This window comes from Podarcis raffonei, chromosome 8, assembly GCF_027172205.1.
Source record: "Podarcis raffonei isolate rPodRaf1 chromosome 8, rPodRaf1.pri, whole genome shotgun sequence".
NCBI lineage: Eukaryota > Metazoa > Chordata > Lepidosauria > Squamata > Lacertidae > Podarcis > Podarcis raffonei.
In genome coordinates, this window is record NC_070609.1 from 22,431,645 (window position 1) to 22,575,823 (window position 144,179).

The 144,179-nt window shown below is 45.3% G+C and overlaps 1 protein-coding gene across 1 annotated transcript; it reads left to right on the plus strand.

The window, feature by feature from the left end:
- Window positions 1-1,352: 1,352 nt before the first annotated feature.
- On the plus strand, window positions 1,353-115,004 carry SDC3 (syndecan 3). The gene is made up of 5 exons (XM_053398506.1): window positions 1,353-1,454; window positions 101,651-101,777; window positions 102,427-103,019; window positions 110,875-111,142; window positions 113,497-115,004. Exons 1-5 carry the CDS (start codon window positions 1,353-1,355, stop codon window positions 113,661-113,663), a joined length of 1,257 nt encoding a protein of 418 aa, XP_053254481.1. The 3' UTR covers window positions 113,664-115,004.
- Window positions 115,005-144,179: the final 29,175 nt, after the last annotated feature.

Below are 144,179 nucleotides of genomic sequence, written 5' to 3' on the forward strand. Positions count from 1 at the left end.
GCCTGCTGCAGCTGTTGGTTGTTGGGAGTCGCACACAATCTGGAGTCCTCGTTTTGACAGCATTTGGGATACATTTCTGTCTACAGTTTTGCTTGCCTCACCTAATATTGCAGAGTTGCAAAAAGGTTCAGGAAAGGGCAATCGAGATGGAGTGGAATGTTGGAAAAATCAGGGCAGACACAAGGAAACTTCTTCATGCAGCCCAAAGTTAAATTATAGAGCTTGCTCCCGCGGAAGGGCAGTGATGGTCAGCACTTTGGAGACCAAATCTGGACTTTAGAATATCATCAGAAAAATCCATGGGAGGTAGGACTATCAATGGCTACTAGCCCTGACGGCTATGCTCTCCCTTCCATGGCCGGTGGCATTAATGCGTCTTAATACCAGTTTCTGGAAATCACAGAGGGTAGGGGCTGCCCTTGTCACCGGGTCCTCCTGGGGGCTCCCAGCAGGTTTCTGGTTGGATGCTGGACTAGACGGGCCATTGTCCTGACCCAGAGGCTTTGCTTACGTTCTTATGGCATATTGCAAACTAGTTTCTCGCCCTTGTGTTAGCGGTGTGCTTTCAAGGAGGTTTTCAAACAGGGGGGGGGGGGAGCAAACTCGCCCCAACCTCCTGCAGCCTAAACGTGCGGAACACCTCCTCCTCCTCCTCCTTGCACATTGTTCACAACGAGCTCGATCCTTTTCCTTTCCAAACCCCTCCCCCTTCCCCCCTAACCTGCCTCCAAGTAAAGCGCACTGGGAGTTGTGTGCGTCGGGGGCACATCCTGGCCACTAGCCGCTGACCCAGTCCTCCGCTAGAGGGCGCCACAGCCTCTCTCCCTCCTCCTCCTCCTTGTCCCCGCAGCCATTGAGCGAATGGACAGGGCTCCGGAGCGCACGTTTCCTGCAAGGGGGAAGAAGCCGCGGCGGAGCACGCTCTGATCGTTGCAGTCCGGCGCCGGCGGGGTGCGAGTGGGCTGGAGCCGGGGAGGCGTCGCCGTGGGCCCGGCGGACTGGCGAGCCCCGCAGCCCTGGCCTCCGCCCTCCTCCTGCCGCCTCCTCCTCGCAGCATCTCTCCAGCCCAGGAGAAGCAGCAGCAGCAGCGTTGCCGCCGCCGCCGGCGCGCTCCTTGCCTTTCCTGCATCCTCGGGCTCGCTGCCGCCCTCCTCCACCTCCTCCGCCTCCTCCCCTGCCTCGTTGCTGTGGGTTTCTGGTTGCATCGGGAACAAAGGAAAGGCTTCCCCCCCTCGCCCTCCCTCCCTCCTTCTTCCCTCCCTCCCCCCTCCTTTCCTCCCGTCCCTCTGGACTCCCGACGGGCGCAGCAGCCGCAGCAGCCGCCGTGGGCGCCCCGATCGCCCCTTCCCAGCATGAAGGAGATGCCTCGGCTGCTGCCGTCGAGGCCCCGCCGACAGGGAGGGCTGCTGCTGCCGCTCTTGCTGCTCCTGCTCCTGGACGGCCACGTCGCCCGGGTAAGTGACATCTCTGACGCCCCCTCGACGGCACCCGGCCCTGCTTCCTTCCCCACAGGACGCGCACCCCCCCTCCTCTCAGTGTTTCCAGGTTTACGTCGCTGCCTTCCTCCTTCCCGCGGCTGGACGCCTTGCCTCTATCCTGGGCCTGCCGTGCCAAGTTCCCTTGACAGGGGGCTTCTTCGCCTCCCCCCCCCCGGCCTTTCCTCCCGGGGGACCCTTAGGCGCAACCCGCACGCCCCGCCCCAGCCTTCCTGGCTGCCCCTCGATGGGGGAGAGGAAGGAGCAGCTGCGGGTTTTTGCATTCGTGGGGAAACAAGTGGCTCCCTGGGTGGGCGTGTTGGCTTAAGGAGGCGGCCTCCCTCTCTCTCTCCGCTTGGGTCGCATCTTGTGCGCTTTCTTCCCCCACTTCCTCGCTTAGCTCGACCTTTAGGCAGTTTTGGCTCAGCCACGAGTCCTCTAGCCCGGTGGCGTTTGCTTCCAGGTAAAACGTGCGCCTTGCTGCCAGAGCGCAGGCGAGTTTCTTCGGCATTTAAGGCCCAGTCGATTGTGTTCAGCGGGGCATATTTCTCTGGAAAAGCACGCCTTTAGCATCGCAGCCTTGCTTGAAATTAAGAGCAGCGGCGCTTTACTCCTAGGTAAACGCGCGTAAGGACTGCAGCCTTATAGTGTCTCCTCTCCCCCTTTCTTGCATTTATTTTGTGAATGGGGCCTCCGGTGTCTTCTCTCTGGGACATGTTAGTGTTGCAGCCTTGTTTGGGAATAAGCCCCCTTAGTCCATGGAAGGGGGGCGGGGTCAGCCTCCCACATAACTGGCCAGGATCGCAGCTGGAGTTGCAAAGGGCTTTGTTGGGGGTGGGGAGAGAGGTGGGAGCCCCGTCTCCCGTTAATCTTCACGGTGATTGCAAAGCTTCCCTCAGAGGAATCGTTCAGCCACGTCAGATGGTGGTAATAAATAAAGGCACTTCTCGCTCTTCCTGGTCCCAGATTTCCATTCTTGGGGGGGCTTCCAGGCACTTGGGGTGGGGTGGGTGAAAGCCATATCTAGATGTCATTTGAAGGTCAGCTGGGAAGTAGGGTTACAAATAAAGAGGGCATTCTCTTTTCTCCTTTGCAATTTCGTCCTTGTTCCTTCCACATGCTTTATTTTGGGTGGGCTTTTTCCATGGGGTGGGTGAAGGTTTATTCCCCTTCTCTCCCGTCTGACTTGCTGGAACTGCAGCGAAATGTTGGGAGGAGGCCGGTTTCTGTGGGAGTTGCTGTCCCTGCCTTTCCTCTCTAAGCTGATTCCCTGCCATTCTGTTCTCTGTGTGGGAGGGAGTCTGGCTGGCTAGTCCTATTTGTGTGTGTGTGTGTGTGCGCGCTCGCGTGTGCCAAGGGATGTGCCCCTGTGGACTGCATATCAATGCCCTGGACCAGTTCTCTTGCCATTGCTTTCCTCTTGCCATTGCGTTCCCCCTCAATTGTCAAGCCTCCTGCCTGAAGAAAATGCTGGCTGTCATTCCAGCAAATGATGGAGATGATGCTTGCTGATTGCTTAAAAGAGAAGGAGCGGGGTGAGGTTGGCCCATTGAGATTCTCTGCACGCAGTTTGGCCTCTGTGGTGCTCAAGCTCTTGCTAGTTTCTCTTTCCCCGCAGGGCCTTGTCATTATTGCCTGTGGCGTGGATGGGGGGAAGGTTGCTTAAGGCAGCCTGCCTACAACCTGACCACCCTCTTGTGAGGACTACAGCTCCCATCATCCCTGACCATTGGCTGTGCCAGCTGTGGCTGAAGGGAGTCAGAGTCCCAACAGCACTAGCTGGGGGAAGTTTAAGGCAGCTTACATACCTTGTTTCCTCCAATTTATCATGTAATATGGAATATTATAGGGAAAAGGTTACATTGCCAAGAGGGTTGAGGAGCTAACAGTTTCTCGGTTTGTAGGATGGTCGGTGTTCTTCCTGCCCTGCCCCCTGCCCCTCATAGAATCATACAGTTGTAGAGTTGGAAGGGACCTCAGGAGTCATCTAGTCCAACCCCCTGCAATGCAGGAATCTCAGCTAAAGCATCCATGACAGATGGCCATCCAACCTCTGCTTGGAAACTTCCAAGGAAGGAGAGTCCACAACCTCCCAAGGGAGACTGTTCCACTGTCAAACATCTCTTACTCTGGGGATCAGCGAAGGTGATGCCTGGAATTTCCATGCGCTGCAGGCTTGGTAGCAAGAGGTGATGGTCCAAAGTAAAAAATATATAAGACATTAATGCTCTAGAGACAAAGGCAATGGGGCATCTTCATAGGTACACAAGAAGAGCCTGCTGGATCAGGCTAGTGGTCTACCTGGTCCAGCATCCTGTTCTCATACTGCCCTTGGGAAACCTGCAAGTGAAATTTGAGCACGAGAGCACTCTCCCCTTCTGTGGTTTGCAGAAACTGGTGTTCAGAAGCAGGACTGCCTCCAACAGTGGAGAAAGAACATAGATATCATAGCTAATAGCCTTCCTCCATGAATTTGTCTAATCCTCTTTGAAGGCATCTACGTTGGCGTCCATCACTGCCTTCTGTGGAAAGGAGTTCCATTGTATGTACTGAACAGAGAAATTCATTTATTTTATCTGTCCTGAGTCTTCTAATACAGTGGTACCTCGGGTTACATACGCTTCAGGTTACATACGCTTCAGGTTACAGACTCCGCTAACCCGGAAATAGTACCTCGGGTTAAGATCTTTACTTCAGGGCGAGAACAGAAATTGTGCCCCGGCAGTGCGGCAGCAGCAGGAGACCCCATTAGCTAAAGTGATGCTTCAGGTTAAGAACAGTTTCAGGTTAAGAACGGACCTCCGGAACGAATTAAGTACTTAACCCGAGGTACCACTGTATTCAGCTTCCTTGTTGGGCCCACAAGGGAAGAGACATGCGCACCATATATCTGAAGCACATTTAAGGCGCGTCCTTCCCATCACTCAAAGAGAATCCTGCAAACTGTACTTTACTGCTCACAGAGCTACAATTCCTAGCACCCTTAAACTACAGTTCCTAAGTGTGATTTAAATGCATGGTGTATACACAGCCCATAACTCTGGCTGAGCGCATACTTCATATGAACAAGGTCCCTGGTGCAATCCCTGACACCTCTAGCTGCAAGGAACAGGGAGCAGGTGTTGGAAATGACCCTTTACCTGAGACCCTGGAGAGTCACTGCCTATCAGAGGAGGTGTTATTGAGATAGATTGAAGATAACTTTCTGTGCACCTCTGCTTTGCCCCTGTGCCATGCCATCTGTTTTGGGCCAAGGTGGAGGGTCAGTGCCCTTTGTAGATGGCATCATGTTGCACACTTGAGTTTAGCTAGATGCTTCGAGAGGTAGGGGGATCTCTAGCGGCAGACAGCCAAGTGTCTCATCCCTAATGTCTACTTCAGCACTGCTGTTTAAAAGCCTGATTTATGCATTGTATTAAAATGTCGATGAGGTCACTCTGCAAAGCACTCTTACTTCCTTTAGCAAAAGTCAATGATGGGAAATGCCTAGATCATTTGTTTAAAAAAAGGGAAAAGAAAAGAAAAGGTCACTCTCCATATTTGGCTGCTGCATTTTCTGTGTGCCAGAACAAATATATGAACATAAGGAAAGCCTGCTGGATCAGGCCCATCTAGACCAGCGTTCTGTTCCCACAGTGGCCAACCAGAAGCCTGTGGGAAACTCTCAGGCAGGACCCTGAGCACAAGACCATTCCTGTGGGTTACAGCAAGTAGTATTCAGAACAAAGTCATCATGGCTAGAAGCCATCAATAGCCCTCTACTCTACGGTTTTGTCCAACCCTCTTTGAAAACCATCTCAGTTGGTGGCCATCACTGCCTGCTGTGGCAATGAGTTCCATAGTTTAACTGTGTGTTGTGTAAAGAAGTGCTTTCCTTTTATTGGTCCTGAATCTTCCAGTTGCTTTGCCATTGATTGGGGCCATTCCCAATTCACGAGAGAGTCCGTGCATCTTTCTGTCCTTCCCAAATCCAGTTCCTGGGTTGGGGTGGAGGCCATGTCTCTCCCATGCATTGTTAATCCCTAAACCATATCCAGGGTCCTGTTCCCTTTCTGTTCTCTAAAGCCACCTTCCCAGGCCTCCTGCCTTCCAGCTTGTATCTCCCCTGACCTTTAGCCATCCTGTCTGGGGCTGATGGGAGTTATGGTCCTGTGGTCCTCCATGTTTTGTTGGACTCCCATCATCCCTCACCCTGCTGGCTGAGGCTGTTGGGAGCTGTTGGAAGGCCGTAACTTCTCCCTCACAGCTGTAGTGAGACAAAGAAATAGTCGGCTTCCAATATTCTGTCATAAATCCATATGTTACCTGCCAGTAACTGAAATAATAACCAGATGAGGTACTTCCTTTGGGTGAAGGCAATGATTCTGGGCTTGATGTTCTAGCCCCAGAGGCTTGTGGGAAAGCATCTTTCGTGAAGAGCTGTCCATTCGCAGGAAAGGAAAAGTCCCCAAACTCAGACTTGTCGACACTGTGAAGTCTGCGCTTGGCTTTAGAAAGAAGCAATGTACTCTAGGAACGGCTGCAATAGCTGTGGGGCCCCAGATAATGTGGCTTTCTGAGCCTGGATGACAGGAAAGCAGGGAGTTACTGGGAACAAAATCAGCCGAGCAGCTGGAAATACATAAAATATTTTTAGAGCAGAAATAACTTGTTTACCTCAGTGGTGGGACCAGTGTCTAAAAATTCCACTGGATACACAATCCACTTCAGTCAAGTGCAGTTTAAAAACAAAAACTCAAATATTGATAGGGTTTAACTTGCCCTGTTTGTTGACTGTCGATTACCTCCCAAATCTGCCCCCAAAATCCACTTGTTCCTTTGGATATTTGCCCAAACACCCACAAATTAAAGCTTGTAATAATCTATTGATTGGAAGGGAGGGGGAGGGAATCTGTCTTGCAATCGCTTCCAAAAGCTTCTAACAAATGTCTCCACACACACCCTTCCTCACCCTGTGCGCATGAGAACAAAACATTGTAGGTGGCATAGAGAAGCAATGAGAAATATCGAGCAGCTGGAGACTGATACCAAGGGAGTCCAGCTTGAGTTAATGGGAGGACCGCTCTCCCCCCGCCCCCTGCAGGGGCCGGCAGCTGTGAAGGGACTTGGTGCTGGCAAAGAGGTGGCTTTTCAAGCACTGCTGACAGCTGTAGAAAGTGGCTGGAGTTGTTTTATTCCTACCAGAGGGATGGAGATAAATTGTCTGCTGCACTGGGGTGGGGGGAAGTGGGTGAATTTTGTTTTCTTTCAGATTCTCATTTTTCTCAATCTTAAATTCAGTTCCACACAATTCCAAATCACTTGGTGATTTATTTATTTTTTAAAGTCCTTGTGAAAATTCACCAGTATTTCAGGGCAAATTTCACCAAATAAGATACATTTTGCCGAATATAATGCCCCTTTGTATGTTATTTTCATGGATATCTGTAATAATAATAATAATAATAATAATAATAATAATAATAATAATAATAAAAAATTTATACCCCGCCCATCTGGCTGGGTTTCTCCAGCCACTCTGGGCAGCTCCCATCAGAATATAAAAAACATGATAAAACATCAAACATTAAATACTTCCCTAAACAGGGCTGCCTTCCAATGTCTTCTAAATGTCAGATAGTTGTGGGCTTCCGGAGGCTTCCCTCTAGCTTGGAGGGAGATGCTCCGTGGAAATCGGGTCTGTCCGCTACGGCGAAGCGGAGACCCTTGTGAAAATCACAGGCAGGAGAAACCTGTGACCGTGGGACTCGGCGGGCACCTGTAGCGCCCCTCGGACTAGCGAAGGGACCCCGTAAGGGGCTCCGGAGCGCAACGGGAGTTTGGCGTGGTGCCGTGAGTCGATCGCTTTTTCCGTGGGGGGAAGCCGCACAGCTGTTGCCGGAGAGTGCTGACCTTTTTCCTGTGACAATTCGGCTGCTAAACAACTACCCGTGAGTAGGTGAAGTTTAAGAATTGGGACTTAAAGGAGAAAAAAAAGGATTAATTTGGCACTGAAGCGGGAAGGTGTAAACAGGAAGTCCGCCTTTCCGTTTTCTCTACACAGTTCAAAGCAAAGACTCTTTAAGCTAAAGACCTAGAGAGCGGTGTTATAAAAGCTCCAAATCCGAACATCGAAGTAAAAGAACTCCCCCCCCCCAGGCTAGTGGAGGGGGGGGGGAGAGGGAAAAGTGACTTTTTTACTTCTGGAAAAAATAGAGACAATTATCTAACTCCTGGGAACGGACTGCCAGGTCCACTAGAATTGTTGCACTGAGAGTCGCACTATTTATAGGCAATGTAACTTTTTAACGGCTAACTCTGCAAAGGAGATACTTGTTGAAGGTCTTCTCTGGACTTGAAATTGTTGCTTGTTTTCCTGAGGGGGACTTAGGAAAGTTGGAAAAGATTCTTTATTGTAACTTTAATGACTGTTACAGTGTCCCCCTAGAGGAACATTGAAACTGCACACCCAGCTGGGGGATTTTTCCATTCTTGACTTGGGGGATTTTCCACGGTAAGACTTGACCGTGGGATCGACCTTGATTCATAGACAAAAGTGTGATGACTGATAGAACAACAAGATCGGGCAAGGCTAGAGTGCAGCAGCCCAGCACAGTTTCCCAGCAACGTAGATCATCTGTTCCCGGCCCTCCTGTGACACAGGGGGAAGACTTTGCACAAGCTGGGTTAAAAGGAATGGCTTCAGAAGGGGATTTTACTTCTGTGTTAAACAAAATTTATGAAAAATTGGAAGGCCTAAGCAAACAAGTCACGGAACAATCAACAAAAATAGACAGGAGTACTGCCAGCATTAATAATCTGGGACAGAAGGTGAATTCCAATACAGAAGCTATTGAAAAATTGCTGGAAGAATCTGCGTCTAATCGAAAAATAGCTGAGGAACAAAAGAAAAAGCAGTGGCTGTAGAGGAAGAAATAAAACCTATGTGCAAGCAGATTGGGGACCATCAGTCACTTCTGTCTATGATTGAACTGAGGGAGAAACAGACCAATCTGAGGATTAGGGCAGTACCGGAATCTGAAAAAGATAACCTAAGTGACTACCTTATGCAGGAATTTGGAAAATTTTGGAATTTGGAGGTGGAGAAAGACTTTAAGATAGTAAGTGCGTTCAGACTTGGAAGAGGAGGGAGAAAGAACAGGGTGAGAGACTGTTTGGTTACCCTCTGAACGAAAGAAGAGAGAGATAAAATACTGAGTGCGCACTTCCAGAAGACTTTGGAGATCAACGATTCGAGAGTGGATATTTTTAAGGATATACCGAAACATCTATTGGATCTTAGAACCAACTACGGAGATCTGGTGGCCCTACTGAGAAGAAACAGAATTGTTTTTAGGTGGGAATTCCCCCAGGGACTATCTTTTACCTTTAAAGGGAAAAAGTTCAAAATAAGATCAGTGGAAGATAAGGGAAAATTTTTGAGAGACCACGAAGAAGACCTGCAAAAAGAAGTACTAGAAGAGCTAAGAGCTTTAAGATCAGGAGTACTAGACATAGTACCACCACCTTTGGGACTGGACAAACTAAAAAAAGCGATACCACCGTCAGAACAAGAAGAACTTTTGGGAGCAGTTGGAGGAGAATAGAATAACCACACCATGTCTCTGCAATTATTAAGTTGGAACATTCATGGATTTAATTCCCCGGAGAAGAGGAAGAAAGTCTTTCATTTATTGAAAAAGGAACAATTGGACTTAATTTGTTTACAGGAAACTCATGTGATAAGGCTTCACAGGAAAGTACTGATTAATAAAAGATTGGGTCAAGAGTTTATTTCATCGGACAAGGTTAAAAAGAGAGGAGTTGTTATTTATGCCAAAGAGAGCCTATCACCGAAATTTGTTTTTAAAGATGAACAAGGAAGATTTGTGGCAATTGAGATTCAATCACAAGGAGAAAAATTTCTGATTGTAGGAGTGTATGCACCAAATGAGGGGAAATCTGAATTCTTCAAGAAATTGCATGAGACATTGCTTGACTATATGGACTACAATATTATTATGATGGGAGATATGAATGGAGTGGTATCTACAAATATGGACAAGTCGCAGAGACAGGTTGTAACTAAAGATGGCAGACTACCAAAAACTTTTTTTGAACTGATTGACGATATGGACTTGATTGACATTTGGAGAACTAAGAACCCCCTTGGAAGAGAGGGAACATTCTTCTCTGAAGCCAAAATGACATGGACAAGAATTGACCAAATATGGATAACTAGAGGACTGGCACCTAAGACTCGAAAAGTGGAAATTTGCCCAAAAACTTGCTCCCACCATAATGCGGTGAAGATGGAGATGAAACTAACACCAATCGGTTCCTTCAGATGGAGGATGAATGACACCTTATTTAGAGATCAAGAGGTTACCAAGAAGGCCCAAAAAATCTTGAGAGATTATTTTGAGATAAATTTGAATACCACGGTTGAAAAAAGAGTAATCTGGGACGCAAGCAAAGCGGTCATGAGAGGGTTTCTGATTCAAGAGAACGCAATAAAGAAGAGAATCCAAAATGAGGAAAAAGATAAAATCTTGGAAAAAATAAAAGAAGGAGAGAAGAAATTAAGAGCGAAACCAAAGTCGCAAGAGATTCTGAGAGAAATAAAGCTATATCAAGTACAATATATGAAAATGATAAATCAGGAAGTAGAATGGAAAATTAAGCAAATGAGACAAAAGACATTTGAATCGGCTAATAAATGCGGGAAACTGCTAGCTTGGCAGATGAAAAAAAGACAAAAATTAAACACTATCACAAATCTGGATGTGGAAGGAAAGAACATACAGAATCCATTGGAGATTAGAAAGTGCTTCCAGAGATATTTTAAACAACTATATACACAAGGGCCACAGAAAGAGACTGATTTAGACCAATTTTTAAGAACAAATGGATTACAAAAAATGTCTCAAGAAAATAAGATAATGTTGAATCACAAAATTACAGAACAGGAGGTAGAAGGTGCCATTCAGAACATGCAGTTGGGTAAATCTCCAGGGCCGGATGGTCTAACCTCCAAATACTATAGATCTTTGAAAGACTGGTTAATTCAGCCACTAAAGGAGGTCTGTAATGAAATTTTGGAGGGGAAAAAGGCGCCAGAGTCGTGGAAGGAAGCTTACATTACACTTATACCGAAAACTGAGTCTGAAAAGACACAACTCAAGAACTACTGCCCCACATCCCTGCTTAATGTGGATTACAAAATTTTTGCTGATATTTTGGCTAATAGATTAAAAAAGGTATTAGTTGAAGAGATACATAAAGATCAAGCCGACTTTCTCCCAGGTAGACATTTGTCTGACAATACGAGGAATATAATTAACATTTTGGAGAAGCTGCAAGTGAACATCAATACCAAAGCAGTTTTAATTTTTATAGATGCGGAAAAAGCTTTTGATAATATTTATTGGAATTTTATGAAGAAAAATATTCAGGAAATGGGGGTGGGCCAAGGGTTTGAAAATGGTATAAGTGCAATTTACTCAGAAAAAAAAAGGCTAAGTTAATAGTCAATAATGTGATGACAGAGGAATTTAAGATAGAGAAAGGGACACGACAAGGCTGCCCAATTTCCCCATTGCTTTTTATTTCGGTTCTGGAGGTTTTGCTGAATATGATTAGAAGGGATCGTCTGATTAAAGGTATTCAGGTCGGAGCCAAACAATACAAATTGAAAGCTTTTGCAGATGACCTAGTTTTGACGTTACAGGAGCCAGAATCTAGTACGAAAAGAGTATTAGAATTGATTCAAGAATTTGGTCATGTGGCAGGATTTAAGCTGAACAAGTCAAAAACTAAAGTGCTTGAGAAAAATTTTACACCAATTGAGAAAGAGAGGTTTCAGAAGGAGACAGGTTTAACATTAGTTAAGAAAGTAAAATATTTGGGGGTTAATAGGACTGCTAAGAATTTAAATTTATTTAAAGATAACTATGAGAAATGTTGGATAGAAGTGAAAAAAGATTTGGAAATATGGTCAAATTTGAAGCTTTCCTTGTTGGGTCGAATTGCAGCTATAAAGATGAATGTATTGCCAAAAATGTTATTTCTGTTTCAATCATTGCAAATTTTGGACAAGATGGACTGTTTCAAGAAGTGGCAGAGAGACATTTCCAGATTTGTCTGGCAGGGCAAGAAGCCTAGAATAAAATTTAAAATATTAACTGACGCAAAGGAAAGAGGTGGATTTTCCCCTGCCAGACCTTAAACTTTACTATGAATCAGCAGCATTCTGCTGGTTGAATGATTGGCTGCTTCTTGAGAACACAGACATTTTGGACCTAGAAGGTTTTAACAACGTTTTTGGATGGCATGCATATTTGTGGTACGACAAGGTTAAAGCACATAAAACATTTAAAAACCATATTGTCAGGAAAGCATTGTTCAACGTCTGGATAAGATACAAAGATTTACTGGAAAATAAACCCCAAGGTGGTTGTCACCAATGGAAGCGAAGGCTCAGAAAAAGCTCAATATGGAGGCCAAATGGCCGAAATATTGGGAAATATTGGAACAAGAAGGAGACAAATTGAAATTGCAGAGTTTTGAGAAATTAAAAGATAAAGTGCGAGACTGGCTTCATTATTATCAAATAAGAGAGGCCTATAATTTGGACAAAAAAATTGGCTTCCAGGTGGAAAAATCAAAATTGGAAACAGAACTGTTAGATCCCAAAACTAAGATACTTTCAAGAATGTATAACTTGCTGTTAAAATGGAATACGCAGAATGAAACGGTTAAATCTGTTATGATTAAATGGGCACAAGATATTGGTCACAACATTATATTTGCTGACTGGGAACAGTTGTGGACCACAGGTATGAAATTTACGGCATGTAATGCCTTAAGAGAGAATATTATGAAAATGATATACAGGTGGTACATGACACCAGTCAAGCTTGCAAAAATATATCATTTGCCCGATAATAAATGTTGGAAATGTAAAGAAAATGAAGGTACATTCTTTCACCTTTGGTGGACGTGCCCAAAGACTAAGGCTTTCTGGGAGATGATATATAATGAAATGAAAAAGGTATTTTAATATACCTTCCTGAAGAAACCAGAGGCCTTTCTCCTGGGCATAGTCGGCCAATTGGTGCCAAAGAAGGATAGAACTTTCTTTATGTATGCAACAACAGCAGCAAGAATACTTATTGCAAAGTATTGGAAGACACAAGAGTTACCCACCCTGGAAGAGTGGCAGATGAAGGTGATGGACTATATGGAATTGGCGGAAATGACTGGCAGAATCCGAGACCTGGGAGAAGAGTTGGTGGAAGAAGACTGGAAGAAATTTAAAGACTATCTGCAGAAACACTGTAAAATTAATGAATGTTAAAATGATGTTGGATTGAAAATAAGTGGCATTAGCAACAAAGTTAATAAGAATATGCAAAAATGAATTGATAATGGATGAAAATATAGAGTTATAATATGTTAAGATATAGAGTTAAGATAAACGAAAGAGGGTAAGGACTTGCTGATTTGATTATTTAAATAGGAATACAAAAAGGGGAGGTGTGAGGAGGCCAAGGAAACAAGCTAATGAGTTTAAAGTTACAAAAAACGGATTTGTTTTTAATTCTTTTTTATCTATTTGTTTTTTGTTTTTTGTATTTTTATTCTTCTTTTTTCTTTTTTATGTAATTTTGTATGTTCTCTTTTTTTATCTTTTTCTTTCTATATGACTTTTTTCTTTTTTGTAAACTTATGTTTTTGTAAAATCTCAATAAATATCTTTTAAAAAAATAAATAAATGTCAGATAGTTGTTTATTATTTCCTTGACATCTGATGGGAGGGTGTTCCACAGGGAGGGCACCACTACTGAGAAGGCCTTCTGCCTGGTTCCCTGCAGCCTCACTTCTCACAGTGAGGGAACTGCCAGAAGGCCCTTGCCCCTGGACCTCAGTGTCTGGGCTGAATGATGGGGGTGGAGATGCTCCTTCAGGTATACTGGGCCGAGGCTGTTTAGGGCTTTTAAGGTCGGCACCAGCACTTTGAATTGTGCTTGGAAACATGCTGGGAGCCAATGTACGTCTTTATGCACACTCCACCTTCGTATATGTTTTTCTGGACACATTACTTGGCTAAAGAACTGCATGGCAGAATTTGGAGAACTGTTACTTTCAAGAATGGGCTGTGTTTTTTTGGTTTGCGTATTGTTTTGGCTCAGGTGATGATTAAGGAGGCTGGTTTTTCTATGTGAATCAAAGTTCTCCTTCCTTCCTAGGAGCAAGTGGTATATTCGTGGAGGGAGTGGGAGAGGAAGGGAAATGAATGAGAGCAATGAGTTAAACTGTGGAACTCTCTCGCTCAGGATGCAGTCATGGCCCCCAACCTGGAGGCCTTAAAATAGGATTAGACAAATTCATGGAGAAGAAAACTATTGATGGCTACTGGCTAAGATAGCTCGGCTCTGCTGCTTCTATGGTTGGAGGGAGTAACGCTACTGAATACCCGTTGCTGAAGGGGAGAGTGCTTGGGTCCTGTTTGCAGGTTTCCCACAGGCAGTTTGGTTGGCCACTGTAAGAACAAGATGCTGGACTAGATGGGGCATTGGCCTAATCCAGCAGCCTCTTCTTTCATCCTTGTGAGAGATGCAGAAACTAGTTTGCCTTGAACAGCACATCCTGTACTCTTGGGGAGCTTCTCTCATGCCCTGACAGTTCTGTAACTCTGGGCTGGTGGGATGCCAAAGTATCTCCTTTGCTTGTGCTCCACTGCTTCAAGCTATGGCTCATTTTCTCATTGGGGAAGAGAAAAGTGTGTGTGTGTGGACATTGTAGTCATTAGAAAAAGAGTGAAGAACACTGGTGGAGTTCTGAGGCTTTCAGAATACCAAAAAAATTAAAAGAAAATTAAAAGAAAATGACTATTGGGGGGGGGATGGTGTCCAAATCAGCCCAATGAGGACTGAGGGTGCAGCTAACACCCGATAAATATGGACTTTTAAACAGGCCTAACATTGTCTGGTATTTTGTCATAGACATCCAATTGAAAAATAAATCTAAAACCAAATGGGCTACCCAATTATTTTTTTAATGATCATCTCAGACGAGATAAGATGTAACTTTTAAAATTTTCCTAATGAGGCTGGTAAGCCAGATATCGAATCTGCAATTAGATGTGTAATTTTATTTTCAGGAGCAAATCTCTGCTTTATATGTGGCATTTCTCTTATAATAGATATCTAACTAGCTCTTGTTCGCTTCCTTCTTGTGGTAGTATTTAACGTACTGAGCAAAATATTGTATTTCTCCATCCAACCATTGGCAAAGTTGTTAAGCTAATAGCAGGGGTTAAACATTTTGCCTGGAGGTAAGTCGAAAACAAATTAAGTCTAGCTGCATACATTTTAAGCTGGAGTTGATTACTACCCCGCTTTCTGTCTGAGGTACATCAGGATTGGCTTCCTTGAGGCCAGGAATTTACTTCCTTCTCCAGTCTTCTGGGTTCCAAAAATTAGCTGGGTTCAAGCAATGACTTGGAGCCTGATCTTCATTGTCAGGAGAATCAAGTAGATCAGTTCTTGCTGGACTGGACTGCTTTAGATCATGGCACAATCTTTTACCCATGGTTAATAGATTTTGAGTGGGCTGTGCTCTCTCATTTTCTGCAGCAGTAAGGTTTTCACTTTGTTACCTTTTAAGCCTTAGAGTTCAGGACTGTATCTTCTCAGTACTACTCATCGTTACCATGTCAACTTGTGTTGAAACGCCTTTTCCATTTTTTAAGGGGGGCTGCGACGGGCAGATGTGGCTCTGACTGCATTTGGCCATCACACTAAACCATGGTTTAGTGTTACAGGGGGGGAAAACCATACGTCCTCTCAGGTTTGCACATTCCTCCCTCTCTTCTCTTCTGGTGCAGTTGCAAATAGGAAATTGAAAGCCTCTTCTTCCATTTTAGATCAACCATAGTTTAGTACATTGTCTGTTCCCTAAACTGTGTTTAATCTTAATTGTGGTTAGAGAAAACAAGTCAGGTTCATAACCCATGTTTTGAAACTGGTTTGTTTCTGCTAGCCGCTAGTTAGCTACACTTCACTCTGGCTGGCACAATATGGCAGGCTGCAGTTAATCAAAAACAACAGCAAAAGCTTCCAAACTTCTCCTTGTGCTTTTGCTGAAGAAGGGAGAGGCACACGGGTCCAAGGCTTGTTGTAAGTACAGTGGTACCTCGGGTTAAGAACTTAATTAGTTCCGGAGGTCCGTTCTTAATTAGAAAGTGGCAAGGAGTACATTGATAGGTCTTGCTCTCTTAACTATAGTTAAGCCAGAAAACAAGCACCTTGTGAAGAAGAGCTCTCACCCAGCTGTTTTCCTGCAGGCTTTGTGTTGTGTGAGCAGGGAATCTTTTTATGATGGAATTCAAACACAGGTGATACCCCAGTCTGAACTGCTACTGTCCAGCAAGACACTGTCATGCAGCACAGCCAGTGTTAGAAACTGATATGTGAAAGCTAGGAGCTAAATGGCACCTTAAGCCTAGGTTATGGGTGCAACAAAGGAATGTCTGGGCACACTTTTTAATATATGTAACAAGAATAAAAAGCTGAAAATGGATGAACTGCAGCTCAAATATTATGTTCATTTTTCACATGGTCTAGTCTTTCCCCTGCCCACTCACCTAATATTCTTAAGAAGGTCTCTTCTCCAGTCTTCAGAGAGTAACTGGAAATGGGGAGGCAGAAAAAGGTCCTCCTTTCCTTCCACTCTGAAGTTTTAATCTGAAAATTTAGGCCCAGTACTACGCCCAGAGCTCAGAAACTGCTTGTGCTAATGAAATTCCCTGTCGCAAAATGCGCCTAGAGCAATGGGAGTTTCGAACACTGAGTACAACTCTCAGCATCGAATAATAGAATCATTGTATTTTAGAGTTGAAAGGGACCCCAAGGGTCATCTAGTTCACCCCCTGCAATGCAGGAATATCTAGGTGGCCTGTATGGGGATTCAACCTGCGACCTTGGCGTTATCAGCACCATGCTCTAATCGACTGAGCTAACAGGGTGCAGGCAGATGATGCCTGTCAGTGGCGCAGATGTAGCAGTGTGTCAAGTGCAATGCAAAACAGAGGAGACCCCTGCGTTCATATCATAGTTCTCCATAACATTCCCAAGGGGCTTTTGTAGTGCATTCTCCTCTCCTTACCCCACTGCATGCTACATAGCTAAGCACTTTTGAAATCCAAAGCACTTTAAAAAAAATGACGTGGGGTTTTGCTTTTCAAAGGGGGGAAAACTTTACACAGAATGGTCCAAGCTCTTCTGTAGAATTTAAGTAGCTTTTTGGACCCTCTCCAATGTTCTGTAATTCAGGCTGGGATCCAATTCTTGGGAGTATGTGTCTTTGAACATGTTTTGTTTCTAAGTAAAAAATGCCTACAGTTAAGCTGTGGGTTACCCAACAATTGCCTAGGAATATACAGGGGCCCAGTTGGGTCAGATCAAGGGCCCATCTGGCCCAATCTCTTGTTTCAAACAGCGGCCAACTAGATGGAGAGTTCAAAAGTGCTGCCTGCCCCTTATTGGCACCCATCTGTCTCAGGAGACAATGGAAGTGAGGTCAAGCTGTTAGAAGGTTACAGTGTCTGTTGTGGCTGTAGAGACTGATAGGGGAGAGAGATGGTTTGCTGCAGCTGGGGCAGATGAAGGCATCCAGTTGTGCTGCTGCAGATGCACCATGGCGTTTCTCCACTGTATGTTCCTCCCAGGGGTCATTCCTCCTCTGGTCATTGCTGTGGATACACAACCTGACTGCCCGTCTCCAGGCACTGCGGTCATCTGCAAGGGATGTCCACAAAGAGGGGTTGGTGTTGACAGCCTTCGTGTCATGTTTGCAGACATCTTTGTAGCGCAGAGTTGGTCCGTCAATGGGCCTGGTGCCTGAAGTCAGCTCCCCGTAGAGCATGTCTACCAGCCACTAGTCCTGCAGATAGCGCTGTGTTTGCATATCTTCTGAGTAAAAAAAAAGTAAAAATCTGAGTCCCTGACTTATCCTAGTTTTGCAGCAGAAGGGACCACTTCAGAAGTTTTTAATATTTGTGTAAGATGCTTGGAGTTAGCTTCTGAAGGAGAATCTCATTTGCACACATTCTGTTCTAGGCGATGGAGCCACATGCCATTTTGAACAATAAAATGTTTGTTTTCCATTGTCCGCCGAGCCAACTGTGTGTGGGCTTCAGAGGCTGGACTTTGTGGCTGCTGAGGAGGCAGCCATAAAAAACTTTTCTGAGAAGTTTGATGAGCTTGCAGGAAGTGAATCTAAGTTCAACAGTATGTTGAAGTGTATGTTTTTAATGTATTAAAAAAATTACCCTTAAAAATATCTTATGTATATGATGAATCTCTTGGAGATATAAAATATAACTTCACCATATCGCCAACCCAACCTCTTGTTGCCATTCCTACCCATCCAACAAACATCATAGCTCAGAATATAGGAATATTGAAAGCTGCCGCTGAATCAAACCACTGGTCCTTCTAGTTCAGTATTGCCTACTCAGACTGGCAGTGTACCTCCAGGATTTCAGACAAGGAACATGCCTACATGGAGATCCATGGAATTGAACTTGGGAGCTGCATTGTACCAAAGAGTAGTGGAGCAGTTAAAAATGGGTTGGTCAACTATTGTCAAGTAAAGGTCAGGTATTAAAGGATGACTTTTATTAAAACAATAAAAAGATACAGTCGTACCTTGGTTCTTGAACAGAATGCATTCTGGGAGTCTGTTCGACTCCCGGAACCGTTCGATAACCAAGGTGTGGTTTCCGATTGGCTCCTGCAGCCAATCGGAAGCTGCAGAAGCTGCGCCAGAGGTTTGGCTTCCGGAAATTGTTTGAAAACCAGAACACTCACTTCCGGGTTTTGATCGTTCGGGAGCCAATTTGTTTGGGAGCCAAGGCGTTTGAGATCCAAGGTACAGATGTACTTTATTCATCAACAGGTTGATACTTACAAAACAACAACAACACCAAGTCAATGTATTGTTACTGTGGAACAAATTATGGGAAGGGCACCTTATTTGCATGCAGAAAGTCCCAGGTTCAATCTCTTGCATTTCTTGGTAGAGCTGGGAAAGATACCTGCCTAAATCCTAGAGAGCTGCTGTCAGTCAACATAGACCAGTGGTTCTCAAACTTTTTTCTGTGGGCCATACTTTCAGAAGAAAAATTTACTCACACCATACTGATTTTTTTTATTGATAATAAATAATAATAAATAATTTTTTTTTATACCTGCCTTTCCCGGTTCAGAAAACCAGGCTGAGGGCGGCTAACAACAAATTTAAAACACTTAATTGATGCAACAAAAAACAGCATAAAATACAGTATAAAACGTGAATAACAGTAAATTCAGAATTCAAAAATCAATTTAAAGGGGAAATCCATCCAATAAACATTAGATGATCACCATGGCTAGCCGTCTAAGTTAGTCCTATTTGGGCCAGGTAGGAGACCAGGGGAGAATTAGATGTGGGATCCCAGAGCAGGTAATCTTCATAAAAAGGGGAGGGGGAGGGGGAGGGAAGGAAGGGGAATAAAAGATCAGGCTAAGTTCAAATTGAAAGCCAGGCGGAATAGCTCTGCCTTACAGTCCCTGCGGAAGGAAGTTAAATCCTGTAGGGCCCTGGTCTCATGGGACAGAGCATTCCACCAGGTCAGAGCCATTACTGAAAAGGCCCTGGCCCTGGTGGAGGATAATCTGACTTCCTTAGGGCCCGGGACCTCTAAACTATGGTTATTCATGGACCTTAAGGTAAGAAATACATTGGAAAACAAGAGGAAACAACAACTAGTAGTTCTTGAGTTGTAACATAGAACACCACTACTTTGTAATATGATCATGGGACGTCCAGAAAGTATGAAACAGCGAAGCTACATAAGAACAGGAATCATTCCCAAAATAGAATGATAAATGAGCCTCTTACACATGCACCTTAAGTATGTATAACGACTCCATGAGAGGTAGGAGCTTGCTTTTGCCGGGTAATCTTGTTTATATTAGGTCTAATTTGAGACAGGCAAACACTCATCTCCCCATCCACTCAAAGAAGTCTTTCTCTTTTCTGATCTTTCATATTTGTAAGAGAACCATTGGCTTTGACAATACTGAACTAGATGAGCCTCTGGTTTGATTTGGTATAATGTGATAACATTATTGTAACTACATTGGGCAAGTTTTCTATCAACAAGCGATGTTTCCCATGAACGTGAATGTGTGTTTTGCTTTGCTTTTGGTATTGGTTGCTGAAAACCTGGATCAAGCCCACAGAGTAGGTGGAATGTTGCAGGAGTGAGGATACTTTGTGTGGATTAAATGTTGCATTGAAACGAATTCAATAATAATAATAATAATAATAATTTATTATTTGTACCCTGCCCATCTGGCTGGGTTTCCCCAGCCACTCTGGGCGGCTTCCAACAAAGATGAAAGATACACTAAAATGTCACATATTAAAAACTTCCCTGAACAGGGCTGCCTTCAGATGTCTTCTGAATGTCAGGTAGATGTTTATCGCTTTGACATCTGATGGGAGGGCGTTCCACAGGGCGGGCGCCACTACCGAGAAGGCCTTCTGCCTGGTTCCCTGTAACTTGGCCTCTCGCAGTGAGGGAACCGCCAGAAGGCCCTCGGAGCTGGACCTCAGTGTCCGGGTAGAACGATGGGGGAGGAGACGCTCCTTCAGATATACTGGACCGAGGCCGTTTAGGGCTTTAAAGGTCAGCACCAACACTTTGAATTGTGCTCGGAAACGTACTGGGAGCCAATGTAGGTCTTTCAAGACCGGTGTTATATGGTCTCGGCGGCCGCTCCCAGTCACCAGTCTAGCTGCCGCATTCTGGATTAGTTGTAGTTTCCGGGTCACCTTCAAAGGTAGCCCTACGTAGAGCGCATTGCAGTAGTTTACTAAGGAATTGTTTTTATTGGAAGGCTTGCAAATGTTTTAAGATGTGGCAACTCAGTAGCATACACTTCTCCTTGTATTTATATTTTAAGGGGAAAAGCTGAAGGAGACCGTGAAAATGGTTCATGTGCTAATTTTAGCATGCCTGGAGAAATGTGCTCATAAATATATGGACTTCTTAGGGATACTTCCCTGAAAGGAGTTAATTACAGCTAAGATTTAATTGGCACTGTATCCGTTCCTATTTCTTAATTGGATTTTTATTGTGTTGATTCATTATTATTATTATGGTGATGGTGATTGTTATTATTGAACAATGCATTTTTTACCATGGAAAATTGTCTGCCAAAGAAATAAAGCACTGGAAATATTTTTTCTGTGTCACCTCACCGGTTGGGTGAGAATTAATCTAGACCCCATGCATTTTGGGGGCCCTTTCGACAAAGGATCCAAACAATATTGATTTGATTCTGAAAGAAAATTACAATCAAGCTTTCTTAGTTCAATGTTATCCCCCCAGAGGGTGCGCATGAGGGAAGCCTCAGGATTTCGACTGCCTAGGGGCCTCCACAGGTTTTGGTCTGACACTGAGAGCAAGCGATTCAAATGGTGTCCTCCCCTCAGTTCCAGCCAGCATGTCTGATGGCCGTAGTCCATCTACAACTTCATTATACCCCTTTAGGCACCAGTGAGAGGGACGCGAGTGGTGCTGTGGGTTAAACCACAGAGCCCAGGACTTGCCGATCAGAAGGTTGGCGGTTCGAATCCCCGCGACGGGGTGAGTTCCCATTGCTCGGCCCCTGCTCCTGCCAACCTAGCAGTTCAAAAGCACATCAAAGTGCAAGTAGATAAATAGGTACCGCTCCAGGGGGAAGGTAAATGGCATTTCTGTGCGCTGCTCTGGTTCACCAGAAGCGGCTTAGTCATGCTGGCCACATGACCCGGAAGCTGTACGCCGGCTCCCTCGGCCAATAAAGCGAGATGAGCGCCGCAACCCCAGAGTCGGTCACGACTGGATCTAATGGTCAGGGGTCCCTTTACCTTTACCTTTAGGCACCAGTGAGAGAAATGTTTGCATTTTTTTCATGGACCTTGGTTGTTGGGGACAGGAGAGGATTTAGTGAAGAAGGTTACTGTAGGGCAGAGAGCATGCAGGTTGTATTAGGTTGAAGAAATCCTGAGTTCAAGGAAGCACTGAGGCAAAGGAAGCAATCTGCTGCTAGTCCTCAGTGCTGGCTCTGCACCATTCTGACCTAGTGCAGACATGTATTAATTGTCTGCAAGAAACCCCTGGTTGTTTCTGGGCTGAACTTCTTTGCACGGTTTGTAGAATAAAGCAAGCTTTTGTATTCAGGACGAGGAAGGGAAGCGGGGTTTGCAAGTTTCACTTCCTTTTTCTTTTTTAATGGAGAGACAGGCAGTGATTTAGTGAAACCCCTTTGAGAAGCCTCCCTCCACCAGGACTGTTGGTGGAGATTACACAGTGTGGCTGTTAAGTACAGCTTATTTCACTATTCTGGTCAGACATAACCCTTTCAGTCTATCTGGAGCAAGCATTTTCAGCAGGGGGCTGGGGGTTCTCAAGTTTCTCTTCATGCATCTGGTGGAGCGGACTGTAAATCCACAAAAGCTTGTACCATACGAAATTTGTTGCTCTCTGGGTTTGCCACACAAGGCACTTGGTTGACTCATACAGTGGTACCTTTGTTCTCAAACGACTTAGTTGTCAAACAAATTGGCTCCCGAACACCGCAAACCCGGAAACAAGTATTCTGGTTTGCGAACGTTTTTTGGAAGCCGAATGTCTGATGTGGCTTCTGCTTGAGTGCAGGAAGCTCCTGCATCCAATCAGAAGCTGCACCTTGGTTTTTGAATGGTTTCGGGAGTCGAATGGACTCCTTGAATGGATTAAGCTCGAGAACCAAGGTACCACTGTAGTCCTCTTTTGGTTAAAATCTTGCAGTTTGTGCTTCTTCGCTTCATTGCTAGCAGGAGGAGCAAAAGAGGAAAGGCAGCATTTCAGTGGTAAAACATGCAGAAGGTTTCAGGTTCAATCCTCAGCATTTCCAGGTATGGAATGTCACATGTCTGAAATTCTGGAGAGGCACTGCCGGTCAGAGTAGACAATGCTGAAGTAGATGAAATAGTGTTCTGACTCAGTAGATGGTAGTTTCCTGTTCCTGAAAGCAGAACTCTCCATGAACCACCAGTTCTCAATCCTGACTGACTACAACAGGTTTCTGACTCCAGTTGTGCTCGCTACTTTTAAAAATTTGCTTAGGTTGGTCCAACACAAAGAGGTTATTGCGGGACAATTTTGAGTGACAAGGGTGCAGATCTTGTTTAATGCTTTGACCCACACAGACCCTCTGTGACAAAGAGAGTTATCCATGTTCCACTTAATGCGCTTGAATTACTGTCATGTGTTGCATACAGCGGCTGCCCTTGAAGACAATTTGGAAACTGTAGTTGGTTCAGCATATGGCAGCAAGCCTTGACTGAATGGGAAATGTCATGCCAGCTTTGAGATAATGACACTGGCTTCTGGTCGATTTCTAAGCACAACTGGAATGCTGGAATGGGTTTTTAATGGCTCCCCCAGGTTTCCATACTGTCTGGTCAAACATTCCTTCGCTTACAGGGGAATATAATAATTGTTTACTAATAAGTATGTTCCATTAAATGGAATGCTTACTCTTAGGTTAGATTACTGCAATGCATTATACGTAGTGCTGTCTCTGAAGATGGTTCAGAAACTTCAGCTAGTGCAGAATTCAGTGGCCAGGTTGCTCACCGGAGTAAGACGGTTTGAGCATATCACATCGATCCTGGTCTGACTGCACTGGCTACCAATTAGTTTTTGGGTCTAATTCCAAGTGCTGGTTTTGACCTATAAAGCCTTAAACGGCTCAGGACCACAATACCTCAAGGACTGCCTCTCTCCATATGAATCTATCCTGAGATCATTTTCTGAGGTCCTCTTTCATGTGCTTCTTCCTTGAGAGGTCCGGAGGGTGGCAACACGAGAATGGGCCTTCTCTACAGTGGCTCCCTGCCTATGGAATGCTCTCCCAGGGAAGTTTGCCTGGTGCCTTCATTATACACCTTTAGGTGCCAGGCAAAAACATTCCTTTTTAACCAGGCCTTTGGCTGACCTAATCAACATCCTATACCCTTTAAAATGTGGCTCTTTGTTTGTGAGGGGTGTTATTGGATTATTGTTTTTATTTTTATTTAATATATTGTGACCTTTTTTGTGAACTGCCCTGAGACCTCTGGGTATAGGGCGGTATTTAAATTCAATAATAATAATAATAATAATAATAATAATAATAAGTGTAGGATTGCGACTTTAGGCTGTAATCCTATAACAATTTATTTGGGAGTATGCTTTGCTGAACTCAGGAGGCTGTAACTTTCTTGGAGTTGCACTTTTAGTTTGGAAAAAAAAGGGGAAATTTCCAACCTTAGTGATCCCAGAGCTCACAGGCTTGACTATATAAGTCTCTTTGAGCCTTGTGTAAAGTGAAGGTAGCAGTTTTTTCAGTTGTGAAACATATGAGTCACCCTCCTAACCCGAACCTTGAATTTCTTTTTCATCTTGTCACGATCTATTTGTTCAGAAAACGTTTACCCACCTTTTCAATAGCCTAAATTTCTGAGGGGGCTACAACTCAAATGATTACATTTTTTTTTCCTGCTACAAAACAATGATTCAATAACTGATCTGCAGAAAGGACTTTATCACCTGAAAATAGAGACAATGTACGTACGTTTGAAATGCAAGAAAACGTTTAATAAAAACAATATTTTTTAAAAAGCAGTGGAACAGGTAAAATTACAGCCGCTTCCATACCGTTGCAGGAGGGATTCTGTTGCAAACCAGCAAACTTAGGCTGTCACAATTAATTAATTGCTTCATTAGTTTAAGAGCATTTCTAAACCTCTTAATATATATTTTATAAAAAATTCTAAGTGAGATACACGATGTACAGTTTTAAAAACAATATCCATTAAACCCGAAATACAACCTAAAGCCAATAAAACTATATAAAAGCATATAAAGTAAAACAGAAATTCAGGGGATTCATACACCATAAATCATGGTCTAATCTCATGAATCAAAGAAAGTCTGGGCAAAAGGATAAATCTTTACAAGAGCTGTGAAGCCACTGGACGTTGCTGCTTCACATATGGCCAAAGGAAGACTATTCTACAGAAAAAGAGCAACAGCAAAAAAGAAGAAAAAGAAGAAGTCTGTTTTTAAGTCCACTGCCCTATGGGACCACTGCCCACTGCAGGGAGCAGGGCCCTGAGTAGAATTTCTGCATATGTTCTAAATGATTGCATGGGCCTGTATGTGGGCAGGCAGCCTTTTAAGTTAGGTTAGACTGTGGGCTATTGTGCATCAAAGTCACTTTATAAAAAGAAATGGACTTCTTGCAGTAAGGAAGTAACAGGGCAGGGCGCTAGAAAGCGTGAGCTAGGAAGTTGTATGCAAGCAAATCAGGATAGATGCCCAATCAACAGGTCGTCTGAAAGTGATAGCACATTTTTAAAAGACCTGAGATAAAAAAAGGGTGAGGATTGTAATTAGATTTGGTTCATGCAGAGTATTTTTTTTTTTATGGGGTGGAGAGTGTTCCATATACAAGGCTCCACATCTGAAAAGCATGTTTTTCCCATTTAAAGGGAAAGGTAAAGGGACCCCTGACCACTAGGTCCAGTCGTGGCCAATTCTGGGGTTGCGGTGCTCATCTCGCTTTATTGGCCGAGGGAGCCGGTGTACAGCTTCTGGGTCATATGGCCAGCATGACTAAGCTGCTTCTGGCGAACCAGAGCAGCGCACGGAAACGCCGTTTACCTTCCCGCCGGAGCGATACCTATTTATCTACTTGCACTCTGACATGCTTTCGAACTGCTAGGTTGGCAGGAGCAGGGACCGAGCAACGGGAGCTCACCCCGTCGCGGGGATTCGAACTGCCAACCTTCTGATCGGCAAGTCCTAGGCTCTGTGGTTTAACCCACAGCGCCACCTGCATCCCTTTTCCCATTTACAGCTAGCTTAATCTCTGAATAGGAATACCCAGAGAAGAGAAGAGCCTCTGATGAGCTGAGCTGACAGCTCAGTTGGTTGGAACATGGTGCTGATAATGCCAAGGCTGCAGGTTCAATCCTGCGAGAAGCGAAGTTACAGGGAACCAGGCAGAAGGGCCTTCTCAGTAGTGGCGCCCGCCCAGTGGAACACCCTCTCATCAGATGTCAAAGAAATAAACAACTATTTGACGTCTAGAAGACATCTGTAGGCAGCCCTGTTTAGGGGAGTTTTGAATGACTGATATTTTAATGTACTTTTAATCTTTTGTTGGAAGCTGCCCAGAGTGGCTGGGAAAACCCAGTCAGATGGGCGGGGTATAAATATATTGTTACAGTGGAACCTCGTGTTACGGATGAGATCTGTTCCGGAGGCTTGTCCATAACACGGAACTGACGCAAGTTGAAGGGCCGTGTCTGCGCACGCGTGCGCGCAATTTTTATTATTTCCCTGTAGGTGATCCTCAAGGTCCCTTCCAAATCTAACCTTCTATGATCTTAATCACAGACCCTCCAAGTGTCCCCATTTTCCAGGGGCATCCCTGATTTAGGAAGTCATCCCAGTTTCTCATTTGATCCCCGAAATATTCCACTTTTCCTTAGGATGCCCCTATTTTCATCGGAGAAAAGTTGGTGGGTATGGAGTTATCCAACCCTTGAGCTGTCTGAACGCAATCCTGTATATAGGGAAGTTTTTTTAAAAAAACTTTAATGTTTTATTATTTTTCTATATATTTTGGAAGCTGCCCAGAGAGCTGGGGCAACCCCAGTAAGATGTGTGGGGTATAAATAGTACGATTATCATTATGGATTGGGATGTCTGTATTTTCATCAGAAAAATGTTGGAGGGTATGGAATCATCAGAGAGGTTTCTGGCCTTGAGTGCTTTTTGCAAGGCTGAAAGGTGTTCCTGAACTCTGATAATGCCCCTCGCATGCCTTTCTTGGTGGATAAAGAGGGATGTGTGAGCATGTGTAGAAACTAGTGTTGTATACAAAGGTTGTATAGCTGGGGAACTGTTTAGAGGTTTTTGCTGGGGGCAGGATTGCTGCTGTGTTTGTCATAGTATTTTTGTACCTTTAGATCTTAAATATGATCTATGTGGAAATGGTTCAATATGGTTGTGTACTTTTTCTATTGATTGTTTACGACTAGTTTTGTTATACAGTGGTACCTCAGGTTACAGATGCTTCAGGTTACAGACGCTTCAGGTTACAGACTTCACTAACCCAGAAATAGTACCTTGGGTTAAGAACTTTGCTTCATGAGAACAGAAATCATGCAGTGGTGGCATGGCGGCAGCAGGAGGCCCCATTAGCTAAAGTGGTACCTCAGGTTAAGAACAGTTTCAGGTTAAGAACGGACCTCCAGAATGAATTAAGTTCTTAACTCAAGGTACCACTGTACCGCTGCATGATTTCTGTTCTCATCCTGAAGCAAAGTTCTTAACCCAAGGTAATATTTCTGGGTTAGCAGAGTCTGTAACCTGAAGTGTATGTAACCCGAGGTACCACTGTATTTGCAATTGTGCAGTTTTTTCAAGTTGTGAGCCACCTTGAGCATGGTTTCAACTAAGGAAAGGCAGCATGGAAATAAAATTATGCATACATGCATATGTATATAAAATTTACATTTCTTGCTCCTCTCACTTTTGGCTCTGGACCTGCCCACAATTGTTGTGCGGTCCCTGAAATGTTGCTCAGAAGGGATTGTGACCCTTGGGAGAAAATGGTTCCCCACCCTTGATTTCAACCGGCAAAATCTTGGGGGAGTTGCAGCCTTTCCCACCAGGAAACAAAGTGAAAAATGGTCCATTAAAAAAATGCTTATGGAAGCATAAGCCTGGAATCGCATACTGACGATTAAATGGCCCATTTTTAAACAAAGAGGGAGATGAGAATGTCTCCTGCCACTCCCCCCTTTCAATAAACAATAAAAAATATGCACACACACCAGACAATTTAAAGCATCTGGGAACATGGTGCTGCTTTCAAATGCTGGCAATTAAATCTGGATCCAAACAAACAAGAGATGCTGAATGCCTCTCTCCCTTGGCACTCTCTTTCTCCTAAATAAAAAAATATTAAGGACCGAAATGGTTTCTGGTAACATGACGGCAAAGGATCATAGATATTTATTTTAAAAATTACATTTCCAGCAGTATCTCCTACACACATCTGCGTTCCATGTAGCCTACTAGAAACATGATTCTGCCACCTTCCCCCACCCCTGAAAGAGGGTGACATTGAATTGCAAATGACTTGACAGGATTTGCTCTCCTTTTGCTCCACATCGGAAGGAATTTAGAGCATTGGGCAACACAGATCACACCCTTTGGTGAAGCTAAGCAGGTCTTGGCAGTGCCGGAATGAGTGGCTGCAGGAAATGACCTGTGTTCAGTGATGGGGAGAGGGGGGGGAGATGCATGTAAGAAATAACTGAATAAATATTCCATACCTGGTTGGCGCTGAGCTGTGGCAAGGCCTTTCTAGTGGTGGCTCCCCAGTTATGGAATGCCCTCCCTGGTGAGGTGCACCCGTTTCCATCATTATTAACTTTCAGGAAGAATGTGAAAACATTCCTGTTTGCGTTGGGTGGCTGAAAAATACTGTTCCTGGCAACCCTGCCATCAATGGATGGAAGAATGTTTCTCACTGCAGCTGCTTTTAGATGTTTCCAATCACAATTCTTTTTGGAATGTTTCAACTGCTTTAGAAAGTTTTCCCTTCATTTTAAGATTCTGCCTGCTGCCTGGGCCTCCTTTGGGAGGAAGGGTGGGATATAAATCAGGTTAATAACAACAACAACAAAACAACAACAACAACAATAATAAAATAATTTACTGTGTCAGAACACTGGTGCATTTAGCTCTGTGCTGCTGATGCTGACATCCAGCGTCTTTCCAGGTCTGAGACAGAGATTTCCCCCCAGCCATCTCTGCGGATCGAACCTGGAACCTTTGCATGCCAAGCACATGTCATATCCAAGAAGCTTTCCTCCCTCCCATTGGCTCAGAATCTCTTGACACCTTTTCCAAACAGGGAAGGAGAGGCCACTGGAGGACGGATGCCAAGTGTGTTGCTCCATTATGGATGGGACCGTTCCTGCCTAGCGCTGAGCATGTTGATATTCTGTTTTGTCTGGCTGCCAGTGCCGCGCGAGCTGAGTGTTCTTGTAATTTCCAAAAGCATTACTCTTTCTAAGCAGCTTTGCAGGCCCTCTCCTTAAATGGTTATTTAGAATTGAAATAATCCCACAGGCTTCAAAATGCAACTAGAAAGGAGAGGGGGGAAAGCAAAGCTGAACCCACACACGTGGCGTGAATCGCTTCCTGACAAGAGTGTGCCTTTGCCCAGTCCTGCACATTTGTTTATAGCTTTTACAGTGCCTACTCCAGAAACTCGAGGTGGCAAAGAAGCAACAGTGAAAGCAATGTAAAGTGAAAATAATTCCTGTGACCAACATACCACAATACAGTGGTACAGTGGTACCTCGGGTTACATACGCTTCAGGTTACAGACTCCACTAACCCAGAAATAGTACCTCGGGTTAAGAACTTTGCTTCAGGATGAGAACAGAAATCACGCGGCGGCAGCGGGAGGCCCCATTAGCTAAAGTGGTACCTCAGGTTAAGAATGGTTTCAGCTTAAGAACGGACCTCCTGAACAAATTAAGTTCTTAACCAGAGGTACCACTGTATCTCAGTTTTCGAGCGTCTTGGAAGCCGAACGCCGAAAACCCAGAATTTCTTCCATTTTTGAACGTGCCTCGTTTTCTTTTTTCTCCATTGACCTTGCCAACTGCCCTTTGCACCTTGGTTGTTGAATGTTTCAGAAGTCGACTGGTCCTCCGGAATGAATTGCTTTTGACAACAGAGGTAGCACTGTATACATTCAGATCAATACGTTAACAACCTCCAACCAACAGCTAACCTCACAGAGCTTCTCGGGTGTTAAGACTGGTGAACAGAGACTCTCTTGGTAGTTCCAATACCCTCAGAAGTTCTGGCGGTGGTGGTCTAGGAGAGGGCTTTCTGGCCAGTCCCTAAGTTCTCTCCCCAGAGAGGTGTGTTTGACACCTACAAAGTATAGCTTTTGTTGCATCCTGCAAGGTTGAATTGTATTGTAGAGTTGGAATGGGCCTTGAGGGTCATCTAGTTAAACCCCTTGCAATGCAGGAATATGCAGCTGTCCCGTATGGGGATCAAACCTGCAACCTTGGCATTGTCAACACCACGCTCTAACCAGCTGAGCTCTCCAGGCTGTAACCTCTGTGGGAAGGTAGCCCATCTCAGAGATGGAACACTCTGATCCTACACCCCCTCTGCGTTGCAGGATATCTTTGGGAGAAGAAAAGGCTAAGGAGTAAATCCTACACAAATCTGGTGTCCCTAAGATGATTGGATGGTGCCTTGTATCATATATATAAGCTAAACAAGCTACAGCTTAGGGCCCTACTCTCTTGGGGGCCCCAAAAAAATTTAAAGGAAAAAACCCTGGATGTACATTTCCAAAATATAAGATAAGAAACAAATAAAATAAAACCTACATACAGCAACAGTGTTCTAAATGGCTTTCGATACGTATTAGGTCCATAAGTTACCATATTGCATATATTCAACACAAAAAACAGCGACAACTGGTTGTTGACAAAGGACAGCTGGACTTATAAAGGGTCCCATTACCTTCAGTAGCTTAAAGGTAAAGGTAAAGGTACCCCTGCCCGTACGGGCCAGTCTTGACAGACTCTAGGGTTGTGCGCTCATCTCACTCTATAGGCCGGGAGCCAGCGCTGTCCGCAGACACTTCCGGGTCACGTGGCCAGCGTGACAAGCTGCATCTGGCGAGCCAGCGCAGCACACGGAACACCGTTTACCTTCCCGCTGGTAAGCGGTCCCTATTTATCTACTTGCACCCGGGGGTGCTTTCGAACTGCTAGGTTGACAGGCGCTGGGACCGAGCAACGGGAGCGCACCCCGCCGCGGGGATTCGAACCGCCGACCATGCGATCGGCAAGTCCTAGGCGCTGAGGTTTTACCCACAGCGCCACCCGCGTCCCAGTAGCTTAGGGCCTCATTAAACCTAAATCCAGCCCTTCCTTGTATGGCTCCTTCTGGCAGCCCCTGCAGCTAAGCTTGTGCCAAACATACTGCTCTGCTTTCCGATCAAGGCCAAGGGGTTGTGTGTGTGTGTGTGTGTGTGTGTGTGGTCATCTGGGCAGCCCAGGACCTCCACACACACTGCCCAGGCTTGCACCCCATGGAGGTCACTGCAGTGGTTTGACTCCCCCCCCCCGAGGTGCACTCCATTGTCACCCTCAGAAGCACACTCCATTGTCTCTTGAGACAGGCGGATGCCGACAATGAAGAGGGATGTATAGAAACTGGGTAAAATGTTCACCTATTGCTACATCCACTTCCGCCTCTGCACCTGCAGCTGACCACCTGGAATGTGGCCCACAGAAGGGAATACGAGCCTGAAAAAGTTCTCAAACCCTTGGTTTAAACTCTCCCTTCCACCCACCCACCACGCTTCGGTCTTGAACTTGCTTGGCACCCTCCCCCAGCAGAAACCATTTCAATTTTAAAAGAACCATGCATGTTAATTGCTTGCCGTGCATGTTAATTGCCCACACACAATTAATGCCGTGTCTTGCTTGGCCCACCGGCACCTAGATATCTGCCTGTTTCTGGAGAGCTAAGACACTGAGCCGCTGCTGCCACCCTCCTCAAGCGAGGATCCCACTGGATAGACTTTTTTACGCTACACTGGGCTGGAGGGAGTCCCATTCAGCGTGCTCAGCAGGAGGCGTGTCTGTCATTTCTCAGATCTTTGCCCAGGAGGCATAGTTTGCGCAGCCTTTTAAATGTGCACATTGCCCATTATGAAACGTAATGCTTCCTGTCAGATGAGCCTTCGGTAAATTTGACTGGGAAGGTCACCACTTTGCAACCTGGCTGCCCTTGACTGGTGCAGTCCCCAGGCAGTCCCCTTGGGGCATATTCCCCAGGAATGGTTATCTCTTTAATAGCTTACGGTCATAGCATGCTTACTCTCTAGGAGAAAATTTAATTAAACCCATCAAATTAGTGTTTCCCTTGAACAAGCTAGCTGAATTTCCAGGAGGGTTGGGAGAGGATCCAGAGGTGAGGGCAAACCCCTCTTTAACATATACAGCTGTTTGCACCATTATTTCAATATGATTGTCTCCATTCATTTTAAACTAGCTATTTAGAACTTTAGTTATTTATTTTGATTTATTCTTCCACAGTTTCTCCCTAAGTACACCTGCAAAACCCCTGAAAGCAACAGTGGCATCCTAGCTTTATTAGATACGGGCTTTCCGGAAGATTTTGCATAGGAAAATTTTCTGAAATCTGGTATTTGAAAACAAGGGCAATTTGCATAGGGAGTTTTGTTTTCCCTGCGTGCATCAGAAAAATTTCTGATGCCCTAGAGCAGGGGTCAGCAACCTTTTTCAGCCGTGGGCTGGTGGGCTGGACAATATTTTGTAAAAAATATTAATGAATGAATTCCTATGCCCCACCAATAACCCAGAGATGCATTTTAAATAAAAGGACACATTCTACTCATGTAAAAACACGCTGATTCCCAGCCCGTCCGTGAGCCAGATTGAGAAGGCAATTGGGCTGCATCCGGCCCCTGGGCCTTAGGTTGCCTACCCCTGCCCTAGAGAGTGATATAATTTATCTTGGTTATTTTACTTGCATTTAAGTTAAAAAAGCTAAAAACGTTGAAACTGGCGAGGCTGCCTAATACTGTATTTGGAATCTGCATCTTTTGAACTTATGGTCTGTCAAATTTTCTGCAGGGAATTTTTCCATGTGTAGCCCACCCATAGATAATGAGGCATTGGGGAAGTGGGGATGCTGGAGTTGGCAGAATCACCCAGAAAATGTGGCTGCCTATCTGCCTGTGTGCTTTCCTGGGAAAAGAGAACACGCAATTACATTGCTTGTGTGTGCTTGCTCACTCACACAGGCCCAGGTGTGGTGATTCCAAATAGAACTTTGTAACAGAATAGCTTAAACAAAACAGGGTGCATGAAAATTATTTTTTTAAAAAATGAATTTCTACATTTCAACCATGCTCTGTAAAAAAAATAAAAGTTGCGTGAAATGTGACTTTTAAAAAAACCCACTTGGTTTCAACCAGTGCTTTTTTTCCTGGGGGTACACAGGAGTATCCATGCCCCTATACATTTTGTGAATCTAACAGGAATATAATAGCACAGGGAATCGTCAGTTCTATTGCTACCCCCGATGATGGCCTTTTGTCCATTTACTGTATTTATCTCCCCCAATTTGAACTATAAAATGGTTAATTTCTCGAGTACCCCTAAACATTTTTTAAAGAAAAAAAAGCACTGGTTTCAACTCTAATCATAAAAACATGTTAAGTTCTGTGATTATCCCTTAAAGCTCAATTCATGCCCCTCTCTCAAACACACCAAATCCATGCCTATCTTTTCCTTGGAAAAGAAATGTCCATAATCAAGAAATAAACTGCTGGCTGGATGCACCTTTTTGGATATGGTGGTGGAGAGAGGTTTGGCCATCCAGATGCAGGAGTTCCTAGAGGATACGTATTAAACTGGGTCCATTTCCGTCTGGGTTCAGGCATGGTTTGGGGACTGAATCATCCTTGGTCACCCTGATGACCTGCATCAGGTACATGGTGGGGGGAGGAGTGTGTCTCTGCTTCTGCAGCATCTCAGCAGCTTTTGATACCATTGCACAAAACTTGCATTTGCTGCCCATACACTACTATGTTAGGTTCAACAACAACAACAACAACATAATTTATTTATACCCCGCCCATCTGGCTGGATCTTCCCAGCTACTCTGGGCGACTCCCAACAGAATATTAAAACACGATAAAACATCAAACATTAAAAGCTTCCCTAGACAGGGTTGCCTTCAGATGTCTTCTAACAGTCAGATAGTTGTTTATTTCCTTAACATCTGATGGGAGGGCGTTCCACACGGTGGGTGCCACTACCGAGAAGGCCCTCTGCCTGGTTCCCTGTAACCTCACTTCTTGCTGAGAGGGAACTGCCAGAAGGCCCTCAGAGCTGGACCTCAGTGTCCGGGCAGAATGATGTGGGTAGAGATGCTCCTTCAGGTATACTGGGCCGAGGCCATTTAGGGCTTTAAAGGTCAGCACCAACACTTTGAATTGTGCTCGGAAGTTTGGATTTGATATCCCACTTTATCACTACCCTAAGGAGTCTCAAAGCAGCTAACAATCTCCTTTCCCTTCCTCCCCCACAACAAACACTCTGTGAGGTGAGTGAGGCTGAGAGACTTCAGAGAGGTGTGATTAGCCCAAGGTCACCCAGCAGCTGCATGTGGAGGAGCGGAGACGCGAACCCGGTTCACCAGATTACGAGTCTACTGCTCTTAACCACTACACCACACTGGGAGTCAATGTAGGTCTTTCAGGACCAGTGTTATATGGTCTCGGCGGCTACTCCCAGTCACCAAGGTTCAAGGTTCTCTTAATATTTTACACCTTAACCACTGGGGAGGCCATGATGCCTTAAGCACTGCTGGATTCCTTACATCCTGGCTTGATCACTTTGTGGGAGTCACTGCTAGTGGTCCTTGTGGCTTGGATTCATGGCTCTCGTCCACCAAGTGCCTTCTGTCCTGCTTTGTGGGCTCAGTTTTGTGGACCTTCCTTCCAGCCGAGATCAGACAGGTCCTGTCCTTGTTGACTGTATGGTGCCTACTGAAGACTGGGGAACAAAAAGCAGCAGGTAGTCATTTCTGCTTTTATGGTTTTTAACTGATGTTATCTTTGTGGAGTTTTATTATATTTGTTGAATTTGCTGTACACCAATTATAAAAAGAAGGTAAAGAGACCCCTGACCATTAGGTTCAGTCACGGATGACTCTGGGGTTGCGGCGCTCATCTCGCTTTACTGGCCCAGGGAGCTGGCATACAGCTTCTGGGTCATGTGGCCAGCATGACTAAGTCACTTCTGGCGTACCAGAGCAGCGCACTGTTCCGTTTACCTTCCCACCGGAGCGGTACCTATTTATCTACTTGCACTTCGTGCTTTTGAACTGCTAGGTTGGCAGGAGCAGGGACCGAGCAACGGGAGCTCACTCTGTCATAGGGATTTGAACCTCCTACCTACTGATTGGCAAGCCCTAGGCTCAGTGGTTTAACCCACAGCACCACCTGTGTCCCACACCAATTATAGATGACTCTAAATTAACGGGTATGTAAACTGTTGGAAATAAAGTAATAAACATAATTATGACCTCACTCACTCTGAACAGATTCATCTACATGCAAAAGCCATATGACCTACAAGGCCAGATATTTTTTAAAATAGTGCTTGCTTTAATGCATTTTGCAAACGGATTTGATTTAACTGCAGCAGCAACCAAATTCGCATGCATCCACGTTCAGGAAAACTATGAATTGCAAAGCGGGGGAACTTAATTTATATCAGTGATTTAAATTGGCCTTTTGTGATTTTAAATCAATACGCCCTGCAGCAAGAAAAATAAACGGATAATTCAGTCTCTGTTGGAGCTCACCAATCACTGCTTGATAGCTTTTGGCTAGGTAAGCAAATGCTGGCAGAAAGTGGAGTCTCTTTAACTGCCATTACATCATCTGTCGGGTTCGCAACAAGTGAATGGAGACATCACTGCCTAGGTAGATTCTCTGATGTTTAGCCAAACCCTTTATTCTTAGACTGAAGTCAATTTCAGAGTTAGCTCAGTGTGTGAAATAGCAGACAATGTTTGCTACATCTCCCCCCTCTGAACATTTTTTAAAGCCAAGAGGTAACCAAACCTCACTTTTTATACCCCACTTTCAGGAGGCTTACACATAAAAACAACAGCCAACATGGGTGTCTTCCAGATGTTGTTGGGCTAACAACTCCCATCACCTTTCACCATCGGCTATCCTGAGTGGAGCTGATGGGAGTTGCAGTCCACTAACATCTGGAGGGACATCACAGTGGTCGTCTCTTGGATAGGCACCCCTGGGCTTAGATGGGTAAATAATCAGTTCCCTGTATCCCTCCGATAAATGCTTATCAATCCATGAAAGGATCAGCGAGACCAGCCTTTCTCAACCTTCAGTCCCCAGATGTTTTTGGCTTCCAACTCCAGGCCAGAGCTCAGGGATGATGGGAGTTGTAGTCCAACAACATCTGGGGACCCAAGGTTGAGAAACACTGAGCTAGACATATTGATTGAGGCTAAGTCAGAGACCTGAGGTGGTGTCCTGTTGGGAGAGGGGGTGGGAAATCCTTCATTGGTTCCTTGTTGTGTTTGTTCCACTGACCGCACTTTGTTTCTGGGCCACCCAGTACTCCCTGCCTCCTTTTCCTTTATTCCTGTCATGTCTTCAGGTTCCTCCTTGCTAATGTGCAGTTGCGTTTCTCGAAAGGTATGCATCTCGTTCAGGCTCAAGGTGACCGGGAGGAGAGTTTCTGCACAGCTCTTCTCCTTCAAAGGACTTCCTTCAGGAATAGAAGGTGCCTTGAATTAGTGATGAGGAGGCTGTGAGGGCCTTTGGTGAGACGTTGAGTCAGAAGCGACGGCAGCCCTTGGACCCGTTTCGCTCCCCACTAAAATGCACTCGGGGCTGTAGCTCGGTTGGTAGAGCAACCTGTTTTGCACGCAGAAGGTCTCCGGTTCAATCCCTGGTATCTCCAGGTAGAGATATAAGAGACGCCTGCTGTAAGCGACTACCAATCCGTGTAGACAATACTAAGTGAGATGAATCAGTGGTAGATGTTTCCTCCTTCACACTTGGATTTTCCTGGAAACCTTCCCTCGGAGTGAAATGCAGAGGGATGCAGAAGGAGAGGGCAATGCCCCTGAACATTTCTTTCTTTCTTTTTTTAAGATTCTCAAAAAGTTCACTGTAGTTGAAAACCAAGTAGGAGGGTGTTGAGTTTTGTTTAGTCAAAGATTTGCCTGTTCTTGGGTGGGTGGCGGGAAGCAAATTCCAGATGGCTGCTGTGCTCTTTCTCCTCCCCACCTTGTTCATTGCTGCAGCACTGAGCCAACAAGCTTTAAGTCTGTGATCATGGCCACTTGGGGACTGGTGGAAGATCGGACTCAAAGGGCTGACCAAGGGCAGCGGCTGCAAACTGCACCTGATGCCAGCATCACACATTTCTGTAGGGGAAGGGACTCAAAGTTTAGCTCAGTGGTGGAGCATCTGCCTGGCATACAGAGGCCCCAAGTTGAATATCCTGACCAAAGACCAGTGACTTCTTAAATTAAAAGACTACCTTGAACTTGCCGCTATGACGGCTAAAATAAGAAATGCAGATAGAAAGATAGTGATAAGCGAATGGGAACAACTAGAGTTAAGAATAGAGGGGGAAAGAGGGGGGAATCCAAGGAGTTGTAGCAAACCAAAGAGGGTAAGATAAGATGTCAAGGAAAGATAGGTTGGGAAGTCCATGAATAACCAGATAGGAGAAGATGAATGCATAAAAACAAGTGTAATAAAAAACTGCATTAAAAAAATGAATATCCAGCTTCTCTTGGTAGGGCTGGGACCCTGGGAAAGACCCCTGCCTCAAATCCGGGAGAGCTGCTGCCAGCCAATGTAGGCAGTATTGAGCTAGACGGACCGATGGCTTGACTAAGCACAACTGGCTGCGATAGTCACAGGTTTAATCTGCGAAATCTTCATTTTATAAAAGAGATCAGAGAACAGAGAAGACCGTCCTCTGCCCATGAACTTGTAGAGCTGCTGCCAGTCAGTGTATGCAGTACTAAGCTGAATGGAGCGGAGCCCTTTCCTGGTACAGAGCAGCTTCCTGTGTTTGTCTGTTTGCTTCTTCTTCCAAACTGCTTCAATCCAGAGCTTAAGGATCAGCCTGTCACTTTAACTCTTAAGAGAGATTAGCTGTAACCTCTTGGCAGGTCTCTAAAATTTGCTTACACGTGTCCTTCAGGGACTATTCTGCTGAGGATGAGCAAGCATATGCTCCCCCTTCCAGGAGTGATGCAATTACTTTATGGCAAAATACAGAAACGAAGGAGTATGTGTGTGTATCTGTGCAATAGACTTCCGCAATCTCCGCGACTATTTATCTCCTTTTTCCTAGGTGTCTGGCTCAGTCTGTCTTCAATCCGGCACAGATGGAAGGGAACCACTTTCTTATCACATAAGCTGCAGCTAGCTCATTTTCCCCAATAAGAAAAAGAACACAGGTCATTTTCTGTTGGCTCTCTTGAATACGCCAGCTCTCTCTCCCTGCCTACTGCCTGCCACAACACAATCAGGTGGCTTAAGGTCAGGAGTCACTATTCCGTTTCATGGAAACAACTTGCCTTGAGCTGAGAGCTTTTGTACGGTTCTGCCCTGGTGCAAAGTGCAAGCCATGGTGTATTGTTTAGTCCCGGGCTTGATTTGAACTCCTTATCTGTTACCTGTAACTAATGTCATTGCCCAAGTTCACGATGTTCTGCCTTGCACTATTTAAAGCACTTTAAACAGGCATGGCTGCTTCCCCTCCCCCCAAGAATTATGGGAGCTGTGGTTTTTTTTAAAGGGTGCTGAGAACTGTTAGGAGACCCCTATCCCCCTTCCTCCCAAGCTACAATTCCCAGAGTGGTTTAATAGTCAATCTCCCTTCACACAGAACTCTGAGAATTATAGCTCTTGGAAGGAAATAAGGGGTCGCCTAACAACTTTCAGCGGGATGTGGGTGGTGCTATGGGTTAAACCACAGAGCCTAGGACTTGCCGGTCAGAAGGTCAGCGGTTCGAATCCCCGCGACGGGGTGAGCTCCCATTGCTCGGTCCCATCTCCTGCCAACCTAGCAGTTTGAAAGCAGCATCTTCCGGGTTGGCGCCATTGTTTAATGGCGGATTCCCTCCGAGCTCCGGAGGGAATCGGCTCCGTAGCGTCTGGGTCTGGCCGCTGCGGCGAAGCGGGGACCCTTAAAATCACAGGCGCGGATGCCTGTGAACACAGAGACTCGGCGGGCACCATTTGCGCCCCCCCAATCCGCGACGGAGCCTTTTTAAAGGCTTCGGAACGGAGGCAGGGTGAGGCGTGGTGCTGAGAGTACTCCCTCGCCTACGGAGTGAAGCCGCAAGCCATTGACAGAGAGCGCCAACTTCTTCCAAGACCGATTGGACTCTAAAATATAAACCCGTGAGTAATACGGAGATTGGAACTTTAAAAATTTTTAATTTTGGATTTGGAACGAGCGGGAAGGGGCTAAAAAGGAAGTTCACCCCCCCTCTTTGTAAACAATCTAAAGCAAAGGACTGGGCAGCTAAGGTCGAGAGAATCTGTTTTTTGTTTTTTAATGAAAGATCCTGACTTCACGGTTTTGATACTATAAGAAGATTTACTGGAGGATAAAAAGAATTTTGGGAGCTGAAATTTCACCCCCCCGAGACCCGGGAACGTCCTATGAGAAAGCCTGTTGCATTGAAGATTTTGACAGCTGTCAAGTGAGCTGCTAGTCAGCTAGTTGTCAGCTGGAAAAAGAGAACATTGTTTCTGCTGTTTTTGCTGGTTTACTTGGTATAACTTGTTGAAAATAAGGAGGGCTGATACAAAATAACTGGACTTTTGGTTTTGAGCTGAAAGGAACAACAAGGAACTAAAATCCCCCTAGAGGGGTAATAGGGACATTACATCACAAAAATGGTTGGAGTATGTAAAATCCAAGCAGAATTGGACAGAGCACTCGTTCTCTTGGGAAACTTGCAAGATGAGTACAATGCTTTGTCTACAAAGGTATCAATACTACACTGGACAGTAAACAACAGTTTTGAGCCTGATAAGGACTTGAAACAGGAAGCCCATTCAACTGAACAAATAAATGAAACTGAAAGTGTAGATACGATGGAGCAATATGTTGTTTTTGAAGAAAATGAAGGAGGAGCAGGAGATTTGCAGGAGTCAAAGGAGAGTTACAATATGAGGCCTGACATGATGATAAAAAAGGATAATAAAAAGTGGATGTGGAAAGCCTGGTCTGAATGGGAGTCTGGAAAATGGAGAGATCCCTTTTGGAGGAGATCTGAAGACCTGAGGATTACAAATTTGTTGGCGAAAGCTGGAGCTTTGGGGACATCTGGATTTGAAAGAAATTTGAAACAAGAGTTGGAGCACCCCATAGGCTTTGCCTTTAAGTATGGAGGACTGGCTGGAAGCGACATGGATTCTGTTGGGCCGGAGCCCCTCCGAGACTTGGGGTTCAACATCAAGGACTATCAAAGAGACCGGCAGAAAGGAACTGAGAGAGATATAAGGGCCTCGGATGTGAGATCTCCAGGCTAAATAAATAATATAAAGACTGATGGATATTGGTTGGGGACTGGAACCGGGAAAAGGGTGGGTGGAGGTTGGGAATCCAAAGGGTACATGAGGATAATTTGCTTTTTATACTTTTTGTTAGTGGTAAGGAAATTGGGTAAATCGTGGAAGGGAAATTTTGGTCGACTTTAGGAAAAAGGTTTAAGAATAATTAATGAGGTATAAGTATTGATGTGTAATTTTAATAAGGTAAAATTGGTTTCTTTTCTTTTTAAATTAATTGAAAATAAGGCTGTTAAAAATAAATTGAAGAAATGGAAAAAAGAAGTAAAGTAAAGCAATAGTATGTTAGAACAAATGTTTAAGCTAAGGTAAAGAAATAAGTTAAGGACTTGCTGAACTGACAATTTAAATTGGAATACAAGAAGGGGAGGTGTGAGGAAGTCTGAGAAATAAGGTTAAGAATAATAAGTATTAGAAATTTTATGTGTTTTTTCTATTTTCTTTTTGTTTAGTTTTGAATGTTATGTATTTTTGTGTTTTTTGTTTTTGTTTGTTGTGTGTTATTTGAAAATGCTAATAAATATTTAATTAAAAAAAAAAAGCAGTTTGAAAGCACATCAGAGTGCAAGTAGATAAATAGGTACCGCTCCGGCAGGAAGGTAAATGGCGTTTCCGTGTGCTGCTCTGGTTCTCCAGAAGCTGCTTAGTCATGCTGGCCACATGACCCAGAAGCTATACGCTGGCTCTGTCGGCCAATAAAGCGAGATGAGCGCTGCAACCCCAGAGTCGTCCTTGACTGGACCTAATAGTCAGGGGTCCCTTTACCTTTAACAACTCTTAGCAGCTTTAATAAACTGTAGCTCCCAGGATACTTTGGTGGAAGACACAACTGTTTAAAGTGGTATCATAGTACTTTAACTGCACAGTGAGAATGTGGCCTAGGAGTTCTCCTGCTTGAAACACAGTGGGCTGATGTTAGCACTCATGGGAAACTCCTGGAGTAAAATGTCTTGTAGCCACTGACTCCTTTTTGGTCCTCCTACCTGCTTGCTCCTGTGGAAGTGGGCTTCTCTGCAGGCAGCAGCTGGAAGATTTATGCAGTGTCAAATTTTCCATAATGCCCTGGAATTCCTGATGTACCAGCTCACTTCCCAGTGCCAGCCACTGCCTTGAGGCATGTCCAGAGGGAGGACCATGCTGGGTGTGTGTGTGTGTGTGTGTGTGTGTGTGTGTGTGTGTGTGTGTGGCTGCTGCTAAACTTTGAGCCCAGTGCTTCTTGGATTTATCACATTTGAAGTGCAGTTCCTCCAAGAATATTTTTTTTTCTGGCTTAGAATGCACTTGAAGATAAAACTGGGGTGTGGTGAGGAGAGACATGTAAACCTGGAGTGGCTGAGCTCCGGGTCAATGTTCTCTGTGGGTTTCTTGGCAGACCTTTGTTTGCCAACATCCAGATCTGAAACCCAACTTTATGAGCCAGCAGAGAACTCTCGGGAAACTGACAAACCTTTCCCAAGAAAGCCCTGGGAGCACTCATAAATAATGAGCACTTTCTGAGCTGAGCCCAGAGGATTTTGCCCATTGCAACTTATTACATGGTTTTTGACAAGCTCAGGGAAAGTTATGCTGATTTTTTTTTTGTTCATGTCATAGCAGTCACCTAATAGGGCTGTCTGGCAATGAGGGTGCACCAGCTCGTCTGCTTTCTTCTTCCATTGTCCACCTGTCATGTTTGGTGACAATCTTAACTTTCCACATTGTACCATATTTCTGGAATGGAGGCGGCTCGTTCCTTCATCTCTGCTTGCCAACTTTGCTGCAGCCAGGGATGGGGTTCTTTGCTCTAGAATTCTTGCTGCATGTAGGGTTGTTAAGAATCCCACCTGCCCTGCTAGGTGGGGTTTTGGAAATTTGCAAAAATGTCAAGGGCACCACATGACACCCATTTCACAGAAGAGAAACTGGCAATGCCAGAGATGCCAATAAGCAACAGTAAAGAAAACACAGCCTCGCCCCACAAAACAAAACACAGGCAAAAAAACAGGCACCCCCCTCCATTTTAAAAATAACATAAAATTAGGAGTTGCAAGTATCCTTGGTTTGGTGCCAAGGTGAGTGTCTGTGGGCACAAGGTTGGTGACTCCATTGGTGAAGGATTGACAGTTTTTGGGGGGAGCTCTGTACTACATAGGGACTCGGGTGGCGCTGTGGTCTAAACCACTGAGCCTAGGGCTTGCCGATCAGAAGGTCAGCAGTTCGAATCCCCACGACGGGGTGAGCTCTCGTTGCTCGGTCCCTGCTCCTGCCCACCTAGCAGTTCGAAAGTGCATCTAAGTGCAAGTAGATAAATAGGTACTGTTCCGGCGGGAAGGTAAACAACGTTTCCGTGCGCTGCTCTGGTTTCACCAGAAGCGGCTTAGTCATGCTGGCCACATGACCTGGAAAAACCGTCTGCGGACAAACGTCGGCTCCCTCGGCCGGCCAGTAAAGCGAGATGAGCACCGCAACCCCAGAGTCCCACCACCCTTCTGAGTAATACCCTTCCCCACCCTCCCACTATATATAAGGGTCTGGTGACTTCTGTTTCAGTGTATCTGAAGAAGTGTGCATGCACACAAAAGCTCATACCAATGACAAACTTGGTTGGTCTCCAAGGTGCTACTGGAAGGAATTTTTTTATTTTGTTTCAACCCCGGAGTCGTTCGCAACTGGACTTAACTGTCAGGGGTCCTTTACCTTTACCTGTACTACGTGGAGCAGTGTGCTTGTGTGTGTGTGTCTGTCTGTCTGTCTGTCAGTACCGTCTTTTGAAATTTTTAGTCATTTTGATAATTAACAATGGTGTTAAAAGCTGCTGCCACCGCCCGCAAATTTGCTACAACTAGTGAATCATTCCCCACCCCAGATTTGCAACAGGGGGTGAGCGGGGGCCCTTTCGACCCAGCTTTAAGGCAAAAGTTCTCATACGAGAACCACTGATTCAGGAAGAATGTTTCTTCCCATTGGTCCAATTACGAGGGGGCGGGAGGCTCAGCCCCTTCCTTTAGTTTTTGCAGATGCTTTGGCACAAAGGGAGGGCGAAGCGATGTGGCAAAAGAGGAGATTGGCTAGCCAGAGAGGCAGATTCCTTGGCACGATGCCTTGGCATTTGGGGAGAAAGGAAGCAGACAATAGGTTTCCAGTTACTTCTCTATTACAGTCATTACAGTTCATCTTGGAGGCAAGCCAGGTGGGGGATTGGTTGAATTGTTGCCATATGTGGTTTTGTGTAGGTATATATCTTCGAGTGTGGTGCAGAGCATGGGCTCATATGTCAGCAGCTGGGGTGGAAATCGGGGCCAGGGTCTGGATGCAGCCCTGCAGGCCTCCCTGACTGGCCTTCCCGAGGCCACACCTTCACCAGCCTGCTCTGTGCTGCTCTCAACTAGTTTTGCATGGCTGGGAGGCATCCCTGAACTACTGTGTGTGACAATATCTCTTGCGTGCCTGGATGGAAGATGGATCTCTCTCTCTCTCTCTCTCTCTCTCTCTCTCTCTCTCTCTCTCTCTCCCTCTCCCTCTCCCTCTCCCTCTCCCTCTCCCTCCCTCTGGTGGAATTTTGAAGCCTTTGCCTTTTTAAAGTCTAGAACATAGGGGGGCAAACTAAGGCCTGGGGGCCGGATCCGGCCCACTTGCCTTCTAAATCCGGCCCGTGGATTCAGCGTGTTTTTACATGAGTAGAATGCATCCTTTTATTTAAAATGCATCTCTGGGTTATTTGTGGGGCATAGGAATTCATTCATTATTTTTTTCAAAATACAGTGGTACCTCGGGTTAAGTACTTAATTCGTTCCGGAGGTCCGTACTTAACCTGAAACTGTTCTTAACCTGAAGCACCACTTTAGCTAATGGGACCTTCTGCTGCTGCTGCGCCGCCGGAACACGATTTCTGTTCTCATCCTGAAGCAAAGTTCTTAACCTGAAGCACTATTTCTGGGTTAGTGGAGTCTGTAACCTGAAGCGTATGTAACCTGAAGCCTATGTAACCCGAGGTACCACTGTATAGTCTGGCCCCCAACAAGATCTGAGGGACAGTGGACCAGCCTCCTGTTGAAAAAGTTTGCTGAGCCCTGGTCTAGAATACACAAAGGTAAGAGTCACATTTGCCTCACCCATCGCTGGCATGCGGCCCCCAGAAAGTTTAATTAACTTCATTCCAGTGGGCCTGTTCCAACTAGATCCATCCCGGAAAGTACAATAGAATTATATGGGTACCAATTTTCCTGTTATGTACTGAGAGTGAATGGAAGGGCAGTGAAAGAGATGGGCTGTGGACCTTTTTTTCATTGGGTGCTTCGTTCCCCCTCATCCCCAAATGGGTCATTCAAGAGCAAGGAAGTGGCATTTACTGGATGCAAAAAAAAGAAGGTTTCAGACCTGGAGAGTAATGGTCAAAGGAAGTTTCTTTCCAACCTGGGGTAGGCAGAAAGTAGATAGGGGATCTTCTGGTATACCACAGGACCAGATTTGCACTAGATCAGGAGGAGTGTTTTGTTCCGCAGTTGCTTTTAATGACAAAAATGCTCCCCTGCTCCCTGATCTTTAGTAAGTCAAATGTAAATTTGTGCTTAAGGTGGTCATCCCAGTATGTGGTTTATGGGGTGCAGTAAGGTGCTGCCTCTGGGCTGCCATTTTGCATATGGCTCTGCCTCCCCTGGGTCTACTTGTCCACCTAGATCAGTATTTGTCTACATTGACTGGCACCAGTTCTCCAGGGTTGTCTCCCAGCCCTCACTGGAGATCAAACAGGGAACCTTATATATCAGGGGTCAGCAAACTTTTCTCAGCAGGGGGCCGGTCCACTGTCCCTCAGACCTTGTGGGGGGCCGGACTATATTTTGAAAAAAATATATGAATGAATTCCTATGCCCCACAAATAACCCAGAGATGCATTTTAAATAAAAGGACACATTCTACTCATGTAAAAACACGCTGATTCCTGGACCATCCGTGGGGCGGATTGAGAAGGCGATTGGGCCAGATCCAGCCCCCGGGCCTTAATTTGCCTACCCATGTTATATATGCACAGCAGGCGCTCTACCTCTGAGGTATGGCCCTCCCTGCTAGTTAGTAACCTCAGGGTTTCTAATCCAAAACGAAGCCTATCCATCAAGCCTGACACTTGTCCACCCCTGCTCTACATCATTGTGGTTGGGGATGGTGCGTTTCAGAGCTTCTCCAGGAAAGTGCTTGAAGCATCCTTAGCAGTGGAATAAGGGTGTTTTTTTTTTGTCTATTGGGAATCAAGGATGATTAAGATGTCATCTCTTTGTCAATGGAAGTAGACCTGCAAATTCCCTTCAGGTCAGAATAGGCAGCAGCTCTCCCTGAACTGGTCCATTGTCAAGGGGAGCAAGTGTGTGCGTCTTTTGCCTCCAGCATCTCTGCACGATCACATGTGGTAACATTTAGCCAAATTTGGGACAAGGCATTTGATGAAATCCACAAAATGACTGGACAAAGAGTAGTTAAATGCCCAGAATTGGCTTTGTTAATTTGTGTGTGTGTGTGTGTGTGTGTAAAATGCAGATGTGCATTATAAGCTGCCAGCTGGGTATCTATTATTTGCAGCAAGACTTATTGTAACTGGGTATTGGAAAGTTATGGAAGGAGCCTCTCCGATGAATTGGTTTAATAAGGTCTGGAAACTGGCAGTTGTTGAGAAACTCGCCCATAAACTTAGAATGGCACAAAGTGTAAAATGAAATGACTCATTTACGGTAGAATGGTACAGTTTTATTATGCATACGGTGAAGAATGGATTTCACATAAGCATTTTTTATTGGTTTGACTATTTTTTTGCATTACCTTTTCTAAAATCTGGATATAGGTTGTGAGCTAGAACGGACTTCAGATTTGGGTGCAGATTTCACCTGCCAGGGAAGGTGGGTGGAGTAATTTTTTCATTTCTGGATTTATTTAATTTTTTGTAATATATTAATCAAATCAGTTTCATTAAAATAATAATGAAGAACCCCTCCCCAATGTGGTAACCTTTAAACCCCAAATGCATTGCATATTTGCATACAAAACCCCAAATGCATAGCATATTTGACTAGAGTTTACATTGAGAAACCAGCTGCGTGCATTTGCCCTATTGGATTTTGGATGCATTATTAGTCTGTGTTTGAATGTTGTGTTCCTGTGGGGACATTGAAGACAGAGGTGGTACACTTGGTGGATAGGGAGTGAAGACACTCCCAGGCCGGGCACTGATTGCCTGTTTGGAACACAGCTGACTCATTCTTTTCCTTAATTCAGATTGAGCTGGCCTTGGCGGAAATGCATCAAAATCATTTCATAAGAAACAACAAGATAGATAATGTGGATTGTGGCTTATGTCATGTGTACGCCTCTTGCCAAACCAGTGTTTGGGAGCACACGGGATGCAGAGCAAATGAGAGTTTTGTGCGCAGCCTCTCGTTCCGCTTCTGTGCAATGGATTGGGGAGATGTATTGCCCGATGTTGCCTTTTGTGTGTCCATCTCAGATATTTCACTTTCCTAGCACAATCTTCCGAGCCAGATAATCAGGTGCAAAAGAAGGCTGGTCGGCGATTGAATCTCAGTCGGCTGAGCTCAGAAACAGATAAGCGGGACATGTGTTGCGTCCTTATGAGATTCCTGTGATGTCTTCATCTTGGCAGCTGTCTGTGTAAATAAAAGAATGGTCCTAACACAGATTTCACAAACAACTACCCGTTTTTGTATGTGTTCCAAGGACATGGCTTGTTGTTTTTTTCAACTCAGGGAAATGCTGAACAGCACGCGTAACATGGGAAGCAGGCATTTTGAGTGGTGGTTTATGGGAACATCTGCCAGGTTTCAGTTAAGTGGTGTTTTCCTGTTCCCATGAAGAAATTGTGATTATGAAGATGGTTATACTTCTCAGTGATCTCTGTCTGTCTCTGTCTGTCTGTCTGTCTGTCTGTCTGTCTGTCTGTCTCTCTCTCTCTCTCTCTCTCTCTCTCTCTCACACACACACACACACACACACTTACCATATAGTGGTCTTCTCCAAACTGATATACTCCAGATGTTTTTTGACTGCAACTCCCATCAGCCCCTGCCACCGTAGCCAATCATCAGTGTTGATGGGAGTTGTAGTTCAGCACATCTGGAAGACATCAGGTTAGAGAAGGCTGTCGTATGTAAAGGGAGCCTCCAGGCTCTCTTTCAGCACCCACCTCTGTCATCCAAAATCAGACTAATTTGTTCAACTACAGTATTGTCCACTTTGTCTGGCAGTACTTTCCAGCGTCTTAGGCCCAAGGTATTTCCTGTTGCCTGCTACCTGATCCTTTTAAGTTGGAAATGTCAGAAATCAAACCTGGAACCTTCTGCATGCAAACCACGTGGGAAACTGTTGGAAGCCATTCAGCTTGCTTAGAAAGGTTTGTGTGGGAATTAAAACAGAATAGGAGACCTCCAGATTCCTAACTGTGTCTGTCACTTTTTATCTCTGTGCTGACCTGTCATTCAGAGTTTCGAAAGCTATTTCTTAGGCTGCATCCTCTCTTACTTCTGCCTCTCTCTCTCATCCTTCTCTTTTGGACCATGAGTTCTGAGATCATCTTGGAACCTTCTCTCTCTGAGAACAAAGGGGCAGGTTAGTCAGCTAGGACTATAGAAGCCTTTCCTGTCCAAGAATGCATTTTCAGTAAGCAAAGGCTTTCTTATTTCATACTAAGTCTCTGTTTGCTGGGATAGCTTAGTGGGTAGAGCACAAGACTCTTGATCTTAGGGTTATAGGTTTGAGTCCTACGTTGGGCAAAACATTCCTGCCTTGCAGGTGGGTTGGACTCTGTTTACTAACAGAAACATGACGCTGGAAGTGATAGTCATTTGGAGTGATTTAGCAAGGCTCTCTCTGTGTTCTTGCAACTCCATGACTTGTTTGGCCCTTCCAGAGCGAGGCTGAGTGTTGGGAAATGCAGGACAGTCAGTTGAAAAGACTTTTTTCCTCACAGTGCCTAGTTCTACTGTGGAACTCAGTTCCACAGTACGTGGCAATAGCCACCAACCTGGGCAGCTTTAAAAGGGGATTGGCTAGAAAACAGCCTCCTGTTGTCAGAGATGGGCCATCTTTAGAGCTGAGCCAGTGTCTTGCAGTGACTGTTTCTCAGACATGTCGATTCCGTGTTTTGTAAACTGTCCTGGCAAGTCAGGTTAGTCTGCAAGTACTGTTCTTTCCCAAGCTTTCCATTTTAACAGGCGATAATAGGATGGCTTATAGCTTGATCTTGTGGATCGATAAGAGAAAATGAGTTTTCATTCTTTCTTTCTTTTGCCTCCAGCTTCCTCCTTCAAGTCATATTGGAACCCAAGGGCAGCATTGCCGTTAAAACCTTGCCTGTTGTGATTCCCATTATGTAAAGTAGGAAGAAGGTCCGTTCCCAGAGCTGTCCGTTGTTTCTCTTCGATGGCAGCCCTGCGTTATTTTTTTAAAAAACAGGAACCCACTAATTTAATGGCAGAATCATCAAGAGGATATGGTGAAGCCAGTTGAGATATGCCAGCTCCCTTTTAAAACCGCAATCCATCCATTCGTATCGACATCAGCATCCCATCTCAACATCTGTTCACAGCGTGGATTAAGAGTTATTTAGTTTTTCGGCCTTTCTATTCTTTTAAGTGTGCCCTGTTGCAAGCTCCAAGCAAAAGTGGGCTTTAGGAGTGTAATCTAGCTTTAAACATTTCATCCTGCATTGACGTAGGAAAACGGGAATTAAAGGGGAAATCTTGGCTAGATTCCTTTCAAAAAGCAAGAAAAAAAAGCAGCACTCCTGTTGGTGTTTGGCCTGAAAAAAGTCAAGGGGTTCCGGTAATGTAGTGGCAAATTCAGAAGGGCAAGGTCCCTTCAGGATAGTCACAGCCATGGTTCCTCACAACCACGCCCATCACAGCTATTCCCCTTCTGAGATTATACAGTAACCATACAATTAATAGCAATAACCAAGGATGCATTGCCATGATCAGTGCAGAACTTCATGTGTTGTGCCTTTCAGTTAGATCTACTATTTTCTCTGCAGGTACATGGGCAAATGATTCTGAGTGCTCCCATATATTCTCTCGGAGTGAGTTAAGTTGTGCTTTCCTCAAAATTCCATTGTACGAAACAGAAATGATGCAATCTTTTCTTGAAACTGAAGAACCTTGTGTTCTCAGTGTTCCCTCAATACTTGGCTTTGCCACATAAAGTACAACTCCACCAACTTCCCACTTGCCTTCTCCAGAGTGACCCTAGGAGCCGACCCTCCATGGTGGATTCTTCTCCTTTCACTCAGATTGAATCAACAGGCAAGAAGACCCCTTCTTAGGAGCTAAGAAGCTCCCCATTCATGCTGATTGGGTGGCTCTAAGATAGGGGTCAGCAAACTTTTTCAGCAGGGGGCTGGTCCACTGTCCCTCAGACCTTCTGGAGGGCCAGACTATATTTTGAAAAAAGATAAAGAACTAATTTCTTTGCTCCACAAATAACCCGGAGATGCATTTTAAATAAAAGCGCACATTCTACTCATGTAAAAACACACTGATTCCCGGACCCAGAGATGCATTTTAAATAAACCCAGAGATGCATTTTAAATAAAAGGACACATTCTACTCATGTAAAAACATGATGGTTCCCAGACTGTCCACGGGCCGAATTTAGAAGGCAATTGGGCTGGCCCTGGCCCCTGGGCCTTAGTTTGTCTACCCATGCTCTAAGATGTTGGAGACAGGGACCCTGCTGCAGAAATAGTCATGGGTCTTCAGCTCCCCGCAGCCCTTGACCATCCTGGAGGGTTCTGACGCACAGCGACAACCCAAAGACACAAACCCTGTTCACAGGTCATTTGTGTGTAAAGAGTACCTATGGAGGACACGAAGCAGGGACTCATCACCCCTGAGATGGCATAAATTACTAACCCGGATGACTGAGCATTGAGTGGAGGCTTCTGTAAAAGGGTGGCCGGTGTAAGCAGAAGCTCACCCACTGGCATGCCACACTGATGGTTGCCCCTGTGTGAGTAAGGGCCATGATCATGTGGTGTGCCTACATCTGAGCAGCAGATGCATGTGAACGCTGACATTTTTTGGAGGGGTAATTGTATGGAGGTGGGTGGGCAGGGCCTGGGATGATGGGAATAGGACCAGGCACACAGTGGTGACCAATGTTTTGGGGTGGAGAGGGAGGGGAAGAGACAGCAAGCCAGGTGGGAGGGGAATGGAATGCAGAGCTGCGGAGGAGGAGATGACATTGAGTAGAACGATGGGCAGAAGCACTCGGGGTGTAGTGGTTAAGAGCGGTGGACTCGTAATCTGGTGAACCGGGTTCGCTTCCCCGCTCCTCCACATGCAGCTGCTGGGTGACCTTGGGCTAGTCACACTTCTCTGAAGTCTCTCAGCCCCACTCACCTCACAGAGTGTTTGTTGTGGGGGAGGAAGGGAAAGGAGATTGTTAGCTGCTTTGAGACTCCTTAGGGTAGTGATAAAACGGGATATCAAATCCAAACTCCTCCTCTTCTTCACTGCAACATTTTGTTGCAGATCCCACTTCTCTGCTCTATTTCTCTATTTCTGGCATCTTCCTGTTCTCCTTCCAAACAAAAAAAGTTTGACGAACTTTTCCCCCAAATTACATTTAACACTCCCACCCCTAACTGCAAGCCAGCCAGCCCTTTCTGTAATGAATTTGTCCTGGCTTTCTGTCTCTGCTTCCCATCAATCCCATTACAAACATTTTATTAAAGCTACCACAAGCTTTGGGAAGAGGCAAGAGAATGAACTCCCCCCCCCTTTTAAGTGTGCTATTTAATAGCACACCTATTTTTCCTGGAGGGCTCTATGCGGAGGTTGCTGTCATGGGTCCCCAGTGCCACCGCTGGTCCTGTGGTTGCTTTGCATGACCTTCTGTCCCTTTCCCTGCTGCATGACTTTGTGCACTTCTGACACCTTTCCTGCACAACCTCAGCAATTAAGAACCTCATTCTCCTCCCAAGGTGCGGCTGGGAGCTGGTGCAGAGGGGCAGTGAGAGGCAGCTGTGTGGTTTTGACTGTGCCAATAAGTACTTGACAGTGTTCGGGTAATTGAAGGAATGTTAGCAAGCCTTGCAACCTCCCCACGGTGCTGCCAGGGGTGTCTGGCCCTGTGGCTATAATGAGCCCGCCACAGGTAACTTGCCCCAATTCCATCCAATAACGATTAATCTGAAGAAACTAAGGGGAGGGAGAAGAGCGGCGGTGAGGGAGGTGACTAGGAATCATTCGGCTAGGGCAGGGTTTTGGAAAATCTTGCTTATAATCAAAGCAAGAAATAAGCAAAGCAAGTATGTTTCCAAGCACAATTCAAAGTGTTGGTGCTGACGTTTAAAGCCCTAAACAGCCTCGGCCCTGTGTACCTGAAGGAGCGTCTCCACCCCCATTGTTCTGCCCAGACACTGAGGTCCAGCTCTGAGGGCCTTCTAGCAGTTTCCTCACTGTGAGAAGTGAAGTTGCAGGGAACCAGGCAGAGGGCCTTCTCGGTAGTGGCACCCACCCTGTGGAACACCCTCCCCGTCAGATGTCAAAGAGAAAAACAACTACCAGACTTTTAGAAGACATCTGAAGGCAGCCCTGTTTAGGGAAGCTTTTAATGTTTAATAGACTATTGTATTTTAATATTCTGTTGGAAGCCGCCCAGAGTGGCTGGGGAAACCCAGCCAGATGGGCGGGTATAAATAATAATATATTATTATTATTATTATTATTATTATTATTATTATTATTATTAAAGCCTTGAATATCATGTGCTGGCTGGGTGTGTGCTTGTGAGACACTGTGAGGGAGAGGGCACAAAACCCTGGCCAACCCATTGCCATGAGAAAGTGAGTACGCCTGTCCTAAGGTTCTTTAGATACAGAGCTGTTTTGCGTTTTAAGAACTCTGCACACATAGAGGACTGGATGCAGGGGTCACACCCGCTGAATCCGATGGGTCTCAGTGGCAGGACATGGGGAAATTACGTAATGCCCACACTGACTTGTAGCAGCTCTCTTTCAGAGGGGACTGTTTTCCAGACATAGTTGGAGGCGCCAGGGGTTTAACCTGGGACTTTCAGTGTGTAAAGCAAAGGCTTTACTGCTGAGCATCAGCCTTCCCCAGGACATAGAATATGTCCTGATATCAGAGCCCCAGGGAAGTTCACGCAGGTTCAGACCTGGTCCTAAATGCTCCAGGGCTTTGAAGATCAAATCTAGTACTTGAATCTGAGCCTGGAAAGAGCTCAGCACTGTGTCCAGTTCTGGATATTTCACATATAAATACCAACAACTGGAAAACACTGGCCTGCGAGCGCTCCAGTTGGAGAACAGCCTTTACCAAAGGTGTCATGAGCTTTGAAGACACTCGAACTCAGGATGAAAGGGAGAAATGTGCTAAGAGGAAGGCATGCTTGGCAAACCCACACCATGATCAACTTCCACCTTGAAACCTATGTCCCCTCTGTGGAAGGACATGTGGATCCACAGACACTTACAGACCCACTGTTAAAATCGTATTTGTGGAAGACAATCTTATTCAACTATGAGTGATCGCCAAAGACGACGAAGAAGAAGAAGAAGTAGAAGAAGAATGCACATTTAAGAAGGATTTAGGTCTAGATAAATTGGAATAGGATAAAAAAATGTCGAGCTAAGTTTGCTTTCCTGTTCTGTTTGGTAGGGGATCCACCATACCCTTTGAAATGGACAACTGAGAGAAGACTGTGAGGTTGTGTGTGTTGAAAGTACTCTAATGTAGAAAGGCAAAAATGATAAATAAATGCATTTATTTGCTGCTTCACCCACTTTTGCATGTGTCCTCTGGAAACTTGCTCAGGAGAGTGAGGTTCTTCATTCATAACCCTTGACGCTTGGTGCTAAATTCCAGCTTCTGGGGAGCAATAAGGCGAGAGGGGTGATGTCTCCATCACCTCCATGTCCTGCTTCTGTTCATCTCAGAGGTGGTCTTGTTGGCCAAGGTGGGTAGATAAGATAGGTCTTTGATTTTGCAGCTAGGGCAGTTCTTACATTTTCAAACTTCAAGTGGCAAATTCACCAACTAATGGGAAAAGACTCTGAGGTTAAAGTTCCAAACGTGAAGAGAATTAAAAGTGAAATGGCAGCTGCCTCTTTAAGAATCCTTTATTTATGTCTGTATTTATTTAGAGCATTTGCACCCTGTTCTTCAGCCAAAAAGACTCCCAGAGCAGTTTCATACAATCAATTAAGCAAGAAAGTGCCTTCCCACAGGCTTACAATCTGAAAAATCTACTGTCAGTATATGTTCTGAGCCTTATTCCCCACCCCCCCTTTCCTCAAATAGCCTTGGAAAATTCAGAATATGTGTATAATCAGAAGTTAGGATAAACATGAGTGCCGTTGACATATGGTTACATTGGCACTGTGCGATGTGAGGAATAGGCAATGAATTCAGATAACAGTGCGTTACGCAATACAGCTTTTCACAGCCTTTTTAGCTTAATACAAGCATAAGTAGAGATTTTAGCTTAGCGAAATATATCATTGTGTTGGAGCTTTATTGTGGCCGCAGAAGCATGAACAGCAATGGGGCAATTTCTCATCTGTATTAACCCTGTCTTATTCTGAACTCTTTTTTTTAAACCAACTAACCAACCAACCAACCAACAAACAAACCCAGTAGCAGCAACAAGAAAACCTCCAGCTTTATATCTTGGAAACTGCCCAGAAAAATCTGTGTTATGTTGTGCTACAGAAACGTAAACGAAGAAACAAACATGCAGGATCCATGCAAAAAGCAGAGAGCATAATGTACAAAGAGCCTGTTGATCAGGCCAGTGGGCCATCTTAGTTCAGGATCCTCTTCTCACAGTGGCCACCCAGATACATATGGGAAGCTCAATAACACTCTCCCCACCTGGGATTCCCAGGAACTTTTATTCAGAGGCAGGCTGTCTTCCACAATGTGGAGGTAGAACATAGCTATAGTGGCCAGCAGCCACTGATAGGCCAAGCCACAATGAATTGGCCTCATTCTCTTTTAAAGCCACCAAGTTATTCGCCAGAGTTCAATTGTGCCGTTTGAAGAACTGCTTCTTTCTTTCGTCTGCCTTGAATGTTACAAACATTCAGCTTCCTTGGAAGTCTACAAATTCTAGCTTTAAGGGAGAGGGAGAAAAACTGTTCTGTATGAACTTTGTCCATGCTGTGCATAATTTTATAAACTTTAGTCACGTCTATAACATTTTGAATTCTGGTGCTGAAGGAGACTCTTGAGAGTCTCATGGACTGCAAGAAGATCAAACCTCTCCATTCTTAAGGAAATCAGCTCTGAGTGCTCACTGGAAGGACAGATCCTGAAGCTGAGGCTCCAATACTTTGGCCACCTCATGAGAAGAGAAGACTCCCTGGAAAAGACCCTGATGTTGGGAAAGATGGAGGGCACAAGGAGAAGGGGACGACAGAGGATGAGATGGTTGGACAGTGTTCTTGAAGCTACCAGCATGAGTTTGACCAAACTGCGGGAGGCAGTGGAAGACAGGAGTGCCTGGCGTGCTCTGGTCCATGGGATCACAAAGAGTCGGACACGACTAAATGACTAAACAACAACAACAATAACATGTCACCTCTTCTCTAAACTAAAAACCCCCAAATTCCTCATCCTTTCCCTTTCCAAGTGAATGTGTTTTTTTCAGGCAATCCATAGCACTCTTCAAAAATAATACGCAAAGTATGTCCTCAAACACGTTGCTTTTTATTTTTGAGGTGGCATAAAGATATTCTTAACTCCAAAAAAAAAAAAAGATATTAACTGCAGTTAGTAAAATCAATCAACCAAGTAAAAGTAACTGAGATTAGGACCATTGAGTACCAATGGCTTCAAAGGCTAGATTAAATGTAGTTTTTTCTCAATGCCAATGGCATCCAATGCGTTTACTGAATCGTTGCCCTCCATTTGCAATGTTCCAGCTAGGCGTGCCATTCTGTACTTAGCCAAAATTATGTCACCTGGAAGCCCAAGACCAGAGGTATCAATAGGCTTGGGGGAGGGAAACTCCTCCATTGAAAGCAGGGATGGCATGCCCTGTTTCGTTGCTTGAGGCAAAATGGGAAGTGCAGCCTTGCTGTGTTGCTGCCTCCATTGCTGCTGCCACCACCTACCTGCCCTGATGCTGCCTGCTCTGTTGTCACCATGTGCCCTGCTGCATTTGCCACTGGCAGAGAAGCTCCGCCACAATTGACAGTGACTTGAGGCAAGATCTTGCTCAAAATTGTGTGAGATCTTGCATGCTCTGCAAGATCTCGTGTGATTTCAGGCAAGATCTTATCCCAGATGGATATGATCTTGCCCCAAATTGATGCTGATAGTAGCAGCGCTTCTACACTCCTAGCAGAAGTGGGGGGCACTTATGGGTGGGGTGAAAGCCACACCAAGCTGGCTTCACCTCCTGTGACTCCCTTGTCTCTGCCTTCGCTTAAATGCCCGGCCACCCCACCAGGTCCTGGGCTCGTCAGCTGTGATGTTGGCTGACTTCCTGAGAACAACAGGCATGCTGCTGTGGTTTTCATGATGGGATATGAATGTAAGAAAATGCATGATAATAATAATGAAAAATAAGAATCTGGGCCCTTTGAAAGCAGACTAGCTTGTTGCCCACAGAGCTAATCTTCTTATAGAGCATCACCATCCGGCTGAAAAGTCCTGTGTGTTGTTGATTGCCTCTCTCTTCCAGCGTGTGAACAGATGGGTCCAACATGCAGTTGGCTCCAAAGGACCTGTGCTGAGCTCATCTGCCCCATTGGGGATATGCCGTCAGCTTTCTAACCCTTAGAGGTGCTTCTAACCTGGAATTACCTTTACGATGCACAGCTGATTTTTTTTTTTTTTTGGGGTGTGTGTGTGTAGCCTAGTCATTCATTTTTCCTGTGTTTTGGGACATTGGGAGAGATAATGGCAATACATATGCAGAGGGTTATCTTTCTTCCTGCACTATAATACAGGTAACAGACATGCTTTCCTTCTGCCATCTCAAAATCTCGGAACTTTCTTCAATGTTTCGGCCACTCCTAGCTGCATGCCACCGAAGCAGAAGAGATGGGGACTGAGCTGGCTTCAGAGAGATGGGTCGCATTTTTCCTGCCGTTGTATTAGAGTTACAGAAATTGGGTTAGTAGAGCATCTGCAGCCAACTCCCTGGAGAATCCGTCAAAGGGATTAGTGCTAACTGGCAGTGGCATTTCCCAACCATCGTAGAGGCCCAATTACTGATGACTTGCGGCTTCTAGTGGCAGGCTCCCCTATATGTGGATTTTTCTCTCCCTGACCCTTCAACTCAGTTGCTTTCTCCCCTTTTGCCAGATCCCACACGGTGCCTCCAAGATTACTAGGTTGCTTGAATTTTTATTTTTCTGTTGCCAGTTCATTTGCAAGTGGACTATATTTATTTTTATCATTTCATTAAACTGGGCATGCAGGTTGAATGGATGTTTAAGAGATGTGTGAAACTCATTGTTGCATCCAGGTGAGCTGGAGCATGGAGTCGGAACATCCCCCACCCCTGCAAGTCCTGTAGGGCCAACATGGAATGGCTGTGGGCCATGACGCTTGTGTTTGACATCATCAGCAGGTGATGGTGATACTGAGAGGGCAAACAGATTATGGTGGCTGGCAGGAAGTGTGGTAGGGGCAGCCCAGGCAGCTTGAAAGGAGAAGTGTGTTTTTTGTTTTGTTTTTAACAGTTAAGCAGTGTATGAATTGTATTAAAAAAATAAAAATAAGGCACCTGAGAGGGATAAATTGCTGAGGGGCAGCACAAGAAGGAGACGAGAGGATCTGGGGTGGCAGTAGCATCTGGAGGCAGTTATGCAGTTTCTCTCATTTTCCCTGCCGTTTCTGAGAATCTGTGGGTCTCTGAGGACAGAGCAACACCCCAAGCCAAGGTTTATTGGATAAAAGAAAGTACAGTGGTACCTCGGGTTAAGAACTTAATTCGTTCTGGAGGTTCGTTCTTAACCTAAAACTGCTCTTAACCTGAGGTACCACTTTAGCTAATGGGGCCTCCCAATGCTGCCGCACGATTTCTGTTCTCATCCTGAAGCAAAGTTCTTAACCCAAGATACTATTTCTGGGTTAGCGGAGTCTGTAACCTGAAGCGTCTGTAACCCAAGGTACCACTGTACTTCACACAGCACATAGTTAAACTGAAGCTTGCACAGGAGGCAGTGATGGCTACCAACTTTGATGGCTTTAAGAAAACATCATGGAGGACAAGACTATCAGTGGCCACTAACCACAGTGGGTAGCCACATCATGGGTAGGCAAACTAAGGCCCGGGGGCCGGATCCACTTGCTGGAAACCACAGAAGGAGAGAGCACAGATCCTGCTTGTGCGCTCCCCGCAGGCATCTGGTTGATGAAAGTGAGAACCAGATCCTAGAGTAGGTGGGCTATTGGCCTGATCCAGCAGGATCATCTTTTGTCCTTAAACCAGGGCTCCCCAAACTTGGATCTCCAGTTGTTTTTGGATTAAAATTCTCATCATTCCTGACACTGCTCCTCTTGGCTAGGGATGATGGGAGTTGTAGTCCAAAAACAGCAGGAGTCCCACATTTGGGAAACCCTGTCTTAAACTATGCTATGTCATCTTGTTTGAGCCAACACCATGGCTGCATGTGTGTGTGTGTCTGAATACAAGTTGCAAGGAAGCACAATTGGCAGGAGTGCAGTTGCCTTAAGGCCCCCTTGCAAGCTTCCTGTAGGTATCTTGTTGGCCAGTGGTGCAGGAATAGATGGTCCTATAGTCTGATGCAACAGAGCTGCTCTTACATTCTTACCCTTTTAATTGTGTGTTTTAGCAACCAAGCCAGTAGGCAGGGTTTGATTTGGTTTTGGATCTTCAGAGAGCTCCAGCCTTTCATTCATCTTTGGTCACAGTTAGGTGGTTTGGAAGCTGAAGCCCTGCTGCGGTCAGGTGGATGTGGTTGACCCAGCGGCTGTGTGAGGATAAATTTGGCCTTTGTCTTTGAGGAAGCTATAAAGACTCTGTCTCCTTTTTCTCCTTCCTTTCTTCCGTCCAGTGGAATTTATGCCAGCTGAGGTTCCTGATCTCCTCCGTGTTCTCAATAACAGCCTGCATCCCTGCCCGATCTCCCTTTAATTGGTTGTTTTTGTTTTTTGCCCTGCGACTGAAAGGAGCTCCTGCTTTCCATTTATCTGAAGATAATTGTTTTGGGTTCAAAGTAGTAATTCAGTTGCTTGCTAAGCAGCAATTAGGAGGCTGGGAGAGGGCTGCACGGAGGCTGGCGATGCAGTCATTATCAGTCTCGCTGGCTGCCTAGCATCTCCTGCTAAACTGGCAATGTGCCAGCCATTCCCCCTGCCCCCTCTTAAATTTACCATTACATGTTGGCAGCAGAGATGCTCTGCCTAGGCCAGTGAGATCTAGGGAGGGGAAAAAAAGAAGAAGTTATAAAGGCAGGGATGTGTTGCGTGCATGGAATCTGGATGCTGAGTGCATCAGTTGGCACTGGGAGCACATCAGTTTCATGATCAGTTACCCATGATCTGGTCACCTCCAGTTTGGATCACTGCAATGTGTTTGGAACTGATCTGGGATCTCTTCTTAGGTGCAAGGGACTGAGTGATTTTTATCACATTGTACCGGTACTTCTTCATCATGTGTACTGGTTTCCAGTCCATTTTTGGGCCTGATACAGAGCATTAGGTAAGACCAATGAAGCCTTAAGCAGTTTAGACCAGGATACCTGTAGAATCACCTCCTCCCAATTGTACACAGGAACTGAACACAAGAACATTTGAAGCTGCCTTATACTGAATCAGAAACATTGGTCCATGAGTAGATCATTACTATCTGCACTGACAGCCAGGGCTTGAGGTAGGGTCCTCTCCCTATTTGTACATGGAGGTGGTGGGGATGGAACCTGGGAGCTTATATGTCAGGCATAGGCAAACTTGGCCCTCCAAATGTTTTGGGACTACAATTCCCATCACCCCTAGTTAACAGGACCAGTGGTCAGGGATGATGGGAGTTGTAGTCCCAAAACATCTGGAGGGCTGAGTTTGCCTATTCCTGTTCTATATGCAGGGCAGATGCTCTATCACTGAGCCATGGCCCTTCCCTTTACGGAAACCATCTTCAGAAGTCCTTCTCTGGGTGTCCTTGCCTGGTGAGGTGTGGTGGGTGGCTGCTGGAGAAAGAAATTGGTGATAGTACCGAGCTGTGAAAATTGCTCCCGAGAGAGTCTTGCTTGGTACCTGCCTTGCGGTATTTTTGACATCAGGTGGAAACCTTTAAATACACCCACCCACCCTTTTAAGCTTTTAAATGTTAAAACCTGCTTAAAATATGAAGTGGTACCTCGGGTTAAGAACTTAATTTGTTCTGGAGATCCGTTCTTAACCTGAAGCACCATTTTAGCTAATGGGGCTTCCTGCTGCCGCCTCGCCGCTGGCGCGCGATTTCTATTCTCACCCTGAGGTAAAGTTCTTAACCCAAGGTACTATTTCTGGGTTAGCGGAGTCTGTAACCTGAAGCATCTGTAACCTGAAGCGTATGTAACCCGAGGTACCACTGTATTCATATTTAAATGTAAAATGCATTCACATTCAAATTGCACCCCCCCAAAAAAGAGAAATACTCATTTTATATGCCCTTTCTAGACATCTTTTTTTTTAAAAAAATCAAAAAATCGGAACTGTGTAGCAAAATTCGGAGAACTGCAGTTGGAACACAGTGATCACTCTGTGTATGTAATCTCGGGAACTGTGAATGAAATTCTCCACCACCACTAATGAAGGCTCATTTGCAGTTCTGGGATAAGATTTCCTGCCTGATTTCTCCCTTATGGAGCAAAACCAAACCTGTGTACTTCTTGTCTATGGGCCTCAGCAGGCTTTCATTCCCAAGCATCAATTCCCCACCAATTTGGGCGCTGAGGCTACGACTTCCATTGTCTTCCCCTTCTGCTCCCCCCACCCCAAATCCTGCTTTCTTAGAATGCGGCAGGTTGGTTGCCATGGGAACCGTTTCCTTGAGAATGGACGATGATGCGCTGTGGATGCTTGCAAGTGTTGCATGAAATAGGTACCTTGAAAAGGGTGGTGCAAGCTGGGCGTTTGTAGCGGCACATGGGGAGAACCGTTTCCCACTACCGAGATGGCTTCACTGAGAGCACTTTTGCCTCCTGGTAAACTGGAGCACAGCTCAAGAATGCAGTCTTGGTTGGGGAAGTCTGTCCTCATGAGTCCTGCTTTCCAGAGTTTCTGAGTCTCTTGGAAGGGAGGGTGGGTCAGAGGGTCATGGAGATTAGCTAAACATTTCCATGGCTTTGCATTTATGCTTGCTGAGAGGCTTGCCTATCTATGGCATTGTTATAACATCCCTCCTCCCCCTTTTTTGACTTGTACCCAGATAGAATTTTATTTTAGGGATGATTGAAATAGGGACATAGGAAGTGGAACATAGGAACTTATACCAAATCCGACAATTGGTCCAAATAGGCCAGCACTGAGTGATGGTGGGGCGTCAGAGACACTGTCCTACAACTCCCATCATGGCTGACCATTCACCATGCTGGCTGGGGCTGATGGGATCTGGAGTTCAACAACATCTTTCCCATCCCTACCTGGAGATGTCAGGGGTTGAACCAGGGACCTTTCAACATACAAAACATTTGCTCTTCCACTGAGCTACAGCTCAGATTCAAGTCTGGTTGGATTTCAGGACAGGACACACCTTGATCATGCACTATTCCCATTTCTTCTTCTTTTTCTTTTTCTTCTTCTTCAAAAAGCATATTAAAGAAATCCAGTTTACCATTTCACCTTTTCAAGTATGTCCTCACCACTTTCAGCAAGTAGACAGAACTTGATTTCCTTCCAACCCACTGCTTTAGGGGCTGCAGTTTTGTTTTGCCTGGAGACCTTTTGTGAGTGAAGGTATTCAATGGTGACAGACATTTTAGGGGTTGCTGTGTCTTTAAGCATCCCTGTTGAGCTAATTAGGGATTCCCACTGTATCACTGTGCAGTTTTGCAATTCAGTTTTCCTGGGAAAAAATTCTAAAGCATGCCTCCAGAATCTGAGAGGCAGTGTGACATAACAGTTAGAGTGTTGGACTAGGACCTGGGAGGCCAAGGTTCAAATCCCCACTCAGTCATGAAGCTCACTTGGGCTGTTTGCTACCCCTCAGACTAGCCTACCTTGCAAGGTTATTGCGGGGATGAAATGAAGTGGGGAGAACCATCTAAGTCACCTGGAGCTCCTTGGAGAAAATAGTGGGATATTAGTACAATCAGTCAGTCAGTCAGTCAAAATGCTTCAAAAATGGAATCCAAGAGAGCCAGTGTGGTGTAGTGGTTAAGAGCGGTAGACTCATAATCTGGTGAACCGGGTTTGATTCCCTGCTCCTCCACATGCAGCTTCTGGCTGACCTTGACTAGTCACACTTCTCTGAAGTCTCTCAGCCCCACTCACCTCACAGAGTGTTTGTTGTGGGGGAGGAAGGGAAAGAAGAATGTTAGCCGCTTTGAGACTCCTTAGGGTAGTGATAAAGCGGGGTATCAAATCCAAACTCTTCTTCTTCTTCTTCTATCTGTAAACCATGATAGAAATGCAGTCCTGCAAATTCAGGTTGGGCATCCTATTGAGATGGATTTCTAGACAAACACTCTTCTTTTGTTTATTCATTTGCCAAAATCTGTGTACTCCACGTTTCTTTCCTGTCATGGGACAACCCACCTCACAGCATAGCTAACAACTGAATCTAAAATTTGATGCGGTCAAAATACATCAGAAATAACATGGCATGGCTGATCAGCAGTTCAATTAGAAGCTGCCAGAAAAGGGAGAAAGAGAGTAATCAAATTTCCATGCTGAAACAAGGGCCTCATCTGCACCATAAATTTAAAGCACTGTGGTGCCATTTTAATCCTAGGAGAATCCTAGGAGCTGTGGTTTGTTAAGGGTGCTAAGAGTTCTGAGGAGACCCCTATTCCCCTCAGAGCGGTATAATTATCAGGGTGGTGATAATTGTCTGTTTCTTGTCTGTTGCAAAAACAAAACAGAAACACCCGAGAAAATGAGTGAGCTTTTTAAAATCTGCACCAGCTTCTCCCAGCCTGGTGGCCTCCATATTCTGGCTGCCCCCTTTCAGCATGGCAATAGTCAATGTCTAATGGGGTTGTAGTCCAGTGCTGTAGGGGAGACACTGTGTCGGAGAAAGCTTGATCCACACTTTCAAATAACATTTCAAGGGTGAAGTCTTCCTGTGGGCTGTTCCTGTTGTGCCAACTCTGCCCACAGGGTATTTAGTTAGTGCATACTTGGCTGGCTGCGTTGGCAGACTGTAGCATCATTGTGGTACCTACTGGCTGCTGACGACTCGTCCTTATGTACCGTATTGGTCGACACGGAGGGAGGGTTGATGCTGTGTTTATTCCGCTTCTATTCCAACTGACATTCAGGGAAGGCAGGTTGTACAAATAAAAGTTTCTGTAAACAAAAATGGGAAGACAAGAAGGGTCTTGTCCATGAAGGAGTCATAAATGATCATGCAAATGAAGGAAGGTGATCTCCAAAAGTGGGGAAACTGTATATCTGTGGAAGAAATATGACTCCCCCAATGGAGAGATTTCTTGAAACTTCACTCTTTATTCCTGAGTGCATTTTATTCCCAAGAGAGTTTTGCAGCCTGGGCAGGTAACCTAGATCCAGAGCTCCAGGTTTTGCCACCTTTTCCCTGCTATGCACACTCTGCATCTACTTTTGGATAAAACTGGGTCTTATCCTGCTCATTGGAAATGGCATCCCACTTACCTAGTTTCCATTTGTAAGGTGGGATGTGTTGTTGTTGTTGTTTCTCTAGAAAATGGAATATTTATTTGGAGATTAGGGTGATTTACATGGGGTGATTCACATTGGGGAAATGTTCAGTTTGCATTGGAAAATTTCCTGACGCCTTAGAGGGTGATCTAATTTAGTGTGTTTATTGTACTTGTCTGCAGTAAACAAAGTGGAAGCTGCCAAGCTTGCTTGGTATTTATTGTATTTGCAATTGGCATCCAATCATTGTTACTAATGAACTTATGAAAGGGAAAAAATAGCTGTGGGTAGGGGGGGGGGCTGGAAAATGTTCTGCCACACACCACTGATTCTAAACCAGATTTGGGGTGTGTGTGTGTGTGTGTGTGTGTGTGTGCATTACTCTATCACAGATTGTAGTCCTCCATTGAAATTTAGGGAGGAGCCGTAGCTGAGTGGTAGGGCATGTGCTTTGCATGCAAAAGGTCTCAGGTTCAAACTCCCAGATCTCCAAGGTAGGACTGGAAGAGATACTCCTGTCTGAAACCCTGGAGAGCTGCTGTGAATCAGTGTAGACCAGGGTTTCCCAACCTTGGGTTTCTAGCTGTTTTGGACTACAGTTCCCATCATCCCTGACCATTGGTCCTGCTAGCGAGGGATGATGGGAGTTGTAGTCCAAAAACACCTGGAGACAAAACCAGAGACAAAAGAATAGGTGTGATTCATGCTGGGGAGAACAGCAAAAGCTTTGACAATGGCTTTTAATACACTGTGCAACTGAAGCAACGAGGAGATTAGCGTTGGCTGCTAATTAGATAAAGGGTATTTTGTGTGTGTTAAATATAGGGATGGTTGGCAAGTGGAAAGTATAGATGCAGATACCTTGGCTTGCCTCCTGGGAATTTGGCATGCAGGTTCTAATGCTGTCACTTGGGTGTGTGTGTGTGTTTCATTTACTAGGGGAGGTGTTCAACTAGGTTTTGCTCAAAAGTAGACCCATTGAAATTAATGGTTAGGTTCCAGGATGATTCGTGGGTCTACTTTGTGTAAAGCTTTGTTGAACACCACCCAAGAGGAGGTGTTCCCCTCTGCCCAGGGCTTTTAGTAATGCATAGTACTGGTTCAGTGAGACCGTAGTATAGTGAATCACATTTTTTGGTTTTTAAATTTTGTAACTTGCTAGGAGTTAAAACTAGATTGCATATCACACCTTCCACATTTGGGGGGACTGTTCATCTCCTGTGAACATAAGGGGGGTGGAGAGGATTTGGAGACTTTGAGGGGGTGAGCACATTTTAAGAATTTGGGGTGTATGTGTTACCTTAAAACAGAAGGAACTTCCCCACATAAGGGAATGATATATTAAATTATGGGCGTTGGCCACCTTTAGCAGGAGAGCTTGGATTCTTAAAGTAAATTGATTGGAGTAATAATGGGCTGTGTTTTAAGAACTGTGGAATAGCCGGAAGAAGGGGTATTAGTTATTATCATTTTTTTCCATTTTATGAGGAAATAGGACTATGGTACAAAGCTAGTGTGGCATAGTGATTAGAGTGTCAGAATAGAGCCTCGGAGATGAAGGTCGAAATTTCCACTTGGCCATGACCTCGGGGCAGTCGTTGCTTCTCGGCCTGGCCTACCTCACAGGGTTGTTGTGGGAGAACCACGCACACCACATCTGAGCTCATTGGAGTAAAAGGTGGGATATAAATGCACTGAATAAATAAATGAAAACAATGTTTTCCCTAATTCTCAATCATAAATTACAAACTAAAAAGCATTCTCCAAATAACTCCCTCCTACTAACTACAACTATAATTATGTTTGTTATTTAAATCATCATGATTTATTTCTTTGTCTAATTATTAGCTGTTCAATTAGCAATCACATAATTGTTTAATTATCTACTCTTTTGTTACCAGTTTGTCATTATCGTTTTTTCATCCACTTGGTTCTTCATTTATTTGCACTCTGATTTCTTAATATGCCTGTTATGCTTCAGGTATAATAAGGAGAGGAAGCTCTTTGTTCGGAAAATATGAAGAAACTGCTGCCTTTAATGGACTATATTATATTCAAAACACCTGGGCTTCTTGAAACCTCTGTGAGCACTGACATACAAGAAGCTGCCTTATATAACTCAGACTCCTAGGTCCTTCTTGCTCAGTATTGTGTCTTCTTCTTCTTTGGCAATCACTTGTAGGTGAGTAAGATTGTCTTCCATGAACACGGTTTAAACAGTGAGTCCGTGACTGTGGAGGCCAATTCTGGATCCACACGTCCTTCCACAGTGGGGACATAGGTTTCCGGGCGGGAGTTGATCATGGTGAGTGAGGGTTTGCCAAGTGTGCCTTCCTCTTAGCTCATTTCTCCCTTTCGTCCTGAGTTTGAGCATCTTCAAAGCACCTTTGGTAAAGGCTGTTCTCCAACTGGAGCTCTCGCAGGCCAGTGTTTCCCGGTTGTTGATGTTCATACTGCATTTTTTAATATTTGCCTTGAGAGTCTTAGAACCTCTTTTGTTGACCACCGGCACTACGTTTTCCATTTTTAAGCTCAGCATAGAGTAGTTGCTTTGGAAGACGACATTCAGGCATCTGCACAACATGACCAGTCCAACGAAGTTGTTGTTGAAGAATCATTGCTTCAACACTGGTGATCTTTGCTCCTTCCAGTACACTGGCATTAGTTCACCTGTCTTTCCAAGTGATGTGTAAAAAATTTAAGAGACACCTTTGATGGACTCTTTTGAGGAGTTGAAGATGGTGTTTACAAGTGGTCCACGTTTCACAAGCATACAGTAAGGTTGGTAGTACAATAGCTTTGTAAACAAGCATTTTGGCTTCCCTGCGAATGTCCTGGTCCTCAAACACTCTGCACTTCAGTCGGGAGAAAGCTGACATACAGGAAGCTACCTTATAAGCCTCAGACTCATTGGTCCTTCTAGCTCAGTAGTGTGTACACTTACACTCTGCGGCATTCCAGGGTTTCAAGCTGGTTTGGCTCCCAGCTCTACCTGGAAATGCTGAGGATTCAGCCTGCAACCTTCTGCATGCTGTATCACTGTTCTACGGTCCTTACTTGAAAAGAGTGGCAAGAGAGGAAGCGCTACCAGTTTGTGCTTCCTGTCCACATGATCACAAGTTTCATCTAAGGATGATCACCCTTTAAGGCAGTGGTGGCCGAACTCAGCCCTCCAGCTGTTTTGGGACTACATTTCCCATTATCCCTGACCACTGGTCCTGTTAGCTAGGGATGATGGGAGTTGTAGTTCCAAAACAGCTGGAGGGCCGAGTTTGGCCACCACTGCTTTAAGTGATGCATGTTCAGTGCCCAGCCTCCTTCAGCAAAGACCACAACTCTGGGGAGAAGGAAAAGCAAGCCTTCCATGGAAGCTGGGAGTGCATTTTCAGTGTGGGGAGACTGAGAGCATGTGTTGGGCTTGTGCACATCTTTGACTTGTTGTGCTTGGTTGGTTTGCACCGTGCAGGGCAAGCGGTTGGGTGGCAGCCCTTTGCTGATTGGAGGAGACAGTCAAAATGGCACTTTCTAGTTTGGAATTAATGCAGGGCTTCCGCCCCCCCCCCCAGCTAGTACTCACCATAACTCAGTTCTGGCACCTCTCAGGTAGGTGCCATTGTCATTATAAGAGAACAAGGGAGGTGTTCGTGGTGAGTTCCAGCACCCCTTTTCCTAGAAAAATAGCACTGAATAAATGCATTCTGCTTAAACAGTGCATGCATAAGGTTTTCTGTTTGGGGTATGTGTGCAAAACAGCTTGTAGAGTATGGACTCAGGCAGCTTTAACACCTCTGCAACTTGCTATTGTGTAAAATGTTAAGCACAATGGGACTAGATAAAGTTGGTGCCTCAGAGAGAAAGTAAGTCGGATAATGGTTATTATGACTGGTGTCCTCTCATAATGTCCCTGCTAGATGGGGTAAGCCCATCTTTGTAAGACACAAGCACCCTTCACCCTAAATAAGGTTTGCAGTGTCCTAAGATAGGTCAAAGTGTAGAGACTTGTGTAAGATCTCCCATGGGGGGAACAGTTGCCAGTTGTACTTCTGCCTCGTCCCCTTTGTGTAGCCTCTGAATACCAAAGTTGCTTTTATTAGAGTTTGCAACAGCCTTGGAGGGTGAGTGTTGTGTGATCTGTGGTGACAGTAATGATTAAAAGGTGGAGATTTGCCCGAGGGAGGATGGCTTTGAATCCTCCTTGTTACAAAAGCCAAATCTGAAGTTGATTCTCCCACACCCGTGCATTTCGCAGCTCTTTCTCTACTAAACTGGTTGCATCAGTGTGGTTTCATTAGAGCTGGATTCATTGTGTGTGTTTTAATTTGGGGGGGGGGGGAATTGACAGGGTGGGGAGATAATTTACCCTCTGCAAAGACGTTCACACCTCGGGTAGTGACAGAATAGGGAATGACTTAAGGACTCTAATTGTTGGGAAGCTGATCTGAGAAGCAGGCATCAAACAAGTTTTATATCAGTGCACATAATTATGTCATATGGACACAGATTAAAATCCAGCCCTGGAAAAACAGTAAGTATTTGGTATGTGACCACAGCGTCACTCCCAGCTGAGTATAGGACTGCAGGTGTAATCACCCCTAGGCAAACACTCTACCTTGCTACATCCTTTAACAACAGTTGAAGGAGGAGGAGAATGAAAAATCAAAATAACTTTTAGCCCAACTACATCACTCCCCACTTGCAATCTGCTTATCTGCATTGGTTTTGAGGCTGCAGTGTAATCTTTCCCACTATCAATTAATCCTTGCTCAGCCCTCTGTCTATTTGGGCCTGTGCTGAGCAAAGCAAGCAGAAGAAGGTTTTATATATTTAGGGTGATTTGTCTAAACTTAAGTTATATTTGATTTTAGGAGGTCAGTCCTTTGGAACAGAGCTTCTCTCAGAAGGGCTTGGCTGTTGGTTCTGTGGTTTCCCTGGCTCTAAAAGCACCGGGTTTTGTGTCAACTGCATCTGACACAGTGGCGTCAATTATTTCTTTCTACCAAGTGTAAATTCTGGCAGCGAAAGCAGCACCCAGAGGAGAACTGGAGCCTCTGGTCTGCTACTGTAGTGTAAAATCTAAATTAATGGCCAAGGACTTCACTGTCTGTCCCTGTCCTAGACTTCCCAAGGGACTAGGACAGTCATTCACTGACCAAGTGTTGCTGTGGAATATGTTAGCATTCAAGCTCGGTATTTGACCTGTCTCTTACTACTGGCTCGATGAGCAGTTTTTCCTCACTAGTAGTGTGACCATATGCAAAAGAGGACAGGGCTCTTGCAACTTTAATAATTCTGCAGGAGAGCTTCCATCAGCTGTATCAAACGGATAATCTCTCTTCAGTGTAAATATTAAAGGTGGCAGAGACCTGGTCCTCTTTTCAGGGTGGCTGTCAGCACATTTACCAAAAAGGAGAACGAACGAGGGCACCAGTTTGCATAACATTTCTGTAGGCTGATTGTTATGGGTAGATGCTAATTTAGAAATGATTACTGTGATTTCAGCAGAAATACAGAGCTTCCTGAAAGACTGGAATAAAATTACGAACTATCTGAAAGACAATTGTAAGCAGCTGAGTACGTATGTAGGACTACGAGAAGTTTTGTACGGAGACTCGTAAGAAATATTGCAGAAAAGACTAATGAAGAGAGTATTTAGGGTAATAATGTTTAAAAGCGATAGTTATAATAACAAAATGCACGTTTAGATAGGATGTTGGAAAATCATTAGATGTGGTTGATGGAAGTCTCAGGCTTAAATAGCCAAAAAGATGTAGCAGATGAGATGTTTTGTTTGGAAATTTTATGCAAAAACTAATGAATATTAACTTAAAAAGAAAAGAAAAGAGCAAAATACAGCACCTCTCACCACAGTGGGGAATCTGGACCGGGGCTTTCCCAGCCTGCTCTTGGGGAGGGTTATTGTCTGTAGGGTGAATCTGCCAGTTTCAATTACTCTACTTTTCTCATTTTCCCAACTCAGATTCCATTCTGCACATTGGTTTGTGAATTTATTTGTTTTAAAGTCATCATGAAAGTTTGTCAGCATCTTAGTGCAAATTTCTCCTAATTGCCCTGGGGCTGAATGGAAATGCACTGTTTCTCATCCATTGGCCATGGGAATCAGGGTTGCAGGTGTGCATGTACCTTTACTGCTACAGCCTCTTGCAGGGATTACTCACACAGTGCCCACTGATGCACATGCAATCATCAAGGCCATCCCTGGTGCCCACAAGGGCCCCTCCCTCCATCTCCCCACCCTGTTGAAATAAGGCTTGAAAGAAGCAGTCTGTTATAGCCAGCAGAATAGGTGTTCTGTGTGTGCCTGTGTTGTGCCCACAACAGTTCCTCCAGTTTGCAAATGTACCTCTTGGCCCTCAGATCTAGTTCATATTGTAAGATTCCTTGAGGATTTGATCTGATCAAAAGGTTAGGATATGAACCTAATCTGAGAGTAGCCAATGTGGTGCCTTTGGATTTCCTTCACAACGTCTCCCATCATCCTTGACCATGCTTAGCTGGGACTGATAGGAGTTGGAGTCTCACATAGAATCATAGAATCTTAGAGTTGGAAGGGACCCTGGGGTCATCTAGTCCAACCCCCTGCAATGCAGGAATCTCAGCTAAAGCATCCATGACATCACCTGGAACACATCATGTTGTCTTCCCCAATCTGACCAAAAATATCTGGTTGGGATGCAGGACCCAGAACTAGATAGATCTAGATAGATAGATCTTTGTCCTCACACTGCAGGGATCTTTTTATTTTCCTTTGTTTATCTTCCTGCTCCCTGAGATCTGTGGAGGTGTGGGAAATTGAACCTTGGCCCTTCTACATCAGGGGTCAGCAAAATTTTCCAGCAGGGGGTTGGTCCACTGTCCCTCGGATGTTGTGGGGGGCCAGACTATTTTTTTTTGGGGGGGGAATGAACGATTTTTGCCCGTCCGCAAAGAGGCCTGAAGATGCTTCGCTTTACCTGTCCCAGTAGCCGCAGCTGGGCTTCTCCAGCCAGCCAGGCGCCATGGCAGGATAGGAGGCTGCATTGGCCAGCGAAGACAGAAGCAGCAGCACTGGTGGAGGAGCCGCGGACGGAGCGTAGGGGAACTGGAGCGTCGCCGGAACTTTTACCCACCACCTCCTCCTGCTTCTGCTGCTTCCCGAGAGGCACCGCAGAGAAGAAGACAGAGCCACCTGCCAACCTGCAACCAGCCAGAACACCATGGGAGGAATGAAGGAGGAAGGCAGGCAGGCAGGCAGGCAATGACGACGAAGAAAGCACGTGAGGAAGTGGCACGGAAAAGGGGCGCGGAGAAGGGAGGAGGAGCAGGAGGAAAACGCAGCAGCAACCGGTGTCACCTCCCCTCAAAGCACCACCCTGCTGAGGTGGGCAGGTGGGCGAGCTGACTCCCGCTGTCGACGGCGCCTGGCATGGGACAAGATTTCTGCATCCCTGAGGGGAAAGGCGCCGCCATGTGAGGGAGAGAACCCGCACTCTGGCGATCCATGTGGTGGGCTGGATCTAGAAGGCAATTGGGCCTGAGTTTGATGACCCATGTTCTACATGCTAAGCACGTGGTCCCTTCTGCACATAGCTGCATATGCAGCCAGCTCTTTATTTAAATGCAGAGCGGCTTCGAGGGAGTTCGGCGTGCAGCTTTGTTCTCTCACAATCTGTTATTTGCTCTTTCAAGCTAAACATGTGGGCCGGCAGTGCTATGAATGGGCAACCGCACCCTTCTTACATCTCTCCCCCCCCCCTCAGTTCAATAGCGAAAGCTCCTCCATCTGTACATGCATTCTTCGGACCCAGGTGGCGCTGTGATCTAAACCACTGAGCCTCTTGGGCTTGCTGATCAGAAGGTTGGCAGTTCAAATCCCCGCAGTAGGTTGAGCTCTTGTTGCCCTGTCCCAGCTTCTGCCAACCTAGAAGTTCAAAAGCATGTAGATAAATAGGTACTGCTGCGGCGGGAAAGTAAACAGCGTTTCCGTGCACTCTGGTTTCCATCACGGTGTTCTATAGTGCCAGAAGCGGTTTAGTCTTGCTGGCCACATGACCTGGAAAGCTGTCTGTGGACAAACGCCGGCTCCCTCGGCCTGAAAGCGAGATGAGCGCTGCAACCCCATAGTTGCCTTTGACTGGACTTAACCATCCAGGGGTCTTTTACATTCTTAAAACTGAGCTCATCAGTCATGTTTCCAGTGCATTGTAACAAAAGCTATGACGTTGCAGAACAATGTTTATGGTGGTGTCGGGATCAGTGCAAGAGTCTGGGTGCCACAGTTGAAGTTTCAGCTGCCATCTTGGACTGGAGGGCTTTCCCCACTCTTTGGCATTTAATTTTTTTAGAAGTCTCTAGGAAAGGCAGCTTTTTACCTATTCAAGGACGCAACTGCTTGACATGCTTTTGGAGTGGTTTTCTTACATGGAGCACTTGAAACAGCATACAAGCATCCATAGAATTTTTTCTTTCTCTCTGGAGTTGGATCTAGAGCTTGAAACCGATACTGGGGGAAATAAAGAAATATGCCTTAACAGTGACAGAAAAATAAATAAATACTGCAGCCATAGGACCATTGATAAAAGGCCCCATCTGCACTATGCATTTAAAGCGGCATCATTGCACTCTCCTGCAAAGAATCCTGGGAACTGTGGCTTGCTAAGGGTGCTGGGAATTGTTAGGAGATCCTCTATTCCCCTCACAGAGCTACAATTTTAACTGAGAGTTGCAAAGAAAATCATTTTTGGAAGGTGCCAGAAAGGGATGTGATAAAGAAAGGATGTGAATATTCCAAGGGTTGCTCGTATAAGTGATGCATCTTAGCAAAAAGTTATGGTCACTGCCAACCCAGAAGCTTAGAAACTGAGGCTTAGTTGCATTTGTTTTAAACCTTGTATTGATTTTTACCTTTATTTCTAGTGATGGCTTAATGTATAGTTGTTTATAATGGTCAGTGTATTTAAAGTCTTGTTTTATATATAGTTGAATCAGTGTATCACTCGGGAGAATTTGTTTTTAAATATTCTTAAATAAATAAAATAAGCTTAAACGTAATTAAACTGAATGTATTTCCTCTAGGGCAGATGTGGGGAAGCCATGGTCCCCTATTTTTATTGTACTTTGTTTATTTATTCACTAAATTTGTATACCGTCCTTCACCCAAAGATCGCAGGGCAGTTCACAGCATAAAAATACAAAATGAGAACTGAGAACACAAAAGACATGATTAAAAACAAGAACAAAAGGAAATAAATAAGCTTCCTCCCCAAACTCTCTTTCTTTCTTTCTTTCTTTCTTTCTTTCTTTCTTTCTTTCTTTCTTTCTTTCTTGTTGCTGAAATACAACTCCCATCATCCCAGGCCATTGGCCATGCTTGCTGGGGGTGGTGATGGGAAGCATAGTACAGCAACACCCAGAGAACCAAAGATTCCCCATGTTTGCTCCAGATCTGTCAGACAAAGCTCTGGAATCAGTTCTGGCATGTGAGGGGGAAGGGATCAGCTCAACCTGGGTTCAAATAAGCAGAAGTGGGTGAGGCATGAAATGAGATGAGATGGAGGGAAAGATGGCAGGTCTGCGATGTAAGAGCAGTGACAGCAGTTTAGCACAGTGACTGCTCATTCCAGAGAACCAGTTTATACCCCGTGCTTTAGATACTGGGAAGAACGGGGGCGGGGGGCACTTCCCAGACAGCTTATAGTATGAGTTCAACCAGGAATGAGTAAAACAATAAAACAATATGCGACGCAACAAAAGAAAGCAACACAAATTCTATGAAATGCAATAAATGAACAATAGGAAAGCAACAGCTTAGTAAAAACAAGAGTTCAGCAAAAGCATTCAGGGCATCATGAAATGGAGATGTGTGCAGGACCTGGAAGCAGATGATGACAAGCCAAACACACTCTATGTGCTGTGATTGTGGCTTAACCATGTGACCTGCCCCAGTTTGTTCCAGTATCACCCAGGACCTTTTGCTTGTAAGGCAGACACTTTACCACTGACCTATGGTCCTTTTTTCAGTCTCATGCTCCAGGTGGCCATGAAGGTCCACCATAAACTCAAGTTGTTGCACCCAAGCAGATGTTAGGCTCTCTTCCTCTGCCAGCAACCTGGCCTGCTCCATCTTGGCCAACGTCTCCTGCTCAGGCTGTTCTTTGGACTCCTGTTTCTGGGAAAGCAGATCCCTTGTGCCCTGAAGCCATGTCATTTCTGAAATCGAGAGTTTCAAAAGCTGCTTGAGATGTGGCAAGTGGACCTGGTGTCGAAAGCCTGCAAGAACTCAAAGATTGCACTGGACATGTCTGAGCCCTGAGGTGTTCCGTAAAGTAGTTCTTTGGATCCAGGCCATCTCACTGTTGCGGAAGGTTACTGAGCCTGCCAATCACCAGTAATGCTAAAGTCTCTATTTACAATGGTTTAATTAAGCTGCACTGCCTTAATTGGATTGCAGCTGTCACCACCAGTTAACACCATAGCATTCATTTCTGAATCCATAACTTAGATCGACAGCTACCAGCTCGTTTCTCCCTGCAGCACCCAAGACTTCTTCATGGGGTCTGAGGGGCTGATGCTCTCAGGTGCTAGATTGTTTTAATGCACAAGACCCCAAGCAACTAGATTTGTTAGAAGTTAGGAAAAACGTGGCCCACATTCACACATGCAGATTTTTTAAAACAACAACAAGAAGATGCAGCCCTGCTTTTAGCTTGTTTCATTTAAAAATGTATTTCTGCAGCCTTAGAGGAAGTAATAAATGTACTGACGTGACCATCTTGCTTCCTGATAACTCATAGGAGCGTTGCCACCTTGAATTAAAGAAAGGGGGAAGGAGGCTATTGTACGTGGCTCATCCATGCGGCTGTAATGGAAAAGATCACTTTGCCTGGAGAAGTACTGGGCCCAAGTTCTGTAACAATCAGTAGATGCTTTCTGAATCACAGAGGGGTATCTATTATAAATATAATCTGAACAGATGGTGCTCTTCAAGCTGAAGAACATTGCAGTGCATCCCCAGCAGGGAAGAAAATAGGTTCTAACAATGCAATCCTGTGTGTGTTTACTTTGAAGTACCTTCTGCTGTGCTCGGTGGAGTTTACTTCTAGGTAAGCATGCATGGATTTGTACTCAAAAGGAGCAACATGTCGTCCATGATAAGGAGTGCCCTTTACCAGCTTAGGACTGCTGTTGCCAAACTAGCCTATCTAGCTTATGTAGAGATGCATGTCTTGGTTCCATGCAGGTTAGATTACTCCAGGTGCAGGTGTTTCTGGAGATGGTTTAGAAACTGAAATGGGTACAGAATGCAGCAGCTGGAAGAGAGGGCATGGCTGGCTAGAATTTTGAGCAGGGGCACTCCATCCACAGTGCAATATATTGTTGCAGGTCCCATGATGCTTAGGTTAACCCCATATTTGAAGAAGAACCAAAGAATATTTAGGGAAAAGCAAGGAGCTGATAATAGTGAGGGCTGAAAAATGTTCTCTGGGCATGAAATTCTGACTGGTAGTTGGATGTGTGTAATGGTGTATCCCAGAAGAGGACTTGGCCAGCTGGTGGCAATTCTGGACAGGAATACTTCATATTTTTTGAAAGTCCAACATGACTTTTCTGTCCACTGAGAGTAACATTTCATGCATCTGCCTGAAGAGGATCTTCTTCCACCATAAATTGGTGCCCCAGAACTTTTTATCATGTTTCTGTCACAGGTTAACGCAACTGGTCGGAAAGAAGGAGTGCAGGCTTTGAGTCAATGAAAATGTGAATCTGATTCTGTTCCTTTCAAGCAAAAAAAGCATGTCCCCTGGGGTTGGCAAACAAACAAACCCCACAAAACCCAGGCAACAGCTCTGACAAGTCGTTCACACCTAATAAATGTGTCCTACATTTCACTTCATTTGAAAATCAGAGAACACTCACCCTCCCCTGCTCTCATTCAGGCCAAAGCTGTTGAAAGATTTCCCTGAGCAGGGATGGCACATAACTCACAGCAGCATCTTTTAGAACATAACCTCCCTCCCTGCTCCTCAAGCAAAAGCAAAGGAGGAAGGAATGGCTCCATTTGGAATCTGGTTTCAAGAAGAGGATGGAAAAGGCTTCTTGGGAGAGGATGATGGTCCATTCCAACGTGGACTAAAAGACCAATTAAAAATAAGTAAAATCTCCTCACAATGGTTTTCTTTGGGGGGGTGGGAGAGCAATCGGAGAGCTTGACCATAGTGTACTGAATGGGATGCTGGGCATTTGCCACCACTCACTCACCTGATGTAGGAAAGTAGGAAGCAGCCTCATACTGAGTTGGTTCATCTAGCTCAGTATTGTTCCCCCTGGGTGGCAGCAGCTTTCCACCAGGGTTCTCTCCCAGCCCTACCAGGAGATACTGGGGATTGAACTTGGGATCTTCTGGGTGCAAAGCAGATGCTCTACTACTGAGCTATAGCCCTTCCCTGCTTGCTTGGTGAAGTCCTCTTACCTTCAGGAGGACCAGGAATCAGAGGTGATGATGCAACCAGAAAGCTTCTGGTTTTCCCTTGCAAAGACCAAAGAGGAGCAAAGGAGGTACAGGGCAAAAAAGGCATCATAAGTGAGCTTAGCTGGTTACAGGTAGGTAGCCGTGTTGGTCTGCCATAGTCAAAACAAAATAAAAAAATTCCATTCCAGTAGCACCTTAGAGACCAGCTAAGTTTGTTATTGGTATGAGTGTATCTGAAGAAGTGTGCGTGCACACGAAAGCTCATACCAATAACAAACTTAGTTGGTCTCTAAGGTGCTACTGGAAGGATTTTTTTAAAATTTTGTTTTGAGCTTAGCTGGGTGAATGTGTCCTTGCTGGCTGTCCCACACACATATTTTTTGGCTTGGCAGGTCCTTTGTAAACCCAGACCCCTTCCCTTCCTGTTTATCTAGCTCCTCTTGGTCTGGGTTTCATCTCTGCAAGCTTTTTAGTATTATGTTCAAAGAAAATCTTATTGAATAACAGAGTTATGATTTCCAGAGAGGTTTAACAGTCAACCCCTCTCCCATATTGTAGCTCTGTGCTGGGAATAGTGGTCTCTTAACAACTCTCAGCTTCCTTAGTAAACTACAGTTCCCAGAATTCTTTGGAGGAAACTATGACTAGTGAAAATGTAATGATACCCCTTTAAATATATAGTGCAGATGGGTCTCTGGCCTGGATCAAAGGGCTCAGAGGAAACCACAACAGTAGCATCTTAGCTGAAGGCTAGATCCTTAGAAGGAGGTGGTTTGAATAGCATCCATTCTTAGACTTTGCGTTCATTGAGGCAAACTGCATGAAATTTTCTGTCTGGTGTCATGCCAGCAGCTGAGCTTTCTTGTTGCCCCCACCCCCCTTAAAAAAAAAGATAAATAAATAAAAAGGAAGGAATTGGGACACAAGAAACAGGGTAATAGATGGTTTAGTGTTCTTTAGCGTGTCCCATCCCAGCTGAGCACAATGACCTCTATGTTTCCATGCAGAATAAATCAAGCGGGGTCTTGCCAGTTTCCCCTTTCTTTCATGTACAAGATCTGTCCTGCAAGGCCCACCAGAGAGAAGGGACAGTTCCCTGTAGCTGTGCCCTGTTCTCATGGTGGCGTCGTCTCCGCTCTCATTCTCCAGATTTCTCTGAACACGAAGCACTTGGGAGCGAGTCTTTGAGGAGTGTTAGTCTGCGGAGATGAACGGGTCATAGGCGCCATGGAAGTTGGAGCTTTGCCTGCCATTCAGATTCTTTCTGGAAGGATGCCTTTGATTGTGCCAGGCTCTTGCCCACTAGCATAGCTGGCATAGCTCAACTGGTGTGTACAGTTCTGGTTGGTCCACTGAATAATAGGAAAGGTGCAAAAAAGGACAAGCTAAATGAATGATGGGGCGAGGACACCTTTTCCTTGGAGGAGTGGCTAAAGTATCTGGGTGTTTATAAGAATGGGTGTGAAGGGAGTGGGTTTATACATTTATGCATGGCATGGAGGAAGTCAGTGTTCTTCCCCTTAATAGAGTAGTCATGCATCCTTCTATTTGAAGGGCTCTCAGGGGGCAGTCCTCTATTTGATGTTGCTCTCCATGGGAAGGGCTGTCCAGTTTAATGAAGGGCTGTGTGATCTGAGTTTAAAGATGAAGCATCATAAGGAAGGGAGAGCAGCAGGGACCTTGAAGTTGTCCACCACCAACTAGCACCTGGGGAGCAGACTGAGCAAGCACAGAGCTCACCAACTCATAGCCTTGCCTGCTATTTAAATGAAGAGCAATTGTTTCTAAATTTGCATCTGGATGTGTGCATTCCTGTATGCAAATCTCTGTCCTAATGTTTTTGGTGTTGGGTTTCCCCTTCCTTGGCTCCTCTTCAGTTTTTATGCCCTGGTGGAGACTGCATCACCTGGGATGACAAAATTGTCTTGCTGTGTTAAAAACGCATGTATAACTCCAGTTACAGATAGGTAGCCGTGTTGGTCTGCCATAGTCAAAACAAATTTTTTTTTTCTTCCAGTAGCACCTTAAAGACCAACTAAGTTAGTTCTTGGTATGAGCTTTCGTGTGCATGCACACTTCTTCAGAATTGTTGAATCAATTCTTCAGAAGTGTGCATGCACACGAAAGCTCATACCAAGAACTAACTTAGTTGGTCTTTAAGGTGCTACTGGAAGAAAATTTTTGTTTTGTTTTGTATAACTCCAGTTATGGAAGGGAAGCCTAGGAAGGTAGATGCCACACCCAGGAGTCTATGGCAGTGCCAGAAGCTGAGAGGTAGCATGGAAGTTCCAGGAGCCAGGGGAGGAATAGGAAGCTGACTTATAGTGAGTCATACCACTGGTCCATCTAGCTCAGAAAAGTCTATACTGGTTGGCATCAGGTTTTCAGGGAGGACTTTTCCCAGCCTTACCTGGAGATGCCAGTAATTGAAACTGGGACCTTCTGTGTGCAAAGCAGATGTTCTACCACTGAGTTGTAGCCATAATACAATACAATACAATGCATCAATTTCATCTTTTTATGATAGAGTTACAAGCTTGTTGAATCAATGCTGTGGATATAGTTATCTTGATTTCCGGAAGGCCTTTGACAAGTCCCTCATGATATTCTTTTGGAGAAGCTGGTAAAATGCCATGTAGTCAGCCTAGCTTCCAAATTTTGCACCAGTTATTACGGCTTCCAAAGCAGAGACATCACCTTGCCAACAAAGGTCTGTATAGTGAAAGCTATGGTTTTCCCAGTAGTGATGTATGGAAGTGAGAGCTGGACCATAAAGAAGGCTGATCGCCGAAGAATTGATGCTTTTGAATTCTGGTGCTGGAGGAGACTCTTGAGAGTCCCGTGGACTGCAAGAAGATCAAACCTATCCATTCTTAAGGAAATCAGCCTTAAGTGCTCACTGGAAGGGCAGATCGTGAAGCTGAGGCTCCAATACTTTGGCCACTTCATGAGAAGAGAAGACTCCCTGGAAAAGACCCTGGTATTGGGAAAGATTGAGGGCACAAGGAGAAGGGGACAACAGAGGACGAGATGGTTGTACAGTGTTCTCGAAGCTACCAGCATGAATTTGACCAAACTGCCGGAGGCAGTGTAAGACAGGAGTGCCTGGCGTGCTCTGGTCCATGGGGTCACGAAGAGTCGGACACGACTAAACAACAACAATAACAACATGGCTTCCAAATCCTTTCAATGACAGCTCCACGTAGAGCACATTGTGCCTATCATAACTGATGGCCTCCCCTTATGCTGGGCTCACCACATTGGACCCACAGACCTTCATTCAGCTTATTTAGTCTGAACATTTCTAGCTGGGCAAGTTACATTTAACAAAGCTTGTGTTGAGGCTGAATTTCTTCCTTTGCACAAGCAACCTGCTCCAGAGATGAAGCCAGCGGAGGAAACTTTCCCAAATCTGTGACCTCCTTTTTTTATTGTCTTGAAAATGCCATCACTTTGCTGTGCAGAAAAAAGAGAGGAAGAGGTGGGGGAGAGAGAGAAAAGCTGTAGATTTCCTCTTGGCAGGATTTTCTCTCATTGCAGAAAGGCTGTGTTTGCCTTGGGAGAATACTAATGGACTGTGCTTTGAAGGGAAACAGCATATGTTTAAAAGAATGGCAACTTTGTTGTCAAATGGAAAACGTTCCAATTTAAAACATGTGTGTGCATGAATGCACACTCTTACCACGCTTCAATTTTAATGAGGTGGCAGTTCCCACTGGCTGATAACACCTCCATTTATTGACAGTTGTCTTCCGGGAAGATTTTATTTTGCTCTGTTTTAGGTATGCATCTTAACGTGAGTAGCTATTGCACTCAAAGCATCCAGGTTACAGCTTCAAATGATTCCATTTCTTCTCTTTATGAAGCACGGCTTGCATGCCAACTTGGGTGAGTGCAGGCTGTAGGCTCAGCCATCTGCAGGTAGGACTGGGGAGAATCCTGCCAGAAATACTGGAGAGCTGCTGCCATTAAGTGTAGACCAGGGTTTCCCAAACTTGGGTGACCAGCCATTTCTGGACTGCAACTCCCACCATCCTTAGCGAGCAGGACCAGTCGTCAGGGATGATGGGAACTGTAGTCCAAAAAAGGCTGGAGACCCAAGCTTGGGAAACCCTGGTGTAGACCAAATATGTGATATTGGAAGAACTGTCACATGGAAGATGGAGCAAGTTTGTTTTCTGTTGCTCCAGAGGGTAAGACCCGAACCAGTGGATTCACGTTGTAAGAATAATGATTCCAACTAAACATCAGGAAGAACTTTCTGATGCTAAGAGCTTTTTAACAGTGGAACAGAGTACCTCGGAAGGTGGTAGACTTTCCATTGGATGTTTTTAAAAAGAGGTTGGATGGCCATTTTCTTAGCTGTGATCCCTTCTAACCCCACAATTCAATGGTTCTATCAACAAGATGCACAAATGGTCTTACTCTGTATAAGGTTGTTCCCCTTGTAGTAAAATACCTCCAGCAATCCTATAGCCCCTGAGCCATAGGAGACACAGAATCACCCTGTCCAATGTTTGTTTTATTACTGCATTTATACCCCACCTTTCCTCCTATGGAACCCAGGGAAGTATCAATCTTATTAGGATCAAATGGAGAGACCCTGCTCTGTGTACTATTTGTGACTGAGGCCACTGTTCATTGGAACTAGAGGCGGGGCCTTCTTGGTGGCTGCACCAATTCTATAGAACACCTTTCCTCAAGAAACCCCCTTATCCAGATGACCTCTTTCAGCTGGTGAAGACATTTTCATTCCAGCAAGTTTTTTTGCCTTAAAAGGAAGATGTCTCCTCTGAAGAATGTGCTTAAAAAATAAATCTACCTTACCCAGTGGCGTAGCGTGGGGGGTGCAGGGGGGGCCGGCCGCACTGGGTGCAACATCTGGGGGGCGCGCGCTCGCACTCGCAGCTCTCTGCCCCTACCTGGCTCACTCACTCTCTCTCACTGCAGTGCTGGCTGTGCGAATCCGATCCGAGCCGCTGGGTCGCCGCCCACTGTGGAGGGGGTGGGTGCCAGGCGTGCAGTGCGGAGAGAGAGCGAGGGACTATCTGGGGGAGGGACAGTGCAGCGGCCGCCCGCGCAGCGCTGAGCGCGGGAGAGAACCACACCAGACCAGCCTAGGCAGCAGCAAGAAGAAGCTGGCAGCGGCGGCAGGTTAGGGGTTAGGGGGCACAAATTACTTGCCTTGCCCCGGGTTAGGGGGCGCAAATTACTTGCCTTGCCCCGGGTGCTGACAACCCACGCTACGCCGCTGACCTTACCTATCAAATACAATTATAAAGCCATTGTTTTTGGTTTCTAGTTTTGAGTCTTTTAAATTACAGTAGGCTGTACAAAGAGAAACAGAGATCAGAAGGGCAGGATGAGAACTGTGATTGATTGATTGATTTTATAAAAATTTAGATTTGTTGTGGGAGCTTCCCAACTGCAGTTTCTGTCCCACAACAAGCATCTACTTTAAGGTGGGTTTCCCCCCATGAACACGTTGGAGAGAAAAGGTTGTAACACTCTTCCACACATGCTCCAGGGTCCCAGTTCTGACTGGGCATGTATGCAACCTCACTCATGGTTTATTTATTTTTTTAAAAAATCAAACCAGCCATATTTAGGCATCCATTTTCTACATGCAATGAAAATCACATGTGGTGGGAGGCTGGTGGAGGCAGCACTGGCCCCTCTGACACATTGTTGCTTTGACCGCAATCCCCATTCTTAGTTGGAAGAACGTGAGACTCTTAAGAGCCAGTGTGGTGTAGTGGTTAAGAGTAGTGGACTCGTAATCTGGTGAACTGGGTTTGCGTCTCCGCTCCTCCACATGCAGCTGCTGGGTGACCTTGGGCCAGTCACACTTCTTTGAAGTCTCTCAGCCCCACTCACCTCACAGAGTGTTTGTTGTGGGGGAGGAAGGGAAAGGAGATTGTTAGCCGCTTTGAGACTCCTTCGGGTAGTGATAAAGGTGGGATATCAAATCCAAACTACTACTACTACTACTACTACTACTACTACTACTACTACTCTTCTTCTTCTTCTTCTTCTTCTTCTTCTTCTTCTTCTTCTTCTTCTTCTTCTTCTTCTTCTTCTTCTTCTAATATTTCAGTTGTAGGTTTGAGCCCCATGTTGGGCAAAAGATGGACCAGATAACCCTCATGGTCACTTGATAATTCTGTGATTCTTCTACATCACCATCCTATTGTTTACAGTCCTCCATGTTAAAAGTACAAAATGCCTGCAGTAGGCAGTGTCTTGTAATCAGAACCTCCCAGTGCGGTTTAGAGCCTTGCATAACCAGGGATCTGTGAAGCTCTCCACAAGCACAGCATCCTTCAGGGATGTCCCGGGGTGGGGGGCGGGGGGGGGTAGGGCTGGCCAGTGACCCCCCCAAAAACTCCTGTGACTTTAACTGCGTGAGGTAAAAACACCTACATACATTAAAAGATAATGTCAGATGAAATCAGGCCTTTAATGCAACGCGTAGCTTGGTTCTTTAGTCAACCATTGTGAAATTAATCCTATACTGTTGCAATCAATTATGCATAACAAATAGTGTTACAGTCCATGGTGCAATGGAAATATAAATGCATGAACAATATTCAAAGGACCAAACCATTTTTTCTGACTTTCATTCGGGAACCCCAGGGTATATAGCCCAATAATTTACATGTGCCATTTAATACTAGGCTTTAATAAATAAGTTCCACCACATACAATAACTATAAAACAAATCCTTTAAAAAAAGGATTAGGTTAATTTAGGAGGACAGGGCGTGCCTGTTTCTAATGAACATTGTGTTGCGTTGTGCAGGCATAAATTAGAGATCTGGTGAGGTGTAATGATATGTTGGCTGGACTAAATTTCCCCATGCAAATCTCCACTCAGCCCTGAAGCTCACTGGGTAACTTTGGACTGGTCATTTTCTCTTTCACAGCCTAACCCAGCAACACCCCCAAGGTTGTTGTGAAGATTTAAGGGTGGTGGTGGTGAGCCATCTTGATCATCTAGAGCTGGATAAAAATATAGTTAATCAAATAATAATTGAAGCATGCTACGGGACGCGGGTGGCACTGTGGGTTAAACCACAGAGCCTAGGACTTGCCGATCGGAAGGTCGGCGGTTTGAATCCCTGCAACGGGGTGAGCTCCCGTTGCTCGGTCCCTGCTCCTGCCAACCTAGCAGTTCGAAAGCACATCAAAGTGCAAGTAAATAAATAGGTACCACTCCGGCGGGAAGGTAAACGGCGTTTCCGTGCGCTGCTTTGGTTCACCAGAAGTGGCTTAGTCCTGCTGGCCACATGACCCGGAATCTGTACGCCGGCTCCCTCAGCCAATAAAGCGAGATGAGCGCCGCAACCCCAGAGTTGGTCACGACTGGACCTAATGGTCAGGGGTCCCTTTACCTTTACTACCTCCAAATATATACTCATGTCTGGCTGCTCGTGGAAGGTCTGTAGCTCAGAGGCTGAGCATGCTTTGCTGGGCCCAGGTTCAGTTCCTAGCATATCCAGGTATGGCTGGAAAAGGATCTTGCATGGAACATTGGAGGGTAACTGCCAGCTAATATGGACCAGGCGTGGCTTACACCTGACCTGGGGACAACATCCGGTCCTCTCTCCCATCAAATTTCTCTTTCCCCACCTCCCTGATCTTACCAGTGTTGGCGAAAAGAAAACAAAAGTTGGCACAGCACTACGGTGGGGAGCTTAAACTTCTCCATGCAGCTCAGCATTCTGATGGGGTGTGTGTGTGCAGATTGTCCCCGTTGGCCATCTGAGGAGTATGGCTCTTCTGAGGAGGGGTGGTTGTTGTTTCCTGCATGTGAGAGTGTGGCGTGGTCACATTGACTGGTGGCAGGTAGTCCCCAGAGTGAATTCAGCCTTCTGGCCAGAAAAGGTTGGCCACTTAACGTTGTAGTCAACACTGAGCTAGATGGACCAGGGGTCTTTATCAGAGGTCCTCCTTGCTAGGTCCAGCAAGGGTTTACTGACCTATCAACTTGCTTTGATAGGTCGCTGCTGCTTTAAATATGAGACAGCCACTTACTATGGCTTCAAAAACTGATGCTGTTGCTTCAAAAGTGATAACTATATACTTAAAGAGCCTTGCTTGAACAGAAAAATGCCTATCTAGTGCTGCATCCTTCTCTCCAACTAGATGTTTATGGGAACCCCACAAGAAGAAAGCAATGAATGTGCTTTCCAGCAACTGGCATTCAGAAGCACACGGTCTCCTCCAACCACGGAGGCAGAACAGAGCCATCATGATAGCCATATCCTGCCAGAATTCTTTAAGTTCTTACCCTCGTTGTCATATTTATACACAGCTAATTCCCCCTTATCTCATCTCCTAGTTAACTGACAGGAACTTGGAGAACCTCACTAGGAGTTTTTTGGCTGTCACTCACACCAGAGTCCTCTTCTTAAGATTGCTGCCTTCCCCTTGGCAGACATTCTCTCTTTTTTTTTTTTATAATATTTTTATTGAACAATTTTTTATATAACAGAAACAAAACATACATGAACAAACATTCAACAATAATAAAACATAAAACAAGTAGCATTTCATGACCCAATTTCTAAACCTTACTTCCTCGACCTCCTCATACTTCCCGTTTCTGTATTCCAAATTCTTACAGTTATTCAGCGAAATCTTGCCTTATTTTATTATAAATTTATGCTAATCACCCTTATTCTCTTTGTCATAACCATTACTGATAGTAACCATTTATTTTAATCCAACATCATTCTAACTGTCTCCAATTTTATGATATTTCTTTAAGTAGTCCTTGTACTTTTTCCATTCTTCTTCCGCCGCTTCTCTTCCCTGGTCTCGGATTCTGCTCGTCATCTCTGCCAAGCTCATATAGTCCATCACCTTCATCTGCCATTCTTCCAGTGTGGGTAGATCCTGTGTCTTCCAGTACTTTGCAATGAGTATTCTGGCTGCTGTTGTAGCATACATAAAGAAGGTTGTGTCTGTCTTTAGCACCCCCTGGCCGACAATACCCAAGAGAAAGGCCTCTGGTTTCTTGGGGAAAGTATATTTAAATACCTTTTTCAGTTCATTATAAATCATTTCCCAGAATGCCTTAATCTTCGGGCATGTCCACCAGAGGTGAAAAAATGTACCTTCCTTTTCCTTACATTTCCAACATTTATTATCAGGCAAATGGTAGATCTTTGCAAGCTTGACTGGGGTTATGTACCACCTATAAATCATTTTCATTATATTTTCTCTTAAGGCGTTACACGCCGTAAACTTCAACCCGGTGGTCCACAACTTTTCCCAGTCAGCAAACATGATGTTATGACCAATGTCCTGAGCCCATGTAATCATAGTTGATTTAACCGTTTCATCTTGTGTGTTCCATTTCAGCAGCAGATTATACATTTTTGACAAATTCTTAGTACTGGATTCTAACAGTTCAGTCTCTAATTTTGACTTTTCCACCTGGAAGCCTATTTTTCTGTCTAGTTTAAACACTTCATTTATTTGGTGATAATGTAACCCTTGGCAGACATTCTCCAGCTTTCCACTGAAGTCTTCTTTCTGATCAGGTACTTGAAGACCATAACTCAGCCACAAAGATATCACAGTTGCCTGATGTCACAGTTCCAGTGACCAAATGTCAGCTGCTCTCACTCTAGCCAAAAGCTATCCTGGATAACTGCCTGTTGAGACTTCTCCTCCTGACTGGTTGTCTTTCCTCAACTTGCCTTCCCTCTTTTTTTGACCCTCATCCCCACTTAACCTCCCAGAACTACCAGCAATCGGCCCTGTGCTCACCTTTATATTCACCCCAGTTAGAATCCTTTGACCAATCAGGATCTCCCTGGAGCTCTAAACCCTCATTGGCCTGTAACTGAGTACCAGTACATTTTGAATAGAATGTCCACTGAAGGACAAATCACCATTTAGTAAGCCCTTTTGAATTCTCCTGACCCATAAAGAAAGCTAGATTTTGCTGTTAACTCCTATAACTGTAAATAACTGGCAATAGCTGGCAAGTTATTAACCAAGAGACCTCTTTTGAAACTGTAACAGCCTTATCTGGTGGTTCTTGGCAGACTACCGGATAAACCCACATGAACTGTATATTTTCTGGCTTTATCCCGAAGTAAAATACTAGCCCCCCCCCCCCGCTTCTTCACACAGTTAACCGTTTTCATACCAGTGTTCATATCATAACAGGATTTCTAACATATCCATTTTACCTCATAAGAATCCAGTTCCTTCACAACATCACACCCTGCTCAAGTCTAGCAAATGTGGACTGATAGCTTCTCCCTGATGTTATAATCGCTAGGTTAAAAGATGTACTCGCCAGTGGCGAACTGTCAGGTGTATTTGTCGACCTTTGGCTAAATATACGGAACAGTAAAGCAATGCGACCATGTTAATCATGCTTTGTTATAAAAAAATGTCCTAATGGAAAAGCAAATTCTTTGCCTCTGCTTAGAACATTGGAGTCACTCCAGCTTGCTGGGTATTACTCATACGTACATTAAAGAAATGGATCTCCCAGTATTTCTTTGTCTGAACGCTTTGATATGTTTCACTGAAGTGTGGTGAAATCTACAGCATTGTGCTGTCGGTTCAAAGGAGCTCTTTGTCTGCCATGTTGGTGGCTTACGGTGGCGGAAGCCATCTCTTCTCTTGGACAAGGACTCCAATTGTCTGAGATGAGCATGCTCTGCCAAGAGCATCATATTGCCGGCTATGAGCAAACACATCATCCCAGAGTTCAATGCCTGCACAGTTAAGCGTTTGCCCTTGCAAGTTTTGTTTAACAGTCATGGCATAGGCTAATTTTGAGAGCAATTGGCAGCGTGAGATTGCGAGGGCTGATTTGCCCGACTTCCATCTGAAATGAATGCATGGGTGGGTAATGAATGCAATAATAGATAGATAGATAGATAGATAGATAGATAGATTCTTTATTGTCATTACACACGTGCAACATTGCACAAGTGCAACGAAATTGGATGCCATCCCTTAAAAACAACAAAAGCAAAACAACAACAACAACCAACAAACCACATTCCAGCCACACCCACACCCATCAATCTCCCAGGTCACACTATCGAGTTACAGCATTCAAAAGGGCCACAGCTCTCGGGTAAAAACTGTTTTTCAGTCTATTTGTCCTTGACTTGATGTTTCTATATCTCCTGCCAGAAGGCAGTAGTGCAAACAGACTGTATCCCGGGTGAGATGAATCCTGCAGGATGTTGTTTGCTTTCCTAAGACAACGGGAACCGTACAATTCTTCCAAAGATGGGAGAGGTTGACCAATAATCCTTTGTGCTGTGGTTATGACCTTCTGGAGCACCTTCCTCTCCCTAGCTGTACAACTGGAGAACCAAGCACAAATACAGTATGTAAGAATGCTCTCTATGGAGCCTCGGTAGAAGGACACCAGCAGTCTCTCACTCAGATTGTTCTTCTTTAAAAGTCTGAGGAAATAAATTCTCTGCTGGGCCTTCTTCACCAGAGCAGTGGTATTTGCGCTCCAAGTCATGCCCTGATCGATAGTTACTCCCAAAAACCTGAATTCCGCCACCCTCTCCACCCGTTCCCCATTGATATGCAAGGGCTGAATGTCCGCCTTTTTTTTCCTGTAATCCACCACTAATTCCTTGGTCTTAGCCGTATTAAGAGCCAGATTGTTCTCTCCACACCAAACACAGAGCCGCTCCACCTCGTCCCGATAGGCGGACTCATCCCCTCCTGAAATGAGCCCTACCACCGTAGTGTCATCAGCAAACTTGATGATTTTGTTGCTGGAATAGGTGGCTGTACAGTCATACGTATAGAGAGCATAGAGCAGGGGACTCAACACACAACCCTGTGGTGAGCCGGTGTTAAGGCTAAGGGCTGTGGACATATGTGACCCTACTCTAACCCTCTGAGAACGTTCTGACAAAAAATCCAAAACCCAGAGACAGGTGGAGTTGGAGAGTCCAATCGCCTCTAGCTTGGACACCAGTCTATGGGGGAGGATAGTGTTAAAAGCTGAGCTAAAGTCCACAAACAGCAGCCTCACATAACTCCCCGGCTGCTCCAGATGGGACAGAGCAGCATGGAGAGTGGTGGTGATAGCGTCCTCTGTGGATCTATTTGCCCTGTATGCAAACTGGTAGTTGTCAAAAGTTGATGGAAGACAGGAAATAATATGACGGCGCATCAGTTTCTCAAAACACTTCATGATGATTGGAGTCAGTGCAACTGGTCTGTAGTCGTTCAAACTACTGATTGTGGATTTTTTAGGCAGAGGGACAATAGTTGACGACTTCAGGCAGGGTGGGACAATAGACTGGTGTAAGGACTTGTTGAAGATCTTAGTAAAGACCCTCGCCAGCTGATCCGCACAGCCCTTCAACACCTTTCCAGTGATGCCATCAGGTCCAGCCGCCTTCCTCGGATTCACCATCCTCAATACCTTTCTCACCTCATGCTCCTCTACCGTGAATGAGGGGCCCCTATGGGCTGGTGGCTGTAATACCGGCGTCTCAGGTGGCTCCTTCTCGAAGCGAGCAAAGAAGAGGTTAAGCTCCTCCGCCAGCAAAGGGTCACCGTCGACAGCACCAAGGTTAGGTTTGTAGTTGGTAATGTGCTGAATCCCCTGCCACATCTGTCTTGTGTTGTTGCTCCTTAAATTGTCCTCAATCCTCAGCCTATAATCCCGTTTTGCCTGTCGAATACCCCTCTTCAAGTTTGCTCTTGCCACACTGTAAAGCTGCACCTCGCCTGACCTGAAAGCCCTGTTCCTTTCCCGCAACAGGCCCTGGACCTCTCTATTCATCCAGGGTTTCTGATTGGGATAAAACCGGATGGATTTGTTTACTGTGACAGTGTCTGTGCAGTGATTGATATAGCACAGAACTGCCGCCGTGTGCTCCTCCAGGTCTGAACGATCGAAAATATCCCAATTAGTTCTCTCAAAACAGTCCTGCAGCTGGTGAATAGCACCTTCAGGCCAGATTTTAACAGATTTTAATATTGTGGGAGCCCGTTTCCTGAGTGGGATATATGCTGGTACCAGGAACAAAGACATATGGTCGGACTGGCCCAAGTGTGGCAGCTGTAAAGCCCTATAGCCGTGATTTACATTCGAATAAACTTTATCTAGTGTCTTGTCCCCTCTTGTGGGACATTTCACATGCTGATAGAGCGTTGGGAGCACTGTTTTAAGTTCTACATGGTTGAAGTCTCCCGCAATGATGTGCACAGCTTCAGGATACTTGTCTTGCTGGCTGCTGATAAGGCTCTGCAGGCATCCCAAAGCCAAGTTGGCATTGGCATCTGGTGGCACGTACACACCAGTTAACATAACAGCTGTAAACTCCCTAGGGAGATAGGCTGGTCTACATTTAACAGCCACATATTCCAAATCCGGTGAACAGTGACTGCCCACAGTCTTAGAATTATTGGACCAGCATTTGTTCACATATACGCACAGCCCCCCTCCTCTGGTTTTTCCGAAGTCCATGCCTCGGTCATGACGATGTACCACCCAGCCTTCCAACTGAATAGCTGTGTCTGGTATGGACGGTTGAAGCCATGTCTCAATGACAAATAAAACGCAGCAATCTTTTACAAGGCTGTTCTTTGCTGCCTGCAACCTCAATTCATCCATCTTGTTGGCAAGAGATCTCACATTGGCAAGAAATATGCTGGGGAGTGGTGGTTTAGATGGACTCCTCTGTAATCTTACCAGGACGCCAGCCCGACAACCCCGCCTTTGCCTCCTGTCTCTACGCCGCCTTCGCCTCCTCCCTGGAGGCATAGTAATCCATGGAGAGCCCGGCGGCCTGGCTACTCCCACCGGAACGTTATCTGGGCGAAAATAATCAGCTCTTACAGCTCGTTCACACTGTAACCCGACCTTCAGAAGTTCCTGCCTGCTGTAAATCTTTCTTGCCCGGTCAGACATACTCGGACCAAGCAAAAATAATAAAAATAATAAAAACAAAACAAAACGCTAAGGGAGAGCACTAAGCCGCAGCGTCTATGCGCGCCGCCATCTTGAAAAAATCAACACTATGTCGTTTCTGTCATTGCTCAGAAGTTTCTCATCAATGAGAAAGTGATGGAACGGGTTGCTAATGTGTTCAGTTCACCAGTTTACTTTCAAACATGAGCTTTCACAAAATGAGCGCTGCTGGCTGAGCAAAGGGTCCATGTAGCAAGGGGAACCTGTGACCCTCCAGAAATTGTTGGATTAGAACAGGCATAGGCAAACTCCGGCACTCCAGATGTTTGGGGCTACAATTCCCATCATCCCTAGCTAACAGGACCAGTGGTCATGGATAATGGGAATTGTAGTCCCAAACATCTGGAGGGCCGGCGTTTGCCTATGCCTGGATTAGAAACACCTATTTACTGTATGAAGATGAAAGTCCCGTAGGTTTCGCCAGCCACTTTTGCCTGCCTATCGCTGGCATATGGCCCTCAGAAGGTTCCTATGAGGCAATGTGGCCCTTGCCCACCTCTGCCCTAGAGAGCCACTGCCTGCCAGAACAGACAGAATACTGAGCCAGGTGCAGCCTCAGGGGCTATAATGTTTGGGCATAGTTTTTTGTATGCTTTGGGCCCTAATACAGTGGTACCTCGGGTTAAGTACTTAATTTGTTCCAGAGGTCTGTTCTTAACCTGAAACTGTTCTTAACCTGAAGCACCACTTTAGCTATTGGGGCCTCCCACTGCCACTGTGCTGCCAGAGCACGATTTCTATTCTCATCCTGAAGCAAAGTTCTTAACCTGAAGCACTATTTCTGGGTTAGCGGAGTCTGTAACCTGAAGCGTATGTAACCTGAAGCATATGTAACCCGAGGTACCACTGTAATGTTATTTACCAGAAATAAATAAAAAGGAAAGGTAAACCTTCAAAATAAAACGAATTCTACTATTTCTCTATGAATAAGTCTAAGTAGCAAAACTCTGTGTGTCTGAAAGCTGCGACTTGACTCTAAAGGGTTGGGCAGGGAGATTTTTATTTTATTTTAAAACACTCCCAGAGAACTAGATCCTTGGGGAAATGAATTGTTCGTGGCAATCTTATATTCCAACCTCGGAGCCGAGAATAAATCTCAGAGCCAGTCTGATGCAATTTGTGCCAACAGTCAGGTTGCTCATTTGTCATTCCTCATCTCACTTTAACGCCAGGGGGACAGTGGATGACTTCTTCACATCTCCTCCCAGGAGAGAGAACAGAGCAAGTTTGGAAATAATGTGGTGTTAACAGGCATGTGACCAGCATTTTATAGGTGTGTGTGTGTGTGTGTGTGTGTGTGTAAATCCTGATAAATTTGGGAGTGTATAAAGCCAGTTTTATCTATTTCTATCCATTGTATTATATACCAACTTAGGATTTGCCCAACTATTTTATTTAAATTCAACATACCATAGGAGATATATATTTTCCCCTAAAGCACACTCGTTGCAGACTAATTTTTACCATATGGACATTCCCCCCCAGCTGATTTTAATATGATTTGTACCTGAAAATACTGCAAACAGCTTGTATAGTCCACAGTTATCTGCATGTCCTGTTCCAATTAGCTGGTTCTGGGTGTCTTGTAGTGAAAGTTAGTACCTCATCAGAAAAGTGTTAAGATTAGCAGACATTTCTTTTTGTTGAATCTGTTGCCTTATGACTGCCCCGCAGGAACAGCAGAGAAAACTGCTTTAAGCCCAGTTAGATCATTGGTCCAGCTATATATTATCTTTATTGGTCTTCTTCAAGCTGATGTTTTGAACCACAGTTCCCATCAGCCCCAGCCAGCATAGCCAGTGGTCAAGGATGAGGGGATTTGCAGTCTAAAACATAAGGTTGGGGAAGGCTGGTCTGTAGCAGCAGCTTTCCAGAGTCTCAAACCAGAGTCTGTCCCAGCCTTTATCTGGAGCTGCCAGGATTTAGATGACTTGAACCAGAGAACTTTTGCATGGAAGTTTTACCTCTGACTTGGCCAAGCTTCCCTCTGCCCCTTAAATGGGTTTTGCTCTCAGGGGGACTCGAACCCTTGAACCCTTGCCCCAAGGAGGCCTCTGTGTGTGGTATTCAACCCTGCTTCAAGTTCAGCTATATGGTAAGCTTACCAGATTTTTTTCAATTAATCCAGGGACACGTTAATTAATTAATCAATTAATTACTACACGTTCAGGATATTGATTCTGCAGTAATGGCGGTGGCAGAGGGGCGGCCACCGCCTTGACCTCAACTACCACGTTTCCCCTTCCTCTGAGGCTTCTATCTCCTTTCTCCATGAGCCTGGGCAGCCCCTGAGTTGTTGGTTCTTTGGTGGTGGTGGGGAAGCGGTGCGTGGTGGGTCAGGCATGGAAGGCGGAGAAGGAGGGCCGAGAGCGGCGGTGGCAGCGAGGCTCGGGCAGCGCGATGCCTCCCTTCCCATCGGAGCAGCCCCAATCCCATTCCTACTTGCGTGCAAGCAGGAGGGGGCGGGGATCCCTCAGCTGGGAAGTGAGGCTTCACACTGCCTTTTGGAGCAGCCCCATCCCAACTCCTACTGGTGTGGAAGCAGGAGGATGCAGGGATCTCTCAGGCAGCGTGATGCCTCCCCTCCCCATTGGAGCAGCCCCAATCCCATTCCTACTTGCATGCAAGCAGGAGGAGACGGGGATCCCTCAGCTGGGAAGGGAGGCTTCCCATTGCCTAACTGAGAGATCCCTTCCCCTCCTGCTTGCAAGCAAGCTCTGATAGGCAGCATGTAGCCACCCTTCACAGCTTAGTTGCTGGGGTCAGCGAAGGTGGAGGCAGCCCAGAAGCTGCATCTTAGAGCCCCTGCACCACCATCATATGGGGACTTCTGAGCAGCTCCTGAAGCCAGCCAGAGCCAGGACTGCTCCGGGCTGCTGAGACTGCTGCTGCTGCTGCGTTTCCCAGGGACATTAGATGAAATCCGGGGACATTCCGGGGATGGAATTTGTCCAGGGACTTATTTACAAATCTGGGGACTGTCCCCGGGAAACAGGGACGTCTGGTAACCCTACTATACGGGTAGTTCCACAGAACGTGATGCTAGACCTTTCCCCTGATTCACCCCAATGACGTATCTTGAGGGGCCCCCGACATTGCTTGACTACAACTCCTTTCATCCCTGAGCATTGGCCATGCTGGCTGGGGCTGATGGGAGTTGGAGTCCAACAACATCTGGAAGGACCACTAGTAGCCCACCATGGTGGTAGATCCTATATTTTACTCTTTCTTGTTCAAAAGACAGCACCAATGCTATCGAGTGGCACTCTGCTGCCTGCATGTCTCGCAGAGGTGATGTTTCTCATTGACTTGTTCTGTTCAGACCTAAGTTGCACAACTGTGCTGCCCAAATGTTAATTATTTTCATTCTATTCTAAGTTCATCCCGAGATGGTGTGAGATTCCCCTGTTCTCAGCGGAGGAGGGTGTGAGCGCCACTTGTGGCCATCATGTTACACCTATCTATTTGTGACGATATTTTTAGTAGCAGCCCTGCAGTGATCCAGAATAAGTTTGGGAGCCGGCAGTTGGTTTGCATCATTGAGCATCATCTGGTGCATCGCCAAGCTGTGTCCCGTTCCTCTAATAAAGAGCTACCTTTATACTGAGCCAGATCATTGCTCTGCTTAGAGCAGTACCATGCTCAGACTAGCACTGAATCAAACACGGCATTCTTAGCCCGGCTGTCTCAGAGCTTTCAACTGGAGAGATAATCAGGTTACCTGAAAGATCATCCCAGATATAACTGGCTGGACCTTGAGAGCGTCATTAGAGCTCCTCCCACCTAAAGAGGCAAGGCGGGGGGTTGCAAAGGAGAGAACCTTTTTTGTAGTGACAAAATACCCTCCCTCACAAAGCTCAACTGGTGCCTACATTAAAATCCCTTCAAATGAATACCTTTCAATTCTCCTAAACCTTTTCCATTTTTGCCCTAGGAACAGATTATTTCTGCTGGGTTTTGAACCTTATTTTGCTACTTGTTCTGGGTTTTAGGCAGGAAATTGAACTGATTAGGAACTTTGTTGACTGGGTGGTCCAGATGTCTTTCTTGATTGGGGTGGTCAAAGAGTGTTGTAGATAAATTAATAAAATGAAATACTTAGGGTTTAAACTGCTGCGTTTGTTTATGCAAAACATGTCTTCTGTCACTAAGCTCTTACCGCTCAGGGTCCCATAGTGAAAGACATGCTTTGCATGTTAAGAGATGCCTGTGTAGGAATTAGCATGCAGCCTGCATGTAGATCATCATCACATGCAAATTTGATAAGAGCCCTTTGCTTCTGTGGTGCAGCTTGTGGGGTAAAGGAGATTGCAGCAGTCCAGGAGGAGACCATCTCTTGTAACCACCATGGTTGAATGGAGTTGGGATCTATCAGGAGGCCGGTTCTGCCCAATGTCAGAATCAGGCTTTTAGTGTGGTGACACCTACTCTTTGGAATTCCCTCCCACTGCATATCAGATAGGTGCCTTCTCCATTGCCTTTTTGATGCCTGCTAAAGATGTTCCAGGGATGCGGGTGACGCTGTGGGTTAAATCACAGAGCCTAGGACTTGCTGATCAGAAGGTCGGTGGTTCAAATCCCCACGATGGGGTGAGCTCCCATTGCTCGGTCCCAGCTCCTGTCAACCTAGCAGTTCGAAAGCACATCAAAGTGCAAGTAGATAAATAGATAAATAGGTACCGCTCCGGCGGGAAGGTAAACAGTGCTTCAGTGCACTGCTCTGGTTCGCCAGAAGCGGCTTAGTCATGCTGGTCACATGACCTGGAAGCTGTACGCCGGCTCCCTCGGCCAATAAAGCGAGATGAGAGCCGCAACCCCAGAGTCAGTCATGACTGGACCTAATCCTTTACTAAAGCTGTTCCTTTTCCAACAAGCCTTCGAAAATATTTATCCCAGTTGGAATCTGTTTTGGATTTGAATTGATTTTGTCCCCATCTGCATTGTACAGTCAATGCAATATCATACCAATACAGTATCATGCCATACAATATTAAACCATCATGTCTTCCTGGGAACTGTAGTTTATTGAGGGTGCACTGAGAGTTGTGAAGGAACTCCTATTCCCCTCACAGGGCTACAATTCCCAGAGGGGTTTAACAGTTGATCTGACTTCCCAGTGAATTCTGGGAATTGTTGCTCCGAGGGGGATAGGGGGTCTTCAAACAACTCCAGATTGGCAAAGGCTGCTCCAGTAACCTGGAAATCATTTGAATGCTAAGGATGTTGTGGATTCCTTATTTTCTTAGTCAGCCAGAAACCGAGAATGAATTGCAAACGAAGGCTACTCTGTGAGTGCTTTGTGCTGTTAAAATGTCTCAAAGTGCCTGAATGTGATTGCTGTCAAAAACTAATTGTTAGGCTATATAGGCTAACTGACTTAGAGGTTTCTCCCCCTCTTAATGTTGATTTGACTCTGCCATTGCAGTTAAAAAAGCACAATCCTCCCGTGAAGCATTTATGGGTTTGCTTTCCATCAAACCAACTCAGCTTGAACTGACTTTCCTAGAGGAGCTAAGCAGGGATAGCCAAGGTCATCCTATTGGTACGTAGAAGCGGAGCTAGACATCAAAGTGTTCAAGAATATCTCTTGACTTCAAAATGATGTTCATTCTCCCTTGTCTTTCTCTGAAGTCTGAAAAGGAGATCAGAGCACAGCCATTAGGATGGAGGAATTGGTTTCTATGGTTACTGTTGTCATGTAAGTGACTATTAGGATGGTATCCCGGTGGGATTCCTTAGTCCATCTATCTGTATTTTAAAACCTGGCCTTATTGATATCCTCCCTCTCTGGATTTTCAGTGCTTTGCTACATCCGCACACTTATCCTTGCAGTGATTAGCTCCACCTCCCTCCTAGTTTGCGAGGGATAGACTGGCATCACACCATTTTCTTCTTACAAATACACAGATAGATTTTTGGGGTGGGGTATTCATGCGAGGAGGGAAATTACAGCAGAGACAGAAGTCCAAGGAAGGACTGTGGTTCAGCAGTGGAGCATCTGCTTGCACACAGAAAGTCCCAGGTTCATTCCCCAGCATGTCCAGGTAGGGCTGGGAGAGAATCATACCTGAATCCTGCCAAGTCAGTGTAGACAGTACTCAACTAGACGGACTGATGATCTGCCTTAGTATAGGGCAGCTTCCCATGTTCACACAGCACATGGTTAAAGGTAAAGGGACCCCTGACCATTACGTCCAGTCGTGGCCGACTCTGGGGTTGCGGCGCTCATCTCGCTTTATTGGCCGAGGGAGCCGGCGTACAGCCGGGTCATGTGGCTAGCATGACTAAGCCGCTTCTGGCGAACCAGAGCAGCGCATAGAAATGCTGTTTACCTTCCCATTGGAGCGGTACCTATTTATCTACTTGCACTTTTGTGCTTTCGAACTGCTAGGTTGGCAGGAGCTGGGACCGAGCAATGGGAGCTCACCCTGTCATGGGGATTCGAACCGCCAACCTTCTGATCAGCAAGCCCTAGGCACTGTGGTTTAATCCACAGCTCCACCCGCGCTATGTTATTCACCTAACAATATGTAGTGATGGCCACTAACCTGGTCAGATTTAAAATAGGATCAGACTCATTCACAGAGGAGAAAGCTATTAATGACTACTAGCCATGATGGCTAGGTTCTGCCGCACATGCTAGGAACTGCAAGTGAGGAGGGCACTTTTGCCCTCAGGTCTTGCTTCCGCAAGCTTCCCAGAGGCATCTGGTTGGCCACCGGGGGTGCCAACTTGACTAAAAGATTGTGGGGCCCAGGTAAGCCCCGCCCCGCATAAATCGACCACATGATGCAGTGCACACACACTATTTGAATAGGAATGCCCATCAACTTTGTGGGGGCCAGGCTCCCTCAAATATTTTATTGGGGGGCTCAAGCCCCCACAGCCCCTAGGAGTTGGCTCCTGTGTTGGCCACAGCAAGAACAGAATGCTGGGCTAGATGGACTTTGGATGTGATCTACCAGGGCTCTTATGTTCTGAATGTTTATGGTGAGGAATGGGAGATGGCTGGAGAAATGTTAAGATACCTTCCACCCAGAAATGTATTTTTGAGACTAAAAGGATTTCTCTATCTTGTTCCAAATGGAGTCTGTGGGCCAGACTGGACTTCAAGCTTGCAGAAGAGTACAGGGACAGGAGTCAAAGTTTAGACTCTCAAACAGCTCTGAATGGAGCAGGGGGAGAATTGCCTGCATATCTGCATCCAAGCAGAGAGCAAGCCTAAGGCCAGGCAAGATGTGACATTTGCCACATTTGCCACCTGTACCTGCACAGTTGAGTTTGCTTTCACAGTCAGCACAGGGGGATGCAAGTCAAACTGGGGGTGTCAAAGGGTGTAGGGTGGCTTTAATTCATGGGTACATGGCGTACATGGAGATGTCATTTAGTGGCACAAGGGGAAGGCACAAGGGTGCTTCAACAGAAGTAGTAGAGTGTGAAAAGAATCTAGGGGTCTTAGTGGATCACAAGCTTAACATGACTCAACAGCGTGATGTGGCAGCAAAAGAAGGCCATTGCTATTTTATGCTGTATCAACAGAAGCTTAGGGTCCCAATCAAGAGAAGTAGTAGCACCGCTGTATTCTGCCTTGGACAGACCACATCCCGAGTGTTGTGTCCTGCTCTGGGCTCCACAGTTTAAGAAGGATGTTGACAAGCTGGAATGTGTGCAGAAGAGGGCAACCAAGATGGTCAGGGGTCTGGAAACCAAGTCTTATGAGGAACGGTTGAAGGAGCTGGTTATGTTTAGCTTGGAAAAGAGGAGACTGAGAGCAGATATGACAGCCGTCTTCAAATATCTAAATGGATGTCATGTTGAAGATGGAGCAAGCTTGATTTCTCCTGTTCTGGATGGTAGGACTCGAACAAATGGATTCAAGCTATAAGAAAGGAGATTGTGACTAAACACCAGAAAAACTTCCTGACAGTAAGAGCTGTTCAACAGTGGAATGGACTCCCTCAGGAGGTGGTGGACTTTTCTTCCTTGGCATTTATGAAGCAGAGGTTGGATGGCCCTCTGTCCCTGATGCTTTAGCTCAGGTGTAGGCAAACTAAGGCCCAGGGGCCGGATGTGGCCCAATCGCATTCTAAATCCGGCCCACAGACGGTCCGGGAATCAGCGTGTTTTTACATGAGTAGAATGTGTGCTTTTATTTAAAATGCATCTCTGGGTTATTTGTGGGGCATAGGAATTTGTTCATTCCCCCCCCCCCAAAAAAAAAAATAGTCCGGCCCACCACATGGTCTGAGGGACGGTGGACCAGCCCACGGCTGAAAAAGGTTGCTGACCCTTGATTTAGCTGATATTTCTGCATTGCAAGAGGTTGGACTGGATGACCCTCGGGGTTCCTTCCAACTCTACAATTCTATAATTCTATAATTCTATGTTCCAATCCAAATCCCTCTCCCCATGCCTACTATTCATCATGGAAGAAAAGCTTTCCCATGTGTCACTAAATGACATCTGCATGCACCCTAGATAAGAGGAGAAGCTGTGTGTTCCACGGACTCCAGATCTCCTCTGAAAACTACTGTCCTCCTCCCACAGATCATTTATTTCCTTCTCTGTGAGCATGCAAACAGCACATCTTCCAGTTCACTTGCTTCTAGACCATGAATATTTTAGCACAACTGTAGTCTCTGCCAATCCCACTGGCTTTCCTGGTGGGTGGCTAGGTTAGAATGTTTTGAAGGGAGTGCAATGGGCTGGTCTGTTGACATTCAAGCGGTTCATTTCCTCTCTTTGTTTACAATGGCGAAAAAGCTACACCCCACAATGCTGTTAGGGTTTATGTAAGGTCAACTGAAATATCCCAAATCTAGCAATTCCTGTCTTTGCTGGCTATGATGATAAACCGAAAATGGATGCCTTTGTACTAATTAAATTGCTATTGTTTTATTTTATTTTTTAGAAAGGTGAAATATTAATGAAAAAAGTGCACACTGTGGTTAGGTGGTAGAAGATCAGCCTACTCTCAACATGACCCCCCCCTCGATTTATTTGCTGGACTACAGCTCCCATCACCCCTGACTATTGGTGATGCAGGCTAGGGCTGATGGGTGTTGGGGTCTAAAACACTTGGGAGAGCACCAGGTGAAGGAAAGGTGTTCTAAGCATACTGCTGATTTACTGTTTCTTCTGCATAGGAACATGATCTCTTTGGAAAGATGCTCTTCTGTTTGCACACTCCCCCCCTTCAATCTCTCTCTCTTTTCTTAACTACCTATGTGGACACAGTACAGTGGTTCCTTGGTTCCCAAACTTAATCCGTTCTGAAAGTCTGTTCCAAAACCAAAGTGTTCTAAAACCAAGGCATGCTTTCCCATAGAGAGTAATGCAAAATGGATTAATCCGTTCCAGACTTTTAAAAACAACCCCTAAAACATCAAATTAACATGAATTTTACTAACGAGGCCATTGATCCATAAAATGAAAGCAATAATCAATGTACTGTACTGTAAAATGAATATTGTAGATGATGAAAATAAAAATATTTTTTTTTCTTATGTGCAGTTATGATAGCCATTGTTCTAAAAACCAAGGTACCACTGTAATGTGACTTGATTTTGTGTTTGACATCCTCGAGAAAGCAGAATTGTCAGCTGTCACTCTCGCCTTTGTCGCTTCTAGGCTGAACTATTGGTACGCATCGTATGTGGGGCTACCACTGAAAAATGTTCAAGGGCCTTAATTCATGCAAAATAAGATTTCCAGCCTGATAAATAGTTGTATCTGCCTCTAGTGGGAGTAAATGTTCATCATTTAACTGCACAGAGTGAAGAACTATTTCCTTTCATCTGTCCTGAATCTTTCAACATTCAGCTTCATTGCATGGCCAAGAGTTATAGTGTTAAGAGAGGGAGAAAAGCATTTCTCTCCCCACTTTCTGTATGCCACGCGTGATTTTATACACGTCTACCGTGTCATCTCTCACTCACCTTTTAACTAAGCTAAAGTGTCCCAGACGCTGCAACCTTACCTCACAGGGGAGTCCCTCTATCCCCTTGATCATTTTGGTTGCCCTTTTCTGAAGGAACCATTCAAGCCAAGCAGAAGCACTCGAGGGCCATGCGGATAATGGCTGGCGAGGTGTATGGCCTCAGGAGAGGCTGTGTGACCTGGCAAGTGTCCCGAGGGGCAGATAGAGAGATCCAGAGGGTTTCATTTGGCCCCCTCGCCTGAGGTTTTACCTCCTCTGCACTAGTATACCTGAAGGAGCGTCTCCACCCCCATCATTCTGCCCGGACGCTGAGGTCCAGCGCCGAGGGCCTTCTGGCGGTTCCTTCATTGCAAGAAGCAAAGCTACAGGGAACCAGGCAGAGGGCCTTCTCGGTAGTGGCGCTTGCCCTGTGGAATGCCCTCCCATCAGATTTCAAAGAGATAAACAACTACCTGACATTCAGAAGACATCTTAAGGCAGCCCTGTTCAGGGAAGTTTTTAATGTATGACATATTAGTGTATTTTTGGTCTTTGTGGAAGCCGCCCAGAGTGGCTGGGGAAACCCAGCCAGATGGACGGGGTACAAATAATAAATTATTATTATTATTATTATTATTATTATTATTATTATTATTACTATTATTATTATTATTACTATTATTATAGTGCAAAGCCACCACTTTGTTGCAAATACAGTTCAAAAAATCCCAGCTGTAAAACTCAGCACCGTTCAACCAGCTGCAATTCAAAACAGCAGAAATCAATTATAAAAATCCTTCTGGAATTAAAAAAAGGAGAACTCATTTTCAAGGCATGTCTACAAGCCACCACCGTGATTTCTTCTCTCTGCTGGTTTCTCTCCCCCCAACTTTCTGCTTCCTCGGCATAAGCTGAGCATGCTCTCCTCTGAGGAGGAAGTTGGGATCTTGTTGCCACCATCCAGGTGGCTGACTGCTGATTTGACAATAGCGCTGACAGGACCCGGGAGGGGAACCTCGCTGCTTAAACATGGACTCCTTCCCACTTCCTCACAGCTCCATGTGCTAAATGGGTGACAGCTGGACTGCCCAGGCTTCTGCTTCTTCTGCAATCTCAGCAAAGCTACAGCTGGAAGCCACATGGCTGAATTTCACAGCACAGTGTTTAAAAGGGCATTATCCCCTGTTGTACGGTAAAACCCAAGCAGTGGTTTTTGCTGAAAGATTGGTGGCCATGCTATAAGCTCGATCCAGGGAGAGGAAGGGGAGCAGAAAGCCAGAGTGCTTTGTTTGGGCCCTTGGACGCACTGTAGGACTTAAGATGGAGGCAGCGATGCTTCTGAATACCAGTTGCTGGAAACCACAGGAGGGGAGAGTGTTCTTGTGCTCGGGTCCTGCTTCCTGGTTTCCCACAAGCATCTGGTTGGCCATTGTGAGAACAAGATTCTGGACTAGATGGGCCATTGGCTAGATCCAGCAGGGTTCTCCTTATGTTCTGAAGGCTCACTTCTATTGATGCTTGAGACGTGTGTTTTCAGGGCCTACCTTATTTCTGTTTAAACCATTTTTAATTGTTAATTGTTGTAACTGACCTGGACTCTGCTGATGAAGGGCAAGTAATAAATGTAATTGTTAACAACAACAGCGTTCTTCGGTACTGTTTTTCCGTTGTGACATTTTTCTTCTTTCTACAAACTCTGTGGTTTTACCTGCCTCCTGTTTTGTAATATACTAAAATGCCGTGTTAGAAACTGAGATATGAACCCTAGGAGCTAAATGGCACCTTAAACCTAGATAATGGGAGCAACAACGGAATGTCTAGGCACACTTTTTAAATAACAAGAATACAAAGCTGGAAATGAATGAACTTCAGCTAAAATCTCATGTTCATTTTTCACATGGTCTAGTCCTTCAACCGCCCGCCCCGCTAATATTCTTAAGAAGGTCTTTTCTCCAATCTTCAGAGAGTGGTTGGAAGTGGGGAGGCAGAAAAAGGCCCTTCTTTCCTTCCACTCTGCCATTTTAATCTGAAATCTTAGGCACAGCATTGTGCCCAGAGCTCAAAAACTGCTCGTGCTAATGACATTCCTTGTTGCAAAATGCTCCTAGAACAATGGGAGTTTCGTATGCTGCTAACATGGAATTTGTAAGCCACCAACTGACTGTCAAGACCAGGGGGATGGGATCTGTGGCTCTATAGAGATTAGAGCCCTCTAGTTCCCACCATCCTTAACCATTAATCATGCTGGCAGGGGGCTGATGGAAGTCAGGAGTCCTACAGCATCTGAGGACAACATGTTTCCACCCTTTTGGTAAGGCATGATGGCAGTTCCCATGTATGTTTCCTCTCTTGCTAAGTGGTGGAGCTTCTGCTTTGCACACAGAAGCTCCCCAGAGTCATTCATTGGCATCTCCAGGTAGGTCTGGGAGTGAGCCCCAGCCTGAAACCATGGAGAGCCACTGCCAGTCTGTGTAGACAGTGCTTAACTAGATGGACCAATGGTCTAGCTCAATATAAGACAGCTTGCCTACGCCCCTGGGCTCCAAAATTACTGCCTCCAAAATTACTGCCCATGCTGACTCTTCTTCTCTGCACACGTTGCTGCACTGGAAAGTATTAAGTCTGTTTTTCTTGATGTTTGATCCCAGGCCCAGCACTGGCGGAATGAAAATTATGAGCGGCCCATTGACCTGGAAGGCTCTGGAGATGATGACTCCTTTGAGGATGAAGAAATTGATGAAATCGAGGAACTCTACTCAGGCTCTGGCTCAGGATGTGAGTACATATTTAAGACCCTTAAAAGGAGGGACGTCGCCCTGCTGAGTGTGGCTGGATAGAAGACATCACTCTTCCTCCTCCATTTATATTGGTGGCAGAGTTATTATGGAAAATTTGTCGGGGGGTTTTGGTGGTGGTGGTGGGGAGAAAAAAGCCCAGAGGTTGAATGTAATTTTTTTGGAATTCAGAAGCAGACAGCTGGTTAGCCTTCCAGAAGCAAACATGGTAAAGAACATTGAATGCATTTATTCTCCTCATCCTACTGAATGTCTGGTTCATTCATTTAAAATGCTTATAGGCTTACTTTTAAAGGCCAAAAACCCTATTAAGGTAACCTGCAAATAAAACAGTGGCGGGAAGCCTCAAGCACAGTGTGGATAAAATTATTAATGGGGAGGACCATTAGCTCAGTGGTAAGACACATGCTTTGCATCCAGAAGGCCCCAGGTTCAATCCTTGGCACCTCCAGGTAGGGCTGAAACAGAATCCAGCCTGGATCCCTGGAGATTCAGTCAGTGTAGGAATCCCTGGAGATTTAGTCAGTGTAGGAAACACTCATCTAGATGGCGGATTTTGTAGACAGCAGCTTCCTGTGTCCCTACAGTGACTCTGAACAGTCAGATCCTAACCTTTGCTTCCCTTACAGATTTTGAGCAGGATTCTGGGATCAAGACCATTGTGCGGCTCAACACAGATGCACCCCTCACCCTACCTACAACTTCCCCCGTGTTGCCCGCCACCTCTGTGCAGCCAGTAGCCACCCCCTTTGCACCATTCCCTGCGGAGGAAGCCACCTCTGATCCAGTAACGAGCAGCCTCTACATCCCCAGGGTGACCGAAGCACCGGCGGTCACCATCCGGAAAGCGCTTGGTACCACTGCTAGCACCGCAGCCCTTGATGCCTCTGCTACCGCTAGTACTATTGCTACCACCACCACCACAACTGCTGCCACCACCACCTCTGCTACGATGCCCATGTCCAAGCCAACGACTGTCCTGAGAGTCCTGCCCCCCTTTATCACCATTGTAGCCACGACGCAGTCGATCACACTTGAAACGCCAACCACGGCCACCGAAGTTGCCAGGACGGAACTGAACACAGCTCCGCTGGTGACCACCGGCGTGACGAAGAGCAGGGCTGTGCCAAAGCCAAGTACTTCTCGGGAGCCAGACCGCAGTGAGAGGACTACCACACTGCCCCAACCCTCAAGTTCTACAGCAACTACAGAACCAGTCCAGGTATGGCTTGTTGTTCTTGTGATTTATTAACTTAAGTAAAGGGATGTCCCATGGAAGAGGGAGCAAGCTTCAAATTAGAAGAAAGGGATTCTGACTGAACATCAGGAAGAACTTTCTGATGGTAAGAGTTGTTTGACAGTGGAACAGAAAGTGGTGGACTCTCCTTCCTTGGAGGTTTTTAATCAGAGGTTGGATAGCCCTCTATCATGGATGCTGTAGTTGATATTCCTTTGGATTAGATGACCCTTGGGATCCCTTCCAACTCTACCATTCTATGATTCTATGAACATAAAATACAAAATGCAAACAAAGCAACAAACACACACACACACACACACACACACACACACACATAACACCAAAGTTACAAAACATAGGAGCAGCACAGAGGTATTTTCCCACAGAAATAGAAAATAGAGAACGAATAATGCAGAAAAATAAAAGCAGTAGAACGCATCATGGAAGTCAAACTGCACAATTTGGTGGGGGGAGAGAGTTTTCTGAATTTATCACACACCAAACAACACAGAAAGGTTTTGGGTCTTCCTTATGCTTAGAAATACGTAATTTGTGAGTTATTTTCTTGACAGTAGCCATAGTCCACATATTCTCATGCCAAAATGAGAGGCTTAAGCCCTTTGATTTATGGGCCATAGAAGTTATTGCTGCAGTCAGCATCCGCATAAGGAGTTCCTTAGATCAGAAACTTGCCGTTTGATCATCCCTCAGGTTCAAAAGGGCAAGTTGCAAGGAGGCAATAGATGGGGGCGTTTAATTCCCCCCCCTGAAACTTTGTCAAAGTGCACAAGCAGAGTAAAAATTTCCACATTAAATCATAAGAAGATCTAAAAATATACAAAAATTTAATATAAATAACGGCAACCATTCCCCCTCCCCAAAGCCCTTAAGCAATACTCCATCCCAAGAGTCTGTTCAGCAGCCTTGGTGTTTAGCTGGAGTCAGTCAGGGCCTCACCCTCCCAGGCCAGGTGGAAAAAGGCATTCAGGACAGGGAGCAGGGCTAAACAGCACAAGGTGCAGACAGTCTGTAATTGGTTCTTCTCATCTTATGTTTATTTAAATGTTTGAATAAAGTTAAAGGAAGTTGCAGGATGGTGGGGGCAAATGGGTTCAGGGCAGCAGTCCTGGTAAGTGACTTTTCCCTCTGCATGTCATTTTCCTGACAAAATCTCTTCCCTAAAAATGATCCTAGCCTTGTTGGGGAGGGAAGACTGGCACTGCCTTTTAAAATTTTAATCCGGAAGAGCTTGGGGTTGTAATATTAACCAGGAAAATGGCATGGTGGGAGGGGTTCAGCAAACACTGCACACGTGTATTAGGGCTGCCACCTGAATTGTAAACCAGTTGACTAAATTTGCAGAGAAGTATAAATAATGGTTCTTGAAAGGGGGAGAAGTACACTTCTTTGTTTTAAGAACAAGCCGGCATTGTTAATTTCAAATATCAGCTTTTGTTGCACATCAGACTTTAACCCTGGTTGATGTAAATTGTGGGAGTAAATTGACGGATTTGGGGGCGGCATAATGTTTGCGATTCTTTCCTGCCCTTTTCGTGGGGGAACAGAAGCGCACATGTGCAGAAGGGATGGGGGAGTAGCAATGCCCAATGATGTTCATTGTTGTGTCACACCACGCCCACTGGTGTGAATGAAACTGAGTGTGTCATGCCCGCATGCCAGTCAAAAAGGCACACTTCCATAGCTCAACAGGTCCTGCATTCTGTAAAGAACATTAGAAAACAGCCAGAAGCCCTAGCGTTATAATCGGGAAAACTAATGTAACATTCCTCCTGTTTGAACACATCCTTAGTCATGCTCATTCATTTCAGTGGGTCTAGCATTGGATACAACCCAAGGTTCTTTTCTGAAGGGTTGTGGATGATGCTGTTTTCCCTACCTTCCACTGAGAGCACAGCACCTTTTTATTCCAGTTGATTTGGTTTCTTAACACCTTCTCTGTGCCCTCTACACTCTTGAGGGCCAAGTTTGAGGCTCGACCGTGGAGATAGAAATAGCAGTGGGAGAATGGCAGAGTAAGTGATTAGGTTAATTTGATTTTTTTAAAAATGCAGACATATAGTGTGAGATCTGCTGTCACCATCAAATAGTTCCAGCATTAGAAACCAACCAACCAGCCAACCCCAAAACAACAGATCCCAGTTAAAAGCTGCTGAAGCTTGAAAAGAATAAAACCTTTGTCACCTGGAATCTTGAAGTAGGTGCTAGATAAGGATGTCTGGTGAGGAAATTTGAAAATTATGGAGTGGCACAATTGAAAAGGCCTATCCTATGCCTAGATGGAAGTGCACAGATCAGAGAATCCAATAAGTGATTCCTAGGAACAGAAACGGGGACGCGGGTGGTGCTGTGGGTTAAACCACTGAGCCTAGGACTTGCCGATGAGAAGGTTGGCGGTTCGAATCCCCGCGACGGGTTGAGATCCCGTTGCTTGGTCCCAGCTCCTGCCAACCTAGCAGTTCGAAAGCACGGCAAAGTGCAAGTAGATAAATAGGGACCGCTCTGGCAGGAAGGTAAATGGCATTTCCGTGCGCTGCTTTGGTTCGCCAGATTTGGTTTGCCAGATTTGGTTTGCTAGCCACATGACCCGGAAAAACTGTCTGCGGACAAACGCTGGCTCCCTCACCCAGTAAAGCGAGATGAGCACCGCAACCCCAGAGCCGGCCATGACTGGACCTAATGGTCAGGGGTCCCTTTACCTTTACCTTTAGGAACAGAAAGAGGGCCAGCCCAATACATTTTCCTCTCTGAAGCAAAGGGCAGGAGAAGAAAACAAGAGCTTGCCAGATCAGGTCTGTGGCCCATCTAATCCAGCTTCCTGTTCTCACAGTGGCTAACAAGATGCCTATGGGAAGCCAGCAAGCAGGAACTGAGTTCAACACCACTTGCCTCACCTGCAATTCCCAGCAAGTGGTATTCAGATGGCCACTGCCTCCAACTATGGAGCAGAATATAGACATCACAACTAGTAGCCTTATCCTCCATGATTTCCACTAATACTCTTTTAAAGTGGCCATTGCCGCCTCTTGTGGGAGTGAATTCTATAGCTGACCTACAAAGGACTTTCTTTTGCTTGTCCTGAATCTTCCGTCATTCATTTCTTTGGATGTCCACGAGTTTAGATTTGTAACCTGCTCTGCGGCCTGGTAGTGAAGTTCAGTTAATACTAATAACAGATCCGGGTTTGCCAAACCGTTTTTGACCCATGGGCAGATCTGCAAGTTGGAAAAACTTATAGGTGCCACACACCCACTGCAACCAAGCAAGCGCTGCTCCCTATTCTGTGAGTGGCAATAGAATGCCTATCTTAAGCCTTATTTCACCAGGGAAAATGAACCTTGTAGACATCAGGGAAGGTTGCTTTGGCCACATCTGCACTCACAGGCACCATGCTGGTGTGTGTCCTGCTTCTAATATGTAAGGGATGCGGGTGGCACTGTGGTCTAAAGCACTGAGCCTCTTGGGCTTGTTGATCAGAAGGTCAGCAGTTCAAATCCCCACAATGGGTTGAGCTCCCGTTGCTCTGTCCCAGCTCCTGCCAACCTAGCAGTTTGAAAGCACGCCAGTGAAAGTAGATAAAAAGGTACCGCTGTGGGGGGGGAAGGTAAACGGCTTTTCCGTGCGCTCTGGTTTCCGTCACAGTGTCCCGTTGCGCCAGAAGCGGTTTAGTCATGCTGACCACATGACCCAGAAATCTGTCTGTGGACTAACACCAGCTCCCTTGGCCTGAAAGCGAGATGAGCGCCGCAACCCCATAGTCGCCTTTGCCTGGACTTAACCATCCAGGCATCCTTCACCTTTACCTTTACCTCAATAGTAATGTGTATTACTTGACTTGTTTGTGGTAAGCCAGCTCTGCTGTGTTTGGAGTCCTCCTTCTTAGTCTACTTCTTTTCAGTCAGGCTGGACTTCTTCCCCAAAGTCATGCCACCAGTTGGCTGCTGGGCTGCAGCTGTGATTCCAGCATTGTGACTGTAACATTTAGAGGAGGGCAGGAGATGAGAAATAACCCTGATCTATGGCTAGAGGGCTGTGACTCAGGAGTAGAGCACCTGCTCTTCATCTACTGAGATTCCTGCATTGCAGGGGGTTGGACTAGATGACCCTGGGGGTCTCTTCCAGCTCTATGATTCATATAATATCTGAAGCTCTGGAGAGCTGCTGCCAGTCAGTGTAGACAATGCTGAGGTAGATGGACCAGTGGTCTGACTCAGCGCATGGCAGCTTTCTTTGCTGTGCTGGTTTTTGGGTGGATCTTCTGGGTTTTAAAGCCCTCCCGGTGCGTAGCACATTATCCTCTTTCTAACAATCTGGCAGTTAGAGACACAACAGGTGCCGCAGAGAAATCTAATCCTTCTCTTTGTCTGGGCTCCCAATCTGCAAAATAGGGATGACGGCATTTCTTTGCTCTTGTTAAATATGAAGAAAGAGGCTATTTTGGTTGGTCGTGGCTGGGATGTATTGTGGCAAAGCACAAAGAATCCCAGGAGCCGGATTGAAAGTGCTGGGTGTGGTTTTGTTATTTCGCTGATTATCATTTTGTCCAGACTTTGCTCCCGAGAAGCTCACAGAGGGTCATATGGCGCTGCAGTTTTGTCCTCACAGCAGCCCTGTGAGGTAGGCTATGTGGTCCAGGGCCATTCAGCCTGCTTTATGGCTCAGTGGGGATTTCAGCCTGGCTCTCTCCACTCCTGGTCTAGCCCTCTTGCCGCTACATCCATGGTGGGGATGTTGCTGGACTTCCAAGTCCCATCAGCCCCAACCAGAAAGACAAATGGTCCAGGATCGTGGGAGTTGTTGTCCAACAACATTTGGAGGGTCAGTTGTTCCCCACCCTCTACACTACAACACCCTAGCTTACACACATGTACTTGACACAAAAGGGTGTGGATTTTCACACCCACCAACCCACCCACATCCACCCACCACCATAGATTCTTTGGGGACAGCTGTAGAAAGCTCTCCTAGTGCTTTCTTTACTAAACTTTATTATTATTATTTTTATTAAAAAAACAGCCAATAATAAACTTGAAACATTGTTCCTGGCAAATGGAGGCAGTATCACCTCCATGATTTTCAGAAGGGATGAGCAGACTGCGGGGAAGAATCGTGGCTGGCCTGCCTTTCCAAAAAAGGAGTGGATCCACAGCAGATGTGGCACATGACTCACACGAGCCTTATCTTAACCCTTAGTGCCATTTCCCATGCATACATTCATAATATTATTATTAATTGTTGTTGGACTCCATTTCCCATCAGCCCCAGTTAGCATGGCTGTTGGCCACAGATGATGGGATTTGTAGTCCAGCAACATCTGGAGGGCTTCCTACCCCAATCTTACATGGAGGCAGGCGTGCCTACTCTAGGGGGCAGAGGCATCTTCAGCCCCCTCTATATTCTTTATCAGGGGGCTCCACCCCACCCCCCAAATATTGAGGGGGTGGAAGAGGCCAAACTGCTGAGCCGAGCGCAGCATCAAATGCAGGTTCTTTCTGAGCGCGCATGAGAAGAACTATGGCCATTGAAGCTGTGTGGCATTGGGCAAGGCCTCCTCACGACGACACGCCTCCTCCCAGTGAAAAGCGCATTGCTTGTGTGACATCACAGGTGCGCAATGCGTGTCGTGCATGCAATGTCGCAGCTGTGCACTGCATGCCATGTGTGTGACATTGCACCCACCACTGAGCCCCCAGTCTTTGGCTCGAGGTGGTTCCTCTGCACAGAAGCATCTTCCTTCCTTCCTTCCTTCCTTCCTTCCTTCCTTCCTATGTTTCCAAAAATCTATTTGTTAAAATGCTACTCTTGCTTTGAAATAGCCTGTCTCCTGTACCTGAGATAGCTGATTCCTTCAGGGTTAACTTTTCTTGGGTCATTATGTTCACAGGACAACTTCTCTCTCTCTCTCTCTCTCTCTCTCTCTCTCTCTCTCTCTCATCAGATGCCCTGGATTCCTGACATGCAAAGCTTTATTTCAGGGGTGGGTGTGTCCAGAAGCCATTAGTCTCTGCCTCCCCCTGCCGGCCAATGTCTGTAACAGGCAGTTCCACACCATTCAAAAAATGCTCCCTGTGAAGATCCCTCAACTTTGCCTCTTCTTATTTGCCCAGGATAATAATAAATCAGAAGAGCATGAGAGCGGCTTTGAGAGAGGATTCCAACCAGTTTTCTCATAAAAGTGCAGAGTCTGACTCAGAAAAAGCAGTGTGGGTGGTAGAATCTTCTTATGTTAAAGAACCACTGAATGATGAGGCTTGAAGGTGAAGTTACTATTTCAAAAAAGTTTTCTAATTCATTCTCTGTCGTTTTTGGGGTTGTTCCTACATAAAGATGCCTATTGAATTGGCCTCTGCTAGATCCTGCCCTAGATTTTGCGGTTTCATGTAAGAGGAATGCCAAACAGGAAGCCTGCTTCTTCTGAGTCATACCATTGTGGCTGTCCAGGATTTCTGACAGTGTCTTTCCTAGCCCAAGCTAGAGATGCTAGGGCCTGAGCCTGAGACCCTCTGCATTCAAACAGATTCTTCCCCACAGATCTATGCTCCTTTCCCTATTACTTCTGCCTCAGCCAGTGTGGTGTAGTGGTTAAGAGCGGTGGACTCGTAATCTGGTGAACCGGGTTTGCTTCTCCGCTCCTCCACATGCAGCTGCTGGGTGACCTTGGGCTAGTCACACTTCTTTGAAGTCTCTCAGCCCCACTCACCTCACAGAGTGTTTGTTGTGGGGGAGGAAGGGAAAGGAGAATGTTATCCACTTTGAGACTCCTTTGGGTAGTGATAAAGCGGGATATCAAATCCAAACTCTTCTTCTTCTCTTCTTCTTATGAAGACCTCTTTTGACCCAGACTTTCCCTGACCCACCAGATTGCAACCTGTTCTATGTGCACGGATCCTTCCTATCTCATTTTATTTGCTTTTGTATGTTTTTATACCATGGCTTTTATGCTCTTAGGTTCTTTTAACGGATATTGTGCTTCTATTGTATGTAGTGTACACTGCTTAGACATCATTAAACGAAATATTCAGTGGTTTGGAAATGCTTCTAAATAATCAATAAGCAAACAAATTTCAGATTTATTAATAAGGCAACCAAGTACAGATTGTAGCCAAGCAGAAACATATTATCATAAGCCAGGTATAGGCAAACATCTGGCTGGGTTTCCCCAGACACTCTGGGGGGCTTCCAACAATATATTAAAATACAATAATCTATTAAACATTAAAAGCTTCCCTAAACAGGGCTGCCTTCAGATGTCTTCTAAAAGTCAGATAGTTGTTTATTTCTTTGACATCTGGTGGGAGGGCATTCCACAGGGCGGGTGCCACTACTGAGAAGGCCCTCTGCCTGGTTCCCTGTAACTTGGCTTCTCGCAGTGAGGGACCTGCCAGAAGGCCCTCAGCGCTGGACCTCAGTGTCTGGGCAGAAAGATGGGGTTGGAGACGCTCCTTCAGGTACACAGGGCCGAGGCCATTTAGGGCTTTAAAGGTCAACACCAACACTTTGAATTGTGCCTCGGAAACGTACTGGGAGCCAATGTAGGTTTTTCAAGACTGGTGTTATGTGGTCTAGGCGGCCATGCCCAGTCACCAGTCTAGCTGCCGCATTCTGGATTAGTTGTAGTTTCCAGGTCACCTTGAAAGGCAGCCCCACATAGAGCTCATTGCAGTAGTCCAAGCGAGAGATAACTCATGGGAGATGGAGTCCAGCAGCATCTGGAGGACCTTTGTCTCCCCATTCCTGCCATAGATGCGTCTTCTTGCTCCATGAAGGCAACGGAGCATCCCTTCTTTCCTCTCTCAGTCCTCTCTGTTCTCTCTCGCAGGGAGAGCCTCTGGATGCGACCCCTTCCACGTCAATGAATAACGAACTGGAAGTTCCTGTCAGCGGGGACTTTGAAATCCGTGAGGAGGAGGAGGTGGCAGCTCAGACGGAGCTCAGCAATGAAGTGGTTGCCCTGGTTACCCCAGCAGCCGGGCCGGTGCTGAGGAAGAATGCTGAGCCGGGGCTTGTAGACAATACAATAGAATCCGGGAACTCGGCTGCGCAGCTCCCCCAGAAAAACATCCTGGAAAGGAAAGAGGTACTCATAGGTAGGTACTTATTCTGAGGTAAAATGGGTGTTGTAAATCAGGCCTGGGAAACTTTTGGCCCTCCAGATGTTACTGAACTACAGCTCCCATCGTCCCCAACAAGCATGGTCAATGGGCAAGGATGATGGGTGTTATAGTCCAGCAAAATCTGGAGGACCAAAGGTTTCCCATACCTGTTTAAAATGGCTTTATAATTACATTTTACTGATTCTGCCTTGGTATGCATATATATATATATATATATATATATATATATATATATATATACACACACACACACACATATACATATATATATATTCTTTGAGCAGAGGTTTTTGGTTTTTTAAAGCCGGTTAGTTGTCTTTTGATGCTTTCTATCCCACCTATGGGACACAGGTGGCGCTGTGGGTTAAACAACAGAACCTAGGACTTGCCAATCATAAGGTCAGCGGTTCGAATCCCCGTGACGGGGTGAGCTCCCGTTGCTTGGTCCCTGCTCCTGCCAACCTAGCAGTTTGAAAGCACGTCAAAGTGCAAGTAGATAAATAGGTACCACTCTGGCGGGAAGGTAAATGGCGTTTCCGTGTGCTGCTCTGGTTCGCCAGAAGCAGCTTAGTCATGCTGGCCACATGACCCGGAAGCTGTACGCCGGCTCCCTCGGCCAATAAAGCGAGATGAGCGCCGCAACCCCAGAGTCGGTCATGACTGGACCTAATGGCCAGGGGTCCCTTTACCTTTTGATTCCACCTTTATGCCATGGTGGAACCCAAGACAATGTAGATGTGGTTTCCTGGTGGTCAGTCAAATAAGTACTGAGCAGACCCAGACCTGTTTAGCTTCAGCAAGTTGGTGGCCCCATGTTCCTTCAGACCATATGTCTGACCATATGCCCACCACGTGTCCCCAATTGCTTGCTTGATTACCAATTCATTATTTGGCTTTTTTCAATTCGGTCTTTTGGATGACAAAATGAAGAATGTTAAGAAGAGCCTTGCTGGGTGAGTTCATATGGCCTTTCCAGTCTAGCATTCTGTTCCCTGCAGCAGCCAATCAGATTCTTCTCAGAAGCCCAAAAGCAGGGCATAAAGGCAATAGCCCTTCCTCACTGTTTGCAACCCCCTGCACTGCTTCCAATTGCATTTTGTGTGTGTGTGTGCAATTGGAATGAAGGGGTTGTCATGCTGCCACTGGACTTGAAGGTTCCATTTAACAGCCACAGCTAATAGCAGCTAATAGGTATCTTCCCCTCCATAGGTTTCTTTACAATCTAGTCTATGACTGCATTCATAGGACAGTTTATTTTGTTTCCCTGACATTTCCTGAACTGTTAATTTTTGCATTGTAGTTGAGCTTTCCAGAGACATAAAAACCACTTCTGGAAATATGGTGAAATATAACAAAACTTTAGCACTCATTTCCAAGTTAATAACTTCCGGGGGGTGGGGTGGGGGGCAAACAAACCATTCATCCAAAAAAATCACAGGAGTAAAGGTACAGAATTTGGGGTGGTATACTGGTCTATAGGACTTCTCTGTTGTTTTCACGGGGGAACAGAAACACGCATATGTGGCAAAGAAGGGTGAGTGGCAAATGAAATTTAGTGTGACATGCTGGTATATCGATAAAAAAACCACCGTTCCATAACAGGTACTGCAGGGAAAAGGAACACTGGAAGTGTCAGCAATTAGGATCAGCAAAAGTAAAGCAATATTTCCCACATCTGAATATAACTTACAAATACAGTAGAGAGGGCTTTGACATGCTAGAATGGATTGTACCACTACTGATTGCAGTATATGTGTGTGTACTGCCACTTTAAATGCTCCTCCCCTGTCCACTTTTTTTAAAACAAAACAAAACACTCTCCATGTAAATAGAAAATAGCATGCAGTAGGTGGTCTCAAATTCACCAAGAATCAAGGTATACCAGGGGAGCATTCTGGAATAGGACTCCCACTTCCCCCCCCGAAATGGTGCTGCCTTAGATAGTGAGGGACCATACTGCTCGGTGTGTGAATATTCACACAGAAGGTTCCCCATTCAATCCCAGCCAATTCCAGTTTTGAAAAAGGACTGTAAATGTTACCTTTGTAGTTTCTACACCCACCCACACCCATCTCCATCCTGCTATCCAGGCAAGCGAGAGAGTAATGGTCCACGTTCAAGGACGCATTTCATTTCAACCCGACAAAAGGGCCCAAGGAGCGTACAAAACAAGGCTGGTGAGGAGTGTGGCCCTGGGGGAGGAGGGGCATGGCCTCAGGAGAGTCTGAGCTTCCTGACCTGAGCTGCTCCACCCCTGTCCTGGAGGAGGAGGGGCACATCCTTCTGAGATATTACTGACTCTGCATCTTTTGCTGTCTTCTTTACAGCCGTGATTGTGGGCGGGGTCGTTGGAGCTCTCTTTGCTGCCTTCCTGGTGATGCTGCTAATCTACCGGATGAAAAAGAAGGACGAGGGGAGCTATACCTTGGAGGAGCCAAAGCAGGCGAGTGTCACGTACCAAAAACCCGACAAGCAGGAGGAATTCTATGCATAAATCAGTGCCTCGCCACCTCTTTTTCTGTCCCGATGCCGTCCTTTTTTTAAGAAACAGAAACAAAAAACAAAAAAAATCTGTCTTATTATTCACCCAGCCTCTTTTCTCTCTCTTTCTAATCAAGTCTGTGAATTTTAACAAAGAAGCCTAGAAGAAACCGACGGTTTTTTTAAAAAAAGTATCATGTATGTTATTTGCTTTTAAAAAGGAAAGGGGAAGGTTGAATCAGAAAGCATCAGAGTGTGGAGCAAACAGTGAACTCCTGGCTGGATGAACGCTTGAGTTAGCACCTCTGCCAGGAACGGTCTCGATTCACACCTCCCTCAGGTCTAGAGCCTTGACTTCTTTTGTTTCGAATGAGGTGGTCCCTTTTGGTTTCTGGCACTTTGCAGCACTCTTCAAGGCGAGATCTTTTTTGACTCACTGACTCCGCTCAACTACAAGTGCAAGGAGACACAACATCTGATCATCCGGGCTGCTCACAGCTCCCTCCTGCAATCGGTCAGTTGCGATGGACATTTTAATTGCTTCATTGGAGATCTCACATGGTCCACAGAGAGCACCTTTTCCCAGCTGTGCATTGTTTCCTTGCTGAGAGCACCTCCCTTCCTCCCATTCCCACTCACAACCACCACTTTGAAACTATCTCCCTACAGAAGGACCATTCTAGGCTTGCAGAGGTTTCCGGTTAAACCTTATGCCCAGATTCATTCAGCTGGCTTTCACTGTGACCTTGAAGACTCAACTTGCATGGTATTGCAAGCTCAGGCAGATGACCAAGAAACACTTTTCTAAGACATTATTTGTGGGAAAACAGGGATACGTGTGGAAAAGGCAAGCTTTTTTCTGAAGTCTGTAGGAAATAGATAATGTGTCACACTTCTCAACCAGTGGTGTGGGTCCTTTCCTTCTTTATAAGGGTATGGGGGAATATGGGGGAAGGGAGAAGGACAACATGAGTCCATGATCTGCTGCAGCAGATCTTTGGTTCCATATAACTCTGTAAATAAATGGAAGTGGTAAAAAGTTAATAAACACCAGTGCTCAACTGTTGGGGTGAAACCTGCATCTCCAAAGCAGGAATTTGTAGGTCAGCATCAAACTGGGGAGTGTAACATTTCACCCAAACCTTCCCTGTTAAAGCAGATGTCACATTTTCACTGGCAACGTAGGCGAGGGAATAGTGCCAACCCACAGATTGGCAGATGACCTATGGCCCAAATGCCACAGAGGGACCAAATGGATAAATTGGCGATTGAACTGTATGCAATAAAAATGAAGGCAAGTAAAGACGAATGTTCACTCTTACATATCAGAAAGCTAAGGGTACTAAAAAATAAATAATAAAAAAACCAATATGGGCAGGGAAAATGCAATTGAAAACCACCAATGGGTGATAAGGGTGTTGCAAGGTGCCAATATATATTGGCAAATGCCCAAATTGCATTGACTGAATGCTGTATACACACCTTGGCTGGAGCAGCAGCCAGATGGTCACAGTTCAGAGATATATAAGTAAACAGAGGAAGATTCAGAGTTGAGCCACAAAGTTGCTACTGAGCTTGGCACATTGGATATACAAAAGAAAGCTGGGAACTCTTGTTTAACTTTTCAAAAAGCAGGCTGGCAAAACCAGTAAAGGAAGTAGCAGAATGAACATATGGCAGCCTTTGCTAACCTGGTGCCCTCCAGGTGTTTTGGACAACAATTCCCATTGGCTGGGTGGGGATGATGGGAGCTGTTGTTTAAGACAGCTGACTTATAGCAGCAAAATACATTTAACTTAGGCTGTGATCATATCAACACTTCCCTGGGAATATGCCCCCTTTAAGCCAATGGGACCTACTTCTGAGTCCATATGTATAGGATTTGGGATTAGAATGGGGCATGCATGCAGGTCCTGCCCACAATGTTCCCATGAGTATTGGATATACCTCTGATTTTTACACATTTAGTGCAATCAGGATACGCAACTGAGATGTGTGTAGGGGATTCTAACCTTTGAGGATTCTAACTATTGGGGAAGGGCCATGGCTTTGTGGTAGAGCACCTTACTTGCATGCAGAAAGAAAGTCCCAGGTTCAACCCCTGGCATTTCTGAGTAGGGATGAGGAGGACTCCCATCTGAAACCCCTGAAAGCTGCTGGCTGCCATCATAGACAATACTGAACTGGATGTACCAACCGTCCGACTCTGTGTAAGGTATGTTCAAGCAAAACCTCATGCGCAGTGTGCAAAAGTTGGGAGAGGGAGATGTGGGAGCGGAGCACACTGGGGATGTGGGGTGTAGTACCTGCAATTTGCTGCATAGTTTAAGCCAGGCATAGGCAAACTCAGCCCTCCAGATATTTGGGACTACAACTCCCATGATCCCTAGCTAACAGGACCAGTGGTCAGGGATGATGGGAATTGCAGTCACAAAACAGCTGGAGAGCCGAGTTTGCCTATGCCTGGTTTAAACCTTCACATGCTATTTTGAATATCTGAAGAGAACTGCTGCAATCTTAAGAACGCCTACTCAGTTCAGCGGGACCAATTCCCAGGTAAGTATGCAGGATGACAGACGCCAAGGAGGGGAAAAAAATGTTCTAGAAATAAATTGGGTTTTTTTGAGGATGGGAAACTGTGTAGCTGTCTGTTTCTGGAAGTTTTGATGGAGAAGTGTGCATGCACATCTATGAACAACAGCAAACAGATCATACCACCCCACAGCAAACCACAGTGAGAGCAAAGTTGACCCAACAATACTTTTGTTCTCTGTGTTAAGGCAAGTGAGCAAAAAAGGGGGAGGGGGAGGGGGAGGGGGAGGAAGAGGACATTGGAATCCCTCTCTCGATTTTGAAATTAAAGGTAACCCAAGGTGGGAATGCTAAACAAATGCAGATATGTCAACCCCAACCCACCATCAAGATTGCCATTACACTAATCAACAATGGGAGGGGAATGAGGTTGGCAGTTTGCCTTCATGTAGGAATTGGTTCCAAAGAGTCAAGTTGCCTGTCTTGCTTACTCGTAGCCAGCACTGTGCTGCCTTGGTGTGTGTGAATAAGGGGGGCTGGTCTCCCATTCTGAAAACTTTGAAAATGTCGCCCATGTGCTGAAGGAACTGGCTTCATGGTAGATTCTCAGGTTGTGCAATGAATAACCATAATTCATTCCAGCCTAGCTGAACCAGCAGATCTTGGCAATAACCTTCCGATCCTATTATTCTATTACAGCTACAAATCCCATTGTTCATGTTTCTTCTGGTCAGCTTAGCACTAGCCAAAACAGTGCTCTCCAAATGCTGCCTGACTATAACTCCCATCGGCCCCAGTCGGCATAGCCAATGGTCAGGGATGATAGGTGTTGTAGTCCAACGGCATTGGTTACCTGTAGGTTATATTTCCTGTTGAATGTTAATATCTCAAAGGAAATGAAAGCAGCATCATTGAGCTTTTGTGATTGAAACTACTAAATCAGTTTAGCTCAGCGGTAGCTAATTTGGTACATTCCAGATATTATTGGACTCCAGCTCCCATCATCGCAAACCATTGTCGATGCTGGCAGGGGCCGATGGGAGTTGGAATTCAACATTTGGTGGGAACCACATTGGCTACTCTTGAGTTAGTTCCAACCCCCCATTAATTTCAGTGGGTTGTATCCAATGTCAATCATTCTTAGGGTAGACCCACTGAAATTAATGGGTATGACAAATTTCAGTCCATTAATTTCATTGGATGTACTCTGAGTAGAAGTGAGTTGGATCCAACCCAACACTTCCATGACTATTAATCTTGTCACTTTTCCTTTCAACTCCTGGGTGTCTTTAAAATTCTTCCAGCTTTACACCAATTATCCTCATGCATCCAGATTAGAAACTCTTGAGAAGCATCTTTGTGTCTGGTTTCTAATGGTTTTTACACTGATTTCCAATGTAATTCCATGCATGCTGACTCAGAAATAAGCCTCACTACATTCAAATGGGGCTCACTCCCATATAATTGTGCCTAAAGACTTCAGCTTTTGTAATATATCCAAAGCACTGCAAGGTCCTACTGGTTTGCGTGCAGAAAAAGAGACAAAGACTAAGTAACTGGCAGTAAAAGCCTGAAATCTCGTGCGTGGGGGGGGGGGAGATAAAACAAATTCTCTTTAATATCTTGATTTTATTATGGAGTTCTCTTTTTATAAATGCAGAAACTAGGCAATGCTTTTGCTGTATCTGTGACACTTTGGGACTCTGAGTGAGTTTATGCATTGATGGATCTGAGTTTAACTTTGTTCCATGTGAGTTTTGATTATTGGTACTCACACTCATGAAAAGGACATATTGCCATAACTCTGGAGTAGCAATTCTCATCAGTAGTCACTTTCAGTCTGATGCAGCTTTTTCTGTAGTTGTTTTTCGTTGTAAAAAATCTAGTGTCTCTTGGAAAACTGGAGAGGTTTATTAGGTCTTCCTAAAAGCCAATGAAGCAGCAGCTGTTTCCAAGCTATTGTCCTTCTTTCTAAGAGTATGCACATTCTATTAGGTGCCACCATAGTGTTGTTTCCATAAGAAGCTAAGGCTGAACACAGCTGCACTTTAGCGACACCTAGTGACAGAAGGTGAGCATTACAACAGTTACTTTTTAAGGGGCAGGGGAGATGCCCTTATGTATTTAATCCCAGAGAAACAGTGCATGTTTAAAAATAAGGATGCCTCTTAACACAGGTAGCAATCAAAGACACACTTTGGTCACCAAACTTTGCTATTGCCGCTGTTATCCGACAACACAACAGGCCTATTTGCTGTGGCAGAGTTAATGGAAATGTTCCAACACAAAGTTCTAAAAATAATTTTCTACAGGTGTCGACTCCTTTACTACATTAGAAAAGGGGATTCTTTGTAAATATAGGAGCATGGCTGATTAGATTGGAGGAAGGAACTTCATCAATCTCTGTGATGGATTGATTCCACAACACCGTGAAAACTCAGCTCAGTGAAATGAGGAAATTGAAACAAAAGTGATTTGTTACGCAAAGATGTCCTTTTTCTGAGTGTGCCACTGTGCCAGCATGGCCAATGGTCAGGGAGGATGTTAGGTACCTGAAAGGTACCTGGTTGGGGGAAGGCATTAAAAGATAAAGGAAGGCAATCCAAATACAGCATGCTGTGAAGCATGCCATTCTGCCTAGAGAGCCACACAGTAGTCCTCATTCATTCTAATATACTCATTCAAACAGGGATGACTTCCTTTCCTGAAATGAAGAATGCTGATCTCAAGTGCTTTGTATATTGACGAGGACCTTCCTCCTTGAACAAAGGAGGGTGTATATTGTCATCAGTTCCTTGAACAGCTAAAGCTTGCACTCCCTGGCTCATCAAAGACAAAAAGCGCATACCAGGAAATGTCTTCTTCACAAACATTCTACTGTAGGGGTAGGCAACAGGGTGTCATGCCAATATTGTTGGACTCCATCTCCCATCATTCCTGAATATTGGCTGGAGCTAATGGAAGTCGGGAGTCTAACAACAACTGGAGATGCACCACTTTGCCGACCTTAGTTCTATGTGATCCCGATAGGTCCATTAGAAATGGAATAAACATCAGCAGAAGCGACTCACAAATACCTAGAAGTGCTTCTCAAAAGTTGTTTATATAACAACTGAGCAGTTTTAATGACCAAAGCATACACAGCTCATTGAACACTTTGGTCTGTCCTGAGACTACTGATTATGTTAGCCTTTTTCTAAGGGCCAAAGTGAACAGGCAAATGGAAACTGGAATTAAACCAGTCCAACATTCTGATTTTTTTCTGAGATTCTTCTGGCTTTGAAATAGTGGTCTGCAGTGTTCTGGTGCCTTTGCAATGTGGAGGAAAACGGATCCGTTCGCCACAATTTAGATGCTCTTTCTCAAAGCCTGCATCTATTGCAAAGACTGGGAACCTGCTTCCTTCCATGTGTTGTTAAACTATAAGCCACATCAGCTCCAGACAGCATGGTTAAAAGTCAAGGATAATGGGAGTTGTAGTCTAGCAACATCTGGAGGGCCAAAACTTACCCACCTCTGTTCTATTGCAAAGCAATTGTATTTCCCTAGCAATCAAATATCTAAATAATGTTCTTACTGGAAACGTAAAATATTCTTCTCCTGCAAATCCATTGACTTTCTATGATGAAGGTTGATGGTTGCACGACAGCCAGTGTTGCCAGCTCTTGTGTGCTTTCTGCCTTCTCCCCTCTTGATCCTTTATCTTGATCCTCTAGATACTGGCTGAAATTTTCTACTCAAAAATGATCTCTGCAACAAAGCACGATCTCCTTTCATCCCACCAACCTAAGTTAATTGGCAATTTTGCTCCACTTAAAGATTAATGGGATGCTCTCTTCTCCTAGCTTTAAGACTTCAAAAGGCCTTCAGTTTCTTGGGAAAGGTCACTGCACTCCTATTACATAACATTTTGCTTGAGTCTTACCAAGGGGCTTTGCTACAACCCTACTGAATGGATACAAACCACCTCCAGTTGTCAGAGGTTTGACTGTGGGGATGATGTGAATATGTTACGGTGTGTGTATGCATATGTGTGTATGTATATGTATGTAGTTAATGTATATATGTACATGTTTTTTGTATGTACATATAGATACACACACAATATTAATTTAAAATGTGTACATAAGCAAGGAAGAACCCTGTTTATATAGGTGGGCACCAGGACATCTAAATTTTTCACAGATGTCCAGCCGAGCAGATGACTGACAAGGGTAGATGAAGCTCCAGTTCCTTTTCCAGGAGGTCAAAATCACTATTAAGATGCACAAGGACCTGTAACAAAATGTTGCAGTGTGGAGTGTTTCTGTTCAGGGTTCCGGCCAGACAGCTATGCCCACTTCTTCTGTACTTCCATTTTTCCTTTTCCAGCTCTTTGACTGTTGGCCAGCAATGTTCAGTCTTTCTCGCTCATATCATTTCTCCATTTGTGTTCCCCTTCCCTAAATATTTCTATGTACTTCCTCAAACTTTGGGGATTCCCCACCTCACCTGGTTGGCTCAGTTAATGTTCATCTTGTGTTCCTAGATCTAAATCAATAAAGTTTGGAACATGAGGCAATTTTTTAGAAGTGGTACCCCCAACTTCATAATATCTATAAAAATAAAGATCATTTGTGGACCTTTTAATGATACACAAGTCTCTGTTTGAATCATCTTCCTTAAAGTGCAATCCTACACACGTCTATTGGGAAATAAATCACACTGTGTTTAGTGAGACTTGCTTCCACTAAGGAGGTGCAGGACAGCAGCCTAAATATGCCTCATGGCCAGGCCACACAATGAACACTATATAGGAGCCAAATCTGTGGCCCTTCAGATGTTGCTGGACTACAAATTCCATCATACATGGCTGGAGCTGGTGTGGGTTGGAATCCAATGGAAGGTGAAAGGTTCTCCACTTCTGATATATCTGATTAAAGAAGCTTTCCTCAATATGATGACCTCAAGGTGTTATTGGGCTCCCATCATCTCTGATCATTGGGCATGTTGGCTGGAGCTCATGAGAGTTGGAGTCCACCAAGCTTATCCAGAAGGTCATAACAGGTGCAAGCCCTTAGCGTTCAACTTTGAATACATTGTCATTGCCCCAAGATTTAGTGATGTCTGTGGGAGTTTCCTCGATTCTTTCCCCAAGGCCTCCAGAGCTGGAGTGCTACAGATGCAGTGTTGGTAGATGTGTTTGTGGCTGGGATCGAATATAATATCTTTACAATTGACAATCAAATCAGACTAAAAGCAAAAAAAGAGAGGGTGGTATCTGACTAAGTTACACTCAGAGTAGAGCTACCGAAATGAATGGACTTCAGATAGTCGTGTCCATTCATTTTAATGGACCTACTTTGAGTATGACAAGCTGCAATCCTAGCATCACTTAACCTGGGTGTAAGTCATTGAATTCACTAAGACTTACTTCTGGGTAAACTTGGCTAGGATTGCATCCTGAAGTCAGCTACAACTCCTTTTCTGTACACTGTTTTATAAAACTGCTTTTTTAAAATAATTGCCAGTGCAAAAGCCTGCTTGCTAGAACAAACTCATTGTTTTCTGTGTCTTCAAAGACAAAATCCGCCCCACTTGTCTTGTAAATAGGAACCCAATGTGTATAAAATTTCAATAAATAGATAAAAACAAAGCATTGATATCCACCCCCCCAAAAAATTGCCTCCTGGAGTGTTTTGACAAGCAAATAGATACCTCCGCAAGTCTCTTATGGGAGCTACAAATCACGGGATAATGGAAAACTTTTAACGTTAGGCAAAATACCAAGTTGTGTACTATTCTGCTAACACGGGGGAGCAATGCATGTAAATATTTTTAAAGGTAAAACATGTCTTAAAATCTTTTTTTTTTTGTATGTACATAACTCTTCTAGAGTTTAGTACTGAAATTGCTATTTAGTGTCTGTTTTATGAATGGAGGGTGGGGAAACAAATAATAATAAAAATAATAAAAATGTTTAATTGTTTTTGTCCAGAGTCGATGGCCAAAACCTTAAAAAAAATATTAAAAAATAATCTTTGCCAATGTAGCACTGTAATGGTAATGTCTATTTTTTTTATTACTCATGTGTTGTGCCCATTTATAAAAAGGAACAAAATAAACACAAATGTTCACATTGGAGTCTTTCCTTGAGTGTTTGTGTAATGATTTGGGGAGCAAGACAAAAGATGTGTGGTTTCTCCGTTGTAGAGTGGACCACTATTCTGGGCAGTGGTGCCATTAGTATGGGATTTCAGGGCACATGTCTAAGAATGGACAGATCAGTCTATTTTTCATGGTTTCTCATCCCTCCCCACCTTAAGTTGAATTCTCCACATTTCTGCACCACTCTGCCATTTTTATTTTTATTTAAATAAAAAGTCCTCAACGAAGCTTGTAGGGATTTTAGTGCAATTTTCTCCTAATATACACGTTTTTGTATGCAATTTTTGCCTTGTGTACACATTTGGCCAAGCCATTTCTCCTAACATAAAGCCTCTTTCCATGCCATTTTCACAAATATATGCATTTATATGCACAATATACCCTAACACATGCACTGTTGTATCCATTACTTGGCTGGAGAACTGCTCTACAAAATTCAGAGAAGGGCAGATTTCAATGAATGGCTGTGTTTTTGTTTGTGAACAGTTTGGAAAAGTGTGAATTAGGGAGGTTCACCTTTAAATGCAAACTGAATTATATTTCTCCCCTGTCTCTATCCAAGGACAATGGATAGTTGACTTAATGTATGTCATTTCCAACAATGTATATTGCATAATCTTTTTGGCACACTTTCCTCCAATAAACACTTTTGAATGCATGCATGCATTATTTGACAGGAGGATGGCTCCACAAAATCTGAGAGGTATTGAAGGACAGCTGTGTTTCAGTTTGCATATTGTTTTTGAAAGTCCAACCTAGGTAGGCTCACACTGAAATCTAAATTCAACCAAATTCCTCCCCCTTCCCTACCAGGGTCCCACTCAGGGTGAGCAGGAGGTCCCCCAAAACACAGCAGGGCTGGCTTATCAAGTTTTGATGTGAGTCGAAGTAATACCTTCTAAAAAGTCTTCCCCACCCCACAAAAATGCAGCTCTAAGATGACCTAACTGTACCAATGATATCAGTTCCAGTCCCCTGAAATCAGATTGTTATAGCAGCTACACCTGGAAACTGAAGAAACAGGCCACTTGGGACCATACGTGGTGGTTCTGGTGTGCTGTCATTTCCAATTGCCAACATTTAATAGCCTCGCAGCAACCAGAAGCTACACTATGGGGCACATTAAAGGACATGCTTTGGCTAGCATTGCTTTTGGTGGAAGGGGCAAGTGACCCTGGGCTCTTTCAGGATGCAGGACTGAAGAATGTGGGAACCAAAGTTGGCTCTTCCATCTCATCCAATGCCCTTTTGGACTCTCATTGACTGTGGCTTGCACTCTTCCATCTTTTCCTGGGTTCGGCCTTCTTCCTCTTCTTCCTTTTCATCTCCTGCTTCTTCTCCCCTCCCGTTGGAAACAATGGGATGGAACCCCACAGGCCGCTGTGGTTTAATCTCCAGTTTGAGGGTTTGTCATGATACTGAGAAGGCGTTGCATCCTTTGCATTCTCTGCACACCCCAAATTCACTCACAGAACACGTGCTTTTTGCTGCTGGTGAAATTGGAGCTCTGATGTCGTTGAGAAGGACCACTGGTGATTCTGTTGCAACTGGAGTAGGCGTGTAGGGATGGATGAATCCATTTGTTTCTGTTTCAATTTTTCATCTTTCTCATCTTGATTTCAATGTCACATCCTTTCCACAACAGTCTGCATTGGGGAAAAACAAGTCATCACAGAAACCCATCAGTTTCTCTCAGCAATACGCATTTTTCTATGCAATTTTTGCCTAATAAACACATTTTAACAAGCAATTTCCCCTAATATATACATTTTCTGCACACATTCAGGAGAAGTGAGAATTTTGAAGGGTGGCTATATTTTGACTTGCATGTGCAAATTAGGTAGGTTTGCATTAATACTACTAAGCAACGTACAGTGATACCTTGAGTTACAGATGCTTCAGGTTACAGACACTTCAGGTTACAGTACCTCGTGTTAAGAACTTTGCTTCAGGATGAGAACAGAAATCGTGCAGCGGCGGCGTGGTGGCAGTGGGAGGCTCCATTAGCTAAAGTAGTGCTTCAGGTTAAGAACAGTTTCAGGTTAAGAACGGACCTCCAAAACGAATTAACGAGTCGGAACTCTCAGGGCACTAGGGAGAAAGTGTTCTGTTGGCCTCTGGAATACCCTCTGGGGGTCTAGAGGTTTCCTGAGTCAGGCTGCAGTCCTATGCACACTTGAGAGTCAGTGTGATGTAGTGGTTAGAATGTCAAACTAGGACCCAGGAGACCAGGGTTCAAATCCCAACTAGGTCAGCACCCAAGATTATTTGGGGGAAGCCTGACTGTTTACATTGGTATGATACAGTTGTAAATGTATGGTGCAGAGGGGGCCCACAGACATTCAGAAAACAGAATATGAAATGAACATAGCTGTCAACTTACAGATTTGAAAATAAGGGACCAGCAGCCTTGAAAATAAGGGACCTGCAGCCTCACCTGTTCCAGGCACTCCAGTCTTCCTGTCTTCCTGCAGTCTGGTCAAACTCATGCTGGTAGCTTCGAGAACACTGTCCAGCCAACTTTGGAACCAGAGGTTCAACTGAATAGAATCTGAATCACATGCACTACAAGGCCTATGCAGCCTCAACTTAAGATGGCTCCCCGGCCTGGCTTTGCACTGCAAAGCTTGCAGCAGCACGTGCAACAAAATGGCGTCCAGCATTCAAAAAACCCCTCGGCTTCATTAACTAGCCACACACAAGGCATGCAAGCTCCACCCCCCAGTCGTTCTTAGACTTCTTATTGGGTGAGCAACACAGCCAAGCAACACAGTTGGAGCCTCCCTCCTCCCTGGCCGGCAGGGAAGGAAGGAGAGGAGCTGCTTCCTTTGAAATTTAAGGGACATCATTTAAGGGACATTTAAGGGACATCCATCAATAAGGGACAGCAGCGGGACATGGCGCTGAAATAAGGGACTGTCCCTTCAAATAAGGGACACTTGACAGCTATGGAAATGAAACACAGAATATTTCCTTTTTGGAGGTCAAATCTCCATTGTTTTGCACTAAATACAAATGTGATGTATTTGCTCTCTGTTCCTCCATTCTTTAAAAGAACATTTTGTCATGGGACAGATTACTTTGAAATACCTGCTGTTGCCCCCACCCAAATTAGTCTAAGCTGTAGTCAACATCATTGGGGTTGGCTGATCAGTTGTTCCTTGGTTCCGTCAGCAGAGGGAACAGTTTAGCCAGCTAAAGGAAGTTAACAAAGATGCAACCTTTTTCGCAGAAAGCTTGAAAAGCCTGGTCAGGCAAGGGGAAGGAGGAGGAAACAATGGGGAAATTCGAGGAGGTAGTATTAATTTAGGATTCCTCTTCTTGAATTTCTCAAGTCACCTGGATGAAAAGCAGGAACAACAACAACTACAACCACCACCACCACCACCACAACAACTTATTTATACCCCACCCATCTGCCTGGGTTTCCCCAGCCATTCTGGGCAGCTCCCAACAGAATATTAAAAACATGATAAAAGAGCTAAACAACTATCTGACATTTAGAAGACATCTGAAGGCAGCCCTCTTTAGTGAAGTTTTTAATGACTGATGTATTAATGTATTTTTAATCTTTGTTGGAAGCTGCCCACAGGGGCTAGGGAAACCCAGCCTGATGGGCAGAGTATAAATAAATTATTATTATTATTATTATTATTATTATTATTATTATTATTATTACTACTATTATTATTGCAAACATTAAAAACCTCCCTAAACAGGACTGCCTTCAGATGTTTTCTAAAAGTCAAGTGGTTGTTTATTTCATTGACATCTGATGGGAGGGAGTTCCACAGTGCGGGTGCCACTACTGAGAAGGCCCTCTGCCTGGTTCCCTGCAACCTCACTTCTCGCAGTGAGGGAACCGCCAGAAGTCCTTCAGCGCTGGACCTCAGGGTCTTGGCTGAACGATGGGGGTGGAGACGCTCCTTCAGGTATACTGGTGGGTCTGCACCCAAGAAAGGCTCCCACCTGCTGCAATCAGGATTCCCAGCTGAGGTGTGGGGCTTGGAGAGTGTCTTGCATGAGGACCCTAAAAAATGCTGGAGTTGACACTGACTATACCAGGGACTGGAGGGACTAGTGGCCCTTCAGATTATGCTGGACAACAGCAATCAGGTTACAGACGCTTCAGGTTACAGACTCCTCTAACCCAGAAATAGTACCTCGGGTTAAGAACTTTGCTTCAGGACGAGAACAGAAATTGTGCGACGACGGCATGCTGGTAGTGGGAGGCCCCATTAGCTAAAGTGGTGTCTCAGGTTAAGAGCAGTTTCAGGTTAAGAACGGACCTCTGGAACGAATTAAGTACTTAACCAGAGATATCACTGTACTGAGTCAGATCACTGGTCTATCTACCTCAGTATAGTCTTGTCAGATGGTGGTGGTGGTTGCTCGTGAGTAACCAGGCAGGACTCTGACCTGTCTTTTACAGGTTTTATTGTGCAAACTATTCACAGTGCAGATCCACAAAGTTCATGTCCGTCTCAGTCACTTGCAGAATCCGGGAGTGGCCCCTTCCGGCTTCTCCCCCAACATAAGAACTTTGGCACCCCAAGCCTCCTCCTTCTATCCTTCCGTTTCACCCCCTGTGCAAGCTGGGCGACGGAAGTGGCGTGCGTCCCTCCTGGCCAGCCTGGTGAGGTGAGGCGCTGGGGCTCTCAGCAGCATCCTTGAGCCCTTTCCCCGCTTGGCTGGCCCCTTCCCTCTCTTCTCCATTGGAGGTGTGGCTTTTCCCACCACTGGAAGAAGAACTGCTCCTTAGGAGTTTTGGAGGCTCTCTGTATCCAAACGACCCTCCTGCCTGCCTCCCCTGTTCCGATGGCAGTCTGCACACAGACTGGCAGCAGCTATCCAGAGCTTTAGACAGAATCCTCTCCCAGCCCTGCCTGGAAATGCCAGGGATTGAACTTTGGAAGTTCTGTGCGCCAAGCAGATACTCTGTCACTAAGCTGTAGCCACAGGTTTCCAGCTGTGAGCTAGAATTATATAGTTAAGGGTCTTTTAAAACTTATTTTCTGTTATGGGAGCAACCTTTCCTCCTTTTATTTCACACCTTTCCCCTCACCTCCCCATGTTAATGAAAGAATCCTGTAGGAACACACAGCTCAAGATGTCCTGCCAGGGTGCTGCCTCCTTAACATGCTGTTTTATTCATGAAAAAAATATATCCAAATTTGCTGTTTACTTTCTTGATTAGCATCCAGGTGCCTTATTTACATTTCGTCTGAAATTAATTCAGCTTGATTCTTTGAAATGCAAATGCCTGGAGCACTATCACTGAAGGAAAAGTGGTAGATTTGTCCTTTCAGAAGTGACGGTGCCTTACTATTTATAAGGAATTGGCAGTTCAAAAATTCACAGGTAAGTGCATTTAGAATTGTTTTCAAGCCCTGAAGGGGTGGGGGGAGTGAAAAAGTTGGTGTCAACTGAGGATGGAAATGCTCTTTTTTAAACAACAACAACAAGAAAATTCCAGTTGCAGTGGTTGTCAACTCTACAGGTTTGCCTGCTGTAGAAGACAGACAGAGAAGTATATGTTTTAATTTCCCAACACCCATCAGCGGTGTGAATTTAAAAGCTGCTATATGTTCTCAAAATAGAACACTTAAGTTGGAATAATATTTGCTGCCGGTAACCTCCTGCAAACTCCTTTTCTTTTTCTTCCATCTTGCAACATAAATGGTTCCCAGGCAATGTAAGAACCTAAGTAGAATCTTGCTGGTCCATCTAATCCTAGATGCCGTTATCTACACTGGCCAACCAGGTGCCTCTTCTTAGTCCACAAGCAGAACTCTCCTGCAGTTGTTGCCAAGCACCTGCCATTCGATGGCTGGAGGTTACATACAGAATCAGAGTTGTAAGGGACCCTGAGAATCATGTCATCCAACTCCCTGCAATGTAGGAATATGCACCTGTCTCAAACAGGGATCGAACCTGCAACCTTGGCATTATCAGCACCATGCTATCATGACAGGAGCCATTGCTGGACTTACCCTCCATGAATTTACCTAGCTTGCCTTTGAAAGCCCTTTATCACTGTCGGCGAGTACACCCTCCTTTTATAGCTGCACCTTGAATTCCAGCAGGGGCAGCTATGATTCCTGCTTATCCCAGTGGAACTTGCAGTAAAAGGTAAAGGGACCCCTGACCATTAGGTCCAGTCATGGCCAACTCTGGGGTTGCGGCACTCATATCGCTTTACTGGCCGAGGGAGCCGGCATACAGGTCATGTGGCCAGCATGACTAAACCGCTTCTGGTGAACCAGAGCAGCACACGGAAATGCCATTTACCTTCCCACTGGAGCGGTACCTGTTTATCTACTTGCACTTTGACGTGCTTTTGAACTGCTAGGTTGGCAGGAGCAGGGACTGAGCAACGGGAGCTCACCCTGTCGCAGGGATTTGAACCACCGACCTTCTGATCAGCAAGCCCTAGGCTCTGTGGTTTAACCCATAGCACCACCTGCATCCCTCAGGATGTGCCTTAGTATTTATCAGTAATGCCTCCCTAGGCTCTGTAGTTTAACCCACAGTGCCACCCGTGGTTAAATTCAGTGCTGTTAATGGGTACCGGTCCCAGCGTGGAACCAATCCCAGCAGGCCTGGATGGGGTGCCAAATTTTAGGTGTCAAATTCAAGCTGTGCTTGCTGAGGAAGATCCAGAAGCATGTTCAGATTGTTTCTTTGCAATTGCAGCCAAAGGCTAAGGATGCAAGAAGGCAGAGTTTTCCATTCCACCCTGTGTTTGTCACATGCAGCAATGTTTCTGTTCCACTGCAATTCATCTCCCACCATTCTTTGCCCCCTTCTTTCTTCATTGAAAGAAAAATGTGACAATCCCCATTAGCCACAATTGCCCATTCAGAAGGCTGAGTTCAGCTCTAAAATATAATAGCAAAGTTCAAACAAGCACTGAAGTGGAGAGAGTCTGAAAGTTGCTGATGTCAATATGAAGGAAAATGTTAACACAGGTTAAAGAAAGCGGCTGGAACAGTTGGTCCTGGGTGCCAAATGCAGCTGTACAGCCTCTCCTTCTGGGCCTCAGGACTTTCTCCAGTCCATTTCTCCTCCCCAAGCAACACCTCTCAAAGCAGCCACTCTCCATACCATCCTTAACTGTTTTTGTGTGGGTCAGAATGGCTTAAAGGCCAATCCCTCTTTCTGGGGAACTCTGAGACCTGCAGCCCTGTGATGGAAATAGGCATCTCCTAACAACTCTCCAAACCCTTAACAAACTACAGTCTCTAGGATATTTTTTTGGGGAAGCCATGACTGTTTAAAGTGCTATAATACTGCTTTAAATGCATAGCACAGGTAGGACCACAGTGGATATAAGACGAAACCCTAGAGCATATAGCACTACTAAGACGGTCATTCCGGAGAATCAAAGTGAGCAGGCAAGCAGTGCTGGCCCATCCATGAGGCAGACTGAGGCAGTGGCCTCAGGCGGTGGAATTCAAGGGGCATCTCCATGGGCCTCCTCCACCGCCGCCACCGGAGAAGCAAGGAGAAGTGGCTGAGGCAGCTTCTGGGTTCTGGTGAGATCTTGCAAATGTACTGCAAGATCTTTCAAGAGGCCCTCAAGATTGTGTTGGAGATGATGTCTCGCAGGGGTCTCACAAGACCTTGTCAGAAGCCACGGCTACGTGACCCCGGTAAATGAAGCTTTGGTGGGGGTGGAGGGTGGTAACGACACACAAGGCAGCACCTTGTGGATCGAGGGCCCGACCCCCGCTATGTGAAATAAACACACAAGGACACGTGATATAAGGTTAATGGGCAAGAATGACTCGCTGCGGGACGACGACGACTGAGGAGGAGGCGGAGCTGGAGCCGCAGCATTAAGCTGCTAAACACGCCCCCCGGAGACACCTGGTTGGCTGCCTCCGGTGGGCGTGGGCACCAGCCAGGTGAGGAGGGGCGGGGGCTAAGGCCCCCGGCCAGGGGCGGAGCTCGGGCTCCCGCCCACAACCACTCCCCTCTCTTCCAGGGAGGAGAGTCTTTCCTGTTTCGCCTCAGATGGTGAAATGAATCTCTCTAGTGGAAGAAGCATCTACGCTGAAGGATTCCAAATCACGTACCATATCACAATGCTACCTGCAATGCACTTTGTGGAATGAGAAGGCAAGCAATAGGCTTTACAAGAAAACAACAACACCACAAACTGGCTTATAAGTCTAAAACCAAATTTACTAGAATAAGAGCTAGAATAGAGATAGACTTATAACCATTCAAACAACAAACATACTAAGGTGCCATGTGCAAGACAACGGCTGGAGATACTGTAAACATGGAGTGGATAGATGTACAACTCTATCTTAACAAGTTACATGTGCAGTTAACAGACTGGATAAATGAGCCGTTCAACAAGTAGCGTAAGTCCAATCACAGAACGGCAACCCCGTGCTGCCACAACGGCAAGGGTAGCACACTGGAGAATATGAAAACGTTTTTCAAAGCTGTTTTTCAAAGATTGAACTGGATGAGATGTTCTTCAATGGGTTTTGAGTTGGAAACACAAAGCCGTATGCATGGATCAATCATGGGAAAGCAAATCAAAGCCACCACCCTGGTGAGAATACCGCAAGTGGGCAAAAGGAGACCTGTTCTCTGGATATATTACAGGTTTTGCTACACGCTTCATCAGTCTGAAAAGCTGCATGATACAAAATAGCACTCCAGTTACACTGTCTTTGGGTGTAACACAGGGCTTTGTTGGGTAACAACATTATCATCAGTCTTCCAAAGAAGTGGGCACAGTCTGACCTTGTACCAGAGTTGTGTTGTTTGTATGTTATGTTCCGCTATGTATTTATTGACATAGTGCGCGAGAGAGGAAATAAGACGGTGACAGCAGTTGCATTTAAAAAAATACCAAATTTATTAGGAGGCTGGTGGGAGGGGAAGTGCTTGTGTGTAGGGAGGGAGGGGGTACTTCCTATGGAACATTTGGCAGAACATAGTGTATGAATACCTGGCTGAACTGTCAAATATTTATACATGTATGAAGTCCTGCCTAGTGGCTACCCCTTGCTGCTTCACTCATTTGCAAACTTCCATACCAGAAGTGATAAATGCATGTAAAGACATCAAACATCTCTCCCTCTCCCTCCTTCCCTCTGTAACAGATTAATATTTCAAAGGATGATAGGAATGTAATGACAGAAACATACAAGAACATTTGCACATGCTGTACTTAGTGAATGAAAGCTTGGGGAAACTCTGCTCCACTGAAGATGGGAACTCAAGCTAAACCAGTTGATAAGATCAGGTTGATAATGCTTAATGGGCTTTAGCACAAAGCTGTAGCAACTGCTGCCTTTCCACGCAGCCATTTTGAAGGTTTGTGGTTCTCTTTTCTTTCTATTTATGCTCATCAAAATCTTAAATGTATCCTATTTGTTTGTTTGTTTGTTTGTTTGTTTGTTTATTGTTTCAGAATTTTACATCCCATGATGGAACTGGGTGCAAAATTCAACATCCAGAAGATATCAATATTTTTTAAAAAAAGAAAAGGTTTCTAGTCCATATGAAACATGACTTCACTGACCTAGAGAGTTCAAGACTGCTCCAAATGACTAGCACAGTAAATAATTCAGTGAGATCTATGATCAGATATTTTTTATGGATTTTAAAAAGTTTTTTGTCATCGGTAAAGCTACTGATTTTAATTGGTGCAACAGCGCCTGAGGAAGAGGCCACTCAACCCCTTCCCTTACTCTGATTCCCAGATTTTAATTGCTCCTCCCTCATTACCCCTGTGGGACGCGGGTGGCGCTGTGGGTAAAAGCCTCAGCGCCTAGGGCTTGCCTATCGAAAGGTCGGCGGTTCGAATCCCTGCGGTGGGGTGCGCTCCCGTTGTTCGGTCCCAGCGCCTGCCAACCTAGCAGTTCGAAAGCACTCCCGGGTGCAAGTAGATAAATAGGGACCGCTTACTAGCGGGAAGGTAAACGGCGTTTCCGTGTGCGGCTCTGGCTCGGACAGCGCTGGCCCCCGGCCTCTTGAGTGAGATGAGCGCACAACCCTAGAGTCTGTCAAGACTGGCCCATACGGGCAGGGGTACCTTTACCTTTTACATTACCCCTGTAGCAGAAAAATATATATTCTGGTACTTATAAAGTGCTTGTGTTTTCCCACTTTGGTGGAGGAACTTGGATCCAGAAAACAGCACATTGGAAAGTGTTAAACAACCACACTCCTAGCCCAACTGTGTTGGGGCTAAATTAGTGGAACGAAAACAACCCACAACTAGAGAACACCGAGGTGTCAACCTCCCATATCCTATGTGGCTTGGTCCTCTTCGTTGTGCTTCTATTTTATTAGTTTAGAAATCAGAGAGCTCCCAGTTTTTTCCTTTAGTTAGATAAGAACATGGGTAGGCAACCTAAGGCCCGGGGGCCAGATCCGGCCCAACTGCCTTCTAAATCCGGCCCATGGATGGTCCAGGAATCAGCATGTTTTTACATGAGTAGAATGTGTCCTTTCATTTAAAATGCATCTCTGGGTTATTTGTGGGGCCTGCCTGGTGTTTTTACATGAGCAGAATGTGTGCTTTTATTTAAAAAGCATCTCTGGGTTATTTGTGGGGCATAGGAATTAATTCATTTTAATTTTTTTTTCAAAATATAGTCCGGCCCCCCCAAGAGGTCTGAGGGACAGTGGACCAGCCCCCTGCTGAAAAAGTTTGCTGACCCCTGGATAAGAATGTAAGAAAAGCCTACTGGATCAGACCAATGGACCAACTCATAATGGACAACCAGATGCCTGTGGAAAACCCTCAAGGAGGATTTGATAACAAGAGCACCTTCTTCTCCTGTGATTTCCAGCAAGTGGTATTCAGAAGCATTACTACCTCCAACTATGGAGCCAGAGCATATGCAGCATGGCTAGTAGCCATTGACAGCCGCCCCCTTCATGAATTTGTCTAAGCCTCTTTTAAAGCCATCTAGGTTGATGGCCACCACTGCCTCTCATGGGAATGAATTCTTTACTTTAGCTATGTATTGTATGAAGAATTCCTTTCTTTTCTCTCTCCTAGGTTTTCCAGTGTTCAGCTTCCTTGGATGTTCACGAGTTCTAGAGTAATGAGAGAAGGAGAAAACCATTTTATCGACCCAACCTTCTCCATGTCATGTTTAATTTTATGAACTTCTATCATGTTGTCTCTTGCTTGCCTTTTCTCTAAGATGAAAACCCGACTGCCAGCTGCAAAACAGCCAATCTCTCCTGCTTACATAAAGCCCCTAGACATTTTTAAAAATATATAATAATTTTTATTGGTTTTTAAACATATTTTCCAGCATAAGATCTCATGAACATCAAATCAAATCTTTGGCTATCACAGCCTAAGACTTCCTTCAATCCCGTCTAATGGTTTTCTAAAATCATTTCTAATTCTGCATTTTATGACTGTAATTATTGCTATAAATCCAAATCCTAAATAAACTTATACTTTAATCCCTTTTGCAGTAATTTGTATAATTCTCCTCACAAAACTTCTTGTAACCCTACAAGTGATGTCGATTGATTACAACTGTCTTTCAAATACCGTATTTTCGCCCTATAGGACGCACTTTTCCCACTCCAAAAATGAAGGGGAAATCTGTGTGCGTCCCATGGGGTGAATGCAGGCTTTCGCTTTCCTCTCGCTCTCCAGGCTTCAGGAAGCTATCAGGAAGCCTGGGGAGCCCGTGGGAGTTCCCGCAGGGCTCCCTAGGCTGCGGATAGCAGCCTGCTGCACAGAGTGCGGGGAGTGCTGAAGCAGAGCACCCCACGCTTCAGGTAGACATCAGGCAGCCCCACAAGCTCGGGGGACAGTGGGGAGGCGCAGCGCCGCCATCCCGCTGTTCCCCAACCTGGTTTGGATTCCCCAACCTGGTTTTTCCCCTTCCCCCCCCCAAAAAAAACTAGGTGCATCCTATGGGCCGGTGCGTCCTATGGGATGAAAAATACGGTACATCATACACTTCTTCCAGTCCTTCAGGAATGTCTGGTCCTGCCTGTTCTGAATTGAGGCCTCTGGGCATTGTCATCTGTGAACCCTATAAGATTCTCTCTCTCTAAACTGCCCCTCACTTCTATTAATGGGTGAGTGATGAACATGTAAGCAGAAAGAGCCTTTCCACCGTGCTCAAATACAGCTGCTTAAAGCCATTTGAAACCCAGAAACTAGAATATAGCAATAGGTGTGGAAATACTACTAGCAGTAATAGTAGCAGTAGTATAAACACACGGCGTCATATGCAAACCATACCCCCTACTTGGGTTGGCCAAAATAAACTATCCCATGAAAACATCCAGCTGAAATAATAATCTGACACACTGAACCGTATAGAAAGCACACCAGAGTTCAAGGAGAAGTGTTTCTGGTGTGACCACTAATGGGCATTCTTGTTACTTTGGAACATTTCTGTGGAATCCTAGAACTTGCTTGGTGAGATATCACCAGTTATGATGGTGGGCAGGGGTGGCCTCTCCCATTTTGTCACCTGAGGCAAAACTGGAAGGTGCTGACCCTCCTTCCCACCCCCTGGAGCCTTGCTTATTGGGTTTGTATGGCTGCAGAAGCTGGTTCCAGGTTCTGAGGAGATCTTGCAAGAGGTCTATGAGATCTCACCAAAACCTGGAACCCGCCATTGCTTCTCCTTCTTTCTCTGGTGATGGCTGCAGTGGGTTGTGCCCCCCACCCCACCACAGGAAAAGTGAGGAGAAGCAATTGTGGCAGCCATGGTGACTTCCAGCGAGATATTGGAAGAGCCCCTTCCAATATCTTGAGTTAAGCCACAACTGCTTTTCCTTGCTTCTCCAGTGGTGGTGGTCCAGTCCCCTAATGGGGTGCTGCCCATTGGATTCTGCCACCTGAGGCAGCTGCCTCAGGCCATCTGATGGATGGGCTGGCACAGAAGAGTGGCCATTGGCTAGTGGTACAGCACATGCTGCACAGAAGGTTTTGGATTCAGTCCCTGGCATCTTCAACAAGGACTGAGAAAGACCCACATGGAGACCCCAGAAAGCTTCTGCCAGTCAGAGTAGAGGACATTGGCTGGATGGACAAACAGTCTGACCTGGTTTATGGCAGATTTCTACCAAATCTACAAAGTCTCCCCACTGTGTATGAACATAGGCTGCTTCTTATCAAATCAACTTGGAGGTTTTTTGGTTTTTTTTAAAGTCTAGACCAACTGATGTAGGATAAGTCAAAAAACTGGGATCAAATGCAGGAGGATAAAGGCTGTATTTATATGTTGGGGGGAGGAAAGGAATTGGATTTGGATGAGGAAAGAGTCAGCAGGGAACCTGAAGTGAATTCTCAGAATTCTGCGTGTTAGAACACCAAGACTATGTTATGACACCCAGGGGGGATTTCTCTCAGAAATGTCTGAGAGAAATCATTCAATTTTGGAAGAAAGTACACATTCTGAATTTATAGTACTGTGTAGATGTGTGTGTCTGTGTTTCCTACCGCTGTGAAGCAGGGTTCTTAAAAAAATTAAAATAATTTTTAAAAAGTATCTAGTTAAACTGGAAGACTGGAGAGAGCATAGATAAAGAGAATAAATTAAACATGACTCTGTTATCATAGGTTCCCTGACTGAAAAGCATTCTTGAAAAAGAAAAGAAAGCCCACAAACTTTAAGCACATGAGCAGTTAAAATATTCCATATTCCAAGGTGAGAGGAAGAGAATATGAATTGGCTCCATATTCTTGAGTCAATTTGTGGCACAGTGTTTGTAATGCAAAATGCTCCCAGCAATATAGACTCCAGTAACGAGTTCATACTTTCAAAGAAGTGGTGAAAAATGCCTGAGTGACTGCTTTTCAGTATAGAATGAAAAAGGGTGGATTTCCTCCATGGTGAGATCTAGGAATCCCTTGTTTTTAGTAAAGTAAAAAGTAAAAGTATAGTAAAAATCCCTTGTTATTTTTTGCAGAAGCAGACTAAGAACATGCCACCAACTATTTTAAAGGGGGTTCTGGGAAGGTGTCAGCAGATTCACAATTACTGCACTGAAAATCTTTTCTTTCCCCACCTATTAAATTTTATTGACTATTTCAAGGAAAACAACATCACAATAGGAAATCAGCCTCAACTTTTCCCCCCCCCAGAGAAAAAAAGTGGGGGGAAGTAAAGAAAAAGAAAGGACACATACACATATCTAGACAACTATGTAGTATAAACTGAGTCATAGCACCATAGCAAAATCAAACGTTTTGTTATAGAGTCTGCAGCAAACACACTGAATCGGAAAGCAGGGCTCTACAACTGCTTTGAATGACGCCTGAAATCTGAACCAAAGTAGTCCTGGTCCAAAGTTGGTCGAGGCAGCTCAGCATCGATCCAAAATTGCTCAGATTGTTCCAAATCTTTCTGGAGAGCTTTGGACTGATCCAGAGCTTGAAAGCAAGATGGCATATCTCACAAGTGTTGCAAAGTAACATCATATACAGTAAGGAGAACACCAGAGTGGGCAGAGGGGAGCTGGATTTACTCTCTGAGAGATCTAGCTTCCAATCCAGGATTAGAATCTTACCCAACACTCTCCAGTCACAGGGATTAGGTGAAGGAATAAGGTAAAGGTAAAGGTAAAGGTACCCCTGACCATTAGGTCCAGTCGTGACCGACTCTGGGGTTGTGGCGCTCATCTCGCTTTATTGGCCGAGGGAGCTGGCGTACAGCTTCTGGGTCATGTGGCCAGCATGATTAAGCCGCTTCTGGCAAACCAGAGCAGCACATGGAAACGCCGTTTACCTTCCCGCCGGAGCGGTACCTATTTATCTACTTGCACTTTGACGTGCTTTCGAACTGCTAGGTGGACAGGTGCAGGGACCGAGCAACGGAAGCTCATCCCATCGCGGGGATTGGAACTGCCAACCTTCTGTTTGGCAAGTCCTAGGCTCTGTGGTTTAAACCTCAGCGCCACCCGTGTCCCAGGGGAAGGAATAGTGAAGTGTTAAAACTAGCATCTCTCTCTCTCTCTCTCTCTCTCTCTCTCTCTCTCTCTCTCTCTCTCTTTCTCTCTGCCTTCACTCTTTTGTAAGGTCTCTGAACATTAGAAAAAGTTTGGTGGCTTTTGTTCTGCTTGCTTTCTGTTTATTATGCAGTACCCAACCCAGCCTTTTTATATACATAGCCAAGATGGTGTTGTGGTCTAAACCACTGAGCCGTTTGGGCTTGCCAGTCAGAAGGCTGGCAGTTCGAATCCCTGTGATGGAGTGAGCTCCCGTTGCTCTGCCCCAGCTCCTGCCAACCTATCAATTCAAAATCAGTGCAAGTAGATAAATAGGTACCGCTGCGGCTGGAAGGTAAATGGTGTTTCAATGCACTCTGGTTTCTGTCACGCTGTTCCATTGCTCCAGAAGCAGTTTAGTCCTGCTGGCCACATGACCCAGAAAGCTGTCTGTGGACAAACACTAGCTCCCTTGGCTTGAAGCAAGATGAGAGTCACAACTCCATAGTTGCCTTTGACTGGACTTAAACATTCAGGAGTCCATTACCTGACCTTTTTACCTTATATACATAGCCATTTGTTTTCTTTCATTTCCCAATCAATCCTAGTTCCATCCTGATTCTGAGCAAAAGATTCCTGCATTGCAGGGAGTGGGACTAAATGACCCTCATGATCTCTTCCAGCTGTATGAGTTGTTCAGTTCATGGTTAGCACTGCCCATGAATTCCAACAAGGTGGTGCCTCCCCGGGCACCCCAACTGCTATTGGCTGGGGGGGCAGGCAACTTACAATCCCCATGGCAAAATGGGATAGGCTGCCACTGGTTCAGCTTGATTTTTTTATCCTCCATTTCACATCAGAACCCAGAAGGATGCTCATAAGCCAACATATTAACATGACAGAATGTGGAGGGTCTGTGATGACTGACTTTGTTTGTACAGTGGTACCTCGGGTTACAGATGCTTCAGGTTACATATGCTTCAGGTTACAGACTCCGCTAACCCAGAAATAGTACCTCGGGTTAAAAACTTTGCTTCAGGATGAGAGCAGAAATTGTGCTCCGGCAGCGCAGCAGCAGTGGGAGGCCCCATTAGCTAAAGTGGTATCTTAGGTTAAGAACAGTTTCAGGTTAAGAAAGGACCTCCGGAACGAATTATGTTCTTAACCCGAGGTACCACTGTATTAATGTTTTGCCCACAGAAAGTCCTTGCTTCAGTTGCTGGCATTTCCACTTACAAGGTGATGGGAAAGACCTCTGCCTGAGAGACCCCTGAGAGTTGCTGTCAGTCAGAGTAAGCGATACCAGGCTATATGAACAAATCATCTGACCTGCTATAAGCCCGCTTCCTATGTTCCTAATGGATTTATATTGAGAGAGGCATTTGGACTTTTTCTTGTGGGATTTCCACATGCCTGAGTAATGGAAAACCAAACATCACTGAAAGCTTATTACTTCCATTGCCCTTTGGTTGTGCATGTCTGACAAGTTATTTTATGCACAATCATGACTTTCTATGGCTTATTTAGTAAATCTGTCAAGGGGAGTTTGGTTGAACAGGAAGCATAGGAAAGCATAGTCATTGTAGTTCTCATACTTTCTCCCCAGAGTTTCCTAGAAGTTACACTTCAAGGAGAGTGGGCAGCTAAAACCAACAACATGCTAGCATTTTAAGAAGATTTCTGGTACCATAGGAATGCTGATAGTATACCACATGAGTAGGCAAACTAAGGCACGGGGGCCAGATCCAGCCCAATCGCCTTCTACATCCGGCCTCCGGATGGTCCGGCAATCAGCGTGTTTTTACATGAGTAGAATGTGTCCTTTTATTTAAAATGCACTTCTGGGTTATTTGTGGGACATAGGAATTCATTCACCCCCCCAAAAAAATATAGTCCCGCCTCCCACAAGGTCTGAGGGACAGTCAACCGGCCCCCTGCTGAAAAAGTTTGCTGACCCCTGGATAACAGCAAGGCTGTTACTTTGAGTTATGGCTGGATCCCCTCTCCCCCTCAATGGAAAACATAAGTGAGAGTTAGGTTTAAAATAACCCAAATTCTTTTAAAAGAGGTTTTTCTCTTGAATATACAGGTCGGTATAAAATGTATGAGGCATGTTGACACTCAACAAGTGTAGAATCTGTTCACACAAATAATTGAACTGTACAAATCAACAGGTGTACACCCTTTCACACAGACACGTGTGGACATGTAGAGACAGCTTGTACATGTGTAAGGAGTAGCGTGTGAGCAAACCTATGGTGTCAGTTGCATTAGACTGGCATAGTTATCAGGGCAGATGTTCACAAACTCTGTAAACATGGATATAGCTTTTTTTTTATTCTGCTCTTTACCTCGTTCCATCTCTTTGTGGATTTCAGCCGCTATGGTTAGATTTCTGAACAATCCACTATTAGGCAGAAGTTGTCCTTAAGCTTAGCCAAAAGATTAACTGCAATTATCATTACTTCCCATAATTCAGGGTCAGTGTTATGAGAGAACATTGATGAAAACTGTTTTATGTTCTTATAATCTGGTGCCTGAACTGTGGACAGAAAGAAGTTCTTCATGAGCATCTTGGCTGCTCTCCAAAGATGCATATAGAGGTCTAAAAATGGCTGAGAGAAGGAACATGTATGAAAAGAGGCAAAAAAGCCCCGATTCAGTTCCACGAGCTCCCAAACTTGTAATTGGCACCATGAGAAATGCACATCTTATTGGGAGCTGTGTTGTATTTTCTGCTTGGGAACATAGGAAGCTGCATCACACTGAGTCAGAACAATTGATCCATCTAGTTCAGCATTGTCTATACCGACCAGAATCAGCTCTCCAGGTTTTAACACAGGGGGTTTCTCCCAGCCCTACCTGGGGATCCATGGGATTGAACCTGGAACCTCCTTCATGCAAGGCAGATGTTCTGCAACTAAGCTATGGCCCTTCCCATAAACTTCTCAGTCAAGTGTAGACAATACTGAGCTTGATGAACCAATCGTCAGATGTGGGATAAAGCATCATCCAGGGACATGGGTGGCGCTGTGGTCTAAACCACTGAGCCTCTTGGGCTTGCTAATCAGAAGCCAGCAGTTCAAATCCCCACGATGGAGAGAGCTCCCATTGCTCTGTCCCAGCTCTTGTCAACATAGCAGTTTGAAAGCACGCCAGTGCAAGTAGATAAATAGGTACTGTTGTGGCTGGAAGGTAAACAGCATTTCCGTGCGCTCTCATTTCCATCATGATGTTCCGTTGTGCCAGAAACAGTTTAGTCATGCTGGTCACATGACCTGGAAAACTGTCTGTGGACAAACGCCGGCTCCCTTGGCCTGAAGCAAGATGAGCGCCACAATCCCATATTCACCTTTGATTGGACTTAACCGTCCAGCTGTCCTTTACCTTTTTACCTAAAGCATCATCCTGTAGGGCTGGGCTAAATTGACAAGGTTCTTCAGCTCTTTCACTCACCTTGAAACCAGCTTTTTTGCTCTGACAACATTTTAGGGGGTAGCTGCAATTCTTTTGTGGGAAGAGTATCAGAGCACCCCCTCCCCATTCCCCCCCCCCCCTGTAATTTCTTTTCTGGTATTTTTGGATTTGGCTGCCACCATTAAAACATGGGAAGGGAGCTGGATTTGGCCAGTGGGGACTGAAAAGTTAGTCAAACCCATAGTAGGGCAGTATCAACCCAAATGTTACAAAATGGCAAGCAAGCCTTTGAGTTCGTATCATCCTGTGACATTCTGGCACATACTAATACCATTATTGCCCTGCTGTGGATTTGGATTTTTTAAATTCCTGATGGATCAACACTGCTCCCTCTGGTTTGTTTGTTTTTTTGTCAGAGGAGCTCAGTGCCTTGTTTTGTTTTTTTAAAAATGTGGTTTCACTGTTAATAGTCCCTGACCCAGTTTTATTTAAGTTTTCCTGTAAAATAAATCTTAATTCACTTTCAGAAGCCCTGTCTACAGAAACTACTCTTCTGGATTGGGGGTGGGGGGTGGAACGCAAGGGAGAAACTATATGCTTTCAATATTTCCACATAGCTGTGGTTGAAGTTGTAGGGTGGGCCAGGACTGTTAGGTTTCCTGCCCCCCTGGGACCAGGTGTCAAACTTCACTGACACTCAGGCATGAAAATTGCCCTTGTGGTTTGGCTCAACTCCAGACAGTTGCTTGTCCCATTCATGAAGCCACATGCAGAGATCTGCTTCTCTGTGAGAGAGGTTCCTGGGAGGCATTACTGATAAATACTAAGGCACATCCTGAGAGGTTCCTTAGCACTTGGTGATGGGGAAAGGCATTGATTGCAGCAAAGGTGTCTGGACCAACGTAGGCAGTAGATGCTCCTCCACTGGTGTGATTGGGTCACTTCCACATCAATCTCATTCTGCCCTTAGCTAGCCCTGACCTGCCTGACTTCTTATTTACAACCAGTCCAATGGGTGACTCTACCTGTCCTTAGCTCTGGTTCCACCTAGTGTTGGTCTCTCTGCCTTCCACCATACTACTCCCAATGGCCACTGAAATCAGGGGTAAGGAAACTGTGGCCCTCCAGCTGTTGATGGACTATAATCCTCATCATCCCTGGTGATTTTCCATGCTGTTTGGGGCTGATGGGAGTTTGAGTCCAGCTGGGTCTGGAGGTCTTTCTCATCGTTGTAGTAAACTTTAAAACCACACAATGTTTAGTCTCACTGCTGAGCAACAATATGTAGTGCCCAGTGGCGTGGAAGGCCAATCAACAAGAAGAGTCTCTGAGGTCTACTTGCCTGGAGGTAGAGTCAGCATCCAAAGTCAGGTCCAGTCCTAGGGTTGGACAAACAGCAATCCATGTGGTAAGATGGTCCAGGGGTCAGAGAATCCAGTGATCATGGGGTCAAGGGTCAAGACGAACAGGAAGAAACAAGATAGCTCTGCAGGTGCAGAATGCTGCAGCAAGACTCCTTATGGGGTCTTCACCGCGGGATCACATTCATCTAGTGCTATACCAGCTGTACTGGCTCCCGGTGGAGTACAGGATCAGATTTAAGGTGCTGGTTTTAATCTTTAAAGCCCTATATGGCCTAGGACCCTCGTACCTACGCGACCACCTCTCCTGGTACGCCCCATGGAGGACCTTACAGTCTGCAAATAATAACACCTTGGAGATCCTGGGTCTCAGAGAGATTAGGCTGGCCTCGACCAGGGCCAGGGCCTTTTCGGCCTTGGAACCGGCCTGGTGGAACGCTCTGCCACAAGAGATCAGGGCCCTGCAGGATTTGACATCTTTCTGCAAGACAGAGTTGTTCCACCAGGCCTTTGGTCAGGGCTCAGTCTGACCCCCCTTTTCTTTTTGTATAAGAACTAATATGGAAGAAGCCTCCCAGCATTCTCATAGGCCCATATAAGATCAGCGTAAACAGTTGGGCCAATGAGCACTTACTGTTCCCAACCCTAACCCTGCGGAAAGCCATCTGATTAGACTTTAATTTGATTTTGACCTGTTTTTAGGAGGTAATTTAATTATTCTTTGATTTTATATTAATGTTATATATCTGATCTTAGCTGCCCTGAGCCCAGCTTCAGCCAGGGAGGGTGGGATATAAATAAAAGTTTATTATTATTATTATTATTATTATTATTATTATTATTATTATTAAGGCTGAAGCCAGCCAATCAGTTGCAGGTGTAGTCACTCCCCCTTCAGACTGCTGTTCATCAGGCAAAGCTGACTCCTGGTCCATGACACACAACAGGGCAAAGGATGTCAAAGAAGGAAATCAAAGTGAATATCGGATGTGGATCTGGGAGCCGTGAAAGTCTCCATGTTTTATGACTGGGATGGAGAATCCACAGCCTAATTTTGCTAGGGCAACAAGAAGGAAAAATGGAGAGAAACGAGTGGCAAAGAGAGGGAAAGAGGTAGCAGAAAGAAAGAGACAAAGAAGTGGGAGAAAGAAAGAGAGAGTTGTTCTGTTCACGTTGGGGAATGCAGTCCATGAGAGAAACAGGTTCCCCATCTCTACTTTATAGACTGATCATGCTGAGTCTGGAACAACTACCGGGAGTGGAGAGGTAATGTTTTGATTGCCTCTGCCAGATTCAGCATAGCAGACGTCCAGTAGGACCAGGGCCTTTTCAGTTGCATTTCCAGTCTTGTGTAACACCCTTCACAGAAAGACAATGTCAGTGAGGACAAGTACACAGAGAAGTTGAATGGCACAATGGAAATCCCTTCCAAGGGACACCCACCTGGCCCCAGCAATGTCACACTAGGTAAAAGTCTAGCTTGGGATTCATTTATTTTGCTTGTCTTGGGGAAAAGTAGGTAGCTCAGTGATGGAGCAGGTAGGGTTGGGAAAGCTTCCTGTCTGGAACTCACTGAACAGAACCCAATTCAGAGCTGACCATACTGGCTAGAGCGCTGTGCTCCATCCATCGCCCACCACGTCGGCATCGGAACAATGGCTTGACTCGTGCCCAAGCTGTCCAAGAGGCGACTCGACCCACACCACATACATTTGAGAGACTACCAGGGAAACGACATCCCCATGGTGGGCGTTGGCCGGTTCCGGGTCGCTTTCAAGAATTTTTCAGGCCTGCTCCGACTGGTGGTGGTCGAAGGCCTACGGCCTAGTCTCCTGGTTTGACTGGACAGGTGCTGCTTGTCAGAGTATATCAAGGATGAGGAACCCATGGCCCTCTCCTCAACCCCAGCCATCATTACCAATGGTTGGGGATGATGAGAGTTCAGATGAACTACAACAACATCTGGAGGATGAATGGTTTCCCCATATCTGGTGTAGACAGTACTGAGCTAGAGGAAATAACGGTCTGATTTGGTGCAAGGCAGCCTTTGGTGGTGCTAGCTGTACTTAATATTTATGCTATCCATCAAGCCCAGGCACTATGTTTCAGATATTGAGATAAAT

Coding starts and splice junctions, on each gene's coding strand:
- SDC3 (XM_053398506.1), top strand. CDS start 1,353: ATGAAGGAGATGCCTCGGCTGCTGCCGTCGAGGCCCCGCCGACAGGGA. Junction 1,455..101,650: donor TGGACGGCCACGTCGCCCGG/GTAAGTGACATC, acceptor GTTTGATCCCAG/GCCCAGCACTGGCGGAATGA. Junction 101,778..102,426: donor CTCAGGCTCTGGCTCAGGAT/GTGAGTACATAT, acceptor CTTCCCTTACAG/ATTTTGAGCAGGATTCTGGG.